This window comes from Bos mutus, chromosome 3 (genome assembly GCF_027580195.1).
Source record: "Bos mutus isolate GX-2022 chromosome 3, NWIPB_WYAK_1.1, whole genome shotgun sequence".
Classification (NCBI taxonomy): domain Eukaryota; kingdom Metazoa; phylum Chordata; class Mammalia; order Artiodactyla; family Bovidae; genus Bos; species Bos mutus.
Window position 1 is genome coordinate 81,088,347 of NC_091619.1, and position 144,179 is coordinate 81,232,525.

The 144,179-nt window shown below is 44.4% G+C and overlaps 1 protein-coding gene across 2 annotated transcripts; it reads left to right on the plus strand.

The window, feature by feature from the left end:
* Window positions 1–7,069: 7,069 nt before the first annotated feature.
* On the plus strand, window positions 7,070–82,507 carry KANK4 (KN motif and ankyrin repeat domains 4). 2 transcript variants are annotated; one of them, XM_070367926.1, is made up of 11 exons: window positions 7,070–7,335; window positions 40,721–40,934; window positions 46,842–46,929; window positions 54,006–55,946; window positions 57,202–57,313; window positions 60,164–60,382; window positions 62,112–62,199; window positions 64,282–64,501; window positions 70,450–70,592; window positions 73,976–74,176; window positions 80,406–82,507. In XM_070367926.1, the coding sequence occupies exons 3-11, from the start codon at window positions 46,914–46,916 to the stop codon at window positions 80,508–80,510; spliced, it is 3,045 nt and encodes a 1,014-aa protein (XP_070224027.1). In that variant the 5' UTR covers window positions 7,070–7,335; window positions 40,721–40,934; window positions 46,842–46,913; the 3' UTR covers window positions 80,511–82,507. The 2 variants fall into 2 exon arrangements, with proteins under 2 accessions (XP_070224027.1, XP_005891297.1); XM_005891235.2 differs by lacking the exon at window positions 40,721–40,934.
* Window positions 82,508–144,179: the final 61,672 nt, after the last annotated feature.

Sequence of the window (144,179 nt, forward strand, 5' to 3'; positions counted from 1 at the left end):
GCCATTGAGGGTTTTAAGCAGGAGAGTGGCATGTTCAGAGTTGTGTTTTTTGAAGATCACTAAGGCTGTCTTGTAAAACAAGGTAGATGTTAGGCTGTACCTCTCAAACCTGCAAAGCTTGTCATAGCCCAGTGGCAAGGGCAAAGAAAGAACCTAGAGACAATGATGGAGACATTAATGATACACTGGATAGCATGTGTTCTTGTGGTTCAGTCATGTCCGACTCTTTCGATCCCGTGGATGGTAGCCTGCCAGGCTCCTCTGTCCATGGGATTTTTCAGGTGCAAATACTGGAGCAAATTGCCATTTCCTACTCCAGGGGATCTTCCTGACCCAGGGATCAAACCTGTGTCTCCCGCACCTCCTGCATTGGCAGGCAGATTCTTTACCACTGAGCTACCAGGGATGCTGTATGGGAGGAAACTGTACAAGTCCAAAGCGAAGTCCTGGTGTGGCACCCCACCAGGTACAGCAGACACAGGCAGCACAAAACAGCTATCTTCTGGTTTGGGGAGGGAACCTATCAGTTACGGGAAGCTCTTCAGTTACCAGGGAAAACAGCAACTGGGGTAGGGGTAAGCGCCACAGGTCATTACATTAAGCCCTATGATTAACAGGATTGAATAGTCATGCGAGTAGGGTGTAGGTGAAGCAGGGACTGGACAGCAGGGGATGTACAGAAAGCAAGACAATAGCCATCTTGAGTGGCCCTGACCACACAGTAGAACATGAGTGGTGTCTGATGTATGCCACTGTGGTTCTAAGGATGGAGAAATCCCATTATTGGGGCATCAGGAAGCCCTTTATGGAGATGGTACAGTTGCATGGCTGAATTATTCAGACATGGGAAGACAATGTGTGTGTATGTATTAGTAGGCAGATAATAAAGAGTCCGGGTACAGGCAATGGCCCGCACTCAGTTACAAGCTAGATAAGTGTGAAACATATTTGGAAAATGGTTAACTGTCCAGTTTGACTGGAGGATCAGATCAGATCAGTCATTCGGTCGTGTCCGACTCTTTGCGACCCCATGAATTGCAGCACGCCAGGCCTCCCTGTCCATTACCAACTCCCGGAGTTCACTCAGACTCACGTCCATCGAGTCAGTGATGCCACCCAGCCATCTCATCCTCTGTTGTTCCCTTCTCCTCTTGCCCCTAATCCCTCCCAGCATCAGAGTCTTTTCCAATGAGTCAATTCTTCGCATGAGGTGGCCAAAGTACTGGAGTTTCAGCTTTAGCATCATTCCCTCCAAAGAAATCCCAGGGCTGATCTCTTTCAGAATGGACTGGTTGGATCTCCTTGTAGTCCAAGGGACTCTCAAGAGTCTTCTCCAACATCACAGTTCAAAAGCATCAATTCTTGGGCGCTCAGCCTTCTTCACAGTCCAACTCTCACATCCATACATGACTACAGGATAGTGGAGGAGAAACCTGGAGGGATAGCTAGCAAATATGAAGGTTGGAGGGCACATATGGATATATAGGTGTATAGCCATTCCTCATAATGTGTGGATACTGTATTTGCAAATTCACTTATTTGCTAACATTTATTTGTAACCCCAAATCAATGCTTGCAGCACATTTGCAGTTATGTGCAAATTTTTTACCAAAATTTTGAATTATGTTCCCAGCAGAGGTTGCAAGGTGACCCTCTGCTTTCATATTTTAGTCTCATGCTGTAAGCAAGCATCCTATTTATGATCTATTTGGTGGTGCTTTTGTGCATTTTCATGCCGTTTGCAGGTGATTTCAATGTTTAAGACAGCACCACAGCAGAGTGCTAAACTGCTACCAGTATTCCTAAGCATAAGAAGACTGTTTCTTGGAGAAAATATGTGTGTTGGTAACCTTTGTTCAGGTGTGAGTTATAGCACTGTTGGCCATTAGTTTAATGTTAATGAATCAGTGATACATAATCAAGATATAATGCATATATATATATATATATATTATTTAAAAAACACAAAACAAGGCTATGTATTGATCAATTGATGAAAATGTGCCCTAACTTTGTATTTCCCCTGGGATCAATTGTTCAATACTAGCAATTTCAGTGTTTGCTGCCACTTTACAGAACTACTTCCAATAATGAGTATCTATGCACACATTTCCCCCTTGGGAGTCAGTTACTAAACATTATCAACACACCATTGCCTGGGGTGTCCTTTCTCAAAGAAGGATCTGAGTGACCTATTTCCAGGTTGGCTATAATTTCCAGTCCCTCAGTTAGAGAGGACTTAGCCTTTGGAGTCACCAAAACCCATGTTTGACCCCCATCTCCCCATCTTACTAGCTGTGTCCTCAGGCAAGTGATACTGTGCCTCAGCATCCTTGAGAGGAGAATAATATTAATATTAAATTAATAATATTAATAGCCATTTCACAGCTTAAATTGCCCCAGTGAGATCATGTATGTAAGATCCTCGACCCAGAGCCTTGCATATTCAAGGCAGATGACGGCTACTTGGTAATTCTCTTACTGTGTGTCTGTGTGTTAGTCACTCAGTCGTGTTTGACTCTTTGTGACCTGATGGACTGCAGCCCGATAAGCTCCTCTGTCCATGGGATTCTCCAGGCAAGAATCCTGGAGTGGATTGCCATTTCCTTTGCCAGGGGATTCCCGACCCAGGGATCGAACCCATGTCTCTTGCATTGCAGGAAGATTCTTTATGGTCGGAGCCACACCTCTTCAACTTCGAGCAAAAGGTGGGGGCAAGGAGGTACTCCATTCTCTGCCTGTTGCTCAGTTCCTTGATTATGGAGCTCCAGAATCCAGCAGGGTGGTGTTTTCATTCTAAATCAGATTTTCAGACTCACTATATGAAAGGTCCAGGTTGGGTCTTGCAGTGGAGATGCCCAAACCTGAGATTCTAGAAGACCTGCTGTCTTCAAGGGATCCTCTCTCCCTAGGACTGCCAAGGGTCCACTTTTTAGCTGGTTTTAGAAAAGGCAGAGGAACCAGAGATCAAATTGCCAACATTTGCTGGATCATGGAAAAAGCAAGAGAGTTCCAGAAAAACATCTATTTCTGCTTTATTGACTATGCCAAAGCCTTTGACTGCATGGATCACAATAAACTGTGGAAAATTCTGAAAGAGATGGGAATACCAGACCACCTGATCTGCCTCTTGAGAAATCTGTATGCAGGTCAGGAAGCAACAGTTAGAACTGGCCATGGAACAACAGACTGGTTCCAAATAGGAAAAGGAGTACGTCAAGGCTGTATATTGTCACCCTGCTTATTTAACTTATATGCAGAGTACATCATGAGAAACGCTGGACTGGATGAAGCGCACGCTGAAATCAAGATTGCCAGGAGAAATATCAATCACCTCAGATATGCAGATAACACCACCCTTATGGCAGAAAGTGAAGAGGAACTAAAAAGCCTCTTGATGAAAGTGAAAGTGGAGAGTGAAAAAGTTGGTTTAAATCTCAACATTCAGAAAATGAAGATCATGGCATCCAGTGCCATCACTTCATGGGAAATAGATGGGGAAACAGTGGAAACAGTGTCAGACTTTATTTTTCGGGCTCCAAAATCACTACAGATGGTGACTGCAGCCATGAAATTAAAAGATGCTTACTCCTTGGAAGGAAAGTTATGACCAACCTAGATAGCATATTGAAAAGCAGAGACATTACTTTGCCAACAAAGGTTCATCTAGTCAAGGCTATGGTTTTTCCTGTGGTCATGTATGGATGTGAGAGTTGGACTGTGAAGAAGGCTGAGCGCCAAAGAATTGATGCTTTTGAAGTGTGGTGTTGGAGAAGACTCTTGAGAGTCCCTTGGACTGCAAGGAGATCCAACCAGTCCATTCTGAAGGAGATCAGCCCTGGGATTTCTTTGGAAGGAATGATGGTAAAGCTGAAACTCCAGTACTTTGGCCACCTCATGCGAAGAGTTGACTCATTGGAAAAGACTCTGATGCTGGGAGGGTTTGGGGCAGGAGGAGGAGGGGACAACAGAGGATGAGATGGCTGGATGGCATCACTGACTCGATGGACCTGAGTCTGAGCGAACTCCGAGAGTTGGTGATGCACAGGGAGGCCCGGCGTGTTGCGATTCATGGGGTCGCAAAGAGTCAGACACGACTGAGCGGCTGATCTGATTGGTGCTTTCCTAGTCATGACAAGAGAAATAGGCAGCGCTCTAGTCATTGTCTCTGTGTCCATGGCTGCTGATTTTGTGAGGGGCTGGGGGGCGGGGCTGGATGTATTTGCTTAGTTTGTTTCTCAATCTAATCTGGGATTTAGAAGCTGAGGCTGTCCCAGTTCAGGCCTTGTTTTCTCTGACTCAGCTTTACCCTCAAGACACAGCTTCCTCTCTGAGTCATCAGGCTGAGCTTTCGAGGACAGCAGTCTGGCACTCCAGCTTCGTCTTCCCAGGAAAGGTGCTATGTCTCCACATCCTAATGCCAGCCCCATGCCGAACTTGGCTCACAATGCCTAGAAACCAGGCAGGGGGTGGGGGTGTGGGGGTGAAAAGCTTGAAATCAAAAGATGCAAAAAGAAAAGGCTCCAAGATCAGGACTCAGACTGCCTAGCTTTCACTTTCAACGCTAGCAATTAGCTGTGCAACCTTGAGCTCCTTAGGGAAACCTCCTGAACCGGGGTTTCCTCTTACATAAAATGGAAATAGTAATCTGCACTGGGTCCAAGCTACAGGGGCCACGGGAAGCCTAAATGAAATCCTGTGACATACCCAAGGGGCACCAACCCCTGCTCCATGGGCTGGATCTGTTCCATAAATTAATTTCATTTGACTTGAACCATGTTGACCTATGATCTTCCGAGGTGGTGCTAGTGGTAAAGAACTGGCCTGCCAGTGCAGGAGACTTAAGAGAGGTGAGTTCGAACCCTGGGTTGGGAAGATCCCCTGGAGAAGGAAATGGGAACCCACTCCAGTGTTCCTGCCTAGAGAATTTCATGGACAGAGGAGCCTGTCTCTGCCCTACACGGGCTACAGCCCCTGGGGTCTCAAAGAGTCGGACACTACTGAAGAGACAGTATAGCCCAGCACTTGTTGGCCTATAAATCTAGTGCTTAGCATTTTCAAAATGTTGTTGTTCAGTCGTGTCAGGTGAGTGTATACTCCTCAGTTCTGTCTCGTCACAACAAAGATTTGGAGTGACGGACATTAAAGCCCTCAGCGTGTCATAGCTCTTGGGTCTTGGACAGACCATGTTATTAGCTCTCAGGTCTGGAACGGACCGTGTTATAGCTCTTAGACAAATCAGTGTTATAGCTCAGTGTCACAGCTCTATTTTATTTAGATAATAACAGGAGAATCCATCCTCGAGGCATGAGGGCGTGTCGACCCAAAGATGCGAAGAGAAGAGTGCCCCACAGCGTGGAGGAGAGAGAGAGTGAGAGAGAAAGAGCTCGCATGTGGGGGAGAGAGAAAGAAAGCGCTTTGGCTCCTCCTTTTATATGTTTTTTTCCCTCCCCCTGGGCCTACCCTATACAAATTGGGCTTAGCCAGGAGTGCTATTTGTTCTCCCTGAGGTCTTCACTGGGTCCTCGGTCCTCAGACCTTCCTTTGTTCTATTTTCGTGGGCTTTTCCCTTCCTTGTCTTTTAGCCACTGCCGTTTTGGACTCCTGTTTTCTATTCTAACTACCTAACAGTTCGTGTCCTACTCTTTGCGACCCCATGGACTGAGCACTGCCAGGCTTCCCTGTCCATCACTATCTCCTGGAGTTTGCTCAAACTCATGTCCATTGAGTACATGATGCCATACAACCATCTCATCTTCTGTTGCTCCCTTCTCCTGCCCTCAGTCTTTCCCAGAATCAGGATCTTTTCCAATGAGTCAGCTCTTTGCATTACATGGCCAAAGTATTGGAGCTTCAGCATCAGCGTTAGTCCTTCCAATGAATATTCAGGGTTGATTTCCTGAGTTATCAATAAATTGGGAAACCTGACTTAGATATCTGGATTTACATCTTCTCTGTGTCCATCTGGTCATATTAACTTGTTGCCCTGACTGGCAAAAACTGGCAAGAGCTGGTTAGCAGCAGCTCCTTCACTTGGGAAGGAGCTTGGAGCTGCCCTCAAGTTCACTGCCCCCTATCATTCCCAGTACTGAGGCCAAGACTGCACCATTTACTGTGACTCCAGGGCCATGAATTTGTTTATATGGGCGCCCTAGAGGAAGCAAAACATCATTATAACTGTGTTTCCATCAAAATGTGAAAAAGGAAGTCCCAGAAGTGTCTCTTGCCCCAAATTATCTCCCCCCCTTCACAATTTCAATCTCAAAAATGAAACACCTTTGGTTAGGTTTTACCTGGCGCCAATGGAGCCTTCGAAAGGTGGGCACAGTGGGTCAGTGCTGGGGTCTGAAGTCCCACAGACTCATACATTCTACCCCTACCATACTGGCTTGTCCCTACCCGCAAAATGGGGCAGTAACAGTTCCTTTCTCCTGTTTGTTGTGCACAGTATTGTACTCAGTGAGCAGGTCATTCAAGGCTAGTGACTGAAATGCAAATATTTCGAACTGATAAAAGGTGTTGTGGGCAGTGCAAGTGTGAAGTGAGAGAGTGGGGCCAAAGCAATGGCTGGAAAGCAGAAAAGCAAAGGGAAAAGGAAATGACTTAGGAGAGAGAAAAGTTGGGTTACACTCACTCCCACCTTGCTTCCCCTTCTGCAATGAGAAAACCCCAGAGGGCTGTATATCCCCTCGCTGTACGCCCTTACCCAGGTTGGATTCTAGTCCTGGTTTGGTCAAATGATTACCCTGTGTGATGGTGTCTTCCCAAACCTAAGAGGATAGAAATGCCCCAACAGTTAGTTACTGTTGTAGTGAAGATGAACTAAGATAAATACATATAAAGGCACTTTGGAAATCTGCAAAGCGTTATACACAGGTTAGGAGTTTTTGGGTCTTTTTTCAAAAAGTTTTTCTTCCAAACTCCATCCAAAAGCTTTTTGACTTTCCCAAGGCTAAGACCCTCCCCTCGGTTTCGCAATGCCGCCCCTTCCTACACACCAAAGCCCGCGCCGCGTCAGGAGTCTTTTTTTTTCCCCCTGGCGAAGGCGGGGACTCGGGTGGTGCTGGCAGCCGGAGAAGCCGGGCGCAGCTTGGGCTGCCTGCGCCTGGCCAGTCCCGCAGCGGCCGCGGTGGGTGTGCCCCGCGGGGTGTGCGCCCCTGGCTCAGGCCGAGCCCGCCGGCGAGAGGGCGTCCGAAGTGGTGAGCGCCCCGGACGACGAGGGTGCGCCAGCCTAGGGGAGCGCGCCCGGGACGGGGACTGTGCACCCGGAGGCTGCGTGCGCCCCGAAGCCCCAGGCACAGTCGGCGCCCCCCGCGGGACTCCCCGCGGCTCAAGGTAAGGCGGTCGGCCACCCTGGCCCTGCCGGTACTGGCCCGGCGCGACCCGGGTGTTGGCCCTGGAGCTCGGCCGCCCCTCTCTGTCTCTGTCACCCGCCTCGTCCCCTCTACGCGCCGCAGCCCCCGCTCCCCTAAAGCAGAGGCTGCGGCAGCCTGGGCCAAGCAGGCGCCCCCTCCCGAGGTCTGAGACCGCACGGGGAAGGGGCTGTCCAAGGGCAGGCGCCACTCGCCTTCCGCCCCACCCTCTCCTTGCGCCCCTGTGTCGGGGACCGGGGAGATCGATGGGGATGGGGGAGGCCGCGTTGCCCTTGCGGCTCGGATGGTGCAGCCCCCGCCCAGCGCCTTCGAGCCTGGCCCTGCGGTCCGGGATGCAGCGTGCCGGACTGGGGCGCCCTGCCGCCGGCTCCTTCTTGTACCTGGAATCGAGCTCTTAGCCTCCCTTCTTCCGCAAAAGCTGGCCCCCGGCTGGCTCCTGCCCTGGTACCCCTCGGCCCCTGGCTGAACTTTCCAGCGCTCCTGTAGGACCACGACCTTGGGTGGAGGCAAAGGGGCCTCTTGGGGGGCCGGATGTGCTGGCCGCCGCCCCGCTGAGGTCGCTTTAACCGAGCCTGCACGCGGCTTGGTGAGATTCCTTCCCTCTCACCTCTCCCTTAAGGTCAAACTTTTGACCCCAAGTACTTTGAACCTGCCGAGTGGCCAGTTGCTTAGCTTGGGACTTGGAAAGTCAATCCCCATAGCCCCTACACCAGGTCTGAATTTGCATTTGCCCTGAGCATCTACCAGGGCTGCAGATCCAGGGAACCAGAGATTTTGGTTGTCAGACGCCCTAGGCTTGGAGGGTCAGGAGGAGGAGAGGCAGAGGGAGGAGGAGACCCGTTCTCCTTTTGGAGGATGACCGGTTGAAGCAGGACAAGGTCCTGTTGACCAAGTAGGTTCGGAGAGGATCGGATGCAGCCAGTGACCGATTGAGGCTTGGAGAGACAGCATCTTAAAAAGGGTTCCCAGGGATCCTCCTTGGTAAACCAAATGTGGGTTCTTTTAGAGTCTTTCAAGACAGGACACAGGAGAACACAGAGCTACATTTGCAACAGAGGCAAAGTTCATTCTGATATTGCCTTTTCAGGTCCAACCTTCCTGCCCCTCTCCAAACCTCGTCTTCACTGGACCAAAATGTGAGTTATGGGATATGTTAAAGGCAGTGAGAATGGGGAATGGCTCATGGTCCACACCAGTCTATAATTCGTCAACATATACTTGCTCTGTGCCAGGCACCAGCAAGGGAGTAAGATACAGAAATGTCTGGTCTCATGGAGCTTGCAGTCCAGAGCCAAGAATAAAATCACTCAAATAAATATAGGATTACAAATTGCTGAATTGGTTGAAAGGAAAGGATAAGGTGCTATAAGAATCTGTGATACATACTGTAGTCACTCACTCGGAAGGCTGATACAAAGTATGTTATACATGTAGCTGATTCACTTGGTTGTAGTCCAGAAAGTAACATAACACTGTAAAGCAACTATATTCCCATGAAAAAGAAGAAGTAACTACTTGAAGACGATGGAAGGAGTCTTCTTGGCAGAAGGAGCAGCATATGAGAGAGCCCTGAGGCAAGTGGCAGAGTCCTTTAGGTGGGTTGAAAGACTGTTTACCAAGTGATGACCTGGGGCCCAAATGGGCATGTGCTTTACTTCTGAACCCCATCACCTGGGCCAGTCACTACCTTCCTTTCTCAGCTATAATCACCAGCAGTTGGAGTCACCCAGTTTGGGAGAGAAGAAGAGACTGACATGCCAGTGCAGAAAAGGCATAGAGGGAGTGGGGTTCTCTCTTGCTGCCACTGGAGCTCTGGCCTGGCTGCCTCCTGCTTTCTGCAGCAAGACACGTGCTTCAGGCAGCTGCGCCCATGCAATGCCTTCTTATCTGATCAGGATCTTCAATGATTCACTAACTCATGCATTCATCAAAACTGCATTGAGTCTCTGTGTTGTGCCAGGCACTGTGCTGATTGACATTTATAAGGAAGGGTCATGGAGGGTGAGTCATGCATGCACTGACAACCAGCACCTTTGCAGACAGCCCATGCCCCCTCAGATTGCCAAGAGGCAGCAGTTCTTTCCTCTACTTGCTCCCTGTTACCCACTGTGCTCACAAAGGACTAAGGCTTCTGCCAAAATTCATGAAGATTCATTCTGATCATGGTAGTTCATCCTAGACTTTTAAAACTTGAATGAACTCATTGGCTACAATGTAAAGTTCTTTAGGTTGGTTTATATGGCATTTCCTAATCTGGACCCTCCTTGCTTTTCCAGCCTCATTTCTGGCTTCTATCTCTCCTTCCACCCACCCCTTCCCTCAGTGAGCATCTTCTTTGTCCTACTCACAATTATACTTCAGTTTCTGAAACAGTTGCTGCCCTTTTGCTAAAATACTCTTCCTACTTATTCACCCAGTGAACGCACACTCAACTTTCAATATCAACATTTAACCTAGGATTCCCCCAGGACCCTGAAGGCCTTTTCTGGATCAGAGTCAAATGCTCCCTCTTCTTTGTTTCTTAAGCTTCTGTCACATCGAGCAGTAAAATGCTCTGAACTTCTTAAAGACAGGGCTTTCCTGTCATATTTGTGTTTCAAGTGCTGAGCACAGAGAAGGGCACATAGAAGTGCCAAGTAACTGCTTATTGGATGAAAACCATCTAGCCTAGTATTTCTTAACTTTTTTATGGAAGGTGGGTGTTGAGTATTACATATATCTTTGAGATTCTGATGCAAATTATGGATCTGCTCTTCCAAATGTCTTGCATATAACCTAAAATGCCTTGCATACAATATCATGTGATTCACAGCCCTCCTCCCCCCTCATTGACCCCACTTTCTAGAACTTTGAACTTCGATTTTATAGGAAATGGAGGTCCAATGAGGGCCAGTAACTGCCTGAGTACCTACAGCTGGTCAGAAGTATGGATACACACCCCCATCCCAGTCTCCACACACACCCCGTCATCCCCCCATCCCTCCACCTCCTGACTCTCAGGCCAGTGCCCCTTCCAGCTGTCTCTGCTTCTTGTAGTCAAGTAGCCTCTTTTTGTCCCTGGCCCCTTGTGAAGGCCGCTGCTGGAAGATGGATATCTTGGTTTTGCTTCAGTTCAGTGGCAGCCTAAGGTGTGACAGGGAGACAAATCTTGTTATGGGCAGAGTTGACAATTAGGAAGACAGATGGGCCATCTCCCCGGCCTGTTTACTGCCCTTTGCCTACAATGTTATTACATCTATTTTAGCTGGAGGAGGGTCACGTGTGCACCACAGTTGTCTTCTGGGCTCTGGATTGAGCCATGTAAGCCAGGTTTGGAAACACTATGGACAGGACTCTTGAGATCAGGGGCCCAGCTTTCCATCTTTTCGAAGGCTTCTTCCCCGTAGAGCTGGCTGGGAGAAGGCATGGAGGGAGTGGGGTTCTCTCTCACTGCAACTGGAGCTCTGGCCTGCCTGCCTCCTGCCTTCTGCCTGCCTGCCTCCTGCTTTCTGCAGCAAGACACGTGCTTCAGGCAGCTGCGCCCATGCAATGCCTTCTTAACTGCAGATCAGGATCTTCAATGATTCACCACTTCGTGCATTCTTCAAAACTGCATCGAGTCTCTGTGTTGTGCCAGACACTGTGTTGACTGCAGTTTATAAGGAGTGGTTGTGGAGGGTGAGCCAGTGATAGATGGTGCTGCTCTGTAGGGGAAGGGGAAAGAGGTAACCCTTCCTCAGGGAATGTGGTAAGGAGGACAGTAAGGATAGTTAAGAATGTGTTCACTTTTAAAACTCTGGTCTCACGCAAGTTAGGTCATCTCTGGGGATACTAAGTTTTCTTAACTGTAAGATGGGTTTGATAACAATCTTTTCTTGCTAATCTCTGGGCAGCTGTGTGGATACAGTTATCACATTTCGAATGGCAGATACACTCACTTCTGTATGTGAGACAGGAGCAGTACAATCTAATAATGGGTCCAGGTGTGTCAAGCCATGGCACATTTCATGCATGCAGTGATCCTAGAGACAGTTGCAGTCATAATCTCAGATGTATAAATGATGAAAATGAGAGATGGTAAATGACTTGCCCAGGTGTACGGAACTAATAAATGATAAAATTGAGACTGACAGAGTTCTCTGTCTCCGGAGGTCACTTGGTGCTATTCTGTGGTAGAGTATGTGGGAAGCTCCAGGATTGGAGCCTCGATCTACTGCTCAGCAGCTGTGTGATTTTCAACTGGACCGATAACCTTTCTGTGCTTCAGAATGCTAATCATCCAGACCCAGAGTTTAGACTGTTTAGACTAGATTTAGATAACTAATAATAAGTCTTTCTGTGAAGTTTCCAGTCTACATGGATAATATTTCAAAGTACAATTAAAGGAAAGAAGTACCTTCCCAATGAAAATAAGATTGTCACAGTTTCCTAAGATTTCAAGTAGATGCTTAATGTGATATACACGCGGTTATAGATTGGTGGTGTCTGAAGAGGCTGGCTGAAGGTTCCTTCTCCAAGGGAAAGAAGTCTGTTTTCAAAAGGAATGCCTCACTACCTTGCTGGGCCTCTGGGGCCTGGGGCTTGCCCCTCACTTAGCTTTCTGGGGACACAAGCACTGTGGGAAAAGACACAAATCCTGATTCTCTTTCTGGGGATTATGTGTATATATACATATATATATGGATGTATATATATGTATCTGTCTTCTTTTATGTGACTGTGGCTTTCCCTCCATTGTGTGGAAGGATCTCTGGTGTCTCTTTTGGTATGTTTTTGTATTTCTAGCTTGTTGCTTTGACGTCAAGTGACAAGGGGGAGAGAATTATGACATTGGGGAGAATTTGCTCCATGCAAAGATAAAAGAGCAGCCTTTGGTGCCGGTTCTCCTTCACAGCTTGGTTTCTGCCCAGAAGCCAGAGATGCCGACTCTCAGTGAAATCGATTTGGATTTTCATAGCAGGGGACCGGACAGCTGGGTTGAGTGTTTCCAGGTGCTATGTTCATTGGTTGGTCCTTAACACCCCACTGTCATCCGCCTTGGAAAATATAGCCATCCTACAACTGGGGAAAGGTTTAAAAGACAAGGCACTTCACGCTGGGTGGTGGCTGAGTAGAGCCTACTGCGATCAGGGCCGTACTTCTTAGGGCAGTACAGATGTGTAGTAGAAGGACATTTTAGCAGTAATGGCTGACTTTTTAAGAGATTGTTTTCATTTATCATTTGTGAAATTTTAACTAGATAAATAATAAAGGCCATCACCTCTCTCTTCCTCAGAAAAGGATTACTAGCCCTGTGGGCCCAAGCAAGTGACTCCTTCAGCTTCCTCATCTGTATTTGCTGTTGATGATACTGACTCAGGGCTATTCTGATACAGAAAAGAGACTCCCTTAAGCTGGTTCTAATGAAAAGAGTGAGGAACCATGAATGCAGTATGATATCTAAGCAGAGGCCTGGAAGGAGGCCAGGCATCCTCAAGATGTTGCCGGGGTGGGGGGGGGGTAGGGGTGGGGGGCGGGGGGCAAGGTTCTGAGTTTGAGGTTATTCCCCCGGTGCTGTTGGTCACTGGTCTTCACTCTGAGTGCCATTGGCTCAACTCAGCACCTGCACTGCATCCGTCTCCCCCACCCTCACCTCTCTGTACTGTCACAGGGTCCTCTCCTTTGTCAAGTTTCAGGGAGAATCCTATTGTCTGAGCTTGATTCTCTGGAAGCTGGGGCTTTCTCTCCAGGCAAGTCTCTGGTCAGCTTTGGCCAATCAGCTGGGAGGGGAGGCCAGAGGAGGGTCGTATGTGCATAACTTGACCTTCTGAGGCAGGAAGGGCTGTGTGGGTAAAGATCCCTTGAGAAGGAGATGAAAGCAAGCAGGAACTCAGGGATATACCTAGTACAGATACCTATTGAGTTATGAAGGCTCTAATAGAGATTCTTACTTGGGGTTAACAGCCTCAAGGGGCCCATCTGCGGAATTCAAAGGAGTCTGTGAACTCGGATGGGGAAAAAATATAGCATCTTTATTTAGCATTTTCTTCAATGATGAATGTGGGCAACAGAGCAGAGTATTTACAGTACCTGTGACATTGTCACCAGGAGAAATCACAGATATTTTCATATCACATTTCAGCTGCTGCAGATATCTAGAACTATGATTTATGCTCATCGCAGCTTTGAAATTAGAGCAGTTATTACACCTGCCGCTAGAGCTTGTTATTTAATGCATTAATAAAGAACATATACTACTGTATTGCACACTCATTTTGTAAAAATTAATAGTTATGTTTCATTGTAATTGGTTTCTTTGTGGTCAAGCTATGTATTTTATTTTATATATTTTAGAACGTTCTGAGAAAGGGTCCAGTAGGCTTACTCAGTATGCTAATGAATTCCGTGGCACAAAAAAGGGTTAAGACCACCCCGTCATGGAAAATCAGTAAGCTTTAGTTCCCAATTTCCCACCCTCCCTTGCCTTAATCTTTCATATACTCATCTATCTCTGTCTAATTAGTACAAGACATTCTTGAGCAGCAGTAAATTTCATTTAATAGTTTGGCAAATTTGCAAAAGCACATAATTTGTGGTTTGGGTAGAAGGTTTTAATATATATCCAAAGATAAGTTTACAAATTGCAGGCACACATGGGCAAGTAGTTCAGTAATTCTTATTAGCAGACCCACCAACTTGAGCTTTGATCACCAATCCCATGCAAACCTGTCCATTGAAGCAGTCACAGAATGGACAGTTATGTTCTTGAGAAGTTAAGGAGCTTGTGTAGATTAAGTGATGAATCATCACTCAACCAAATGCAAGCTAGGATCCTAGGAAGAAAGAGAAGCAGTGGGAAAGATAGCTTTGAAGTGGGTTCTGAAATGGCGGGAATAGAAGAAGGCTGAATGGAGGAGGGAGGGAGTCCGTGAGAATGTGGGAGGACTCACCAGATGTTGATTTTGAGGAGGAAGCCTGGAGGGAAGAGGGTCACCAGGAGCAATATTAGACTAGTGGTTGTTTTTTTTGCTATCTTTTATTGATTGCTTACCATGTGCCAGACACGATGCCAAGCCTTTTAAACAGAGCAGTGATTTAATCTTTACCAACTACTCAGTAAGGGATAATTGTTGTCATTCCCATTGTATTGATGAGTAAAGTGAGGCTCCAAGAAGTTGATTACTTGCTCTAGGTCACAAGGGTATTAACTGGTGGAGCCTGGAGCTTAGCACTTATCTGCCTGATTCCAGAATCCTGTGCCCTTAAAAACGGCTCTAGGCAACCACAGGAGAGTCTGTTTGGGAAAACTATGGCTGCCAATTTGTTTTGGTAAGAAAGTGCTTACTATCCATTCCTGTCTTCCCCACCCTTCCCTCTGGCCTCTTGCCTGTTCTCACACCTCCTTGCTTCCACTTTCCACCCTGAATCCACTCACATGCACACATGCTCCAGGAGTGAGGACAGAATAAACGTTAAGAGGAAAGCTGTGGTCAGGCAGAACTGTGTCCTAACTCCGGCTCTGTCACCTGGCTCTGACTGTGCTGACCCTTGGTTTTCCTGTCTGTGAAATGGGGCGTAATAGTGCACCCTTCCTAAATTTGCATGTCTTCTCTCTGGTGCTTCTTTTTGGCTAAGTGCCTCCTCTCTCTGCTTACAGCGGGACATTGTCCCCATCTTCTTCACACACGGGCTGTTCTAGAAGGGCTTCCTTGAAACCCCCAAACCTGGCCTGTGGGCAGCAGTCATCGCTTCTCTTACTGGAGAATTCTTGAGTGTTACTTGTGAGACACTTGAGTGTTGCTTGGGTAGACGCTCCCTTCCTCATCCCCGTGCTTGGTGCAGCATCTTGTGCAGAGTCCTTTCCAGTAGAGGCTTGATGAAAGCTAGTGAACAGTGTCCTTCAGCCCCCTTTTCAGCATCCCATTTCCCACCCTTAACACTTGTTCTGGGTCCCATCACCTGGAGCTGGTCTCTAGGAAACCTCAGTGGTTACCTGGACCACCCCCCTCTGCTTGCAGAGAGGATACTGAGGACTGGTGTGGGTAGGCTGCAGGTCTGGGAGTGCAGACCTGAGCTGGAATGAGAACACAGACCTCTTAACACCAGCGCACTGCCTGGTCCTGACACTAATGCTGGAAGTGTCTCTTCCACGCTGGTGTGCGGGCATGCGTGCTAAGTCGCTGCAGTTGTGTCTGACTCTTTGTGACCCTATGGACTGTAGCCTGCCAGGCTCCTCTGTCTGTGGGATTCTCCAGGCAAGAATACTGGAGTTGGTTGCTATTCCCTTCTTCAGGGGATCTTCCCGACCCAGGGATCGAACCCACATCTCAAGTCTCCTGCATTGGCAGACAGATTCTTTACCACTATTGCCACCTGGGAAGCCCTTCCACACTGGTAAGCAGGCTAATATTTTGGGGGTGAGGGGACATTTGTGGAGCACCTGGAATCACTTGCTTCTGCAGTTGCTTACTTGCCCCACACGAGTCCCTGCCTCAGGCCTGGCCTTCTGACCTCATCTTCTCTCCCATTCTACCCCCTCGGAGAAGGCAATGGCACCCCACTCCAGTACTTTTGACTGGAAAATCCCATGGATGGAGGAGCCTGGTGGGCTGCAGTCCATGGGGTTGCTAGAGTCGGACACGACTGAGCGACTTCACTTTCACTTTTCACTTTCATGCATTGGAGAAAGAAATGGCAACCCACTCCAGTGTTCTTGCCTGGAGAATCCCAGGGACAGGGGAGTCTGGTAGGCTGCTGTCTATGGGGTCGCACAGAGTCGGACAGACTGAAGCGACTTAGCAGCAGCAGCAGCCCTGGGCTTTGCCAGCTGCTGAATGGAGCCCCGTGTTAGCCAGGCCTGTAGGTGGCCGCCTTCGGGTGATGCCTTGTGGTGCCAAAAGGCTCTTGATCTAAGAACTCTGCCCACTGGCAGAGCTGAGGCCCAAAATTCCTGGCATTAGAGTCATTTCATTCCTTTAAATTACTTAGTCTTCTCCATAGAGCTATTGTTAAAATGCAAATATGTTACCCTGAAGGGTAACCAGTTACCCAACTACTGTGGCCCCTTGGAGGAGCAGAATGTCCCAGGGCTTCGGTTAAGTCACACTCTCCTTGGCCTCCAGTTTCTCATCTGTAAAATGAAGACAATAAGAGACTGCTTATGGGGTTACCCCAAGAATGAAATGAGATAGTACACGTAAAGCGTGTACACATAATACAGTCAATAAAATTAGGGGGGGGTTTTTTTTTTTTTTTTTTAAGCAGTTAGGATTATCTGGTTCTCTAGCTAAAGTCTCGGCACTTATTTGTTTGGTTTTTAAAGAATTTTGTTTTAATGTAGTCTCCTTTCATTTTAAGATATTTTTCCCCTTTCTAATTATAAGATGGTTTTGATCTTCATTTTTTTACTTTTAAAACAGGGTGAAAGATCCTACCTTATTGGTTTATTGAGGATTTACTGAGATAAAGTGCTGACTCTGGGTGCCAGACCTGCCCAAGGCTCTCACTTAAACTGGAGGTGCGGTTGAAAGCCCCTGAGGGCTTGGGGGAGCATCTGGGTGGGTCACTAGGGAGGCGATGGAGGAGAAAGGGGAAACGAGGGGCACTCTGCTTCCTCTGCCCCAGCTGCCTGGATGTGGAGTCTGGGTGGGAGGGGCCCTGGGAGAGGGTGGACCCTGTGAACTTTCCCCTCCCTGGATCGAGGATCCTTTGCCTTCTAGGCAATTTCTCTGAGGTTATGCATTCCCAGGAGGAGCGGCATCCTTGGCCTCCCTCCCCAGCTTGACTTTGCTGGAGTGGTGGTAAGGAGACAGGAGTTTTTCCTTATCCCTCTGGTCTCACTGAGTGGTATAAACTGCTCCTCTGAGAGGCAGTTGGGTTTCTGAGAACATCAAGCCAGGGGAGATTCTCTGCAGTGTCTCTGGAGAGCAGGATAGTTCTCTTCAGGCTGGGGCAGGGAGAGGATCCGGGAGCAGAAGCAGCTTTGGCCCAGCTTCCTGGCCTTGAATAGGAGGGGTGAATGGGTGGGGGGCACAGGAGTTTCCCAGCAACTCCCAGAGCAGGGCGCCACACTTCCAGGGTTCTGGGAACAAAGATGGCCCTCTCCCCCTCGGGCAGTGAGGATTGTCCTCCCTTCCCCGTGGCCTGGCCTTCTCCAGTGTGCTTTCCTGCCAGCTTCTGGGGAAGGCTTATCCCCACTCTCAATCCATCAAACCGGAGTTATCCTTCTAAAGCAGAGCCTGGCTGATGCACAAAATTGCTTTCCCTCGAGCTGGAGACCAGGGTTGAGAAGTGGAGGTGAATGCTGGTTCTTGGGACCCCGAAGCCAAGCAGCAACCTGCCACCTTGCCACCTGCCTGCCCCACTGTGGGAGTGGCAAAGAAGGGGCTGCAATGGGAGTCTTCCACTTTGAGGCAGAGCACAAAAGAGCCAGCATCAATTCTAGCCCAGAAATGGGGCTTGCAGTTGTGAAGTTCCATTACAGCTCCCATGTGTTGGTGGTCTATGGGCTGTTACTATCCTTTTTATTCTCTTTCCCTTTTTCCTCCTTCCCTCCATCATTCCTTTCCTCCCTTCCTTCCAGCCATCCAATAAATACTGATCACTTGCTCTGGGCTAGGTGAAGTGATGTGAAGTGAAAGTTGCTCAGTCGTGTCTGACTCTTTGCGACCCCATGGGCTATACAGTCCATGCAATTCTCCAGGCCAGAATACTGGAGTGGATAGCCTTTCCCTTCTCCAGGGGAATCTTCCCAACCCAGGGATCGAACCCAGGTCTCCCTCATTGCAGGCAGATTCATCACCAGTCGAGCCACCAGGGAAGCCCAAGAATACTGGAGTGGGTAGCCTATCCCTTCTCCAGCAGATCTTCCCAACCCAGGAATTGAACCAGGGTCTTCTGCATTGCAAGTGGATTCTTTACCAACTGAGTTATCAGGGAAGCCCTAAGTGCCTGGGCTAGGTACTGGGCTGGATAAGAAGTTTCCAGTTCAATAGAGACAAAGAATTAGTTAGCTAATGGCAAGACAGTTTGATGAGTGCCCTGATGGATGTTCTTACAGGATGCTCTTGGTACATAGAACTTGGGGGAGGGGAACCCCTCCTGACTGGTGGGTGGAGAAGGGAAGATGCTGGTAGGTAAAGCATCTTGAGGGCTGAGTAGGAGTCACCAAATAGAGAAGGAAGGGGTAAGATTTTGTGTGGAGGGAGCAGAAGGAAGTCTAGAAGACGCACAGCTAGAGGATGTACAGAAAGCTCAAGACAATCACTGATTCACTGAGTTTTGGTTCTCTCCCCTGTAAAATGAGAATAATACCAAAGTCATAGCTGGCACACACCAAAAAAGTCCTTCCTTTCTTCCAGTTTATTTTATTTTTTTACCAGCAATATTTAGCCATGCAGGAAAAATGGCAATGAGAGGCAAAACATACTAAGTGCTGGAGTCAATGGAAATACGATGGCAGGATGTAGCATTTTGGAGGATGGGCATTATTAATTGAGATTGATATTTAAGATTGGGAACAGTTGGCACAATCTAGGCAGATCCTTGAAGGATGGGAAGGATGCTGGTAGAGAAGGCTTAGAGAAGGGCGTGTTAATGGGTTGGTACAAGGTGAGCCAAAACATGGAGGTGTTCAGGCATAAGGTGAGGTGTGGGTGCACTTTTCAGGGCCAGAGCAGTTGAGGGTGAGGCTGGAAAAGTGGGCTGAGACCACTTTGATCTCTAACTGGTGAGTACATAGATGATATCTGGTTTGCATATGAGTTTTGTTGTGGATCTGCACAATATTATTCTTTTTTTTTTAAAGATCAGATTTTACATAAATCCACATTCCTGACGTTTTTTGAAAAAACAATCAGATCTGGCAACACTGGCCCCATGTGACAACACCTGGCTGGAGGCTGAGTGGTGGACATTCAGGATGACAGCCTTCAGTCACAGGTTGCATCTCCTGCTGGCCAATTAGCTTGAAAACTCCATCAATCCAATCTTCAAACAGTATGTTCAGAAAGCTCCTAGTAAAATGCATTACAAGGAAAGAGAAAGAAACTAAGCCATTGTAGTTCCTTACTAGATTAGGGAATGAATTTTACTACTCCTTGGGTAAATTTTAATTGAGGAGTAGCAGTTAGGTGGGGAAAATGCAATGCTTGATGCATGATAGCCTGAGAAGGAAACTCTAGGAAGTGAAGGGTGGAAGTGGACACCTGGAAAGATGGAGATGGTGGGGCCCTGGTGTGAGTCATTATACCCGGTCCTCTCAGTCACGGCAAATTCTGTCTTTGCTGGGCTGCTAAGTCACTTCAGTCGTGTCCGACTCTGTGCCACCCCATAGATGGCAGCCCACCAGGCTCCCCCGTCCCTGGGATTCTCCAGGCAAGAACACTGGAGTGGGTTGCCATTTCCTTCTCCAATGCATGAAAGTGAAAAGTGAAAGTGAAGTTGCTCAGTCGTGTCCGACTCTTAGCGACCCCCTGGACTGCAGCCCACCAGGCTCCTCCGTCCATGGGATTTTCCAGGCAAGAGTACTGGAATGGGGTGCCATTGCCTTCTCTGGTCTTTGCTGGGGAAGGACACCAAAACACCTGTCCTTGTCAAATATTTATTGCATTTTAAGACATTTGCTACCTTATTTTATTGACTTTTAATCGTAAAAAAATTAGACTCTTGAAGGACAAGGTAAAATTTGTGTGGTTTTTAAAATTGATAAAGAAAAAAAGTGGAAAAGAAAAAATTCCTTCTATTTTTTGAATAATTTTTGGAGTGTGTGTGTGTGTGTGTGTGTGTGTGTATGTGAGTGGGTGGTCTTTATAATTTGAAAGGCTCAATAAACTCTACTGTTACTGTTGTTATACTTAGTCATACCTGACTTTACTTTTTAATTAATTATTTAAAATATTATACCAGTTAGTAGTAAACATTTAAAATAATGTAAAACTATATGAAGGAAAACACTCCATAAACTGTCAAAATATGGTGGTGATGGCATATGGGAGAATTTGGAGCGTATTGTTCTAGACTTGGATATGGCTATATATGAGGTACAAGCTTTCCTGGTGGCTTAGATGGGAAAGAATCTGTCTTCAATTCAGGAGACCCAGGTTCAATCCCTGTGTTGGGAAGATCCCCTGGAGAAGGGAATGGCTATCCATTCCAGTATTCTTGACTGGAGAATTCCATGGACAGGGAAGTCTGGCGGGCTGCAGTCTATGGGGTCTATTGTTCTAGATTTGGATGTGGTTATATATGAGCTATAGATATGTCCTTGTATGCTGCTGCTAAGTCGCTTCAGTCATGTCTGACTCTGTGTGACCCCATGGACCGCAACCCACCGGGCTCCCCTGTCCCTGGGATTCTCCAGGCAAGAATACTGGAGTGGGTTGCCATTTCCTTCTCCAATGCATGAAAGTGAGAAGTGAAAGTGAAGTCGCTCAGTCATGTCTGACTCTTAGCGACCCCATGGACTGTAGCCTACCAGGCTCCTCCGTCCGTGGGATTTTCCAGGCAAGAGTACTGGAGTGGGGTGCCATTGCCTTTTCCATGTCCTTGTATATATCTAGGTAAATGCTGACATAGCTATTTGGATAGAAATTTTTAATAAAAAGGTTTTTACATACTGTCCTGCTATGTGTTTCTCTTAAACCTCTATCTTGAGCATGTTGTAGGTCATTACATCCCCTCCAGGCCCATGTAAGGAGAGGCTGCAATGGAAGAGACCACTGGATAGAAAGTGCTAGCTTTGAGTCCCCTGCTGTGTTCCCCTGAACCTCACTACTCTCCTCTGTAAAATGGGGATACTCATTCCTTCCTTCCAAGAATCGGATGAGGGTTAAATAGAACGCTAATGTACTCAGCACAGTTTATTGGATATCGGGTCACCAGAGCCCATCACACCATCGAGAAAATGTCTTTCATTCCTTGGATTCCTCATTCTCCACCCTTCACCCCCTTGGGAGAGAAGTGGTGGGGAGTTGGGAGAGATGAAGGTGAATCTGGGGTGAATTACAGCTTTTCTCAATGGAGTTTAAAATCCTCTTTTCAGTGCTGGGTAACATTAAAATCTCAAACAGTTCATTAGCAGACACATTCCAGTTTTGTTTAGGAAGTTTTCTCTGGACTCATGTTTATTTATTCAGCTGCAGGAAAATTCCTGAAGCCAGGTATGTTGGTAGGAGGGTATGTCTGATAGGAAGGCTGTGACCTGCGCCTGCGCTTCGTGGGGGCGTCCTCTTACTAGTGGGCAAAGTCTGCCCCTCTTAGTACAAGGAGGATTCATACCTTGTCTTTGCAAATGGCACAGCCTCCTGCTATGCAGTTCTCTCCTCCACTTCTCTCCTTCCCCTTCCATTAGATTACCATATTCTCTTTCCTTTGTGTAACACATCATTAACAAAGACTTCTTACTCTGATATCTCATGAACCCTCTAGCAAGTTTAAGTGAAGTGAAGTCGCTCAGTTGTGTCCGACTATTAGCGACCCCATGGACTACAGCCCACCAGGCCCTCCGTCCATGGGATTTTCCAGGCAAGAGTACTGGAGTGGGGTGCCATTGCCTTCTCCGTTAACAGCGGCTAGGCATATTATATTTACTTGGAGCTGATATACTTTGTGACAGCCTTAGTGCCCTCGGACACGGCGTGTTTGGCCAGCTCCAGGTAGCAGCAAGCGCACGGCAGTCTGGATCTCCCTGGATGTGATAGTCGAGCGCTTGTTTTAAGTTTAGGTCCGTATAATGTAACAAATGAAGCAGCGGAGGCCCAGAGGAGCTGTGATACGACTCAAGCTCACACAGCAGAAATTGGACAAATCGGGATTTCTTGGCTCGAAGTCCACGCTAGTCGTGCTGTATCATGTTGCCTGTTTGTCTAATTGTTGGCAGGAAGCTCCTGAAAGGCGGGGGCTGCGGGAGGGGCTCTCATTCTGGCCAGTGGGGAAGACTCTTTGGAATGCATGTAGTCGTGGGGCTTAGTGTACTGGGAGGGACTGGTGAGAGCAGACGAAGGGGACATGTTTGGAGGTCACCCCAAGGTCAGTGGAGGCTGGGAGCTGGCGGGTTGAGAATAGCCTGGTGCAGAGCCTGGATGCCAAAAGGGAGGCTGGCCTTTGTGGTCACTTGCAGATTTATGGGCTTTTCCAACATGATGCAGTCTCATTTTGGGTATTTAGCCCTTTTTTTTGGCCTCAGTCAGTAGTGCACCATAAAAATCCTCTTCCACATCCCACAGCGGATCCCTTTTCTAATTTAGCTCACATCTCTCGGGCCCTCTATTCCCATATCCAACAGATCAAAATAATCAGTTCTGTTTCCCATTCTCTCAGAGAATAGAGGAGAGAGATCTTCAGATAACCTCATTTGCTTCTATTAGAGTACTGGCCGGTTCCATTTATATAGCTGTGTTTAGTATCAGAGTAGCCTTATAGACCAGCTCTTCCCAATAGAAATATAATGCAAGTCACATTTAAAATGTGCTAGTAGTGTATTAAGTAAAATAAAAAGGAAACAGGTGACATTAATTTTAATAATATATTTTTATTTAACCTAGTACATACAAAATATCATTATTTTAATATGTAATCAATAGCAAAAATTAAATGAGATATTTTACATTTGTTTTCTCATCGTAAGTGCACATTTTACCCTCACTTTAATATGAAATCAATAGCAAAAAATTAATGAGATATTTACATTTGTTTTCTCATCTTAAGTGTGTATTTTACACTCACATCACATTTTAATTCAGACTAAGTGTTAAGTGTTAGTCGCTCAGTCATGTCCAACTCTTTGTGACCCCACAAACTGTAGCCCTCCAGGCTTCTCTGCCTATGGGATTTTCTAAGCAAGAATACTGGAGTGGATTGCCATTCCCTTCTCCAGAGGATCTTCCCGACCCAGGGATTGAACCCGGGTCTCCTTCATTGCAGGCAGATTCTTTACTGTTTGAGCTACAGGAAAGTTTTTAATTCAAACCAGCCACATTTCTAATGCTCAGTAGCCGCATGTAGTTCGTGGCTATGGTTTTGGCAAGAGTAGTTATGAGGCTTCATTCACTATTAAACCAAGAAGGCTTTTTTGTGATGGTAATGGGGTGCTCCTGGGCACTGCCCTGTCTCTCCTGCATTCCACTGAAGTAGTGAAGAGTAGCCCCACCTGCTGCTTCTACCCACTTGTCAACTCCAGGCATCTTCCCCCTGCTTTGCTGACATGGGTTTTCTCAAGACTTACACCTTTGGGTTTTTAGGATGCAAGGCACATGTTCTTCTTCCTCCCCTGCTCCTCACTGAACTTTTCCCACATTCCTCTCCTGCTCGCTCTTGGTCTTCACTCCCACCACCTTTATAACCATCACACCAATCATACCAATATGGATGACTCTAGAATCTACACTCTTGTCTTCAAGCTTCTCCCCTGCTCCAGGCCCACCTTTTCTACTGTCTGCTGGGTCATCCTTGGAGGATAAACCCTTCTCTTTGGGTGAACACACTAGGCAGACACATTCGTTCCTGAGGACAAATGGTCCAGCCTCCAAATGGACCATTAACAAATGGTTAAGTCACTTCAGTCGTGTAGACTCTTTGCAACCCCATGGACTGTAGCCCGCCAGGCTCCTCTGTCCATGGGATTCTTCAGGCAAGAATAGTGGAGTGGGGTAGCCATTCCCTTCTCAAGGGGATCTTCCTGACCCAGGGATTGGACCAGCGTCTTCTGCATTGACAGGTACGTTCTTTACCACTCATGCCACCTGGGAAGCCCAAGCATTTGCTATACTTCATCCCCATTCATCTGTACAGCCCTGTAAGGAGGAAGTTGCGGGTGTTTGCTTTTGTTTTTGTTTTTCTATTTTCAGTTTGTGGACACAGGGACTGGCAGAGTTTAGGGAATTTGCTGAACGCGTGCTGGTAAGTGGCAGAGCTGGGAATCGAACTCAAGCCTGCTTTATTCTAAAGCCCACATTGCTGATCTTCATGCTCTCCTGCCTCTGGCAGTTCCAGCACTGGGCTATGCTGTTTTCAGAATTGAGTATGTACTGTCTATATACTCATCCTTAGAAGAACACATCCTTCTGTGCCTATGTGGTTTGCGTGTTGTTATTCTACCTGCTGTTATCCAGGCTCATCCCTGGTTTATTTCTGAGTCTGTGCCTTAACCTTTAGTGTTAGCACTTGAAAACCTTCACTGAGACCAAGTCCCCTGCTGTGAAGTGTCAGTGCCTAGAAGTAGGAATGTGAACACATTTTCCAAGAGGTTATCTGTTTCCCTTTCTGAGGTCTTAGGCTCCTCATCTGTAAAATGAGAGAGTTGCTTCCGTTAATTGCAAGAGCCTGTCCCACCCTTATGCTCCACGAATGTGTTTCATGGTTCTGCTTCCTGGGGGCCTACTGTGTGCTCAGCACACGATGGATGCTGTGGGCTGTGCAGAGAGAGCACAGAGACATTGCCCCAGCTGTCAAGGAGTTGACAAAACTATTCTGGAAGACAAGCCAACATTCAGGAACCTGCCAGCAGTATAAGACATTATGTAATTATGCCTGCAATCTCAGATTATATACATTTGTGATGGTTCAATAAAGGAGAAGAAAAGCGGCTGTTCTCTTAAAAGAAAAAAGAATACCTACATAAAAGGAGCAGTTAGTGGAAAGCATGAAGTCTGGCCAGCCTGCTGGTTGGATTTGCTCCTCTCTCTTCCCTCTTGAAATCATTCTATAAATATTTACTGTCTACTAATGGGCCAGGCTCTGAGGACACACACCCTCCCTCACTGTAGCTGGAGTTATATCTGAAACCCAGCCTTCATCTGGTTTATTCCCTGTAGAAGAACCTTTGCAACTTTCCAACTCTCTAGCAGAATAAAACGAGCTGACCTCCAGCTCCTGCCTTCTTCCTTCTGGGCCCCTCATACCTGCACGTTAGGCCCGGGGCACTGGTCATTCCTCAAGCCCAGTGTACCCGTATTCATTTCTGGGATAGAGGGCTGCTTTCCCAGCCTACCTGGCGAACTTCTATTCATCCTTCAAAACCCAGCCGAGATACTGCACTGTGATGCTTTCGTGGTCCTCCATCATGCCTTTGCCCACTGCTGTGACACCATGTGTCTTTGTTTAGGTCTTCACCTCTTGTTTTGAACCATGAATTCCTTGAAGGATCTTTATTCCCTGGCTTCTTCATCTGTGAATCCACCGAACCTATCCCTGGGCCTGAAGAATAGTTTCTGATCAGTGGCTAATTGAACATCATTCAGAGAGGCTGCTGTTTGAACAGGAAGCTTCCCTTTCCTTCTCTCAAACTGCTGGGCTGTTTAACTCCATGCCTCATGGCCTGCAAAGCAGACTGGATGGTTGAGAAAGCATCACTACTTCCTGTCTCTACACAGTAGTGGAGACACCCCACCACAAGAGCCTCACTATAGCCCTGGAGGGGGACTTTCAAAGGCAGCAGCTGCTGACACTGCACCCAGCAGAGGGCTGCGGTGAAGGAGGCATTTGTGTTGGGCTTGGCAGGCAGGGGGCTTTGTGCTCCAGAGCACAAGTGGGTAAGTATGTCGGGCAGGCTCCAGGCTGCACACGCCTGCCCAGGGCCTGGGCCTCTAACGCCTCCTGCCCTGGGAAGAAAAGGAGGCATTGTGTGCGCTGGCTGCCCTCCAAGGGAAATATTCCTGTTGTTCTTCTATTTGGAACTGCTCCCCTTTTAAAGGGGAAAAGTCCAGAAGTGAAAATCTCTCTCCACTCTAACACATCCTGTCTACCAATTCCAAATCAGTTGCTGCCTTTGAAATATTAATTCATCCATCAATTGATTCATGTCACTGTGACATCTTCAAGGAGCACGGGTATGGGTCATCACTGTCCTGGGCATGAGGGACACAGCCCTCATCCGTTTGAGGCTCTATTCCTGATTGAAGTGAAGTGTTAGTTGCTCAGTCGTGTCTCCTTGTGACCCCATGGACTGTAGCCCTCAGGCTCCTCTGTCTGTGGGATTTCCCAGGCAAGAATACTGGAGTGGGTTGCCATTTCCTTCTCCTGGGGATCTTCCCGACCCAGGGATTGAACCTGGGTCTCCTGTAATGCAGGCAGATTCTTTACCATCTGAGCTACCAGGGAAGCAAGTTCCTTATTGCTGGGTGTCCACATTCTTGTGAAGCCTGGCCCCACTCCTTCTCTGGGGCCTGATGTCCCTTCGCAGCTCAGCACTCCCACCTCAAGGACTCTGTCTGCCCTGCCTGTCCGCCCCCTCTACCACCTAGTCTTGCATAGTATCACCCCCGAGAGGTACGTGTTTTCAGCTCACCACCATTCCCCCCACCTAGGCTTGCAGGCCGGTGTGGGCAGAAGCATGCCTCAGTCTGGGCATAGAAACTTAGCAGGAAGACCTGATTCAGCCTTAGCTCTGCCTTTCACTGTCTTTGTGACTTGAATCAAGTTCCTCAAGCTCTCTGAACTTCAGCTTCCTAATCTGCAGAACAGGACAAATGACACCTGACCTCGCACACAGAGCCATCGGGGAGGAGGAAGTGGTATGGTGCTGCCTGGGACAGGGCCTGTCCTGCCACATGGCAGCTCTCAATGAATAATGACCATACAAGGAACAACTATTGAGCACTTACTAGTCCCTTCCTTCCCTCAGACACCACAGCAACCACGGCTTATCTTGGAGTGTTTTCTGCATGCCGATGCTGTGTTAAGTCCAGGCATGTTACCATCAGAACATCAGCCTCTAAGGTGTGTGCTACTGTCTATACCCTTTCATAGCTGAGGAAACTGGCTCCGAGGTAGAGTGACATGGCCAAGGTCACATAGCTTGCAAGCACGAAGTGAGGAATTATGCTGAGGTCTGTTGGATACCTTCCCATCACTTCCCAACCGGACAGACACCCATCACAGGCTGGCTTCTTGGTGCTGGGATCTGCAGCATCAGTGTCTTTTGAGAGCTTGTTGGAAATACAGACTCTCAGGCCCTACCCCACCCGCACTGACTCAGCATCTGCATTTTATCAAGATCTGTTGGTGTTGGATGTGCGTAATACTGTTTGAGAAGCACTGAACTGAGTCCCAAAGTGTTTTGAGGGTTCGGGATGGGGAACACATGTATACCTGTGGTGGATTCATTTTGATATTTGGCAAAACTAATACAATTATGTAAAGTTTAAAAATAAAATAAAATTTATTAAAAAAAAAAAAAAAAAAAAAAGTAAGTTAGAGCAGGACTTCTCAAACTATAGAGTGCCTAAAAATTACCTGGAGGGCTTGTAAAACATTGATTCCTGTCCCAGAGATCCTGATTTTTGTATTCATTGTTCTAGTCTTTAAAAAAAATTTTTTTTTATTGGAATATAGTTGCTTTGCAATGTTGTGCCAGTTTCTACTGTACAGCAAAGCGCATCAGCCACATATATACACAAATTGCTTCCCTTTTGGATTTCCTTCCCATTTAGGTCATGGAACATTGAGTAGAGTTCCCTGTGCTATGCAGTAGATTCTCATTAGTTATCTGTTTTATACATAATATTGTTAGTGCATGTACACCAGTCCCAATATGCCAGTTCATCTCACCCCCCCCACCTTCTCCCTTGGAATCCATATGTTTATTCTCTATGTCTGTGTCTCTTTTTCTTTGGAAATAAATCTATACCATTTTTCTATATTCCACATATATGTGTTAATATATGATACTTGTTTTTCTCTTTCTGACTTCACTCTGTATGACAGACACTAGGTCCATCCATGTCTCTACAAATGACTCAATTTCATTTGTTTTTATGGTGGAGTAATATTCCATTGCATATATGTACCACATCTTTATCTGTTCCTCTCTGGAAGAACATTTCCATGCTTCCATGTCCTGACTATTGTAAATAGTGCTGCAGTGAAGATTAGGGTGCAAAGTGCATGAGTCTTTTTGACTTATGGGTTTCTCTGGGTATTTGTTCCATTCTTATCTATTGCCTTCACTTCATGGGTTCCTCAGAATAGGTGTAGTGGATGTGAGTAGGATCCAGGCAAACTTCTGGCTCACGTCTTGGCCCAAGGCTGCTCCTGGTTTATATATGTGGAGCCATTAAGGGGAATCTGGGCTGGACTTGGGTCCTGCACTAAGTTTTTGGCAGCAGCATCCTACTGCTTTGGGGGGAAATGTTCCACTCTCAGGAAAGGCATCTCTTTCCTAAGTTACATGAGAAAGGAGCTGTGAAGCCCTGCAGCGGCCACATCACCCTCACCCCTGTGAACAAAAAAGAAAGGAAATTAATTTGTAACCTAAAACTCTGAAAATACATGCTTGCAATGGAAATTTTGACAGAGCAATAGATCTGCAAAGAGCATTTTCTCTAAAATTGACATCTGTGTAATTTGACTGCTGCTATCTGATTAAATAGCAATTAAATGTTTCAAGACTCCTTGGAACTTTCAAAGATTATTTGAAAAGTAATTGTATTGTATTGATTAAATAATTTTAAGTTAAGCAGGATGTCACTGCATTTCTTAGTCTAGTCCTTTGCAAATAAATGCATCTTATTTATAGACCTATTGCACCCCCCCAAATGTTGTTTATATGTTAATAATGATCCTATATTTAATGAGCATGAGTGGTGATGGAATTAAACGGTAAATTTGTTCCTTTGCTAAATCCTGTCTTGTTCCTTCTCTTTCTATTCTGACTCCACCGGCAACTCACTTCACAAACAACTGCAGAACTAAAACCTGAAAAGCAGAGAACACTGTGGTTTAAAGCTTGGTTTCTAGAGTGAGACATATCTCCATTCGAATTCCAACCTGCAGCTTACTAGCTTTATGTCCTGAGCCTATCATTTGTGAAAAGGATATAATAGTACCTACCAAATATGGTCATTATGAAATTGAACATTATCACTGTACAACATTGGACAGTGTCTGGCTAACAATAATTTTATCATTATAACAATAGGAGTAGTGACTATTATGATGATGATGCCTCAGTTTTTGAATCTGTAAAATGGATGTGACAGGGAATTAAAAATGTAAATGCATAAGTATTCAAAATTTCTTTGCCCATAGAGCTTTCAAGTAATTCCCTTCTAAGAAAACTTCTGGCATAGCTTGCTTGGCTCTTGCCCCTCCATTATTATGCCACCTGGGGTCATCCAGTGACGAGAAATCTCTGGACAAATGGAGCCAGTATTAGGACTGTGACAAGAAGAGAGAGAGAGATGGCAGAGGATGGGTGAGTGGATGCCAGAGGTGAGGGAGGGGAGGGAGGGAAGAGCCAGGTGGAGAGTTTGCTTAGGGATGCTGGGGAACAGAGCACACGGCTGCTGGAGCAGTTGCTTTGCTGGAAATAGATACTGAGAAGAGCAGAGACAGGAAAGAAAAACTTTAAGACTTTGGCTTTGTGCTAAGAATGCACTTCCCCTTTCGTGTTTTCTCTAGAGACTGCAGTGAAGCTTTGGACTGCCTCCAATTCATTTTTTTCTACTTAACTGCTGTTTCTTTGAACACATCCTGAGCTGAGGCCGGGCCATGAGGTGGCCATCTTTACTTCATTTACAGGGGAGTTGAGCTAGTACCATTCCAGGGCTGAATGAGGATGGGTCAAGGACCCAGTGCACAAGATGTGCCTAATTGCCAGTGGCAACTATTTCCATTGCTGTGCATCACACTTTGCCTGTGGCTAGAGGCTGCAAGCAAAGGTCACCTGCTCAATTTACCCACATCGGTGCATTATCCTCTGTATAAACTGGGGACACCAGCCACATTGTTTGTTTTCAAAGAAACCATCAATGTGGTGTTCTACAATGCTACCCTGCAGACCAGGGCCATCAGCACGAGGTTTATAAAGGAAAGCAGGCAGCTAGGGGGCAGAATCTGACCTTGGCCTTGCTGTATGGTATGGGCAACTCCTTGAGCTGCAGTTTCCCCGTTAGTAAATGAAGATAAGGTCCAAGGTCCTGTGTTGTGTTTCTCGGCTTCAGGTGCAGACAACAGCAGATCATCAGAAGGACTAATTGCACACTCCACCACCTGCATTGCTCTGAGCTAGTGCCCTAAAGGAGACCCAAAAGTATAAAAGAGGGGCCTCAATTAAAAAAAAAAAAAACTCCTAAAATCTGACTGGAAGAAAAAATGTGAACATCTTTGTGTGTGTGTGTGTGTGTGTTTTTTAAATTGGAGTTACCTAATGAAAGTCCAACCAGTCCATCCTAAAGGAAATCCATCCTGAATATTCATTGGAAGGACAGATGGTGAAGCTGAAACTCCAATACTTTGGCCACCTGATGCGAAGAACTGACTCATTTGAAAAGACCCTGATGCTGGGAAAGATTGAAGGTGGGAGAAGGGGATGACAGAGGATGAGATGGTTGGATGGCATCACTGACTCAATGGACATGAGTTTGAGTAAACTCCGGGAGTTGGTGAGGGACAGGGAGGCCTGGCATGCTGCAGTCCATGGGGTTGCAAAGAGTTGGACACGACTGAGAGACTGAACTGAACTAAACTGAATGGAAGTCTGGGCTTCCCTGGTGGCTCAGATGGTAAAGAATTCAGCCGCAATGCAGGAGACTCACACTCAATCCCTGGGCTGGAAGGATCCCCTGGAGAAAGGAATGGCAACCCACTCCAGTATTCTTGCCTAGAGAATTCCATGGATAGAGGAACCTGGTGGACTACAGTCCATGGGGTCTCAAAGAGTTGGACACAACTGAGCGACTAACACTTTCACTTTCAATGAATGTCTACCTGTTATATGTTCCCAATGTGTAACCATTTTATGACACTTTTGAGCTGCTATGGGGTGATACAAACATGGGATGTCAGTTCTGGAAACACCTTTCCTTAATGACTTTAAAACAAAACTCATCAAAACAAAACCTAAACCAGAATAGCGTATAACCTTCCTTTGTATTGCCATGTGGCACACTGGCAATGAACCAATCAACAAGGAAAGTTTAGGTTGATAGAAGTTTCTCGAGCCCTTCTTCTCTCACTGCCTCTCTCTGCTCCATCTTTAATGACACCCAGCCTGTCTTCAGCCACATGCTGCTGAGGTTGAATGCTCATCGCCCTTGTCTGACCCACATCGCAGGTGCCCGCTCCTTTATCGACTGTGTTAGCTAGAGGGCCAGGCGGGACCTTGTGAAATAATAATAAAAAGCCTTCCAACTTGCCTGGAAAGTTTGGAAACATCACTGGCTTCACCCAGGTATCTGGAGATGACTTATCAGGTTCAGTTTTGTTTAACGGACTTCCTTGTGCCAAGAAAAATCTTCCTCCCAACCCAGAAGGCAGATGCCGCAGCCCACACAAGCCCTCAAGTGTCTGCACCTGCAGCCGTGTTCTGAAGCCAGCCTGATGCCTATGAAGTCTTCCGCTGGATCCTGATCAAGACCGTGATGCTGGGAGTGGGGGCTGCCCAAAGAGGGTAGGTTCAGGGGCAGCCCACTGCAGAGGGTGTACATGTGCTTATTATGATACTTTCACTGAAGTGACCCAGGAGGGAGGAGAAGAGGCTGAATTCCTTGATTTACTCCCAGTTGTGGTTCCAAGCTCTTTGGACTGTGGCCCAGTTTGGCCAAGTGAAAGATCTTGTGGCCCACTGAGCCCACTGATTCTCACTTTTGGGTGAGAAAGAATTTGGTAATAAAGGACAAAGGGGAAGAGAAAAATAATCGACATGGTCATGCAGTAAATCCTCAGGACAAAACAATCAGCAGGAACTCTGAAGGGTAATTTTCCAAGTAATGTAAATTAATGGAATAGAACAATTAAAAACCCAGCCAACGCTGATGCCTCATTGTAGCAGTCAAGGGTCACAGTTGCAAACAACAGAACTGATTCTAGCAAGTTTACGTCAAAGAGGAATTTATTAGAGGATGTCAAGTCACTCCACCACCCTCCCCAGGACTGCTTGCCTTCAGCCCTGGATTTCCAGGGCACTTCCAAGCTGAGGCCTGGCCTGGGAGGCTCTGCATGTTGAGCGCAGGTCCCACAATGGGGTCCTAACTGTAAAAGAGGCTGGCACTGTAAATTCTGTGCTCTACCCTGAAGATGTAGAACTCCTAAGGAAGGAAATAACCCAGACATAGGAAGGGTGTTCACATGGTGCTGGGTAGCCCAAAAAAACACAGCAAATATCTTTTGCAGTAATAACAAAGCACCCTTCCTGAAAAGTGCAGGATTTCCAGCTCTTTGCCTGCATGCGTACACCCTAGTTCTGCAGTGTTGTTTACTGATGGATGGAGGTCATACTTTTGTAGAACAGAGAATTAATATTCTCAGTAAATTCTTCTAATAAACTAATTTTCATGTATGAATGCCAAGGTTTATTAATTCTTAATAATTTATTATGTTCCTAATTCCTTATAAAAATGAAATCCCATGTATGAAATTTCCTTTGAGGGTAATGAAAATGTTCTAAAATTTGATTGTGGACTTTTCAATAATGAGTTCCAGGAATATTTGTATATTCACATTCCTAAGAATGACACCTTTATCTTAAGCCTCAAAATGGTTCAAAATGACCTTAAAATGGTTCAAAATCCTAAACTTAAGAGCTAAAACTATATGGCTCTTAGAAGAAAACATTGAGGAAAATTTCTATGGCAGTGAATTTGGCAATAATTTCCTGGACATGATACCAAAGCACAGGCAACAAAAAACAATATAGATAAATTGAACTTCATAACCTTTGTGTATCAAAGAACACTGTCAAGAAAGCAAAAAGATATCCTACAGAATGGAAGAAAATATTTGCAAATTACATATCTGATTATGGGTTAATGATATTAGTGATACTAACCCATTATCAGATATGTGATAAAGAACTCTGACAACAAAAACAAACAACCCAATTAAAAAACGGACAAAGGACTTGAATAGACATTTCTCCGTTGAAGATATACCAATGGTCAATAAGCACATGAAAAGATGCTCAATAATCATTAGTCATTCAGTTCAGTTCAGTTAAGTCACTCAGTCGTGTCCGACTCTGCGACCCCATGAATAGCAGCGCGCCAGGCCTCCCTGGCCATCACCAACTCCCGGAGTTCACCCAAACTCATGTCCATCAAGTCAGTGATGCCATCCAGCCATCTCATCCTCTGTCGTCCCCTTCTCCTCCTGCCCCCAATCCCTCCCAGAATCAGAGTCTTTTCCAATGAGTCAACTCTTCGCATAAGGTGGCCAAAGTATTGGAGTTTCAGCTTTAGCATCATTCCTTCCAAAGAACACCCACGACCGATCTCCTTTAGAATGGGCTGGTTGGATCTCCTTGCAGTCCAAGGGACTCTCAAGAGTCTTCAACATCACAGTTCAAAAGCATCAATTCTTCGGCACTCAGATTTCTTCACAGTCCAACCTTCACATCCATACATGACCACTGGAAAAACCATAGCCTTAACTAGACGGACCTTTGTTGGCAAAGTAATATCTCTGCTTTTGAATATGCTATCTAGGTTGGTCATAACTTTCCTTCCAAGGAGTAAGCGTCTTTTAATTTCATGGCTGCAATCACCATCTGCAGTGATTTTGGAGCCCCAGAAAATAAAGCCGGACACTGTTTCCACTGTTTCCCCATCTATTTGCCATGAAGTGATGGGACCAGATGCCATGATCTTCGTTTTCTGAATGTTGAGCTTTAAGCCAACTTTTCCACTCTCCTCTTTCACTTTCATCAAGAGGCTTTTTAGTTCCTCTTCACTTTCTGCCATTAGGGTGGTGTCATCTGTATATCTGAGGTTATTGATATTTCTCCCAGCAATCTTGATTCCAGCTTGTGCTTCTTCCAGCCTAGTGTTTCTCATGATGTACTCTGCATATAAGTTAGTCATTAAGTGAAGTTGCTCAGTCGTGTCTGATTCTTTGTGACCCCATGGACTGTAGTCTACTAGGCTCCTCTGTCCATGGGATTTTCCAGGCAAGAATACTGGAGTGGATTGCCATTTCCTTCACCAGATCTTCCCGACCCAGGGATTGAACCCCGGTCTCCCACATTGTAGGCAGACACTTTACTGTCTAAGCCACTTCTAAGGGAAGTCATTAGTTAGTCATTAGGGAAATACAAATCAAAGCCACAATGAGTTAACACTGCACACCTACTATACTTACTAGGATTCCTATAGTGATTTTTTTTAGTTGAAAAAAAAAAACATGTTGGTGAAGATATGGAGAAACTGGAACCTTCATGTGTTGCTGGTGGGAATGTAAAATGGTGTAGCTGTTTTGGAAATACTTTGGCAGTTACTCAAAATTTAAGCATGGAATTAACATATAACCCAGCAGTTTCATTCCTAGGTATATATCGAAAATAAATGAAAGCAGGAACTTGAACAAATACTTGTACACCAGTGTTCACAGCAGCATTACTCACAATAGCCAAAAGATGGAAACCACGAAAGTGTCAACTGATAGATGAATGGATAAACAAGGTGTGGTATGTACATATGATGGAATATTACTTGATCATCAAAAGAAATGAAATTTTGGTGTATGCTGCAACTTGGATGGGCCTTGAAAATGCTAAATGAAATAAGCCAGACATAGAAGGACAAATATTACATAATTCCACTTACAGAAGGTACCTAGAATAGGCAAGTTTATAGAGACAGAAAGTAGAATAGGTCTTACCAGAGCTGGGAGCAAGAGGAAATGGGGAGTTATTGTTTTAATAGGTTATAGAGTTCATGTTGGAGATGATGAAAATGTTTGGGTTATAGATAATAGTGATGATTACAGAGCATTGTGAAAGCCACTGAATTCTACATTTACAGGTGGTTAAAATAGTAAATTTTATGGTATGTATTAACTTATTTTGGGCTTCCCTGATAGCTCAGTTGGTAAAGAATCTGTCTGCAATGCAGGAGACCCTAGTTCGATTCCTGGGTCGGGAGGATCCGCTGGAGAAGGGATAGGCTACCCACTCCAGTATTCTTGGGCTTCCCTTGTGGGTCAGCTGGTAAAGAATCTGCCTGTAATGCAGGAGACCTACATTTGCTCCCTGGGTTGAGAAGATCCCCTGGAGAAGAGAAAGGCTACCCACTCCAGTTTTCTGGCCTAGAGAATTCCATGGACTGTATAGTCCATGGAGTCACAAAGAGTCGGACACGACCGAGTGACTAAGCACACACACACAACATATTTTACCATGGGCTTCCCTAGTGACTCAGTGGTAAAGAATCCACTTACCAATGCAGGAGACGCGAGTTTGAACCCTGGGTCGAAAAGATCCCCTGGAGAAGGAAATGGCAACCCACTCCAATATTCTTGCCTGGAAAATTCCATGAATAGAGGAGCATGGTAGGCTATAGTCCATGGGATTCCAAAAGAGTCAGACACAAGTTAACGACTGAACAATATTTTACCACAATTTAAAAAATTAGGTTGTGACAATGTTGGCACATCTCTGAGTATGCTGCAGCTATTGTATAATTTTTATGGGTAAATTGTATGGTATGTAGATTATATCTAAATAAGGCTTTTAAAAAATCCTTTCCAGCTCTGGCAGTCTCTATGATGTATCCATTAATCTGTTTATTTATTCATTAATTCAACACATTTTTGTTGTGTTCCTACCGTGCCAGCTGTTAGGAATAAGGAGATAAATAAAATAAATGCAATTCCTGGCCTTTCCTTGCTTAAAACACTGTGGGTTTTAAAAAGTAATCATAGCTAACATTTACTGAGTGTTCACTAAATCCTGAGCATTGGCAGAAGCACTTAAATGTACCTATCTCGTGCGGTTCTCCCAGCTGTGTACTGAACTGGGCTCTTCTTGAATAAGGAAATGTGCTCAGGGTCACACAATCAGAATTTGAACTTGGTCTATCTTACCTTGAAATCCTTGCTCTTAATCATTCATCACCATATGTGGCAGCTGTGTTCCAGCACCTGAAATTGGGGTATTCCCTGGAGACCTGCACATAGGCCTGTCTGACAGGCTGGCTGATCTGGGTAGCATTGCAGGGAGGGTTAAACTTGAGATGAAATGATCTCCAGGAGGAAGTGCGTTTGGAAAATAAGGCTTAAGTCCATGGAATCTTGCACAGCCATTTACAGTAATCACTATAAATCGGGTATCACTGTATTTTCTAAATGTTACATGATAAAATTTTAAATACAAAATCAAATTCATAATTAAACTTGTATCATTATGTTAATAGATACTATATGTATTATTTATTAAACACAGACTATATACCAGCCTCTAAGTTGTTGACCTGTCATCTTGTTTAATTCTCCTGACAGATCCATGATGTGTACAGTGTGTTACTATTCCTATTTTACAAGTGAGGCGGCTAAGGCCCAGAGTAGTAGTTACTAGTTTAGTCGCTCAGTCATGTCCGACTCTTGTGACCCCGTGGACAGTAGCCTGCCAGGCTCCTCTGTCCATAGGATTCTCCAGGCAAGAGTACTGGAGTGGGTTGCCATTTCCTTCTCCAGGAAAGACACAGAGAGTTTAAGTAATTTGTCCAAGGTTGCCCAGTCATTAGCAGAGCTGGGATTCTAGCCATGGCTTCTTGACTTGGAGTCCAGACTCTTAGCCACCATACAAATTGCTCTTCAATTATGTTAAAATATGCAAAATAGATGGGCATGAAACGAGTTGTATCAAGATGGGGGGATGATGGTGATTTCCCACTCCCCCCAACAACCCCAGTAATTTATTGTTTTCCAAGAATACGTCATATTAGTGATGACTTTTTTAGACCAACAAAAGAAATCACTGTTTCATTTTGTTGTATTTGGTTTTGCAGTTGCCTGTGCGCATGCACAGACTAAGCCAGAGCAGTTGCACACACAAGCTGGGTGCTGGGAGAGGCCTGCCCCTATGTGGGCTGCAGCTGCCCTGACTCCGCTGCCATCTTCTGGGAAGGGGAGGAGAGTGTCCCCTTATCACACTTCTCAACACTGAGGACCTCTCTTTAACAAAAAAAACTTGTTTTTCTAACTTGTGAGAGAGTCTGTATCAAACTGTGGTTGAAAGCAAAACGGTACCTGGATTCGAATCTTGGCGCTGATGGTCTCAGTATCTGGGCAACTGCTCTCAGCCTCAGCTTTGTCCTCAGATAATGGAAATAACCAGTACTACTGTATAGGGTCATTGTGGGAATTAAATTGGCTGGTTTCGAAATGGACCTAGAGTGCCCGGCACAGTGTAGGGTAGATAAATAGTATGCCCTTCTGATGTTTCTCTGGCATCTTTTTGATGATTAATTCATGTGGTTAAACATTTTTCTAATAGTAAACACCGGTATTTCTTCTTTCCTGAATTGGTTGCTTGTGCCCCTTCCTAACGGAGAAGGCAATGGCACCCCACTCCAGTACTCTTGCCTGGAAAATCCCATGGACAGAGGAGCCTGGTAGGCTGCAGTCCATGGGGTCGCTAAGAGTCGGACACGACTTTCCCTTTCACTTTTCACTTTCATGCATTGGGGAAGGAAATGGCAACCCACTCCAGTGTTCTTGCCTGGAGAATCCCAGGGACGGGGGAGCCTGGTGGGCTGCCGTCTATGGGGTCACACAGAGTCGGACACGACTGAAGCGACTTAGCAGCAGCAGCAGCCCCTTCCTTATTTGTCTACTGGTGTCTCAGTTTTACAGTGTGTTTAAGTCAGAGACTAAGAGCATTCTGGAAGGATCTCTGTGAGGGGAGGGATGCGGAGTAGAGGTCTTTTCCCTGGGACCCTGATGCCTTTCTTTTTTTCCAAGGAACATTGTTTACTGCAGCCTCCTCACTCCCTGCAACAGGCCCTGTTTCCTCCCTGAGAAATTTTCATCTGCCTTAAAGGGTCAGTCATTTGAATAGCTCATTCCCACTGGACTGCTACACCCACCGATCTCCCACGAGTGACTTCTTCCTGCGTCCAGTGAAATTGTGTTCCATCAGAATGGCTGTAACCAGTCTGCTCTGAAGCTGTTTCAGCAGTACGTGTCCCTAAGCAGTGTGCTACTTCCCAGCCCTGTGTAATCGCACAGACTGCCAAATACCTGACCTCTCTGGGCAAAGTGCAAAAGCCTAAGGAACCGCTTAGATAAAAGGCACATTCTTCAGATAGTTCCACCTCTTTTCCCTCTTGCCTGGTGCCATCTTGTCTGACTTAGATGCCTACCTTTTCTTCATCATGGAGCAAAAGGGACCTGGGCCAAAGAATTTGGAGGTTTCTAAGTTGCAAAAGGAGTCAAACCTCCCCCCAGACAAATGATCCCTGATGGAAAAGTTTTCTTGGATAAGTGTGTCTGGGTAGCTTGGTGGTAACATGAAATTGGCTACTAGTCTTAAGATATGTGTCTGAGTGAGGTGTAGGGGTGGAGACATGCCAGTGTCCCAACATGGTAAGGGCCAGAGGCTGTGGAGAGGAAGCTCAGATTTCCTCTCCAAGGTCGTTGGCTTTTCCCATGAAGATCTTCCCTAAATGCGAGATCACCTTCTGCCTTGAGAGCACTAGCATTGAAGCTTACATCCTGGAGCCCTGTGTCTCCTGAATTCACCCGCATGCCCAGTTCAGGCTGTGTGATTTAGAGGAAAGAGTATTAGAGTGGAAGACAGAATATTTGAGTTTGCATCCAGGCTTTGCCTTTTCTTACCTTTGTAACCATGGGAACCAACTTTGTTTTCTCATCTGGAAGATGGGGATAAGATTCCTGTTTCTGCTCATCTTTACGCTTGACCATGGAGTAAACTGTGTGTACTGGGTAAGGGCAAAAGACAGAAAAGACAGAAGAATCTCCTCTCCTCTTAGAGATATAGGCAGTCAGCACCGTGCCTAAACCAGTACCTTGTGTGGAGTGCAGAGAACTGAAAGTGCTACCTGTCTTCAGAAAGAGATCTGAAGGAGGAAGGGCGACTTGGTTCGAGGTATACGTGTGTGCGTGTATGTATTTTCCTGTGACTCTGCTGTCCTGATACCTGAGCCAAGCTGATCTGTGGCACTGCTGCTGTTGTGTCGCTTCAGTCGTGTCCGACTCTGTGCGACCCCACAGACTGCAGCCCACCAGGCTCCCCTGTCCATGGGATTTTCCAGGCAAGAGTACTGGAGTGGGGTGCCATTGCCTTCTCCATGGCACTGCTAGGGGCTATTATTTCCTTCCCTTATTCTGCTGAGTTTTTTTTTTTTTTTCAGTCTGATGAGAGGCCTGGCACCTGTTGGAAAGGAGAGGTGCTTTCTTGGTACCTAAGGGAGTATCTGAAGAGGTCACCTGAGTTTATAGCCATTGGTATCGTGGATAAGTTCAGTTTGACAACCTTTATGGAATGTCGAGCTCATGATGCTGGTCTGGGAGACAGACGCAGAGGCAGCAATTAGAATTCAGGTGATAACTGCGGCAGTCGAGGGCTGACAGGAGCAGTGGAAACAGGAAGGCTGGCTACAGCACTCGGCGGGGTGGGGGGATGCTGAACAGAGCTTGAGGGGACAGATGGGAACTGGCCAGTGTTCCCAGAAGAATGTTAGTTGCTTCAAGAAAGACTCAGTTCTGCGAGCAAGCCTCTCACCATTTTGTCTTGAATAAGGAAGAGTTTATCTTGGGAGAGAAAATGGGAGGGCTTACCTCTGTCACATAGAAAAATCAGAGAGGCAGAGTAGGTGGCTAGAAAGTCATAGGACCTGGTGAATGGAGAGCTCTTTTTAACTCAGCTTCCTGGTGAAATGTCTTATGCTTCTAGCATTTCTCTAGCTAATTCTGAGGGGATGGTTGATGGTCATTTAAAAGCTATCAGAGAGACAGTTTGCACCTCTGTATATTTTTTCGTATAACCGCAAAGTGTATTTCTGATTTAAATTTTGATGGTTTGGTCTGCATGCTAGTTAAATACTTTTAACAGTTGAAACAAGTGAATGTTGGCGTTTCCTAGCCTTGTGCATCACATCATCCCATGCCCTTCAGTAAGTTTGTTAACCTCTGCCTTGAGCAAGATGCTCTAGAGTCTGCCAAGGAAAGTAAGAGTATGATCCAGTGTAGTAGGAAAAACACAGAATTCTATCCCAGGAATCTTCATTTTAATCCAGATTCGCTCATGGGTGAGCCAAGGGAAGTCACTGTCTCTCACTTTCTTCACCTGTCCAGTGGGGACGCTCAGCCCTGCCCGGCTGCCTTAAGCTGGAGGTGAAGTGCTTCCCAGTGTCCCGGGCTGGATGCAGTCAGCACTTCAGGGTGACACTCAGCTCTGGCATCAGTTTCAGTGTGGGTTAAACAGGAATCTGCCCTGGCCTCTGAGAACACATCTTGACAGGCAGTGTCTGCAAAGGTCAGAGCTGCTTCGACATGTCTTCCTGACAGGGCTTCATTTCCAAGGACAGCCTCCTTTGACTAGAGCCACGGAAGGTCAAGGGGATAAGGTCCTCTAATCCTTTTGCTGAGACTGTATATCGGGAGCCCAGATGCTTTCCTGGCCCATTTGGAAGGCACCCACCCCCCTGTATCTCCTTCAGGTCTGGTGGTGGTGCTAGATTTGCAGAGCGTCTGTGCCTGCACCTCACACCTGCCTCTGCTCCAGAGAGCTGCGGCTGCAGTGGGCTGGCTGGGACACCCTGAGACCTTGCTCTTGCACAGCTGCCTTCTCCCCGGCTCCTGTACCCGCCCCTCTGAAGTCACTGGTCCGCGCTACAGTTGGAAGCCCTGCCTGGAGCTGGATCCTTACAGAAGGTACTTCCTTGCCTTTCTCTTTCTGCCAGAATTGGGTGCGTATCAGTGCTGGGGCATCAGATTCGTAGAGCAGTGGGAAGCGGGGGCTGCCTGTCTGGCCCCAGGCACTCACTGGTCATTGTTTCTTCCAGCTCTGCCCCATAGACTTCCAGTCGCTGATTGATGGAGGCAGTGAGCAGTCTGGGGATTGCTCACAGAAGCCTTGCTCCGCTGTGGGATCCAGGAGGTGGGTGGGCGGGGGAGGAAGTTTCTAAGACAGAGACTGGAAGAAAGAGATGCATCAGTGGAGGGTTTCAGCTCTTTAGGATGCTGTGTTCTCATTAGGAACAATTTTATTAATGAGCTGCTCAGCTGCAGGGAGGGAGGAGGAAAAGCATAATTAATTATGACCCCTGTCCCAGTTGAGCGCCTAGCTCTGGGAGAGTCCAGGGAGAAAGGTGTGTACCATTTCAGCATCTTCAGATGCATCCCTCTAAACTGCTAGCAGCTCTGAGAACAAACTTTCTAATCGAATGATCTGTGCTGTTTTCCTCTTTCTGCAAGATCTAGTATCAGCTTATTGAGCATCAAATTCCTTTCTGATCCTCAGCTTATTGAGCATCAAATTCCTTTCTGACCCCAGTCCCCTCTTCCTGAGAGCCAAAATGAAGTCAGTGTTTGCTTTTCCAGCAAGGTCACAGATCACCTGACCAAATCTTTAACAGCTAGGGAGCCAGTGCTGTCGTGCTGAACTCAGGAGCAATCAGCTCCGGTCCAGCAGCAGAGCCCCCGGGAAGAAGTGACTTCTCTGGCTCCAGGCTGGGGCAGGGGAAGGATGCCAAGGGAAGGTACTGTGGTCACTGCTTCCCTCCTTACAGTTCTCTCTTCTTCATGAAGCTCCAGATTCAGCTGCTGCAATGCAGGCAAAAATGACAGACACATGCAGAAAAATGTGGGAACGGAGTTAATGAGATTGTGTTAATGAGATTGTGTTAATGTGTTATTTATTGAGCGTGAATTATCTCTTTGTTTCCTGGGGTCGGTGGGGAGCGAGCCCGCTGGAGAACTCGTTTGGTGGAAGCTTTTCCAGGAGTGTGTCTCACTCCCCAGGTGCCTGTGCTTCAGCCCTCTTAAGCAGCTCTGTCAGATGCCTCCGGATTCTTAGCACAGGGGACATTTCCACTTGGAGGAGTGGGGCCCTGTAGTGGGGAAGCGGGAAGCTCTCATCATTTGGGGAGATCGGAACCAGGTATAAGTAATATTTTTTCCTCTTTTGGAAAGAGCGTTTTTGCCTCTGCAAGAGGTCGTGCAGGGATTGACAGATCGCTGTTGGTGCACTACCTTGCTAAATATTTGACTTTGTTAGGTTGAATTCTCCAGGAATTCTCATGGCAATAAGGCTGTGCTTTGAGCCAAGTTTTCTTTTTAAGGAAATCCAAGGTGCTATTTATTTTGGCATGCAGCCTGTTCTGGGATGAAATATGGCATTTTTATTATTGCAGAATAAAGAGGCGTTTGAAAGGAACACAAGTACAGAGCTAGGTTTCAGTTTCAGGGCTAAATAGAGGAAGGTTTCTTTGTATTTGGATTTGAGGTTAAAAATGGTATCATTAAAAAGAATCAGTGTGGAGGGAGAGAGTGTGGGGATATACTGCTGGCGCTGGGCTGACCCAAGGAAATCCATGCTCCTGGGCATGGGCTGTGCTGGAACCGTTTCTAACGTGGCCTGGTAGTTACATATGGGCCATCACTGCTGTCTGCCAATGACTGCCTCTGGTCAATTTTGAACTGAAAGCCTCAGTCCTCATCTCTTCACTGCACATTGGCTTTGAGAGGCAGGGTGGACTGCCCCTAATTAACTGGATAAATTTGGATTGGCAGCATAGCTTTTTTGTGTCTTTGTTCCTTATCTGCAACTTGGAGATGATCTGCCACATGTTAGGATGGAGGTGGATGGGGTTGGGGGAGTGTCTACAGAAAATAAATTGTGTAGGAGTTCTGAACTTCACAAGCTTAATAGGGGAGAAAAACTGGAAAAAGATACAGTTGTACATACTCAAAACATCTAGAATATGATGAGCTCGTGAGAGAGGTTGGGAGCTAACTGGGCATACTTGATCCTGGGATAGGCCATAAACAAATGAAAGTTACATAACACGACTAGGTGTTACAAGGTTCAAACACTGGGCAGACAGTTTAACAGAAGATGTAATAAACTGCTTCTATGTCAAAATATTAAATGCTCCAGGAGGTTGCAAAATTCCATTTTAAAGGGGAATTCTGTCCAACAAAGCTATTTTTCATATTCTGTTGTATTGCAAACAAAGTAGCGTGTGTTGATAGAGCATTTAGTCTTTGATTCCACTCCCCTGCTGCTGCTGCTAAGTCACCTCAGTCGTGTCCGACTCTGTGTGACCCCATAGACGGCAGCCCACCAGGCTGCCCGGTCCCTGGGATTCTCCAGGCAAGAACACTGGAGTGGGTTGCCATTTCCTTCTCCAATGCATGAAAGTGAAAAGTGAAAGTGAAGTCACTCAGTTGTGTCCAACTCTTAGCGACCCCATGGACTGCGGCCTACCAGGCTCCTCCGTCCATGGGATTTTCCAGGCAAGAGTACTGGAGTGGGGTGCCATTGCCTTCTCCTAACCACATCAAACATCCACTCACTGGAAGAAAACTCCCTTAGCTAAATTCTGAGATGTTCACAGTGAGGACCCTGGGCCAAAGTGGAGAAGGCTGGGGTGGGTAGGGATGGAAGTGGCATGATACAGACACGACAGTGCTCCCTTTTCTTTAGAGCTTTAGAATGAAAGCTTGCTTGACCCTGTTCTTCAGAGAGTTGGGGTATCAGCTCCATTTAATTTCTCTTGCCTTGGAATGATTAATTTTAGCAAAATTCAAGTCTAACAGAACAATTAGAGGTCTCTATAGAGTTCTTTTTTTAATGAAATTTGACCCCAAGTGTGTTGCAAAGTTATCTGAAGCTCTATGACCTGGTATATGAAGGACTGAATTGTAACTCTAACCAAGGGCAGTGGGTGTGACTGAACTCCTTGAGGTGACAGTGAGTTTCTGCAGCCGGAGGTTCACCTGCACCCTCTTGCTTAGGAGGAGCTTTGTTACTTGGTGTCCAGCCTCAGAGAAGCAGATTGCACTTGGCCAGAAGCACTTACAAAGGGAGCCGTCCTCCTTATGCATGCCCAGAAGATGCATCATCTGCACTGGAGGGAGAAGCAAAGAAGCAGAGTCAGGAACGTTTTCCCTCACAAAAGAGATCTAGGGCTCAGTCTTCAGGCTTGCTTATATTAGTGGACAAATGTTTACAAATCACTTTCGTTCCCAGCACAGGCTTGGAGTCGACTTGACTTAAGAGCAAATCCTACACCAACTCTGGCTTGTTATGTAACTTGGGGCAGGCCTTTAAACTCTCTCAGCCTCAGTCTCCCATCCAAGTACTAACCAGGACCGACCCCGCTTAGCTTCTGAGATCAGATGAGATCGGGCGCATTCAGGGTGGTATGGCTGTAGATAGCCTCAGTCTCCTTGTCTGGAAAATGGGTGACAATAATAACCCTCTTGGGGTTATGGTGAGGCTTGCATGAGGTCATTCGAGTATGCCAAGGGCTCCAAGCTCTGCCTGTTACTCAGTAATGTTATGAGGTGGGAGGAAGAGGGATACAGAGGGAGAGAAGAGGCTGTGATGATGAAGAGGCCATGTATAGGGTTTTGTCCTCACCCTTCTCCTTCACACTTTTCACCTTGGAGCCGCTGGGCCTCTCCTGCCCGCCCCCCCCACCCCCCACTGCATCTGGGAGTCCCCGTCATTGGCTATGGACTGCAGAGCCGGAGCACTGAGATAGGCAGCAGTGTCCTCTGCCCGGAACCTTCTCTTTCTTTTTTCATTTGAATTATAATTGACATCTAACACTGTGTAGTTGTATAATTGACATCTAGCACGGTGTCCGGCATAATGATTTGATTATTGTATATGTCGTGAAATATACAGTAAGTTTAGTTAACATCATTATGTCACCTAGTTATTTTTATTTTTTTTGTGGTAAGAACTTTTAAGATCTACTCTCTTAGCAACTTTCAAAAAATATAATACAGTGTTGTTGACTATAGTCACTATGCTATACATTACATGCCCAGGTCCTATTTATCTTAGAACTGGAAGTTTGTATCTTTGGAGCTCCTTCACCAATTTTGCCTACCCCTCAGCCACCCAACCCCTGCCTCTGACAACCACCAATCTATTCTTTGTGTCTATACATTTTTTTTTAAATGAAGTTTCATGTGTAAGTGATACCATACAGTATTTGTCCTCAGGTGTACCTAAAGGCATTATGGTCAGTGGACTAAGTCAAAGACAAATACAGTACATGTTTGTGTTATCACAAATGGTGAGATTTCCTTCTATTTATGGCTACATAATATTCCACTCCGTGTGTATATACCTGTACACACACACACACACACAGACACCACATCTTCTGTACTCCTTCAGCTGTTAATGGACACATAGGTTGTTTCAGAACTTCCTCTTTCTAGCAAGGGTGACCCTCCCTCACCCCTGCTTAGGACCTTCCATGACTTCCCATTGTCTGCCTCCTTAGTGGCCACTCTTAGCCTCCAGGACCATCTGCATTTATCTTTCTTCTCCCTAATTTCTCTACTCCAGCTCCACGCTGCCCCCTGATTCAAGTACTTGTTGCCACAAGGTAAGTGACTCAGTTTCTGTGATCCTTCTGTAAGGAATGTCTCTGCCTATAGAAACCCTGCCTGCCCTTCCAGGCTCCATCACTCTGCAGTGGCAGAGGCCCTCTGGCTTCTGAGTGGACTGTGGTTATGGGAGACCAAGACAGGAGTGGGTGATAGCTTTGGAGACAGTAGCCTTGCTTACAGAAAGAGTGTACACCAAACTTTCCGTCAGGCAGACTTCAGACTTCCTTTAATTTGGCAGGCCTCATATTTCCCAGCCCTCTTCTCCAGTTTGCTTGTTTGTTTCCCATTTTTTATCCCGGGTTGCTGGGGGCTTCCTGTCATCCTTCTCTCACTTCAATTCCCCCCAGCCTTTCCCTCATCCCTGGTACGTTTTTCTGATCCAGAGGTTGTGGTCAAGCACATCAGGATTCCTAAAACAACCCTGCTTCCACTGCTGAGGTGTCACAGATTATTTATTATTCTGATGTGTGTGGAGTTACAATCATAAAAAGCCAATTTCTTGGGTGATTTATTGTATTGGGGGCAGGAGCCAGGCTGTATACCATTTGAAGAAATAGATCTGGAAAAGGATTGAAACTTTGGGGAGAATTTATGATCAAACCTCAAGAGACTCTAATTCCGAGTCAGGAGAGTATTCTGCTTGCATAGTCACCGATGTCTTCCGGCCACCTAGGTCAAATGAACGCCTCCTTGTTCTGCCCATGGTTAGAAATCACCCTGAACTATCAGCTCCTTGTCGGTCCTTCAAGTTAGTTCATCTTTGTCTTGAGTCTGATTGGGATGTCACAGATCATTTGAAGGTTCTCTGGTTCCAACTTTTCCACAAAATGGTTTAAAATTCATTCTCTGTGATGAAAGTGAGTAGATTTCAGCTCCTGATATTAAGGATAGCTGCTTGTTGGAGCCGCAGGCCCAGTTTCTTCACTAATATGCTGAGAGGTGGTGCACAGAACAGTTTACTTCTAAGCCTCAGCTTCCTCATCTGCCCAGTGAGGGAGTCTAACCAGAGACTTCCTTTGGTGTCAACCACTGCTAACATCCCATGAAGACACACCCAAGATTGGACTCTAGGTATTGTGTAAAGCCCTCCTCCTTGGAGGGCTATGAGCTCATGAGCACCCTGGGAGAAAGGTAAGGAGGGGCCCTCTATACTTATTCTAACTGTAATGAGAATCTCCACTTTTCCTTCCTTCTTCCTTTCAGAACTCTCCAACGAATTTTACAGACTTACCGGATGAAGAGTGCCTGAGACATTGGTGGTCAACAATCCCTAAGATGGAGAAGACAGATGGTAGGCAGGCTTCTTTGTATTCCCTGGTCTACAGTGAGCACTTGGGTTGGAAAGAGATTATTACTATAAATACTGGATAGCTTAGGGGAAACATGGGAGACCTTCCCCATATAGGCGGTGCTGGGAAATCCAAACCATGTATTTCAGGCATGAACAAGAGAAGGTGGTAGGGAATGAAAATGAAGCCTTATGTTTATATTGGACTTGGGTAATTTTTGGAGTGTTTCTCATCCTTTCTTGGCACCAAGAAGGGAGCAGGATGACCTCCCTCATTAACCTCATTTTAGAGACAAGGCATGATATGGTAAAATGAGCCAACATTCCTACCTGAGTGATCCTCCAAGGCATTTCACTTCTCTGAGCCTCACTTCCTTCATGTATCAGTTAGCTTTAATGCATAACAAACCACTCAAAAAAAAAATATCGACTTAAAGGTATTTATTATTTCTCAAAAGATTCTTTGGGTTGGCCGAGCCTTTGTTCTGAGCTGGGCCAATGTGACTGATCGCTGTTGGACTTATTTATGTGTCTATGGTCTTCTGGGTGACTTGACCTGACGGTTTAGAATGGCCACACTCATATGTCTGGTGGTTGACCCCACATCAGCTGGGGCACTGGCGATGATTTGGCCGTGTCTCTTTTGTTGTCCAGCAGGCTGGCTGAGGTATGTTCACCTGTTGACAGAAGGGTTTTCAAGCACAGTAAGAATAGACAAACTCCTGTGTGCAAGCAACTTTCAAGTCTCTGCATATGTCACATTTGCTGTTGACCCACTGGCCAAAGCAAGTCACAAAGCCAAGCTAGGATCAGTGTGGGAGGGAAGTACACAAGGGTGGGTTATAATTGTGGCTATTTTTATTAATAGTCTGCTACACCTTATCTATGCTTCTGCTGCTGCTGCTAAGTCGCTTCAGTCGTGTCCGACTCTGTGCAACCCCATAGGCGGCAGCCCACCAGGCTTCCCCGTCCCTGGGATTCTCCAGGCAAGAACACTGGAGTGGGTTGCCATTTCTTTCTCCAATGCATGAAAGTGAAAAGTGAAAGTGAAGTCGCTCAGTCGTGTCCGACTCCCAGCGACCCCATGGACTGCAGACCACCAGGCTCCTCCATCCATTCAATTTTCCAGGCAAGAGTACTGGAGTGGGGTGCCATTGCCTTCTCCGACACCTCGTCTATAAGCAGATACTAATACCTACTTCACAGGGATGGTGAAGGACTGAATGAGATAATGCATGTAAGGTTGCTGAGTAATCACTACCTAGCCCAACAAATGTCTCAAGGAATGATCCTCCTTTCCCCTCTCTAGGAAATATGCCAAACGTCATGGACTAGACCCCGATCCCCTGACTTCTAATGAAATGTTTTTTTCCAAATCACTGAATGACAGGAAACAGGAGAGCCTAGATGGCCCTTCACTGGTGCAGGGCTTAAATTCTGGACAGCAGCTCCAGCTCCGCTCTATCCTCCTTTCCAAACGCAGTTACCATCTATTTCAAAAGTCTGCCTCTCTCCCCAGAGAGCTGCCTTTTCAGTGCATCCCTGGAAGTGGTCCCACAGAACACCAGCTAATTCCCTTAATGCCCCGGGGGCCTGTCATTTCTGCTTGCCTCATTTGTCCCTGCTCAGCATCCTCAGCACAGCTGCTTGCCACGTGATCACCCACAACCAGCTAAGAAAGGGACCCCTCCCTTCAGGCCCACACATCTCACAAAATAAAGGCAGAAGAAGGAAAAGAGTTTCCGCTGTCTTGGCCTTTTGAGGAGGCTCATTTAATTCCTCTTCTTTCCGGTTGTAGTTTTGGCTATTTTCTCTCTCCTTTCTGTTTTTCCTATTTCCTCCAGAAACTGAGTATAGGCTTTTGGACTTTCCCCATCATTTTAAATGCCTTCACTTACCTGTCCTGCACTTCACTTTGTCCCTCAGGGCAATGACTGCGGCACCTCCCTCCTTGCCTGGTCTACTTCTAATCTCTTTTCTCGAGTCTGTGTGTAACTCTTAGGCTCATGACTGCATCTGCAGGTTCCTTTTCAAGGTCTGGTGATGTGGGTGCTTTCAGACCAAGACTCTCTAGGGAATCCTAGATGGCTCTGAGCCTCATATCTGTTGCCATTTAGTTGCTCAGTGGTGTCCGACTCTTTTTCGACCCCATGGACTGTAGCCCGCCTGCTCCTCTGTCCATGGAATTCTCCAGGTGAGAATACTGGAGCCTCATATATCCTACTTTTTCCTTCTCCCCTGACTTATTTCCCCAGTTTCTTCAGAGTTGTTTTCTTGGACTCTCACTCCCTCTTGAAGCTGTCATCCTAACACCGAGTTAAATATTCCAAGAGAGCGCTCAGTCTCAGTGAAAACCCACTGCCCCATTTGGAACCAGCTCATCCTTGTTTTTTGGCCCCTTTGTTGAGTACCTGTGTCATGTTCTCTGCTCATCAGTGCCTACAATCACAAAAACTCTTTGAGTTAGGTCTCGTTATTGCTGTGTTACAAATGGAGAGATTAAAGTACAGGGAATTTAAGTAATTTGCCCAGAATCACAGAGGTAGGAGATGACAGAGGCAGGATTCAACTCCAGCCAGTTTGGCTATGTGTTGGTGTGTCTGATCTGAAGTTCATTTCGAGAAGACAGCCCTCCTAATTAATTCGTGCCCTGGCCCAATGCCTGGAATTCTGAGCTCCTGCATACCTATCACCAGGTAGAATTAAAAGGGGCAGAACTTAATGTGAACACAGATCTCGCAGTATATAAGATCAAGATCCTTCATTCAAGGTCCAACATTCCTCTTGCAGTGGGAGAAAGAGAAGGAACACAGAGTGGTAGGTGGCAGGACAACAGTACAGTGTACTTGTGTGTGTGTGTGTGTGTGTGTGTGTGTGAAAGAGAGAGAGAGACTGAGAGAGAAATATACCCCTACCTTGGGAAGCACCTATTAAAGCCATCATTGGGGTAACTACTCAGTCTTACAGATTTCTTTGGTTCACCTCAATCTCGCTTGTGGAATACTTCCCCTTTCAATCTGCTGTCTCTCATTTGATGCCTTTTTTGTATTTGTGCTCTGGCCCTGCTCCCAGCGGCTGATGGGCAAATCACTGCATTTCCACCGAATTGAGGCAATAAGCAGATAAATAATGCAGTCTCTCCTTTGTAGTGTTCTTTGCCTTCTGGGTCATAAATCTGCTCCCTATTTAACTTTAGACAAATACCTCGTCTCTGATTTGGCTTGTTCCTGAAGTCCAGAAGGCTGCTAAGTTGACCAGTAGGCTTAAGAGTATAGCAGAGTGCAGCTGGGAAACTAACAGAGAGCAATTGCTGTTATTTATTGAGACTACCAGTGTGCCTCTTTGAGGAAAAGCAGGTTGGTTTAAAAAAAATTAAGTGGGTGAATGGGAACTTAGTTGGAATTTTTTGGATGCTGGAGGAGTATTTACTCCTTTCCTGCCTGGAGTCCAGGTATTTGCACAGAAACTCTGGAACCCAACTTGGACCCATCCCTGTAGGTCAGCACCAATGCCTTGCTCTGTTCCCTGTTGTGACTTAATCGCCCACAGGCCTTGAGATTTTACTTAGCATTGAGGCTGGTAGGGTCGACTGTGTCAGTGTTCAAGGGTTCAGACTTCGTGTGTCTACTTGACTTCTTTAGTTCTTTGGAGATACTTGTACTTCCATAAACACAGTGACAAGCATGTGACACTGGCCAGAAGGATAGATCACACTGGCAAGAGCTCAGCCCAAATATGTCATCACCTTTAAGGAAACAGCAGTCCTATGTGCCCCAGGTAATGCCATCACGTGCACCTCTTCTTGAACCTGCCCCTTCTCTCCATTCCCTTAGCTTGTTTCACTTGGATCATGTCAGCAGTCTCCCAACTGATCCTTGGGTTTCTGGTCTGTCCATCTTCTAATCCTCTGTGAGAATGATCATTGTGAAGTCACATTTTATCAAGTCACTTCCTTGTGTAAAACTCTTTGATGGCTCTCACTGCCTAAAGAGTAAAGTCAAAGCTTGGTGACGAGCATACAAGTGGCTCCCTAATCTGGGTCTTGATGACCTTCCAATTTTGTCTTTTCCTACTCTTCACCGTTCTCTTCCACATTTTAAGTTTCAGCCATATGACTGCAATTACAGAACCCTGAATTACCATGGATTTTCACACAAGGGGCTTCCTTTGTGGCTCAGAAGGTAAAGCATATGCCTGCAATTCAGGAAACTCAGGTTCGATCCCTGGGTTGGGAAGATCCCCTGGAGAAGGAAGTGGCAACATACTCCAGTATTCTTGCCTGGAAAATCCCATGGACTGAGGAGCCTGGTAGGCTATAGTCCATGGGGTTGCAAAAAATTGGACAGGACTGAGCGACTTCACTTTCTTTCACTTTTCACACCTCAAAGCATTTGCTCATTTTCTGACATATATCTGATCTGCCCTGGCTATCTATTGCTGCATAACTAACCACCCCAAAGTTCAGTGGAGTAAAATAATCATGCATTATTAACACAAGCTCAACTGAATGGTTCTCACTTGGAGTCCCTGTTGTCAATGAAGTCAGATGAGGGCTGAGGCTGGAGTCATCTGGAAGTTGACTTACACTGGCAGTATACTTATACCTGGCACCTGAGCCAGGATGTCTGGAACAGCACAGGTTGGCTAGGCATCTCTCTCCCTCTCTCCACATGAACTCTCTATGGGGCTACTTGGGCTTCCTCACAGCATGGCAGTCTCAGGGATGCTGGATCCCTTTATGTGGCATCTGGCTTCCCACTGAGTGTGCATTCTAAGAGACCCACAAGAAACTTAAGAGACTTCTTATGAGCTACCCTTGGGATTTTCTCAGTGTCATTTCTGCTATTTTCTTTTGGTCTAAGCACTCACAGGCCAGCTAAGATTCAAAAGGGTGAAGAAATAGATGCCACGTGTTCATATGGGATTCCCTTGCCTGTCTAGAGAAGGTAGGAACTGATAATGGCCACCTTGGAAATATACAGCCACAATGTCCTTCACTCTCTTATTCTCCTGGAAAATTGCTCTTTATTCATTTAACACCCAGTTACATGGCTTCACTCTTGTGAAGTCATCTCTCTCCAACCAAGGCATAATTAGCCTCTAAGTCCAAGGAAGTTATTCTGAAGAAACTAGGAAAATAAGTCAGGAAGGAAGACTGACCCTTGAGCATGTATCTGTTGCCATCCTTGTCACATTGCATCATACTTGTTGGTGTTTCTCCTACTTGACCATACTTTTTTTGAGAGCAGTGGTATACCTGATTTATCTCTAGTGTCCTTAGGATCTGTCTTAGCAACCAACACAGATGCTCAATAAATTAGTGGTTGAGGTAAGTGAACTGAACTACTGCTATTTTGTCTTTTTTCCCCCAAGGCCTATCACTCTTAGAGTCAAGCAACCAGTTAGATACAAAAGAAATTTGAGAATCCCTTCCTGTGTACCCAGCAAATCAGCTTCCATTAGAGGGCTTCAGTTCTCTCTGATTTGAGCTTCCACAAAGATAGTAACTACAGTATTGAGTGTGTATTAAATGTTTATCATGTGATAGGCATTGTTCTAAGCATGTTATATGTATTAATTAATCAGTCCACAAGTCTCATCTTTCCTATTATTATTGCCATCTTACAGATGATTAGATGTAGGGAGGCTATGCAATTTCCCCAAGGTCACAAAGCTGAGATATAGACCAGGCTCTAGGGTCCATATTCTTGGCCTCTGTGCTCTTCAATAATGTTCTCTCCTGAGCTCAGCATTTCCAGAGGATGTTTAGCAGAATGTCACAGAGATAATAAGGGGTGTCACATGAGGAACATCAAAAGAACGAAGACTGTTTAACCCGAGGAAGAGGCTGCTGCTGCTGCTGCTGCTAAGTCTCTTCAGTCGTGTCCGACTCTGTGCGACCCCATAGACGGCAGCCCACCAGGCTCCCCTGTCCCTGGGATTCTCCAGGCAAGAACACTGGAGTGGGTTGCCATTTCCTTCTCCAATGAATGAAAGTGAAAAGTGAAAGTGAAGTTGCTCAGTTGTGTCTGACTCTTAGCGACCCCATGGACTGCGGCCTACCAGGCTCCTCCGTCCATAGGATTTTCCAGGCAAGAGTACTGGAGTGGGTTGCCATTGCCTTCTTCAGAGGAAGAGGCTACTTGGAGACAAATCCCTATGGATTCAGATAATCAAAGAACTGACTTGTTCTCAGCATCCTCTGTTGTAGTCAAGATCAGTGTGCTTTGGTATGATAGAGACCTTTTTCATTGTGCTATTCCCTGATACTTTGGGCTGCCCTGAAAAATCACGAGTCCCACACTTCTTGGAGGATGTTTGTCAATGTCTCTTTTTACATTAATTGTCCCATATTCCTCCACCACTTTTTTTTTTTTTCCAGTTTGTGAAAAACGTGATATTTCCTTACTTGGCATGAGCTTTTGCAAGTAAAACGTGTTTGTTAAGCACCATGCTTCTTTCTGGTGAAGAGAGTATAGGCTGAGTGTAACTATATGTTCCCTTTCCTTCTGAGCTTCACATACCTAGAGGCTCAGCCATCAGAGGAAGCTTAAATAATGTAGGAAGCATGACTCCTTGATATCTCTGGCTTTAGCAGGATTTAGTAGTACCTATTTGAATAATGCAAGGTTCTCTTTTTAATGTTGAGAAAATTGTGTATCTCATCCGGGGAAAACATCCATAGTCACAATTACCAATTAGTACCCTTATTTGGCAAATTCCTGGCTACTTCAATTCAGCAATTACATGACTCAAACCACAGAAAAACAGTATGAGACTATTTTATTTTTCTGAGTTGAAGGCCCATTCCACAATCATAGCTGAGATGACGTAGTGCAGATTGGAAACTATTCCCTTCACCTATTTCCTTGCAGACATTGACTAAGTCCACACTGATTTAATAACAGGGTTTCTCAGCACAGCCAAAAGTCCGTGAACATCTCAGCATAATTCAGAGGTTGGAACATTTAGGAGAACACTTATATAAGAGCATTAAGTAAAAATCGCACATATTAGGTCTCACCGTCCCACATTTCTTATTAACTTTGTGCTTCTTTTTTACGCCTTCTGTCTCCCAGCCAAAGACCAGTCCTCTCAGGGGGATGAAGAGAAAGACCCTCCAAAGAGCCACCCCTACTCTGTGGAGACCCCATATGGCTTCCATTTGGACCTGGACTTCCTCAAGTATGTGGATGACATCGAGAAGGGAAACACCATCAAAAGGATTCCTATCCACAGAAGGGCCAAGCAAGCCAAGTTCAGCACTTTGCCCCGAAACTTCAGCCTTCCCGACAGCGGGGCTCGCCCCCATGCTGTTCTTTCCCACCCGAACTGGTCCCCCATGGTGTCGAGGAAAGTGTTGGGGACAGAGGCCCGAGCCCAGCCACTGCTCCTCGGGGATCACCCCCAAGCCCCACAAGCCGCCAGCGGCAGCGAGGTGAGCTACCACCGGAAGGCCCTGCTGATGGAGACGGCCAGACAGCTAGAGGCTGCTGCGGCTCCCGGGGAGGCTGAGCTCACCTCCGGGAGTGGACGGCCCCAGCTTCTGAGAGCATCCAGCATGCCGGCCACGCTGCTGCCAACCAGGGCCTCGGAGGACCCAAGCCTAAACTCAGGACCCCCCACCCCGCCCGTCCTCCCTCCACTTCAGGGCGAAGATGTTGTCTGTGATGGTGCCTTTGGGCCCGCGGAAGGATTTGCAGGTTTTTCCAACTCCACTCCGCGAGCAGCAACCCAACCGGAAGTCAGAGAGTCGGGAGACCTAGTACCAGGGATTCCGGAGCTGATCCAGGAGGGGCCTGAGCCTCCAGAAAGCAAAAAAGAGGCTCCAAATCACCTCTCTTTCCCAAGTCCACCTTTCTTGTCCCAGAATGCACTTGTGGTTCTAGAGGATGCAGAAGACCAACAGGAAAGCAGAGAAGCCCAGGTGGTGGTCACAACCCCCAGCTCTCCAACACCAAGCCCCCCACCTCTGCCGTCACCCATCCCTGAGAATGAGCTCCCCCTAGAAGAAATCGAGCTCAACATCAGCGAAATCCCACCACCACCACCTGTAGAGGTGGACGTGAGAAGCGTCGGGATCCGCGTCACGGAGGAAAGCCTGGGCCTTGCCTCCCTGGATCCTGGCAGCATCTCCTGCCTGAAGCAGCAGATCTCGGACCTTGAAGGCGAACTGTCTGGAAGAACTGAGGAACTGGCCCAGGTCAGAGCTGCCCTCCAGCGGCAGGAAGAGGAAATCAAGGCGAAGGGGCAGAGGATTCAAGAGCTAGAGTGCACTGTAGCTCAACTGGTAGAAAAGCTTAGCGGTGGGAACACCAAAGATGCTCAGGGCCAGACTGATGCCATGGTCAACACTGACCCCCTGCAAGGGCTCTTGACCAGACAGTCGTGTGACAAGAGCATTGGGGTTAGCCTTCTGGGCAGCATGGGATCTGAAAGCTGGGGAGCCAGGGGAGAGGGGAATGGCCTCCTGTGGGGGTGGGAAAGTCACAAACGAGGGGATGGGAGCCCAGCAGGACTTGTGTCACCACCCCAGCCATCACTGCCACAGGGCTCTGAGACGGTCCTCATGCCTTCTTTACACAGCTGCCTCTCTACTGAGCTCAGGATCGAAGAGGGAGGTTCTGAGCAGGCAGGAGGTCCTTCGGTGGGAATTAAGGGTCTAGACAGGGGAGTAGGAGGATCTCCAGGGAGTGGTGAGAGAAAGGCTCCCCCAGCAGGGAGGGAGGAGGCTGGTCCAGAGCTGTCGGGGAAGGAGCGCCTTGGAAGGCCACCAAGCTCCCCCACCGACGCCACTATTGGGCAATACGTTAAGAAGATCCAAGAGCTCCTGCAGGAGCAGTGGAGCTGCCTGGAACACGGATACCCTGAGCTGGCCCGCGCCATCAAGCAGCCTGCCTCCAAACTCAGCAGCATCCAGAGCCAGCTACAGAGCTCCCTCAACCTGCTTCTGTCTGCCTACTCGGCCCAGGCTCCACCCCAGAAGGAGCCCCCAGGCCCCTCCTCCTCCCCACCGATGGGTAAATACTGGTGCCTGAGACTGGGAACCATTTCTCCTTTACTTGAGGAGTCAAATGGGAAAAAGGGTTTGAATTGCATGCATATGTTTTTTAAAAAGATTCAAACACATCCGGGAGCCCAATGGAATAAAAACTGATCTCTGGAACAGTGGAGGCTTGGTACCCCTCCTCTTGTCCTTGCTCTAACATTGGGACTGACTGCAGGGCCACCACGTACAGCTGTTCAGATAGCACAGGGCACAAAGATGCCAGAGGGTAAATAGGAGCTGAAACAGCCCACACTTGCCAAGCCCGCAGCACTGTGTCTGCCCAGAGGGGTGCCTCATTCTCATTTGCATTGTGTGCAGGCAGCCCTGGCACTGGCTGTGAGTGCTTTAAACCTCTGCCTTCCTTGACTGTGTCTTGGGCTCTTGCATTCCTGCGGTCCTCCCTACTTCTTGCACATTAGAGGTTTTTTGTAGCCTTGTTTTGGAAGAACATTCTATCGAGATCTGAAATATTTTACTGAACTTCAGTGTGTGTGTGTGTGAGAGATAGAAAGAGAGACTTCCATACTCACATGTGCAAGTCGACCCTTTGGCTGAGCAGCGCTTCTTCCTGTAACAGATCACACACTCTTCCCTGTTAAGTGGAACCATATTTTGCTTTGCTAAACGGGCAGCAACGTGTTAGTCTGCTTCCTGCCGCAGAGCACAAATTGGCTTTCTCATTATTTCGGTGCTGGTTCTAGTCTTAGCCCTTGTGAATTGCCCCTTGTACCTTTGAGAACAGCAAAATAAGATGTGTGCTCTTGCTCATGTGTTTTCCATGCCTGCCCCACATCACAAATATTAACTGACTTGTGAGCCAGGAAGGGCCTCTGAGGTGCAAAAGTGGGTGCTGGATCAGGGGTCGGGAGGCCTAAGTTCTGCTGCTGCTCTGTCATTCACTCAGCACATCTGAGCCTCAGATTTCCCCAGACTGAGTTAGGGACAACAATGGCACCCACGCCACCCACATGGTTCAATAACTCTCCAATAACTCTTCTCTGTCATCTTCATGTAGAGGGCTTGTAAACAGGAACAATTTGACTAGCATTGACCAGAAGTCCGACGCCCCTCAAAGACCCTCAGAATATTTTATTTATATTGCCTAGTTCCTGTTCTACCCCTTCACATACCTCCAGCCTGTGTCCCCTCAAAGCGAGGGTCACAGTTCTGTTGCACTCGGGGGTATTCCCCAGATCATGCTAACCTATGATGTTGTGTCTGCCTAGAGATCTCCCCGTCGACCAGCCTTAAATCCATAATGAAAAAGAAAGACTATGGCTTCCGTGCAGGAGGTAATGGGACCAAAAAGAACCTTCAGTTTGTTGGGGTTAACGGTGGGTAAGCATCGCTCGTGAAGCCCAGACTGCCCTGCACACCACCTCTCCCACTGTTGTCCTGAACACTCTTTTCCTAGGGGAAAGCATCTGGTTTTCATTCTTCTTCAAGGGAATTAATCTCAACGGCCCTTTAAAATTCCCTCTCGGGTTTGCATATGTTTGGCTGCCTGCCAGACGTGGTAGTTCTGTTGGATCCTGTGCTCTTAATATGTCTTGGCTTTTGTGTCCCTGGGGCCAGGATTCAGTACCTTCTGGGAGTTGGGGGACACATGAGCCCTTGAGGGAAGACATTTAATCTGAACCACAACACTGAATCGACAAACCCTTAATTTGTAGAATTTAAAATTTCATCCTTTTAATTTTTTCCTTCCTTTGACTAACTTATGGCAAATCAAACTGATGTTTTTTAGGATGAAGGAAAACAACCAATGTCTGTTGACTCAGAACTTGAACGAGACCTTATATAGGGTAGACAGTAAACCACTGGATTTAGAATACTTTCTCAGTCAGTCATTTAGCGAACATTTATTAAATACCAATGATGTGTTTGGTGGTAGGGATAAAAAAGTTCAAATAAATCATGGTCCTTGCCCTTAACTCACACTATGGACCTGGGTAGACTTGAAACAAAAAAGTAAAGAGAAAGCTTGGACAGGCTGAGCTGAACTCTAGTTGAGAAAGAAGCAGAGGATGGTAGGAAAGCCCACAGGGATGTGCCTGGGAAGTGCCCAGAAGAGATTGGAACCCTGGCTAATTTGGGTTAGACCAGAAGGAAGACACCAGATTCAGACAAGGGTGTCGTCACTACTGTTTGATGTTCTGTGAGGGCAACATCAGAAAAGACAAAGTGGGGTCATAGGTGGGTTGCTGTTCCCACTCCTTCAGCTGTCAGATATTGTGGCCCAGGAGAAACCACTTTTTTCTTTTACCACTTTTCTTTCTGTGTCCAGAAAGGAGAATCAGCCTAATCTCAAAGCCTAAAGCAGGTCCTGCCTCTTCCCCTGCTTAAATACTTGCAAAAGTGCCAGCTTTGTGCCAAAACCTGGAAGTCTGTCTTGTAACTATAACATTCCTCGCCCCCCTCCACAGGCTCTGGCCTTTCTTCACTCAAACATGCTGGGTTAGGCTGAGCTTGGGGATTTTGCATTTGCCTTTCCCTCCACTTAAAGAGGAGGAAGTGGCAACCCACTCCAGTATTCTTGCCTGAAAAATCCCATGGACAGAGATACCTGGTGGGCTACAGTCCATGGGGTCGCAGAGGTGGACATGACTGAGCAACTGAGCACACACACCATTTAAAGTGCTCTTTTCTTTTTTTTTTACACATGTATTTATTTTTTATGCATTCTTTTTAAAATATTCTTTTTCCATTATGGTTTATCCCAAGATATTGATTTTTTTTTTTAAATGCTCCTCTTGCAGATAACTGTCAGTACATGTCACTCTGATGTGATGGTTCTCAACCTTGACTGAACCTAGGAAACCCTGGGGCATCCTTGAAAAATATCAATGCCTGAGCCCCTCCCAGATGAAAGACTCTGGTTTAATTAGTCTCAGGTGCAGTACAGCTATTGGAAATTTTAAGTACCCTCAGATAGTTCTAACATGCTGCCAATGTTAAAAAATTCTGCTCTAAATAAAGTGGCCCCTCCTCCCATCACAGTATCCCATGGCCCACTACTAGTTTATCATTGCTCTTATGATTATCTGAATACATTGTTCATGTGTTTATTTTCTCCCACCCCCTACTTAGAGATTCAGCTCAGTTAGGACAGGGATTTTGGAGTTTTCATGGAAACAATTCTAAGATAAAGAACTGTTTGGTAAATTTAATATATCCCCCCACTTTCTTAATCACGAAAACAAAAGGTTGTTCCAAGCACAGTAGAGGAAGAAATATCTGGGGTTTGAACAAGACAGAATGCAAGCATACCAGCGAGCAGGTTGGGTCTGCAAATTCATTCAGCACAGGGTCCTTGCATAGGGACCGCTGTTCAGAGAGAGAGCATGAGAATGGCACCGGTCTCGCCTCGTCTCTGTGGAAGTGTCCAGTGGGCCAAGAATCTGAAGTCTTCATCTTATCTGGAGCATCCTCCATCAGAGGTCTCTTGTTGACCATCAGCAGAGAGATCAATAAGTCTTCCAGAACTTTCCTCCATGGTGTCTGGTGTACCACCTCTATAGAGTTGCATATAACTGAACATAAGGATCATTGCTAGGGTGGGAAGGCCACGAGTCACGTGACCTACACCCACACTTTTGCTCTTCCAAGCTGTGGATGAAATAGCGACTGAGAAAGGCAGGTGCTAGGTTCAGGATTCCCAGCTGTGTCCCAGGAGTAGATGCAGATGGTTCCACCCTTGCCAGGGGTAAGCTGGGCTAGAACAGGGGTCTAAAGAGAGGCTTCACTATCACCCGGAGATGTGAGGATTTGTCAGGCAATTCAGAGAATTCAGTGTAGGGGTCGGGGATGTTTGCCTAGATCTGGTTCCCTCTTTGTACGGGACATTAGGATTCCAGAATTAAATGCTTTCATGAGAACCTTGGATTGCCTTTCTGAATCATCTGAATGCATGGCCAATTAGGCCATGGGCTATTTGTATGTTTGTTGCAAAGAGCTTAGTTAATTACCTTTACTCTCCAATGGCCTCTAGTGTTAGAGCTCTTAAAAGCATGCTCCTCTGACAGTAAATTTCCTGGGAGTCCCCTTGCCCAGGCCTGCAGGCGTAGACAATGAAGGACAAGGTTAGTGAGCAGGCCAGTGTTATCTAAAATCCACTGAGTTCTCACCTGTGTTGACATGAGCACTGGGCAGGAAGCACAGAATGAGTGACCCTGTCTCCTTCGACAGCTATGAGACCACCTCGAGTGAGGAGACCAGTGGTGAGGACAGCTCCCCAGAAGACTTGTCTGACAGCGAGGCTGAGAAGAAATGTGATGGCCCAGAACCCAGGCGGGGCAAGGATGCCCACCTCAGCTGTAGGGTGGGCCAGGGCACCCCTGAGGGCACCCGCGACACAGACCAGGAAACTGGGCCTGGCGAAGAGCTCCCTCATCCCAAGACTGAGAGGTAAGTTAGATGGGGACCCATGGGGCACATGATCCTTTGAGAAAGAGTGAGTGTATTTGTTCACCTTTGTATCCAGTCATTTGTTTATTTGTTAATTCTTTTATCCATCTATTCAACAGTATTTATTTGAGTTTCTAGTCTATGCCAGGTTCTATGCATTGGTTGACTGAAACAGATCTAACTCCTGCCTTCATGGATTATACTGTCATAGACAGAGCTCTGCATATGAAGCTAACATGGTCCTAGCACTGAAAATTAAAGGACTTGACATGCATTTTCTTGATGTAATCCTTTTAACAATCTGTAAGGTAGTAATTATTAGAAGACCCACTTTATAGATGTAGAAAGAGAGGCTTAGGGAAGTTAGGTGGCACAACTAGCAGAGTGAGTATTTCAACTTTGGTTCTTCCTTTTGGGCTGCTCTGGGTCTGTATTGTAGCATGTGAGTTTTCTCTAATTGTGGTGTGCTATGGCTTCTTCTGATGTGGAGCACAGGCTCTAGAGTGCACAGGCTCAGTAGTTACATAGCATGGGATAAGTTGCTCCGTGGCTTATGGGATCTTAGTTCCCTAACTGGGGATCGAACCCGAGTCCCTTGCATTGGAAGGCAGATTCTCAACCGCTGTATCACCAGGGAAGTCCTTTGATTTAGGTCTTTTGTAATTCTCCCACATGTTTTTCTGCCTCTCTCATTGGCCATGCTGACATAACCTGGTCTTTTAAAGTGATGGGAGGTCATTTGGCATGATGATGAGAATACTGTCTTTGGAGTGGACATACTTGCTTCAAATCCTACATCTGCCACAGTATTACTTTAGACAAGGTACTTAAGCTGTGGTCGCCTCAGTTTCCTCATCTGTAAAATGTAGCAACCTGATAGATTTGGTCTGAGGACTAAATGAGAAAAAGTATGTAAAATGCCTGGTGCAGGGCCTGCCACATAGTAGATTCCCCGTAAATGGGAGAAGTGAGAGTAGTAAGTGCCATTAATTATCATTATCGCCATCCTCAACCCGGTTGCTGAAGAAGAGACAGGAGTGAATGGCAGCTGACTGTCCAGCAGGGCCACAGGGCTGCTCCATCATAGCAGCGCTGTAAGGACTTGGTGAAAGTGGGGCTTCATGGTGACCAATGCCATTGACTCCCAGCCGAGGCCTGTCAGTGCCAAGCCTGCCCTTTTACCAGTGCAGCAATAATGCGTATCATTGAGAGTGCCCAGGTGCTATCAATTTTCATTCAATTGACTCTATTAGTGCTTACTATATCCTTCATGGAAGAATAACCTGAAGAAACTTAATGCTGTGGAGTGGGTCCTTTGCATTTTTTAAGTCACTCAGGCAGAAAACGTTTGCTCCAAAGTCAGAAAGATAACCCTCCCTTTCCCAGGATGTCAGGAATTACAGTGGGGCCCATGGCCCCCTAAAATGCTTTGGTGATCTGACCTCATCCCCTGAAAACAGCAGGATCCAAAGGGAAATATGCTTGGCTCATTCTTCAGAAGAGTTCAGAAGTCAGCCCTGTTCAGAAGTCAGCCCTGTTCGACAGGAGGCTGTATTCACTCAGTGTTTCTGAGGAATGCCCCTGACCCTGAGAAGTTGCCTAGTTTGGATGTCTGAGTTGCTGAGAAGTGAAAAATGAGAGTGAAAGTCAAGGTAGGGAACTTTTTTTTTTTTATCAAGATGGAGACTGATACATATATATATATATATGAATTAATTTTTTTCTTTAGATATAAACCCTCAGAAGAATTCCTTAATGCATGCCGGGTATTGAGCCAACATCTGCCAGAAACTGGGACGACCACTGACCAGCTCTTGGTACTCTGATTTGTCATCATCATGTAAAGATTTCTGTACTGTTTAAGCTGTTAGTTCCACTCGACGACTTGGGTCTTGCAACTGAGGAAGCTTTGTGGGTGTGCTTGGGACCCCTCTTTGCTGTGTGCTATCTCATTTGCCCAAACTCTGCTGCCCAAGGTGATGGATTGTGTTGAGAAAGTGGAACCTGTGCATGTGTACAGGAACCAGGGCTGGGGCTCAGAGGCATTTACCAAATGTTATTAGGCATCCCGCCCCAAATATGTCATGGGATCATTTGTGGCTTAGGCTCAAAATTACCTCACAGTTTGATAGAACTGTGGGTAGAGAGAAAAAGAGCAGGTGGAATGGAAACCTTGGTTCTGTTCCCCGGACTGCCATCTGTGAGATACTGAGTGAGTCAGTTCAATGCTCAGGGCTCTGGTTTCCTCATTAATAAAATGAGGGTGGTGAACCGCACGTCTCCACTTCCTCAGGCCCTGGCATTTTGTTACGTAGTCCTGACTGTTTTTCTTGAAGTGCACCTGTGGGTCAAGAGACCAAAAGCAAGCAAATACATCTATTTGCTCCCTAACACCATCATGGCCCACAGAGATTAAACATTAAAGGATTAATTTCTGCTTTAATCAAGAGGTACTGATATAGACGCATTTTCCCATGTCGTGAGGGCCACGGATAAGACCCAAAATGTAACAGTATGTAAGCATTTTTAAAGCCCATTTTGTTCTCCTTTGCAGAAAAGCCTTAGGAGTAAAAACGATCGATTAGTCCATTTTCATTAGTATTTTATCTTCGCTGATTTGGCAAATAACTTGTTCCCAGATTGTTAAAGAACCAATATGTGATCTGGATATTGATTAAAACTCCTGCTACTTATTCTTCAATGAATTACAGAGCTAAGTTATTTCCTAGATCTTCAATTAAAATCTTCCAGTATGTTCCTTAATATTAGGGTCTTTCTCCAGATTCTTCTGAAGATTCCATAGGTAAAGGAGATATTCTGATACATAAAAAATGTTTCAGTCACAAAAGAGTCCACTGATTCTGTGTAGAAAAGCAGTTAGAGGACATGCCAACCTGACGTCACACACATTAGGATCAAAGCACAGAACACCCCTCCCCACCTTAGAGACAAAGCAGGGTGTGCAGGGACCTCATTTGGCAGAGCATGAGAGGTTGGAAACCAAGCCCTTTTTTCAACCTCATTTTGTAGATAGCACGAGAAGGATTCAAAATGTATTAGAACTTCCAAGGCCATGCAGCTGAGCCAGGACTTAAGCCTGGGCCCTACAAGTTTAGTGACTCCCAATCCAGTGCCCTTTCTGGAATGAATATGAACTCATCTCTTACAATCACAGGCCCAGTGTTTCTCCTTCCCTTTAGGAAAATAATCTAATCATATTCCATTTAAAACACTTAGGTCATGTCACGTGCAGAGTTGGTGTCATTTGCTCTGGGACTCTCCTTACTCGGAATACTGCAGAGAGTGGGATCCTGCCATGAGCTGTTTAACCATTTTCTCTGAAAGTCCTAGCAAAGCTTCAAAGCCAAAAATATTTCAAGCACATCTGTTTGGATTTTACTTCATGCATATGTTGGGCATGTTGTTTGTCTTAGCTTTCAGTGTGCATTTTTCCCATTAATGTCGTGACTCTCCAGCTATGCCTGTTAAAAACATGCAGGTACCCCAGTGGAGTCTGGGCTAGTCAACACAGGCTGGTGTAAATGTGTGAAAGAGGGGGTCCTGGTTATCCTGTGCTTATGGGGAATGTGATCTAAATGTACAGTGGACTCAAGCTGTCCCCAAGTGTCGTGTTACTGGTTGTTGTGCTGCTCTCCCAGTCCTCCTGTCTACCTGACATGATGGGGGAGCCAATCCCACAGGTTCAAAGAGTGGTGCTGGGTACCCCTGCACCCTGCTAGCTCTGAGCCCTGCAGGAGTAAATTGCAGTGAGAGTTGGAGGGAATTGAAGGGATATACATGGAAGGAACCTAAGCTGACCTTTCCCAGTGGAAACTGACACCCCAGCTGGAGCACCTGGGTAGGTAACCTTCTGGAATTGGAATGTGTTGGTATTTCAGAAGCAGAGCTTGAACACCATCAGTCAAGAGTGGTTCCGCATCTCCAGCCGGAAGTCATCCAGCCCTGCCGTAGTGGCCTCCTACCTCCACGGGGTCCAGCCTCACTCCCCACACTTGCTAAAGCTGCTTGTCAATCTGGCTGACGGCAACGGGAACACAGCTCTTCACTACAGCGTGTCCCACTCTAACTTCTCCATCGTGAAGCTGCTGCTGGAGACAGGTCAGAAACGCTGGCACCTGTGCTACCTGGGTCCCTCTCTGAAGGGCAGTTCTGTTACCACTTCTTTGCAGCAAGGAGCTTTTTCACTGTTCTGAATTCCTCCGGTACTCTAGGAGCTGGGCCAGACCATTTTGCCTTTATTATATCATGTATTCTTCACATTTGTGATGTAGGTATCGTTATTCTCATGTTACAGTTGAGGAAACTGAAGCTCAGAAAGTTATAAAATTTGCTCAGATCACAGTGCTGGTAAGTGGTAGAGTCAGACTTTATATTCAGTTTGTCCAATTCCAGTGCTATACCACACTTCCTCTAGGAAAGGTCACATTTTACCATCTTCATAAGTACTTTTTAACTTAGGCCATGCAAATGTGCACACAGACATTCAGTTGTGTCCACCTCTTTGCCCTGGAGTCTGCAGCACGCCAGACTTCCCTGTCCTTCACTATCTCCTGGAATTTGCTCAAATTCATGTCCAGTGGGTCAGTGATACTATCTAACCATCTCATCCTCTACCACCTCCTTCTCCTTTTGTCTTCAGTCTTTCCCAGCCTCAAGGCCTTTTACAGTGAATCGGCACTTTACATCAGGTGGCCAAAGTATTGGAGCTTCAGCTTTAGCATCAGTCCTTCCAATGAATATTCAGGATTGATTTCCTTTCAGATTGACTGGTTTGATCTCCTTGCAGTCCAAGGGACTCTCAAGAGTTTAAGGCCATAGCTCCATTTAATCAATTTGACTCAATTTGATTCATTCATGCTTCCTCAGATATGTGTAGACTATGTATGATGTCCATACTGCCTACCACCACAGATGTGACCTACATGGAGCTCTTGCCTTCCCAGGAGTTTACAGCTTGACAGTCAGGATGGAGCAGGATGATGACTCCCAAGAGAGAGGTGTAGAGTGTGATTTCAGGACTGAAAAGAAGGGAGATAACATTCTGCTGAGAGAGCAGGAAGGGCTTCCTTGGTGGCTCAGATGGTAAAGAATCCACCTGCAATGCAGGAGCCCTAAGTTCGATCCCTCGATCAGGAAGATCCCTTGCAGAAGGGAATGGCAACCCATTCCAGTATTCTTGCCTGGGAAATCCCATGGACAGAGGAGCCTGGTGGGCCATGGTCCATAGGGTCAAAGAGTCAGACACAACTTAATGACTAACACAACACTTAGAGAGCAGGGAAGGTGCACTGCAGTGGGTAGTTTCCTGCAGACAGAGAAATGTCCCAGGCTAATGAAGAGGATCATGTCAAGAAGGAAAAAGATTGTTCACTGGATCTAATACTGTACTACAGTGTCTCTGGCAGATGAAGCCAAGATTTGGCAGGTTTGGAAAAAGGTCACTGGTGACTTTGGAAACAATTGTTTCAGGGGATTGTTAGAAGGAAACTGGATTGCAGAGATCTGAATATATTTGTTGTCTGAGAATTCAAGAGAGACACACAGAGAAAGAGAGAGAGAGATGAAGAGAGAGATTAAAGATACAGAGGAGAGAAGATGCTTGATAGAGCATGGTCTTTCAGGAGCTGGAAAAACCTGGAATCCACAGCAGAGACAGATGAGATCAGCCTAGGCAAGCTGCTGGGATATTTATTTTTTCTGAGATGGAAGCAAAAGGAAAGGAGGTGGGCGAAGGTCCAGAGAGATGTTGAGGAGGAGAAAAGGGAAGTGAGCATTAGATTCTTCATTGTTCAGGATCTGGAGAAAGGGAAGACTCTTCCCTCTGGTGGAGAATCATTGCAAATGGCCTTGACCCTCTTAGGAGCTGGAAAAGGCAGTTAAGAGTCAAATAAAGACCTTTGTGTCTGCTGATACAATACCACAGGGCTTGTAGTGGAGTTTCAACGGAGGGTGTGACAATATCAAGCAGTCTAGGAGTGGTGGTATGAGTGCAGGGTGATGGGACTGACTGAAGGTGTGTGGGTCCCCGTCAAATGTCATCTGTGAGTTTAGGAAAGCTGTATGAAGGATATTTAGGATGGTACCTACAAGAGATATAAAACCCCAGATGATATCCATGGATTAGGCCCTCCCTCTACTAAGCCTCTGGCACCTGAGATCTCATTTAGTCTTCATAACTATCCTGTTAGTAGAATGATTATCCCTTTTTTTATAGACAATGAAAGTGACTCTCAGAAAAGTCAACAGATCACGCAATGACTAAGCGCACTGCTGGGGTTTGAAGTCCATACTGTGGAATCCAGGAATCAGAGCACATGCTAGATGTGTAATCCTAATTTAGAGACTACAGGGGAAGTTTAAACAGGTGTCAGGAAGTCCAAATTCCAGATCCAACAACTTTCCTGCAATGTGAATCTTATTCCCCTCACCCCTCCACCGGCTTAAATCCCTCCCATGGCTTCCCCTTACTCTTGGATCAGAAGGCGGCTTCCTCAGCCTGACCTTCAGGTATCCCAGATGGTCCAGGCCTGTCTGCCTTTCCTTTCTCTGCAGCCACCATGTACCCTCCTTCCTTTCATTCCAGCCACATGGCCTCAGAGTCACCACACTCATTCCCACCTTGGGACTTCTGCATTTTCTTTCCATCTGGATCCTTTCACCTGAAACTCTTTTCATGACTGGTCCCTTCTCATTGTTCAAGTCACAGCTCAGATGTCACCTCAGAAAGTGATCCATCTAAAGTGGCTGCCCCATCTCTCTCTAGTGGAACATCCTATTTCTTTCGTTAGGTGATCTCTGCTTGTCACTTCTATCTGAGTTCTAATCGAACTGAGCTAACGCAGGAGAGGCTCTGCCTGTCTCATTCCTTTCAGTATCACCAGCACTTGGTTCATTTCCTGGCTCATGGTGGGTGTTGAGTGAAAATATTTGTTAGATGAAAGTGTGGATGGATGACTCCTGGGAGTTAGATTAAATTCCAGTAAGTTTCCCATTCTTCAAAATTCTCTTAAGTAGCCTTGAGGCTCTTTACCTGTGTGGAAAGGTGATGTATGTAATGATAACCTCAACTTCTTTCTGCATCCCACATCATCAGAGGAAGATAAAGTTACATTTCTAACATTCTTCATGGATTCATGCTGTTGCTGCTAAGTCGCTTCAGTCGTGTCTGACTCTGTGTGACCCCAGAGACGGCAGCCCGCCAGGCTCCCCTATCCCTGGGATTCTCCAGGCAAGAACACTGGAGTGGTTCACCATTCCATGGATACCATCAACATGGTAGCTCAGTTGAGAAAGACACCCTCCTATGCCTCTGGGTTCCAATTATTGTATTCAGTCTTAGGGCTTTTCATTATGGAACATGTATAACAGCAACGCTACTGCTTAAAAGGCTTCCTGGATGGTGTTAGTAGTAAAGAATCCTCCTGCCAATGCAGGAGACTCAAGAGACACACATTCAATCCCTGGGTTGGGAAGATCACTTGGAGAAGGGAATGGCAACCCACTCCAATACTCTTGTCTGGGAAATCCCATGGACAGAGAAGCCTGGTGGGTTACAGTCCATGAAGTCACAAAGAACAGATCACCTTTGATTTGGTTGTTATAAATTTCTGCTGATGTTTTCTGAGATCCAGTCAATACTCATCAACCATAAAGTGGTTTGGAAGCTTTTCCCTTTAACATGCTGAAATAGCTAAACAGCCACAAGCATAAAGAATGGGGTGGGTGGGTTGCTTGGGGAGATGGTCTGAGAGTCCCATTCCTTTCCCTCACTGTAGAAGGGGTGTCGAGGAGGGCAGATCTGTCCCACTCCCAACTGGGCCCCCTTCCCAGCCATTTGTGCAGAATCTGGAAAGCACATTACAAACTGTAAAAGGCTGCACCGAAGTGACTCATCGTTATTGAGAATAGGGTCATGGGTGCACCTCCACCAGCCTAGTCCTTTGTGAACCGTGCTCTATTTTACCGAGACACCTCTGTAGAGGAGAAGCTGGCTGACTCAGAGAATGTTCAGTCAAGAGTCTGCCCCTCACCTCTGGGGAGGGCTGGTTTGCTCACTGGAGCTGCTCAGAAACATTGCCTTGAAAGTGTGTGTGGGGGGTCCTCAGTCCTTTTTCAGAGCCCCTGGGGGGGGAATTAGTCATTCTACTGAGTTATAGGTCACGTTTCTGAAGAGAGTATAGAGAGTTGTAACCTGAGGCTCATTTACACATCTTAAAAGCAAACATAAAATAGTCATGGAGTAAAAATTTTAAAGTCATTAACCAGGCAATGCAGATAGATATTCCCATCTTTATCAGAACGGGGTTATAAGGCATTGAATGGGGCTGATATTTGCCTTTCATAGCTCAGTTGGTCATGACAGTGGTCAGGGAAGCTTCAGTGAGGAAACTGCTGATTCATGAGCACAACTGTATCCATTGGCATCCTGGTCCATTATGACACATTTCTGAAGAATTGTTTGGGGTGGAGGGACTGTCAGCCAAATATTATTTTTTCCCCTTGCACAGAACTTATGAGTAAGTCTAACTAACATTTTGTCATAAACCAGATTTGTTTTAATGAATATCTGAGTCTTCAAGAGCAAGTAGTAAGGATGTGACGATAAGAATACCATTCTGGACAATAATAGCAGGAACAGTTAATGCTCATTGAGTGTTTATTATGTGCTAGCTGCCATTCTAAGTGCTCTTAATATATTAACTCATTAAATTTCACAGTAACCTTACAGGTTCTTTTATTATCTCCCTTTTACAGAAAAAATGCTAAGGAAGTCTCACACTTGCTCTACTGAGGTAGTTTTATTACTGGCCTAAAGAGACACAGTTTTTCTCCTGAGCAACAGCACAGGGAAGATTTAGTTTTTCACGCTGTGTGTGTGTGTGTTAGTCACTTAGTCGTGTCCGACTCTTTGTGACCCCGTGGACTGTAGCCCACCAGGCTCCTCTGTCCATGGGATTCTCCAAGCAAGAATACTGGAGTGGATTGCCATTTCCTTCTCCAAGTTGTACACCCCTTAAAGGGCTTCCCTGGTGGCTTAGTGGTAAAGAGTCTGCAGGAGACATGGGTTCGATCCCTGGGTCAGGAAGATCCCCTGAAAAAGGAAATGGCAACCCACTCCAGTATTCTTTGCCAGAAAGTTCCATGGACAGGAGCCTGGTGGGCTACAGCCCATGGGGTCACAAAAGAGTTGGACACAACTAAGCAACAACAACTGCCCTTAAAATGTGGGAGCCTTCAAGGCAACAGGCTGATGATCTCCTCCATCTCCTTTGGTGGGGACGGATGTGAATGCATATCCCCAGGGTTATGAAGCAGAAATTTCCCTTGAGTTCTCATGTAATACTTCATCTTAAAAATATGCCAGTTTTCCATTCTTTTGTGAAATGTATATTCTTAATTGCTTTAATATAAAGATTTGTGAAGTGTTTTTCTATTGTACTTCTCAAATGAGTTGGTTATTCCCAGAAGATTTCTGTGTTTATCCTGGGGCATTTTTTCATCTCCTCTGGTCCATTTCACAAGGTATCACTAGGCCTTTGAAAGGACCTACAACCACAGCCAGTAGTTTATGAGTTATACGTAGACACAGAGCAAGACCCGAAATGCACACCTGAGGGCAACGTGAGGCTGTGTGAGTGATGGGCTCTAGCATCAGATAGACCTGACACCCAGTGAGTGAGTCCTGCTCTCGATTCTCCTTCACTGGGGCATTGATAGAGTTTCACTCACCTTCTTCGCTCCACTGAAGGACACCTTCAGTGTCCTTATCTGTAAAATATGAATAATAGTGCCCCACTTTAGGAAGTAAAGTCAAGGTCATAGGCCTAGGTCATCTCTGACTCTCCTCTGCACCTTTTTTGCTAGGTAGCCTCAGAAAAGTAGCCACTGTTAAAGGCTGCTAAAAATGTAGAATACAGATTCCACCACTGGGAAAGAATTGCTCTATTCTGTGGCCCTTTAACCAGCGGGAAGCCTCCTATTGAACAGGCTAAAGCCTGGCTTCCGGCATTTTAAGAGCTCTTCCAGCTTCAGTGTTTCTCTTGCAGGTGTCTGCAACGTGGACCATCAGAACAAAGCTGGCTATACTGCTGTGATGATCACTCCCCTGGCTTCTGCCGAGACCGATGAAGACATGGCTGTTGTCTGGAAGCTCTTAAGAGAAGGGAATGTGAACATCCAAGCTACTCAGGTAGGAGGAGTGAACATGATCTCCTCTTTAATGAATGTGGCTCCTCCTAGTTTTATTCTGCCAGTGGGGTGAGGAACTCCATGCAGATCCAGTTTTTAGCCCGAGAAGTCTGGGCCCTCCAACTGGCATCTATCCAAAGATTGGACTTCTGGTTTCCTTGGAGCCTCCTGAGGCCCAGACAGGCTGGGACAGAGGTTATGAACTTGTAATCTATGTTCTGGGCTGAAACTTGGCAAATTCCTTCCGGACTCCTTGAACTGAAAGTTCCCACAGATAGCATCTGGACAAGGCATTTGCTACTTGTAATCTAGAAAGCCCCTGGAGGTGATACATAGAGGGATCATGAATCACAGAGCAGTTCAGAGGGTTGGGTTGTCTCTATTCAGCTGCAGGGCCCTTCTACTTGAGAATATGGAACAAAGGTGTAACCCTTAGCCAGTAGGGCTTTGAGTCAGATGGAGCTCCATATGGAACAGTGGGAACTCTTCAAGAGGCCACTTGCCCATCTTTGACCAAGAGGAGAATAAGTGGAGTGCATTCCACTCTCCTTTTCCCCCTAGAGTGATCATAGGTATAGCCCTACTCTCAAGAACTATGAAGGGTCTGATATTGTACTCTCCCTTAAAGCTAACAAGTTAGCTGCCACAGTGTCATGGATGCTGGCAGAAGACACAGGACTCCTATTGCCAAAGGACAGTGTGGTACTTCCAGTGGTAACAGTAGTCAGAGCATCACTATTTATACCTGTTTCCAGAGTCCCAATAGCTACAGGGCGCTGTGAGGAGGAGCAGATCCCTGTGCACAGAGAGGGCTGTGTTACTAGAGAGAAACCCTGAGCTTAGGGAACCTGAATCTTCCATACTGGGTAGTAAGCATGACTACCCTCTGTTCTGAAGGAGACACTACCTCTGTCCTCCAGTGCTGTTCACTGTACGTTCTTCCTTAAAAAGACAGTGAAACAAAAGGCCAGATAGTCCCTCACTCACAGGATTGCAGCAAACCAAGATACCATAGAAAACTGTCTCCCAACAATCCATTTAACTCTGCTCTCCACCCCAGCCCAAGGTGATCGCAGCTAAACCTGATGGCAAAGTCCTTTTGCCCACTTCACACAATAGCGATCCTATTGGTGGCAAAAATCAGGCATTCATAGCTTACTTTCTGGTTTTAAAGTGTTTTCACTCACCTATAGCTTACACTGTAGGACTCAATAAAGCTGTTTTCACTTCAAATAATGTTTTCCATAAACATAGTAAATCTTTTTTCTCAATTGGTCCTCTTGAAGGCAGAATGCTCGCTAATGATCAAAATATATGCCCTTCTTGTAGAGGAGAAACCAATGCTCTAGAAGAGTAAGGGACCCATCCCACATTGCCAAGGGAAGAAAAGGATTACTGTGTAGCTGCGTTCTTCAGCGCCCCCTGGGGGTTTTAGGTATTAAGGGAGCCATGGGCATCAGGGTAGATAGAAGTGAGCTGGGAGGCCAGGAGTCTCCTGGGCTAAGCTACCTATTTCTCTCTGTATCTCCAGGGTCGGCACTGCACCACGCTGGTAACAGTGCTCTGTAAATGTTTGTTGAATTAAATTGTATGGAACCAGGCCAGGAGGGGGGTGAGGAAGGAAAGGGTCCCAAGTCAGGCAGGGGGCAGACAGGAAATCGTCTGTCTATGACATCTGGCTTTCATACCACTCGGAGAGAGGGGCCTGGAGGGAAAACTGTGGTCTGGTTAGTACAGTCAACAAGCATTACCTCCGGATCAGGTATAAGCAAACTAAAGAGCAAAGAGTCTTCTCTGGAAAGATCTGAGTTCCAGAGAAATGGGGAACCAGGACATCTAATGATACATTGCCACGGTGGTCAGACATTATCTCTAACACTCATAAAGACAACAATAGCTAAAATGTATGCAACATTTGGGCTTCTCTGGTGGCTCAGATGGTAAAGAATATGTCTGCAATGCAGGAGACCCGGGTTTGATCCCTGGGTTGGGACAATCCCCTGGAAAAGGGAATGGCTAAGCTACCCACTTCAGTGAAATCCCACAGACAGAGGAGCCTGGAGGGCTACAGTCCATGGGATCACAAAGAGAGGGACACAACTGAGTGACTAACACATTCACACACATAACATTTGGGCTGCATGCAGGTCCCACAATAGCCCCAGGGGGTACGTAATATCCTTAAGCATTCCTGTTTTACCAGATCAGCAAAAATCACCAAGAGGTTAACTTATCCAGACTCACATAAGCAGTATATGACAGGGACAGCCTTTTTCTGATTGAAACCCCCTTTTCTCTAAGCCCCAGCCTTCTGGGCAGGGAAACATAATCTATCAGTGACGGCATTTTGGAGCCTTAATCAGTGAACACGTCAGCCAACATGTTTTACATGTAAGACACTGTGCTCAGAGTCACAGGGGACCTGAAGGGAGAGAAAACAGAGCCCTTACCTCATTCTTACAACCTTACAAAGCCTGACACTCAGTCAGAGAGACCCACCTGACCCGCCTGGAACCCAGGAGAGAATCATGAGTGCAAAATATATAATCAAGTTATATAAGAGTACTGTATATATACAGGAAAATCCAGGAGAAATGATGATCAGTTTGTTATCAGAAAAAATAGCTACCACACATTTTTATATTTATACCCTTTATTTCATTTGACTTTCACAAATACTCTGACCAAGATTGACCAAGATTCTGGGACCCCAAGTGACGTGGCCAGGGTCACACACTAGGAAACAGCAGAAGCAGAGCTTTGTCTCACTTTCTGACTCTGATCCATTGCCGTGTGCACTGATTATTACAAGCAAGTGAAAGAGTGTTGTCAATGGTTGTGGGTTAGCGATGACCTTAGTACCATGCAGAGAGCTCGGTGAGAAAAGAGCGTTCTGGGTATCATTCAGCTGAAAATATCAGAGGCGTTCAGAGCAATCCCAGGCTTCTTAGAGGAAGTTAGGCTGGGGCAGGCAGTCAGAAGCCATGTTCCTGATTTTTAAACCCTTTGTTTATTCCATCATTCAACATTTATCAGCATGTACTTGGGACTAGGTGCTGGAGAGAGAGATGAAAAAGACTTAGTCCTTGCCATCAAAGATGTCACAGCCCATGAGAAAGAGAGAGGTTGCAGTACCAAATGGTAAGTGTTGTGTTATGAAACCTGTGCTTGGCGTGTAAGTTGAGGGCTTTAGAGAGGATGTACATTTGATTGGTGTCTTGGAAAGAGTAGAAGTTTGCCAGGCTAGGGAAGATATGTCCCATACCATGGAGATTCAGATCAACTGTCACTTTCCAGAGAAGTCTTTCCTGCTTACACGTAGGCTATAGAGGGGGTCCTTCCCATCAGCCACAACCTGACCACACCCCTGCTCTCTGTGTGCAGGGGGGCCAGACGGCACTGATGCTGGGAGTCAGCCACGACAGGGGGGACATGGTCCAGGCGCTGCTGAGCTGCCAGGCAGATGTCAACCTACAGGACCATGATGGATCGTCCGCCCTCATGCTGGCCTGTTGCCATGGCAACACGGACATGGTGAGGCTGCTCCTGGCACATCCAACCTGCGACAGCAGCCTTACTGACAAGGTGAGACTTATAGGCAATTAACAAGTGGGTGTTCCACTTTCCTTCCTGAAAAGTACCTTGCCAGCCAGCAGAATTCAAGAAAGCATATGGCAGCAGCAACAGATTTAACCTCATAAGGCTGTTCTTGGGTTTAAATGAGATGACCCATGTAAATGCTGAGACTTGCAGCTGGGAAACCCCAAACTCTAGCCTTTTACACCATTCTGACGGGTTATGTCCAGGCCTGCTCTCAGCCCTGAAGCACATCTGATCATGGCAATAACAGTATGTGTCCTTTGAGGCACAGCTTGAGCAAGGAAGCTCTGCTGTCCATGGGGCTCCCAAAAGGCAGGAGGAGGGAACCATGTGCAAATCATGTCCCTTCTTGGACAGTGGCCCACCTTACAGAGGGGCCCATTTCATGGAGACACCCTGCCTGAAGCTGCATTGCCAGACAGTCTTCTTGTAAGGCGATGGTGATGGCAACGATGAGGATGGTGATGATGGTGGTGGTGACCATAATGAGATAACAGTAGTGAAGAGTTAACCCATGTCATGTGATGGCTCGGTGCCAGGTACTATACCAAGCAGTTACCTCAGACCATCTTGTTTAAACCCCATAACAACGGAGTCACTGTTTGATGCCACCCATCAATTTGCTCTTTGCTCTTGAGGAAACGGAGGTACCAAGTGGTGAAGTAACATGTTCAAGGTCACACAGCTAGCTAGTAGAACCAGCTCCATCAGACTCCTAAGAACACTCATAAAAACTAACTCTTTCTATGCACTACCTCATGAATCCTCTCAATAGTCCAGTAGGGGGACTTCCCTGGTGATCCAGTAGCTAAGACACCATGCTCCCAATGCAGGGGGCCTGGGTTTGATCCCTAGTTAAAGAATCAGATCTCACATGCTGCCGCTAAGAGTTTTCATGCCACAGCTGAAGATCCTGGGTGCCAAATGACTAAATAAATGAATAAATAAATCAATAAATATCAAAAAGATCCAGTGAGGTAGAGCCTGCCATCCCTGTTTTGTACTGACAAGAATGCAGAGGCCTTGAGTGCTTATGTAGCAGTCATAGGTCACAAGCTTCTTATTCTTGGAGTGAGAATTCAAGCCCAGGTCTGACTCTAGTATCCTTAATGCTGGCATTATAATTTAATGCTTTAAACAGACTTCTCTGTATTTTCTTAGCATCCACAGTTCAAAAGGGACAAAGGCCTGGGGAGGGAAAGAGAGCCCCCTCCCCACCCAGGGACAGCCTGTCTTACTAGGCCACCTCTGAACTCCCCACCATTGCTCCATCAGTGATTCAAGCTGCCAAGTCTCTCCCACCACACTCAGGCAGCAGGCAGGCCCGCCCCTTGTCTTCAGGTCCCCCGAACCCCAGCTCTGTCCAAAGTCATTTCTGTGATCAGTGGAGAGCACAGAACCTCTTGAAATGCCTCTGGGAACAGTGGTGGGCTCTGGAAGTAAGAGCCTCCTTTTCCAGATGGGATACAGTCAGACAAAGGCTCTGTGTCAATGAGCTCCCTGTAGGGTTGGCCTGGGGCTGAAGGAGGTAGCCCCTTAATCTGGAACAGGCCCAGGGCCCTTTTACGGGTAACCACGACAATGGAGGAGGCCTGAGAGGGCAGGCCTGCAGGACGGGTGACAGAATCTTTGCAAGTCCCTGGTTAGCAGGCATCATCAAGCAGTGAGACTGAGGGTATCTTGCAGAGTCTGCCACAGACTAGAGAGCTCAGTGGCTTCCTTCAGGAGGTGGAGGAAGAGCCATGGCAGGAGGACTCCATGGTTCTTCCAACAAATTGAGTGGTGGTTAGAAGCATGGACTTCTAAAAACCCATGAGTTTGAAACTGGGCTGTGTAACTGTGCCTTTGGGCAGGTCACCTAACCACTCTGAGCCTCAGTTTGCTGGTCTGTAAATGAGGATGGTAATAGACCAGACCTTAATATGGTAACATTTGTAAAGCCCCTATTAGATACCTAAGAAATATTTAGTTAATGGCAACTGTTTATTGTTGTGAATAGGTGAACCATGATAGCAAATGCAAAGCAACCACCACATGAATGAGTAGGGACCAGGGCATTTGTGCACAGTGTCTGGAGGGAATAGGGAGGATGAAGGTCTGGAGTTAGGAGGGGCCAATCAGAGAAGACTGGTCCTCAAAGGGAGACATGGTTCTCATTCGGGAGTGATTTTTCCCTCCAGGGGAGATCCCACAGTGTCTGAAGACATTTTTATCTGTCATAAGTATGTGCAGGGGTCAGTCCTGGCATCTAGTGGGTAGAGGCCAGGGATGTTGCTGGACATCCTACAATGTACAGCATCAGTGAAGAATTACAAATTATCTGGCCCAACATGTCAGTAGTGCCAAGGCTGAGAAACTCTGGTATAGCTGAATACTGAAGTACTGAACTTGGATGAAAAGCCATCCAAGTCAAGTGCAGGATCAGGAAGAGCCAGACTAGGGTTGAGGACCAGGCTGGCTGCAGTTTGGGGGAGGGCTGGAAGCTGGGGAAGTAGGAACGGGGCAGCTAAACCGGAGATGGTGACAGAAGCCTGTCCTAGGGGAGGGTGGAGAGGGTTAGGTGATGCCCAGCGAGCAGATGGTTGCCCGGGCAGTCAGACAGCAGGCCCACAGAAGGTTCTAGATCCCAGCTCACAGAGGTCAATCTCCTACTGCCTGCTGACGTTTCCCAGCAGAAATTTCCCAAATTGACTTGGGTGAGAAATGTCAGTGGGAGATAGGGACAGCTGACTGGGGACCCAGCAAGCACCAAGTCCTGTGCCTCCTGCTGTGCATAGAGGGGTGGCATCCAGCCCTTATCATGATCACCATCTTGTTTCAATGTTCAGTTTCCAAGGAGACTTAGGTGCTCTGTTGGAAAATTGAGAGAGGAATCATGTCTTGAAATTGGGTTCTTTCATCCTGCCAACATTTAAAGGTTGCTGTGAATGCAGAACCCCCAGAACAGCCAGCAAGGTGTCTTCCCCAAGTTTGGAAGGTAATTGGAGAAATTGATCACCCAGACTCTTGGGGCAGCCAGAGTGATGAAAGATGGGGAGGTGGTGGTGAAGATGGATGCCTGCCCCCAACCCCGAGGCTCACCCTTGGAAGGGCTTATTTGGTCTGTGCCTCCAAAACACTTATCAAATTGAGACCTTCTAGAATAGTACATCATGACAAATGCTGGGCTGGAAGAAGCACAAGCTGGAATCAAGATTGCCGGGAGAAATATCAATCACCTCAGATATGCAGATGATACCACCCTTATGGCAGAAAGTGAAGAGGAACTAAAAAGCCTCTTGATGAAAGTGAAAGAGGAGAGTGAAAAAGTTGGCTTAAAACTCAACATTCAGAAAACGAAGATCATGGCATCTGGTCCCATCACTTCATGGGAAATAGATGGGGAAACAGTGGAAACAGTGTCAGACTTTATTTTTTTGCGCTCCAAAATCACTGCAGATGGTGACTGCAGCCATGAAATTAAAAGATGCTTACTCCTTGGAAGAAAGTTATGACCAACCTAGATAGCATATTCAAAAGCAGAGACATTACTTTGCCAACAAAGGTCCATCTAGTCAAGGCTATGGTTTTTCCAGTGGTCATGTATGGATGTGAGAGTTGGACTGTGAAGAAGGCTGAGCGCCAAAGAGTTGATGCTTTTGAAGTGTGGTGTTGGAGAAGACTCTTGAGAGTCCCTTGGACTGCAAGGAGATCCAACCAGTCCATTCTGAAGGAGATCAGCCCTGGGATTTCTTTGGAAGGAATGATGCTAAAGCTGAAACTCCAATACTTTGGCCACCTCATGTGAAGAGTTGACTCATTGGAAAAGACTCTGATGCTGGGAGGGATTGGGGGCAGGAGGAGAAGGGGACGACAGAGGATGAGATGGCTGGATAGCATCACTGACTCGATGGACGTGAGTCTGAGTGAACTGCGGGAGTTGGTGATGGACAGGGAGGCCTGGCGTGCTGCAATTCATGGGGTCGCAAAGAGTCGGACATGACTGAGCGACTGATCTGAACTGAACTGAGAAGGCAGAGACTATGCCTTGCCCATCTTTGCCTGATGTGCAGTGGCTTCTTGTTGAGTTCTTGTCATATTGCAAGATAACCCCCCACCAGACACACACACACACACACACACACACACACACACAGGTGTGCTGGCTGCCCGAGACCCTGCCATCTCTCTGGGCCTGCAGTGCTGCTGAATAGGGACCTGCCATTCCTGACTTCCACCAGATCTGCGTGCCATGGACCTGTTCCCAGTGCTCGGGCAGAGTCATCTCAGGGACACACCCTCCTCAGGTGGTCTCTCTGGCCACACTTTCTGAACTGAATGGGCCCCCCCACTTTCTATGTCTGTAGTTGAAGAGCCCATAGATGTAGGCTGTCATCTCCAGGTGGGCCCTGTCTAAGTTGCACGTGTCCCCTGGGACTGGCCCTGTGATTCTTGCCCGGTTAATCACACTGTTTGTGTTTATGTGGAGCCTCCGGGTTGATGAAGTATAGCAGGGGACAGGCCTAAATAAACCCCAGTGCCTCTGTGGGGCTTTCACAAGATGCCTCTGAGGAACATCTTTGCTTTCTTCCAGACTTGTCCAGTCTAGGAACATATTCGTTAGGATTCAGGTGGCTCAAGTTCTTGATCAACTTGAATACTCTCTGTTATAATGTCACTGGCATTCCCTCTTTCAACAGTGCATATTAGGACCAACCAGACTGCAGGCATGGGGCCAGGGGCTGGGCCAGCAGAACAGGCCAGATCCAGTGTCTGACCTCGTGGGGACTGAGATTTGTCAAATAATCCCACAAATATCAAGTTACAAAGACTGATAAAAGCAGGGCCCAAGGAGTCACGAGGCCTTTTCAGGGAAAACTTCATCTTTGTCTGTTTGGGGAAGCCTGTCTGCTGAAAGGCCACTTCCTTGGCCTGTCCCCCACCCTTCCCCCATACACACAGGGTGGTCATCCTCTCTGGAGCTCAGTCTGCTTCTCTGCTGCTTGTTTGGCCTCTGGCCATTAGCATTATAGCTATTTACGTGTGTGTGGGGCCCTGGTGGCAGCTGGACTCCATCCTGAAGCTCAGAGAAGAGACTGAAGGGGTTTTAGCTGAGTGTGAACACTTCCCACCTGCTTCTGTGGCATTTCCACATTTTAGGAAGTAGTTTCCCCCATCTGCAGTAGAGAGCACTCTAGTGAATCTTGGGTGGCCCCCATGTGTCAACTTATTAATGTTTATGCTGCAAGATGTAAAAATATTCACACATTTAAATGGGCTAAGTAAGAACCAGAGATAACCTTAGGTTGGATTTTGCCTCCAAATGAGTTGCCAAAAAAGTGGGTTTTGGAGCTGTTATGGTTTCATAATTCTGGGTACAGGCTGGAGCCCTCATGGAGCTCAGCATCTCCTGCATCATGGTAGCCCTTCCCCTCATCTCTGTGTAGAGATGGTGCTGCCTACTGAGAGTTGCTCTGCCTGCAGCTTCTTTAGATAGCAGGATGCAGCTCCCTGCACTGCAACTGAAGTGAGAAAAGTAGCGTGGTATTAAATATCAGGAGGTAAAAATGAATGTGCCCTTTCTAGCTGCAAACCCACTTCAAAGAATTGGTCCTTAGGAAATAATTGGGAATGGGAGCATGCTTTCTGCACTAAGTTTATGATGGTGAAGACTTGGAAACAACCTAAATCTCCAGTAGAAGGAAAATAGTTCAGTCAATAATGGAATATTATAGAGTGGATAAGAAAAATGATATGTTCTGATGACTGTGTAAGAGCAGGGAAAATCTCGTAGCATATCATGATGAGTTAAAAATAAAAGCAACATTCAAAATTGATACACATGATCATTCCTCTACATAAAAACCAACAACACATTTGCATAGAAGAAAAGATTGGAGGGAAATTCACCAGAACGCTAACTTTCGTTTAGGTCTGTGTAATGAAATAATGGGAGAGTTGTTTTCATTCCTCTGTTTTCCGATTTAAAAAGAAAAAGTGTTAAAAACCAAGTGACACTTCTTTATTTTCATTGGCACAAATTTCCCAGGAGTGAATGCTGTTTCCCCAGAAGGGAGCCCGTTTCTCTGACCCTCATGTCATTGGAGTCTCCTCCTCTCCTCTGAGAAAGCTTGAAACAGACTTCTATGCCCTGTGTATATCCTTGGTTCCCAACTCACCCTTCCTTTCTGCGGTGGGATAAAAATTTGTTTTTCCTTTTCTTTCTCTCCTGTAGGCTGGCCAAACGGCTTTGTCCATCGCTCTGAAATCGCCCGCCCATGTGGAAATTGCAGGGCTGCTTCGGGCCCACTTGAAGCAGGGCAGGTCCCTGGGGCCATAGGGGCTGTGGAAGAGCTGGCAGCTGTGAACAGAAGAAGCTTTGTCTGGACTTCTCCGTTGCCCTTGGAGAGGGCATGGGTCATAGCCAGAGGGCTGCCCCTGAAAAGAAGAAACAATGTCGAATATGCACATACATTCCTGTTGTATAATTTTGCTCATTAGGCTGCTTTGTAGTTTTTGCCTTAGGCCAAGCCCCAAAACTCTGGGCTGTAGAGGGGTGCAAGGTGCCAGGTACATTGGTGTCGGCTAAAAATATTCCCAAACATCTTCAGCCTTGAATTCCTCATGACTCTATCCTTTGCCAAACCGTGTAGTGAGCAAGCAGGCAGGAGCACAGTAGCAAAGCAATACTTTTTACGTGGAATTTTAAAATGTACTGTCTTTTTGTTTTTTAATCAATTATATAGGAAGATGTCCCATTGGACATGCATGTCTAGAGAGGAGGGATGGGGAAGGGGTGGGATTTAAGCAGCTGCCCTGGCAATCATTCTCTGGAGGACCTTAGGAGAATCACCGTGCAGGCAGGTGAAACTGAACAAATCCCACTGGGGCCTTTGTTTAGTTGGGGTTGACAGAGAAATCTTAAATTCAGATGAGGTAGGAAGAAGCACATTGGTGTCAGTGCCAGATACACAGTCTTGACCATTTCCAAGTCATCAGGTGGCTCCACTTTGCACCAGGGAAATTGAAATTGAGCAGAAAGTTATCCAAACTAGTGAAGCCCATCACATGTATTTAGGCAGAGCCCAGTTACATAAGCTCTTCTAAATCTGTGAAAGAAACAAATTAATCAGAGTGAGCATCCTTCTCAGGGTAGGTTCTTGTCATCTAGATGCCACCTCTTTTTTTCGTAGTAGTATCCTTGGTGGTTTAGTTGCTAAGTCTTGTCCGATTCTTGTGACCCTATGGGCTGTAGCCCACCAGGCTCCTCTGTCCCCAGTCCATGGGATTTTCTTGGCAAGAATACTGGAGTGGGTAGCCTTTTCTTTCTCCAGGGGATCTTCCCTACCCAGAGATCGAACCCAGGTCTCCTGCATTGCAGACAGATTCTTTACCCACCGAGGAAGCAGCAGTACCCATGGCCCTCATGGTAATCCTGGATCATTTCCACTCCACCTTTATGAGCGGACTATGAGCCCTCATGAGGTTCTGAGGTTTCCAAGGCTCCTGGATGCAGAACCTGCCAGTGTGGGCTGCAGCAGGAATGTGGAGGCTGGGCCCAGTAGGGCGTGTTCTGCATAGACATATATCTCTTCTGAAAAGCTCCTTCTTAGATTCCACAGTCCCAGGGGCCACCATGTGCATGGCTCTATCTATGGATTTGTTCTTTTTAAAAAATCTCTCATGCAAAAAAACCCATCTTGTATAAAAAGGAAAGACATCATAGTTGGGTGAGCCTCACATTGGCAACCCAAAAGCTTGAGTTCTCATCTGATTCAGATACAAATTTGCTTGATGCCCCTTGAGTGAGTCATGGTCTCGTTTTCATCATCTCTAAAAACGGAAGTTATCATACAACCTAACTAACTCCTGGGGTTGCTGGGCAAGGAACAGCCGATGGAAGTCTTAGAGTCCAATTTGTAGTCCATGAAGACTGTCTACACAGATGGCACAGCAAACGTCAGCACAACTTGTGATTCATAAGAGAGGCTCAGAGTCCCAGAGCAGGACTTGATGTGTGGCAGTGTTGCCCAGAGAGAATGGAGTAAAGAATGATCTAAAATGCTTTAAATGGGTTTGTTTTTACCTTAAAGCGCATTTTAAGAGCAGAACCCCACATTAATAATGTCCTAGCCCAGTTCTTCTCAAACTTTAATGTGCATACGAATCACCTGGAGATCTTATTAGAGTTCGGTCAGTCTGGGAGGGAAGGGGGCTGGAGAGTCTACATTTCTAACCAGTTCTCAGGGGATGCTGATACTGCTGGGCCACACCACACTTGGAGAATAACACTCTGGCCTAACCTGACAGTTTATGTATTAAAATGCTGCCTCTCGATCTTTTGTCTCAAAATTTCTTTGCATTTCTTTGTTCTCAGCCTTTGGGAACTTGCAGTGTGAGTCTTATCTTCTGTTATGATTCTACAGAGAGCAGTAAGGGGTCCATGTCCCATGTTGCCAATTTAGAGTCTGTTTTTGCATTTCATGTTGGGTGGCAACTTGCATTTGGTCACATTTAAAAAAATTATCTCATTTGAGTCCAGCTATTATATTAAATACAGCTTATTTACCAGAGAAGGCAAACTGGTTGTCTTAGTTTGAAGCCACTGAATCATTATCGAAAAGATCTTGTCCACCCTTTCTGAGATTTTAAATAAGTTTCTTTTCATCTTGAGTCTGGAATGTGAATACAGGTGAATAGAGGTCACCATGTGACCTCAGCCCTTATAAGCATGCCATTCCGTTGAAATGTCTGAGCCCAGAACATGGTGAGATGAGCAAGCACAGCTTGCCTCTTTACATTGTCACTGCTCTAGAATTCATTCCTCAAATATCTGCAGAGACTGACTAGGTGGCTGACACTCTTCCCAGTACCGGCTTTTAGAAAGCAGCTGTGGTCCCCTCTTGAAAACCAGTGTCTAAGGTTACCATGACCCCAGTCTCAGGTTTTGGAGGACTTTAAGCCATGGTTCCACCGATTAATTCAATTGTCAAGTATCTGATGGCACAACCTCCAAGCAGCATAAATTGGGCTCCCTGGAGACAGGTATTAACCTCTGGCCTAGGGAGGGACCCACAGGTACTTTGGCTTCCCTCACTGCAATGCAGGAAATTCTTGCAATCTACTTTTGAAAGACAAGACATACTTGCTAATAGTTCATTTCACAAGTATTTTTGGAGTGCCTACTGTGGACAGGTGCTGGGCTCAAATTAGAGACATCGGGGACACAGTTCAGATGGTCATTGCATCTACTTGGGGAAACAGAGTGGAGAGAAGGAAGCCCAGAACACTACAGGGGTGCCCGTGAAGTGCACCAGAGCTGGTCTTAGGAAGTCAAAGGAGGCTGCTAGAGAAAGAGGGGTCTAATTGAAAACACAAACATTATTGGATGTTAGTCAGAAAAGGAAGAGGAGTGAGTGAGAGGTGAGGAGAAAACCGAGTCTGGCAGTTGCCAAGGCTGAAAGATTTGAGAGCCAGCAAGGAGGACCTTCACTCAATTTGATCGAACTGCCGTGTAGAGTTTGAGAGAGACCCTGAGACCAAAGGGTGGGTTTGGAAGAGATGAGACTGAAAATACATGGTAACCAGATCATAAAGGATCCTAAAGCTGTGATTTCTTTGTACTAAAGGCAATGAAAAGCTATTGGTTTATGAAAGAGAAATTAATTTGTCTAACTTTCATTTGACACAGATTTCTCAGGTACTTACTCCCTTCCAAACCTGTGTTTGGGGTTAGGGACATGCTGGTAGGCAAGTTAGGCACAGGAACTTATAGGTTAGTAGGCAAGAGAGACAAGTCATTTTGGCCCAGAATTATGCATGCTGCCACTTGGAAAATATAAGGTGTGATGGGGACACACAGGTGGGATCCTCAGCCTAGTCGAGGGTGAGGAGGGGATCAAGGAAGGCTTCGTGAGGACTGTGTAAGCTCTCTGAAGAATGACTAGGCATTAGTCTGGCAAAGAAGAGCTAAGGAAGTGTGCATTAAAGACTCAAGACAAAGGAGAACACATTCGGGGCATTAGAAGAACTCCAGTGTTCCTGGAGTAGAAAAAAGGAGGGATTGCAAGATGAGACCAGAGAGAAAGCCACTGTAACAAGACATGAAGGAAATAGGGACATAATACACAGTGCTCAGATTTACATTTTAGAAAGAACATTCCAGGCTTGAGGGCATAAGTGACATTGTCTCAACAAACACTTGTGGACTATTTATGCAGAGTTCATGGTCTGGTGGAGGAGAAAGACAGGCTGACAGCAACTACGATGAATAATGGAAGTCTAAACAGTGCTGGGGTAACTGACTTGGCCAGACCAGAGGGAGTGGAGGAGACTCCAGAGGGGTCAGCTTTTAAGCTAAGCCATAAGGATGTGTAGGAGTTTGCCCAGGCATTCCAGTTAGAATAGTAGGCATAAAGACGTGGAGTGTGAAAGAGCATGGTCTGCTCTTTCAGAGTCATTTCAGGAGGTCTTGGGTTTAGGTTTCACAGGACAAGTGTCCAGAGAGGAGATGTGAGAAGAAGGTTGGTAGGCACATCTCACTTTTTCATTGATAAGGGATTTAAACTTGAGCCTATAACTTGAGGGACTATAATCACGGACTCCTTGAATCTGAAGCTTGCTTTGGAAAAATGCACGTGTGCCAAATATGCATATAATTTCAGGGATTCAGTAATTTGCAGTTAAAATCTCACTTCTCTGAGCAGTGGAGCCTTTGAAGACCTTACCACCAGTGGAGTCGTACAATCAGATTTTCACTTTAGAAAGGTCACTGGAGGAGGGTGGAACGAGACTGGAGGCAAAAAGATCTGCTAAAAAGTTCTCATAAGACAAAAGGTATGAAGCTGTAAGGGCCATTCCATTGTGGTATCAGCAGGGATAAAGACTAGGGAAAGACACCAGGAGTGGTCATGGGCCAGGATGTGATGACAAATGGATTCTGGAGAAGGGTCAAAAATGACAAATGGATTGTGGAGAAGGGTCAAAAATGAGTTACAGGGAAATGTTGGTGCCTCTGTCCCCGGTATCTAGTCTTCCCATCATTCTTAGTAGTAGAATCCCAACTTTTAGCTGGACACATCACTACCCAGAACAGATTCCATCTCCTAGCAATCCTCACAGCTTGATGTGGCCACATAACAGTTAGCTGTTCAGTCATGTCCAACTCTTTCCAACGCCATGGACCATAGCCTGCCAGGTTCCTCTGTCCATGGATTTTTCCAGACAAGAATACTTCTTCAGGGGTTCTTTCTGACCCAGGAATCAAACTAGGGTTTCCTCCATTGCAGGAAGATTATTTACCATCTGAGCTACCAGGGAGCCCCTGCAAACCCTGGCTCCTGCATTTAAAGAGTGGAAATACATTTCTCCCTTCTCACTGGCTGGAATGTGGTAGCAATAAATCTTGATCCATGAAGATGAGGCCAACAATCTAGGGATCATAGAATAAGTGATTCTATGTATTCCTGACTATTTATTCCCCATCTGCTATGCAAGTAACAAATAATTCTCTAACTTGTCTACACCATTGCACATTTCTAATCTGTTTCAGGAGAAATAGGACAAATACACTCAGCATCCCAGGGCAAACTAAAGGGTCTAAAATGAGATTATACAGGCTGGGAAAAAATATTTGCTAGTGATGCTATCAACCAGGGCTTAATTTCCAACAAACAGCTCATACAACTCAAAGAGTCAGACACTACTAAGCTGTTAAGCACACACATATACAACTGAATAACAAAAAATTGAAAATGGGCAGAAAACTTAAACAGACATTTCTCCAAAGAACACATGCAGATGGCCAATAGGCACAAGAACAAATGTTCATCATCACTAATTGTTAGAGAAATGCAAATCAAAACCACAATGAGGTACCACCTTACATTGGTCAGAAAGGCCATCATTAAAAAGTCTACAAATAACAAATGCTGGAGTGTGTATGGAAAAGGAAACTTTTATACACTGTTAGTAAATATATAAATTGGTACAGCCACTGTGAAGAACAGTATGGAAGTTCCTCAAAAACTAAAAATGTTAGAGCTGGACTATGAAGAAGGCTGAGCGCCGAAGAATTGACACTTCTGAAGTGTGGTGTTGGAGAAGACTCTTGAGAGTCCTTTGGACTGCAACGAGATCCAACCAGTCCATTCTGAAGGAGATCAGCCCTGGATGTTCTTTGGAAGGAATGATGCTAAAGCTGAAACTCCAATACTTTGGCCACCTCATGCGAAGAGTTGACTCACTGGAAAAGACTCTGATGCTGGGAGGGATTGGGGGCAGGAGGAGAAGGGGACGACAGAGGATGAGATGGCTGGATGGCATCACTGACTCGATGGATGTGAGTGTGGGTGAACTGCGGGAGTTGGTGATGGACAGGGAGGCCTGGCGTGCTGAGATTCATGGGGTTGCAAAGAGTCAGACATGGCTGAATGACTGGACTGAACTGAACTGAACTGAACTGAAAGCAATCCCACTATCCAGACCAAACTATAATTCAAAAAGGTACATGCACCTCTATGCTCATAGCAACACTCTTTACACTAACCAAAAATTGGAATCAACCTAAATGAGCATTGACAGATGAATGGATAAAGACAGATGAGAGATAAAGAATATATATGAGTGTGTGTGTATATATATATATATATGTATTACATGTATGAAATGGAAGCCTAAAAAAACAATGAAATAATGCCATTTAAAGCAACATGGATGGACTTAGAAATATCATACCAAGCAAAGTAGGTCAGAAAGAGAAAAACAAATATCATTTATCACGTGTGTGGAATATAAATTATGATGCAAATGAACTTATCAATGAAACAGAAACACAGCACGATGATATCACTTATATGTGGATCTAAAATATGACACAAATGAGCTTGTCTATAAAACAAACTCACAGACATAGAGGACAGATATGTGGTTGCAAGGGGCTAAGGGAGGAAAGGATTGGGACTTTGGGATTAGCAGATGCAAACTATTATTTGTAGGATGGATAAACAAGGTCCTATGTGTAGCACAGGGGACTATAGATCCAGAACAGGGTGGGAGCAAAGGCCAGGACCTGTCTGCTCTGCCTTCCCATAGAGGATGCACGCAGGTCTGCTTTCCACCCACTGCTGGCTCAGCAGGGCAGGCCCAGCCAGGCCTCACTAAGCAACTAAGATTCTGATAACCAGCTCCAGTGTGTGGGATGTTCCCCTCATCCAAACCATTCTTGGGCACCACCTGGGTGTCCTACCTTTCAACTTATCTGATACTATGTACCTGGAAATGGAACCAGATATCAAAAGTTAAGGGTTCAGTCCCACAAGACTGCCCTGCGCTTCAGATGCCAATCACAAACCCAGGTTGTCACCTGTGCTGTTGATCGCGTGGTTGTAGCTTAGAGGCTCTCACGACCTCCTCTTGGGTTCAATTAATTTATTAGCGGATCTCACAGAACTCAGAGATACATTTACTTCCTAGATCACAGGTTTATCATTAAAGGATATGACTCAGGAAAAAACAGTAGAGACAGTCTTGCCTGGAAAGTCCCATGGATGGAGAAGCCTGGTGGGCTGCAGTCCATGGGGTCGCTAAGAGTCGGGCATGACTGAGCGACTTCACTTTCACTTTTCACTTTCATGCATTGGCGAAGGAAATGGCAACCCACTCCAGTGTTCTTGCCTGGAGAATCCCAGGGACGGGGCAGCCTGGTGGGCTGCTGTCTATGGGATCGCACAGAGTCGGACATGACTGAAGCGACTTAGCAGCAGCAGCAGCAGCAGAGACGATAGGCTAAGGAGTGGGAAAAAGGCATAGAGCTTCTTTATCCTCTCAGAGCACGCTACTCTTTGTATCTCCATGAATTTACAAACCGGGGAGCTCTACCAACTCTGATCCTTGGGTTGTTATGGAGGTTTCGACATAGGCATGACTGATTAAATCTTTGGCCAATGGTGAGTGATCTTAATCTTCATCCCCTCTCATCTCCTCAGAAGTCAGGAGGTCAGAGGAGTATGATTGAAAAGTTCCAACCCTTTAATCACAATGTTGGTTCTCCTGGCAATCAGTCCCCATCCTTAGCTGCCATCCAGAAGTTGTTCATTAGCACACAGAAGACCCCTTTATGGCTCTCATCTCTTAAGAGATTCCAATGGTTTTAGGAGCTCTGTGCCAGAAATGGGACAAAGTCCTATATATCTTTATATTATAAATGACAATATCATGGGAACACTAGACACTGAGCTCTCTTCCTGTGACCAGAGTGAACATGGGATTCTGGGTTCAAGTGTGAGGTACTTACTGTGTACATTTAAGTCATGTCCTTCTTTCCAGCTGTGATCAGTAACAAAGTTGACATCTCTGCTGTCTCATCTCCAAGTCATTTCCCTGAACTCCTGCCCCAAGTACCCCACACTCACTGGGCAGCACAGTGGTCTTGTGGATGTGGTCAGGTCTCATCCAGTTGGTGAAGTGGGGTGAAAAAGAAGGGCAGGGGTCCAGCAGTAGAGAAGGGATCTTGTCTGAAGGAGGCACTGGCACACTCAAAGGATGTTTGAGCCTACAGTGACTCTAGTCACTTCTCTTGCACAACTCCAGGGGGCATCACCTCAGTGTCCTAGTAACCAACACCTTCTGTCCTTGTGTTAAGGAGCTACCATTCACAGATGGCGCAATGTTTTCCTGGATGGCTGGAACATGGTGCTTTGAGTCAGGGAAAGGCTGGACAGAGCCTCACTGGTGGATAATTTGGGGTGTCTGGGTCTCAGGGTTCAGAGGTCTGGTCAGGCAGGTCACAGAACTGAGATACAAGTAATTAAAATCCTACCAAAGGGCAAGGTTTGCACACCAGGAGCCCATCCGGGACTCAGGAGGAGGGAGTCAGTGGTCTAAGGGGGCTCAGTTAGGGAGCAAGGAGGGTGACAATTCAGGCTGGCAATTATAAAGCCACCTGAGTGTGACCCCCCAGTCAACACAATCTAGGTTTAAAAGCAGTAACACCCAGCAAGGAAGAGACATGTGACCCAAGGGATGAGGTCAGCCAGAGCGTGTCTCCCAGGTTCTGTGGGCCCCACGCACTTTTTGGTGTCTGACAGCATGACTCCAATCTCTGCCTCCTCCTTCATGGGGCTACTTTGTCCTTGTCATCTCATCATCTTCTTTCTATGCATGTCTATCTCTGCATCTGTTTTTTTTTTTTTTTTAATAAGGATGCCAATCATATTGGATTAGGGCCCACCCTCAGTACTTTATTTAATGGACTGTTCTATGAAGACCTACAAGACCTTCTAGAACTAATACCCAAGAAAGATGTCCTTTTCATTATATGGGATTGGAATGCAAAAGAAGGAAGTCAAGAGATACCTGGAGCAACAGGCAAATTTGGCCTTGGCATACAAAATGAAGCAGGGCAAAGGCTAACAGAGTTTTGCCAAAAGAACACACTGGTCATAGCAAACACCCTCTTCCAGCAACACAAGAGAGGACTCTACATGCACATGGACATCACCAGATGGTCAATACCAAAATCAGATTGATTATATTCTTTGCAACCAAAGAAGAAGCTCTATATAGTCAGCAAAAACAAGACCAGGAGCTGACTGTGGCTCAGGTCACCAACTCCTTACTGCCAAATTTAGCCTTAAATTGAAGAAAGCAAGGAAAACCATTAGACCATTCAGGTATGATCTAAATAAAATTCTTTACCATTATACAGTGGAAGTGACAAATAGATTCAAGGGATTAGATCTGATAGACAGAGTGCCTCAAGAACTATGGATGAAGATTAGTGACATTGTACAGGAAGCAGTGATCAAGACCATCCCCAAGAAAAAGAAATTCAAAAAGGCAAAATAGTTGTCTGAGGAGGCCTTACAAATAGCTGAGAAAAGAAGAGAAGCTAAAGGCAAAGGAGAAAAGGAAAGATATGCCCATTTGAATGCAGAGTTCCAAAGAATAGCAGGGAGAGACAAGAAAGACTTCTTCAGCAGTCAATGCAAAGAAATAGAGGAAAACAATAGAATGGGAAAGACTAGAGATCTCTTCAAGAAAATTGGAGATACCAAGGGAACATTTCATGCAAAGATGGGCTCAATGAAGGACAGAAATTGTAGGGACTTAACAGAAGCAGAAGATATTAAGAAGAGGTGATAAGAATACATAGAAGAACTGTACAAAAAAGATCTTCATGACCTAGATAACCATGATGGTGTGATCACTCACCTAGGGCCAGACATTCTGGAGTGTGAAGTCAAGTGGGCCTTAGAAAGCATCACTATGAACAAAGCTAGTGGAGGTCATGGAAATCCAGTTGAACTATTTCAAATCCCAAAAGATGATGCTGTGAAAGTGCTGCACTCAATATGCCAGCAAATTTGGAAAACTCAGCAGTGGCTGTAGGACTGGAAAATGTCAGTTTTCATTCCAATCCCAAAGAAGGGCAATGACAAGTTCAGTTCTTTTCAGTCACTCAGTTGTGTCCAACTTTTTGTGACCCCATGGACTGCAGCACACCAGACCTCCCTGTCCATCACCAGCTCCTGGAGTTTACTCAAACTATGTCCATTGAGTCAGTGATGCAATCTAACCATCTCATCCTCTGTCGTCCCCTTACCCTCCTGCCTTCAGTCTTTCCTAGCATTAGGGTCTTTTCCAATGAGTCAGTTATTCGGATCAGGTGGCTGAAGTATTGGAGCTGCAGCTTCAACATCAGTCCTTCCAATGATTATTCAGGACTGATTTCCTTTAGGATGGACTGGTTGGATCTCCTTGCAGTCCAAGGGACTCTCAAGAGTCTTCTCCAACACCACAGTTTAAAATCATCAGTTCTTCAGTGCTCAGCTTTCTTCACAGTCCAACTCTCATATCCATACATGACTACTGGAAAAACCATAGCCTTGACTAGATGAACCTTTGTTGACAAAGTAATATCTCTGCTTTTGAATATGCTGTCTATGTTCATCACAGCTTATCTTCTGAGGAGCAAGTGTCTTTTAAGTTATGGCTGCAGTCACCATCTGCAGTGATTTTGGAGTCCCCCAAAATAAAGTCTCTCACTGTTTCCATTGTTTCCCCATCTATTTGCCATGAAGTGATAGGACCAGATGTCATGATCTTAGTTTTCTGAATGTTGAGCGTTAAGCCAACTTTTTCACTCTCTTTCAATTTCTTCAAGGGGCTCTTTAGTTCTTCTTTGCTTTCTGCCATAAGTGTGGTGTCATCTGCATATCTGAAGTTATTGATATTTCTCCTGGCAATCTTGATTCCAGCTTTTGCTTCATCCAGTCAAGCATTTCTTATTATGTACTCTGCATATAAGGTAAATATTGTCACCCATATATACAGGGTGACAATATACAGCGTTGACATACTCCTTTCCCTATTTGAAACCAGTCTGTTGTTCCATGTCCAGTTCTAACTGTTTCTTCTTGACCTGCGTACAGATTTCTGAAGAGGCAGGTCAGGTGGTCTGGTATTTTCATCTCTTTAAGAATTTTCCACAGTTTGTTGTGATCCACACAGTCAAAGGCTTTGGCATAGTCAATAAAGCAGAAATAGTTGTTTTTCTGGAACTCTCTTGCTTTTTTGATAATCCAACAGATGTTGGCAATTTGATCTCTGGTTCCTCTGCCTTTTCTAAATCCATCTGGAAGTGCACGGTTCATGCAGTGTTGAAGCCTGGGTTGGAGAATTTTGAGCATTACTTTGCTAGTGTGTGATGAGTGCAATCATGCAGTAGTTTGAGCATTGCCTTTCTTTGGGATTGGAATGCAAACTGACCTTTTCCAGTCCTATAGCCACTGCTGAGTTTTCCAAATTTGCTGGCATATTGAGTGCAGCACTTTGACAGCATCATCTTTTGGAATTTGAAATAGCTCAACTGGAATTCCATCACCTCCTCTAGCTTTGTTCGTAGTGATGCTTCTAAGGTCCACTTGACTTCACATTCCAGGATGTCTGGCTCTAGGTGAGTGATCACACCATCATGATTATCTGGGTCATGAAGATCTTTTTTGTATAGTTCTTTTATGTATTCTTACCACCTCTTCTTAATATCTTCTGCTTCTGTTAGGTCCCTACCATTTCTGTCCTTTATTGAGCCCATCTTTGCATGAAATGTTCCCTTGGTATCTCTAGTTTTCTTGAAGAGATCTCTAGTCTTTCCCATTCTACTGTTTTCTTCTATTTCTTTGCATTGGTCCACTCAGGAAGGCTTTCATATCTCTCCTTGCTATTCTTTGGAATTCTGCATTTAAATGGGCAGATCTTTTCTTTTTCTCCTTTAACTTTAGCTTCTCTTCTTTTCTCAGCTATTTGTAAGGCCTTCTCAGACAGCCGTTTTGTTTTTTGCATTTCTTTTTCTTGTAGATTGTCTTGATCACTGCCTCCTATACAATGTCACTAATCTCTGTCCATAATTCTTGAGGCACTCTGTCTATCAGATCTAATCCCTTGAATTTATTTGTCACTTCCACCGTATAATTGTAAGAGATTTGATGTAGATCATACCTGAATGGTCTAGTGGCTTTTCCTACTTTCTTCAATTTGAGTCTGAATTCAGCAATAAGGAGTTTGTGACCTGAGCCAGAGTCAGCTCCTGGTCTTGTTTTTGCTGACTGTATAGAGCTTCTCCATCTTCAGTTGCAAAGAACATAATCAATCTGATTTTGGTATTGATCATCTGGTAATGTCCATGTGTAGAGTCTTCTCTTGTGTTGCTGGAAGAGGGTGTTTGCTATGACCAGTACTTTCTCCTGGCAAAACTTTATTAACTTTTGCCCTGCTTCATTCTGTACTCCAAGGCCAAATTTGCCTGTTATTCCAGGTATCTCTTCCTACTTTTGCATTCCAGCCCCCTATAATGAAAAGGACATCTTTTTGGGGTGTTAGTTCTAGAAGGACTTGTAGATGTTCATATAACTGTTCAGCTTCTTCAGTGTTACTGGTCAGGGCATAGACTTGGATTACTGTGATATTGAATGGTTTGCCTTGGAAACGAACAGAGATCATTCTGTTGTTTTTGAGATTGCAACCAATCTCATTTCGGACTCTTTTGTTGACTATAATGGCTACTCCATTTCTTCTAAGGGATTTTTGCCCACAGTCATAAATATAATGGTCATCTGAGTTAAATTCATCTATTCCAGTCCATTTTAGTTCACTGATTCCTAAAATGTTAACATTTACTCTTACCATCTCCTGTGTGACCACTTTCAATTTGCCTTGATTCATGGACCTAACTTTCCAGGTGCCTATGCAATATTGCTCTTTACAACATTGGACCTTGCTTCCATCACCAGTCACATCCACAACTGCGGGTGTTTTTGCTTTGGCTGTGTTTTGTCATTCTTTCTGGAGTTATTTCCCCACTGATCTCCAGTAGCATGTTGGGCACCTACCGACCTGAGGAGTTCATCTTTCAGTGTCCTTTTTGACTTTTCGTACTGTTCACGGGTTTCTCGAGGCAAGAACACTGAAGTGGTTTGCCATTTCCTTCTCCACATTTTGGACTACATTTTGTCAGAACTCTCCACCATGACCCATCTATCTTGGGTGGCCCTACAGGGCATGGCTCATCATGTCATTGAGTTAGACAAGGCTGTGATCCATGTGATCAGATTGGTTAGTTTTCTGTGATTGTGGTTTTCAGTCTGTCTGCCCTCTGATGGAGAAGGATAAGAGGCTTATGGAAGCTTCCTGATGGGAGAGACTGAAGGGGAAAGTGGGTCTTGTTCTGATGGGCGGGGCCATGCTCAGTAAATCTTTAATCCAATTTTCTGTTAATGGGTGGAGCTGTGTTCCCTCTCTGCTATTTACCTGGGGCCAAACTATGGTGGCAGTGGCACCCTACTCCAGTACTCTTGCCTGGAAAATCCCATAGACAGAGGAGCCTGGTAGGCTGCAGTCCATGGGGTCGCAAAGAGTCGGATACAACTGAGCACTTTCACTTTCACTTTTCACTTTCATGCATTGGAGAAGGAAATGGCAACCCACTCCAGTGTTCTTGTCTGGAGAATCCCAGGGACGGAGGAGTCTGGTGGGCTGCCATCTATGGGGTCGCACAGAGTCGGACACGACTGATGCGACTTAGCAGCAGCAGTAGCAGCAAGCTATGGTGGAGGTAATGAAGGTAATGGTGACCTCCTTCAAAAGACCCCATGCATGTACTGCTACACTCACTGCCCCCAACCAGGCAGCAGGCCACCACTGACCCATGCCTCCGCTGGAGACTGCTAGACATTCCTGGGTAAGTCTGGGTCAATCTCTTGTGGGGTCACTGCTCCTTTCTCCTGTGTTCTGGTGCACAAGGTTCTGTTTGTACCCTCCAAGAGCCTATTTCTCAGTCCTGTGTAAGTTCTAACAACTCTATGGTGGGGTTAATGGTGACCTCCTCCAAGAGGGCTGATACCATATCCAAGTCAGCTGCACACAGAGCCCCTGTCTCTGTGGCAGTCCACTGCTGACCCGTACCTCCACAGGAGATGCTCAAACACAGTTCTGTCTCAGTTTCTGTGGGGTCCCTGGGTCCTGGTGTGCACAAGATTTGTTTGAACCCTCTGAGCATCTCTGGCTGGTATGGGGTTTGATTCTAAATGTGAATTCACCTCTCCTACCATCTTGCTGGGGCTTCCCCTTTGCCCTTGGGCATGGGGTATCTCCTCACAGCTGCTCCAGCACAGAGCAGCCACCGGTCCAGTGCCTACCATCTTGCTGGGGTTTCTCTTACCTTGGACATGGAATATCTCCTCCTGGTTGCTCCACCGAAGTACAGCCACAGTTCCTGACCTGGGGCAATGCCAAAGAATGTTCAAACTACCACACAGTTTCATTCATCTCACATGCTAGCAAAGTAATGCTCAAAATTCTCCAAGCCAGGCTTCAACAGTACGTGAACCACGAACTTACAGATAGTCAAGCTGGATTTAGAAAAGGCAGAGGAACCAGAGATCAAATTAGCAACATCTGTTGGATCATTGAAAAGGCAAGAGAGTCGCAGAAAAACAACTCCTACTTTTGAATACCCCAAAACCTTTGACTGTGTGGATCACCTCAAACTGTGGAAAACTCTTCAAGAGATGGGACTATCATACCACCTGACCTGCCTCCTGAGAAATCTGTATGCAGGTCAAGAAGCAACAGTTAGAACTGGACATGGAACAACAGACTGGCTCCAAATAGGGAAACAAGTATGACAAGGTTGTATATTGTCACCCTACTTCTTTAACTTATATGCAGAGTGTATCATGCAAAATGCTGGACTGGATTTAGCACAAGCTGGAATCAAGACTGCCAGGAGAAATATCAATAACCTCATTTATGCAGATGACACCACACTTATGGCAGAAAGTGAAGAATTACTAAAGAGCCTCTTGACGAAAGTGAAAGAGGAGAGTGAAATGTTGGCTTAAAGCTCAATATTCAGAAAACTAAGATCATGACTTCTGGTCCCAACATTTCATGGTCGATATATGGGTAAATAATGGAAACAGTGAGAGACTTTTTGGGGGGGCTCCAAAATCACTGCAGATGGTGACTGCAGCCATGAAGTTAAAAGACACTTGATCCTTGGAAGATAAGCTATGATCAAACTAAACAGCATATAAAAAAACAGAGACACTATTTTGCCAACAAAGGTCTGTGCAGTCAAAGCAACGGTTTTTCCAGTAGTCATGTATGGATGTGAGAGTTGGAGTATAAAGAAAGCTGAGCACTATCAAAAGAATTAGAGCTTTTGAACTGTGGTGTTGGAGAAGACTCTTGAGAGTCTGTTGGACTGCAAGGAGATCCAACCAGTTCATCCTAAAGGAAATCAGTCCTGAATAATCATTGGAAGTACAGATGTTGAAGTTGAAACGCCAATACTTTGGCCACCTGATGTGAATAACTGACTAATTGGAAAAGACCCTGATGCTGGGAAAGATTGAAGACAGGAGGAGAAGAGGACGACAGAGGATGAGATGGTTGGATGGCATCGCTGACTCAATTGACATGAGTTTGAGCAAGCTTCAGTAGTTGGTGATGGACAGGGAAGCCTGGCATGCTGCATTCCATGGGGTCGCAAAATGTTGGACATGACTGAGTGACTGAACTGAAATGAACTGACCTCTGTAAAGAATCTATTTCCAATCAGGTCACATTGTGAGGTACTAGGGGTTAGGACTTCCAGATGTGTTTTGAGGGGGGAAGGTAGGACACAATTCAAAATAAAACACATACTTTTCCCCCCTCTCTTCTGAAGATGCTCTTCCCTTAGCTCTCACTCTTCCTCACAGCTAATGCCTACCATTTCTTAAATCTATGCCTCAGTGTAACCTCCTCTGGGAAAACTCCATGACCTCCGTGACCTCCTGGTGGCTCCCGGATTCCCATGGATACTCCAAATCTGGAGGGATGATGTGCACCTTTTGTGAGCTCCACATCAGTGCCATTCAAAATGTGGCTAGAAACTTTACAACAATTTGACATTGTGCACTCTGTGGGCTTCTATTGAGTTTGTCTTTAATTTCATTTTCCTATGTATTCATGTTTATGGATAGTGTGGGTTGAATGGCAGTCCTCAAAGGGATGTCCTTGTCCTGTTTTTTATAACCTGTGAACGTGAACTTTTTTGGAAAAAATCTTGCTGATGTGATTAAATTAAGCACGGCAAGATAAGACCATCCTGGATTTTCCAGGTGAGCCCTAAATGCAATGTTGAGAGTTCTTAAGAGAATTATACATATTGGAGGCAGAGGTTACAGTGATGCAACCACAAGCCAAGATGTTGCTGAAGTTGAAGTTCCAATACTTTGGCCACCTAATGCAAAGAGCCAACTCATTGGAAAAGACCCTCATGGTGGGAAAAATAGAGGGCAGTAGGACAAGGGGGTGACAGAGGATGAAATAGTTGGATGGCATCACTGACTCAATGGACATGAGTTTGAGCAAACTCTGGGATAGGACAGGGAAGCCTGGCGTGTTGCAGTCGATGGGATCCCAAAGAGTCGGACACAACTTAGTGATTGAACAACAACAACAACAACCACAAGCCAAGGGATACTTGGAGCCACAAGTAGCTGGGAGCCCCCAAAGGAGTGTATCCTTACCAACATCTTGGTTTCAGATGTCTGGTCTCTAGAATTGCCAGAGAATGCATTTCTGTTGATTTAAGCCACTCAATTTGTGCTAATGTGTTGTAGCAGGCATAGATAATGAACACAATGGCATTTTATAATAGCACTGATCCACAATGGATTTGGAGGTGGAGAGGGATTTCTTCTTAAATACACGTTGTTTAAGAAGCATTATTCTGCATAATATCATTGCACATAATACAATGTACTTTGTTTTAATTTCTCTTTTCTCACTAAGGAGATGTGGAATGAAGGCAGACAGGGAAACTCCATGTAACTTCAGCTTTTAAGTCCCATTGCCTAGTCTCTGATCTGACAAAGAGCAGACAATAATACATTGACTAGGACTTCCCAGGTGGCTCTGGTAAAAAGAAAAAAATCACACCAGCCAATGCAGGAGACACAAGAGACCCAGGTTTGATCCCTGGGTTAGGAAGATCCCCTGAAAAGAAAATGGCAACCCATTCCAATATTCCTGCCTGGAAAGTTCTGCGGACAGAGTAGCATGACAAGTTATAGTCCTTGGTGTCACAAAGAGTCAGACATAACAGCGACTGAGCAGCAACAGCAGCAGGAATACATTGAATAAACATGTAGGGCCAGGCATATCACCTTGGGCTATGGTATGCTGAAGGTAAGACTAAGGTCTTTGTACTACTTGAACAGAGCACCTCTAACCCATATCCCCTTTGAGTGAATCCTGGATGGGTTCCAGAACTTGTGGGGAGGTGGAGATGACAGATGAGATTGTCGAATGCTGCCTTTCCCCCAAATAGCACCAGGACAACCTGTTGTTAAGTCTGAGTTCATCCTTTTCTCAGTGAGGCAAAATCTTAGTAGTGTCTTGGAGAGGAGAAGGCAAAGTCAGGATGTCTGTAATGTTCTGGAGTCTGTTTCAGAAACTCTTTCAAGGAAGGGCTTGGTTAAGATTGGGTAAAGATCACAAAATAAGAGTTTAAGATCGATGGCCACAGCAAGAGAAGCAGCAAGGATTCAAAGAATTTTGGAAAGTAAATTGTCAGTTGATGTTTTCTTTTGAAAAGTTGAATAATTGAATGTTCATTTACATCATTTTTTTGGGAAACTTGCAGGAACTTTCAGTTTCAGCTTTCATCTTCTGGGCAAGAGTTCTCTGAAATAGTCAACCCTTGTTGATGCAGAGAGTAGAATAGGAAAATTCTGTTACTGTAGATAGTCTCTGGGTGGTTGTAGATGGTTTCAGTTCTCTTGAATCAGGTGACCCACATGAGAGATGAGACAGTGGGGGATGCTCAGAGCTGGAGGGCCCAGACATGATCAGCTGCTTATCAGGATGCTAAAAAATAATCTTGCAATGGGAAACCTTGTCCTCATAACCATATAACACAATAATGTGAATGTATGCACACTGTTCTCTTGGCATTAACTTTTCATCACTGACCCCAGAGGAATCCCTTTGTTCTCTCTCCTCCACCTTCCCTCTCCTTCTGGCCATGGTGTAGCCTTGACTCAATTATGGGGCTATATAGGTGTCTAAAATCTGGTTAGGCTTCCCCTTTTTGTCCCAGAGCCCACCATGGCCAGTGTGAACATTTGCTGGTAGGTAAGTCACAAAAGACTATACAGGTGACCTTTTCCATACCCCTCCATACCATTCTGGAATCTTCCCAGAAGCTTCCAATGTGATTATCCTGCTGCAGACTTCAGGCAAAATGAGCAGGCCGAGAAGAGATAAATGCTGTGTCTGGCCCCAGACAAGAAGATCTAATCTGATTTGTAAGCAGGGAGAAAATAGCTCCTTCTGAAGAAACACCAGGCCTGATTTGTCTAGATTTGTATTGGGAGGGGTACATGGGGCGGGTAGAAGGTGGGTGGTGGTTGTAGGTAACTAATATTGATTGAGGGCCTGCAAGCTATTTTTATACACATCACATCATGGAAAACTCAGCATATCCACAATCTTTGAAATCAAATAATATTTTAGTACTCTTACAAATCTCTGTTTGAAATAAATTTGTAGCAAATCTTTTCTACAATTAGAACATCTACTTGGTTTTATTATTTTTTTTTTTTTAGGCTGACTTCTCTTTGACAAGACATCGGTTAATATCTTCCACTGAACACATGCTACCCAGATAGGTAAGGTGAAGTTTGACCTCCTAGTCTCAACAATAGCAACAGAAATTCTCTAATATTTTGTTTGTTAATTGTGAATAAAATGAAAAGATCTGAAGGGTTAAGAATCCATTCTCTTCAGAATTTACTTCCCATCAGTGCTTCCATTCTGCTCTCTAAGCCTCACTGGTTTGGTATTAGCAGTGAGGGCATCCTCTAGAAAGGGGCATCTTCAGCTCCACCCTCCCTCCTCCACCCGTTTGCTTCCTTGTGGCTCAGTGCAGCTCTGCCCCTTGGCTTCTATGACTGCTCTCCATGGTCTCCTCCTCCAGATCCCTTTCTTGGGTTCCTCTGTTTAAATCCCTTTATATACAGTTTCATCCTCAACTTCTCTCTTCCCTTCTCTGCCTTAGAACATCAGGACTCCTGTGATTACTTTCATACAAACCACCTCAGTCCTACTTCCCTGTCCTGACCCTCAGAGCTCTGTTCACCCATTCATCTCACCTGACTTGAGTTCTGATCATGCAGGCATCCCTGGCATCTTGCCCCATCCACTGCATCTGACATTCCTAGTCCTAGCATCTCCAGAACCCCTTCTGAGCTTGTGGCATGCTATACTAAAAAAGCCTACCATCAAGGACTTCCCTCAGACTACAGAAATTCTTTAGCCTTGTAGTCAACTTTAGCCTTGTATTCAAGAGCCAGTTGGTCTGGCTTCCAAACGTCTCCATGTGTGCTAAGTTGCTTCAGTCCTATGTAGCTCTTTGCAACTCTATGGTGTGTAGCTCACCAGGTTCCTCTGTCTATGGGATTCTCCAGGTGAAAATACTGGAGTGGGTTGCCATGTCCTACTCCAGGGGATCTTCCTGACCCAGGGATGGAACCTGCCTCTCCATCAGCTCCTGCATTGCAGATGGATTCTTTACCACTGAGCCACCTGGGGAGCCCCTCCAAAGGTCTACCACTACCCTATTGCCATACATTCCAGCTAGACAATACCCCTAATCTTTTCCTATATCTGAGAATTTCTTACAATTTTTCCTCAGTTATTACAATCTTTCATGTCCAATTTCTGCATGTTCAGATCTCACCCAGCATTCTTATCTAGTCCTTTGTGTTAAAAGTCTCTTGGAAAGTACTTATAATAAATATAATAAGCTGCAAAATAAATTCCAAAAGCTATCTCCAGTGAGTATAATATCCTAGAAGTTAAACAGAAGATGCTTATCCACTACTTCACTGGAAAGCCCAGTTACATTAATTGCCATTAAAGAGAAAAAAATACATGAAGGGAACTCTCCTGGCAGTCCAGTGGTTAAGACTCTGCACTCCCAATGCAGGGGGCATGGGTTCGACTGGTTGGAGAACCAAGGTCTTGCATACTCCATTGTGTGACCAAAATAAATAAATAAAATAAAGTATAAAAGGACTCACCTATTACTATTTCAAGAAGTTAGGAAAAGTAAAATAAATTCCAAAGAAAGTAGAATAAGGAGACAGTAAAGTAAAATCAGAAACTAAGGATTAAGGAAACAAAAAAATGTAACTCTAAAAGCTATCTTTGTAACTCTAAAATTTGAATAGCTGAAAAATATGGATGGCGGTATTACCTTTAAAGAAGAAACAGGAGGGAAAAAGCACAGCAACACAAAATAATGACAAAGAGAAACTTGCCCCATATGCAGAGGAAGGACAGATAGATGTGAGACTATTATGTACTAATATAATTAGTATATTTGAAAATGCAAATAAAACTGATGCTCATCTATGAAAATATACCTTATCAAAATTAGATTAGAAAGACACGGAAAACCTAAAAAAGTTAATGACATAGAAGAAATTAAGAAAATTCTCTATGACCCACCTCCCAGAGTAATGGAAATACAAGCAAAAATAAACAAATGGGACCTAATCAAACTTAAAAGCTTTTGCACAATGAAGGAAACCATAAGCAGGGTAAAAAGACAGCCTTCAGAATGGGAGAAAATAATAGCAAATGAAGCAACTGTTGAAGAATTAATCTCCAAAATATACAAGCAGCTCATGCAGCCCAATACCAGAAAAATAAACCACCCAATCAAAAAATGAGCCAAAGAAATAAACAGACATTTCTCCAAAGAAGACATACAGATGGATAATAAATACATGAAAAGATACTCAACATCGCTCATTATCAGAGAAATGCAAATCAAAACCACAATGAGGTACCATCTCATGCTGGTCAGAATGGCTGCTATCAAAAAGTCTACCAGCAATAAATGCTGGAGAGGGTGCGGAGAAAAGGGAACCCTCTTATACTGTTGGTGGGAATGCAAACTAGTATAGCCACTATGGAGAATAGTGTGGAGATTCCTTAAAAAACTGGAAATAGAAGTGCCATATGACCCAGCAATCCCACTGCTGGTCATACACACCAAGGAAACTAGAACTGAAAGAGTCATGTGTACCCCAATGTTCATCGCAGCACTGTTTATAATAGCCAGGACATGGAAACAACCTAGATGTCCATCAGCAGACGAATGGATGAGAAAGCTGTGGTACATATACACAATGGAGTATTACTCAGCTATTAAAAAGAACACATTTGAGTCAGTTCTAATGAGGTAGATGAAACTAGAGCCTATTATACAGAATGAATTAAGTCAGAAAGAAAAACACCAATACAGTATATTAATACATATATATGGAATTTAGGAAGATGGTAACAATGATCCCATGTGCAAGGCAGCAAAAGAGACACAGAGGTAAAGAACAGACTTTTGGACTCTGTAGGAGAAGGTGAGGGTGGGATGGTTTGAGAGGATAGCATTGAAACATGTATATTACCATATATGAAAGAAAAAAAAAACCAACTCCAGATAGCCACAGCTTGGGACCACAACATCAAGTACCTTGGAGCAACTGTCAATACTTGACAATCCTAGACATGTGTGCGTATCTGTGTGTGATGGTCCTGATAACGCAGCTCAGATCAGATCAGTCACTCAGTCCTGTCCGACTCTTTGCGACCCCATGAATCGCAGCATGCCAGGCCTCCCTGTCCATCACGAACTCCTGGAGTTCACTCAGACTCATGTCCATCGAATCAGTGATGCCATCCAGCAATCTCATCCTCTGTCATCCCCTTCTCCTCTTGCCCCCAATCCCTCCCAGCATCAGAGTCTTTTCCAATGAGTCAACTCTTCGCATGAGGTGGCCAAAGTACTGGAGTTTCAGCTTTAGCATTATTCCTTCCAAAGAAATCCCAGGGCTGATCTTCAGAATGGACTGGTTGGATCTCCGTGCAGTCCAAGGGACTCTCAAGAGTCTTCTCCAACACCACAGTTCAAAAGCATCAATTCTTCGGTGCTCAGCTTTCTTTATAGTCCAACTCTCACATCCATACATGACTACTAGAAAAACCATAGCCTTGACTAGAGGGACCTTTGTTGGCAAAGTAATGTCTCTGATTTTGAATATGCTGTCTAGGTTGGTCATACCTTCTGTTCCAAGGAGCAAGCATCTTTTAATTTCATGGCTCCACTAACCATCTGCAGTGATTTCTGAGCCCCTCCAAAATAAAGTCTCTTACTGTTTCCATTGTTTCCCCATCTATTCGCCATGAAGTGATGGGACCGGATGCCATGATCTTAGCTTTCTGAATGTTGAGTTTTAAGTCAACTTTTTCACTCTCCTCTTTCACTTTCATCAGGAGGCTCTTTAATTCTTCTTTGTTTTCTGCCATAAGGGTGGTATCATCTGCATATCTGAGGTTATTGATATTTCTCCCAGCAATCTTGATTCCAATTTGTGCTTCATCCAGCCTGGCATTTTGCATGATGGACTCTGCATAAAGTTACATAAGCAAGGTGACAAGATACAGCCTTGATGTACTCCTTTCCTGATTTGGAACCAGACTGTTTTTCCATGTCCACTTCTAACTGTAGCTTCTTGACCTGCATACAGATTTCCCAGGAGGCCAGTCAGGTGGTCTGGTATTCCCATCTCTTGAAGAATTTTCCACAGTTTGTTGTGAGCCATGTAGTTAAACACTTTTGCTGCTGCTGCTAAGTTGCTTCAGTCGTGTCCGACTCTGTGCTACCCCATAGATGGCAGCCCACCAGGCTCCCCTGTCCCTGGGATTCTCCAGGCAAGAACACTGGAGTGGGTTGCCATTTCCTTCTCCAATGCATGAAAGTGAAAAGTGAAAGTGAAGTCACTCAGTCGTGTCTGACTCTTAGCGACCCCATGGACTGCAGCCCACCAGGCTCCTCCATCCATGGGATTTTCCAGGCAAGCGTACTGGAGTGGGGTGCCATTGCCTTCTCCAAAGACTTTTGCGTAGTCAATAAAACAGAAGTAGATGTTTTTCTAGAACTCTCTTGCTTTTTCGATGATTCAACAGATGTTGGCAATTTGGTCTCTGGTTCCTCTATCTTTTCCAAATCCAGTTTGAACATCTGGAAGTTCATGGTTCACATACTGTTGAAGCCTGGCTTGGAGGATTTTGAGCATTACTTTGCTAGTGTGTGAGATAAGTGCAATTGTGTGGTGGTTTGAACATTCTTTGGCATTGCCTTTCTTTGGGATTGGAATGAAAACTGACCTTTTCCAGTCCTGTGGCCACTGCTGAGTTTTCCAGATTTGCTGACACATTGTGTACAGCACTTTCACAGCATCATCTTTTGGGATTTGAAATAGCTTAACTGGAATTCCATCACCTCCACTAGCTTTGTTCATAGTGATGCTTCCTAAGGCCCACTTGACTTCCTAGGATGTCTGGCCCTAGGTGAGTGATCACACCATCATGGTTTTCTAGGTCGTGGAGATCTTTTTTGTGTAGTTCTTCTGTGTATTCTTACCACCTCTTCTTAATATCTTCTGCTTCTGTTAGGTCCATATCATTTCTGTCCTTTATTATGCCCATCTTTGCATGAAATGTTCCTTTGGTAGCTCTAATTTTCTTGAAGAGATCTCTAGTCTTTCCCATTCTATTGTTTTCCTCTATTTCTTTTCATTGGTCACTGAAGAAGGCTTTCTTATCTCTCCTTGCTATTCTTTGAAACTCTGCATTCAAATGGGCATATCTTTCCTTTATCTCCTTTGCCTTTTGCTTCTCTTCTTTTCACAGCTATTTGTAAGGCCTCCTTGACAACCATTTTAGCTTTTTGCATTTCTTTTTCTTGGTGATGGTCTTGATCCCTGTCTCCTGTACAATGTCACAAACCTCTATCCATAGTTCATCAGACACTCTGTCTATCAAATCTAATCCCTTGAATCTATTTCTCACTTCCACTGTATAGTCATAAGGGATTTGATTTAGGTCGTATTTGAATTTTCTAGTGGTTTTCCCTACTTTCTTCAATTTCAGTCTGAATTTGGCAAGAAGGAGTTCATGATCTGAGCCACAGTCAGCTTCCGGTCTTGTTTTTGCTGACTGTATGCAGAAACAGACTCTAATTTGGCATCATGGGACATGACCCCCTACTGCTCTCTTCAGAACCACAACAGAAAATTGGACCCACCTTGCAAATTCCCAAGAACTGAGAGCACAGAAATATAAAGAAACTTTTGCAGAAAAGATTGAGAGACAGCATTTTAATACATAAACGATCAGGTTAGGCCAGAGTCTTGCTTTCCAAGTGTGGTGTGGCCTAGCAGGGTCAACTTCTTCTGAAAAATGGTTAGAAACCGAGACTGTCCAGCTCCCTTCACTTTCAGATGCTGCTCTAACAAGATCTTTAGGTGATTCAAATGCACATCAAAGTTTCAGAAGCACTGGACCAGCACATTAAAATATAGGGTTCTGCTCTTAAAATGCACTTTGAGATCAAAATAAACCCATTTAAAGCATTTTAGATCATTCTTTGCTCCATTCTCTCTGAGCAACACTATCACACATCAAGTCCTGCTCTGGGACTTTGAGCCTCTCTTATGAATCACAAGTTGTACTGACGTTTGCTGTGCCATTTGTGTGGACAGTATTCATGGATTACAAATTGGATTCCAAGACTTCCATCGGCTGTTCTTTACCCAGCATCCGCAGGAGATAGGTCGTATAATGATTTTCATTTTTACAGATGATAAAACTGGGGCCCAGAGAGGTTCCATGACTCACCCAAGGGGCATCAAGCAAAGTGGTATCTGAGTCAGATGAGAAACCAAGGTTTTGAGTTGCACAAATGTGAGGTTCGCTCAACTTTGATGTCTTTCCTTTGTGTATAAGAGAACAGATGTTTAAGAAATTCATAGGTAAAGTCATGCATATGTGAGCCCCTGGGATTGTAGATGTTTTAGAACAAATTTATGGGTAGAGAGATATGTCAGTGCAGAGTGGGCCCTGCCTGGCCCAGCTTCCACATTTCTGCTGCAGCATTCCCGGGAATGCTCTATCTCCAGAACCACCAACCTAGTCCAAGGCACCATCATTTCGGGCCTGGAGCTACTTCTAATTGCTCTTTCAGTTTTCAGTCTTTCAACCTTCAATTCATATTCCATTGAATTGAATAACTTTTTGAAATGTTCATAGGCCCTTGTAACTGTGTCTCCACCCCTCCTTCAAACCCTTCATTGACTTTAGGATAAATTCAGTTTCTTTTAATGTGGCCTAGAATGATCTGTTCTCATCAGCATTTCCCTTGCTGTTGCAACCACTCTTTCAGTTCCTCTTGTCTGGAATTCCTAACTCAGGATCTGCACCCAAGGTCTTCTTCCCACTTTTGTGCCTAATTAACTTCTCCTCCTCCCTCAACTCTAGATGTCATATCTCTTCATAACACCAGCATAACCTCCTTATCCTGGTATTATTATTTTTATATTAATCCTTGGCTCTTTGTCATTAGTGCATGTATACACACTCAGTTGCTTCAGTTGTGTCTGACTATGGACTGTATCCATGGGATTCTGACTAGGCTCCTCTGTCCATGGGATTCTCCAGGCAAGAACACTGGGGCGGATTGCCATGCCCTCCTCTAGGAAATCTTCCTGACCCAGGGATCGAACCCATGTCTCCTGTGTCTCTGGTGTTGCAGGCAGATTATTTAGCACCGAGCTCCTCTTTGTCGTCAGTACACTTAGGCAGTTGCGTATTCTTCAGTATTTTTGTTTGTTTATTGTATTGCTCCTCTACTAGATTGCAAGTATGGTGGGCTTGGCTTAGTCGCTAAGTTGTGTCTGACTCTTGTGACCCCATAGACTGTAGCCTACCAGGCTCCTCTGTCCATGGAATTCTCCAGTCAAGAATACTTGAGTAGGTTTCCATTTCCTTCTCCAAAGGATCTTCCCAACCCAGGGATCGAACCTGGGTCTCCTGCATTGCAGGTGGATTCTTTACCAACTGAATCACTAGGCAAGCCCATATTTATACTGGCCTCTACCCCTTCTTCTTTGGAGCAGTTCCTCAGAGCTATCTGAGATGAGGAAACAAAGTAAAAAGACCATCTCATTCTTCCAGATATATCCTAAAGTGGGAAGTCTCAGGCAGGGGAATGTGTTTCACTTCCTTACAATCCTTCACAGTTGGGCAAGGTCAGGCTATCTCCCTGAAGCAGGGCATTATGTGTGCCTACAATAACAAAAGGGGCAAGATAAAGGATAAATTCACAGAAGCAGATCCAGTATGAATTCAAAATTACCCCTCCCTAATTACACCATCCTTGATATTACAGAGGGACATTACTGTTTGGTTGTTATGTGCATGGACTCTGGAGCAGGAACACTTAGATTCACATCCTGGCTCTTACATCTTTGAGCAAGTTCCTCTGCCTAGTGTTTCCATCTGTAAATTTGGGAAGAAGATGATGATAATGATAATAATAATAACTACCTTATAAGATAACGTAGGTGCTAGTGGTAAAGAACTCACCTGCCAATGCAGGAGATCTAAGAGATGAAGATTCGATCCCTGGGTCGGAAAGACCCTCTGGAGAAGAGCATGGCAAATCATTGCATTATTATTGGCTAGAGATTTCCATCCATATACAGAGGAGATTGGGGGTACAGTGAGGGTGGGGGCTATGGTCTCTATGGTTGCAAAGAGTTGGACACAATTGAAATGACTTTGCACACACAACACAGGATTACATAACAGAGAATAATTAAATGAGTTGACATAGATGTAAAAGTAGCTGTGCTTCAGTTCAGTTCAGTTCAGTTCAGTTGCTCAGTCGTGTCCGACTCTTTGTGACCCTATGAATTGCAGCATGCCAGGCCTCCCTGTCCATCACCAACTCCCAGAGTTTACCCAAATTCATGTCCATCGAGTCGGTGATGCCATCTGGCCATCTCATCCTCTTTCGTCCCCTTCTCCTCCTGCCCCCAATCCCTACCACCATCAGGGTCATTTCCAATGAGCCAACTCTTCACATGAGGTGGCCAAAGTATTGGAGTTTCAGCTTCAACATCAGTCCTTCCAATGAACATCCAGGACTAATCTCCTTTAGGATGGACTGGTTGGATCTCCTTGCAGTCCAAGGGACTCTCAAGAGTCTTCTCCAACACCACAGTTCAAAAGCATCAATTCTTCAGTGCTAAGGTTTCCTCACAGTCCAACTCTCACATCCATACATGATGACTGGAAAAACCATAGCCTTGACTAGACGGACCTTTGTGCTCTATAGTAAAATTAACTATTATTACTACATCTGTACCTTTGCATTGTTTTACTAGTGTGTGCATCACTTTGTAATTATTTTCATACCTATGTCATTCTCTAGGTCATGAATTAGATCATTGCTCACTTCATACTCATGAAGTCTAACACAGTGCCTGGTCAAGTCAGCACTCGATAAAACTGAACTTAACTTGGTATATTATATAACATTCACTTATGAAAAATGAACATTATATCTTTTTCTCATTATACTCTCCTATTACTAAATCTCTTCTTTAAGATTAGGCTTATAATGAATAACAAATCTTCAAAATGCTACATTATTTTTACCTTGTGGAAAAGAAAAAGGGAAAACAAAGAACACAAGTAAAAAGTATACATGGAGAGGAAATAGCTCTTGGGTTGCAAAATTCCACCAAACATTTGGAAGGACAGACTTTATGATTCTAATTAAAAATTGCTGTGTTTGTACAGGAATTGACTCCTTTCATCTATACAATTCCATGTTTTTGACATTCTGCCTAATATATTAAATGAGGAAACAATGAGCTGACAATATTTTAAGAATCAGTCTGTACCACACTCATTACTAGTGTACTCTAAAGAAATTATCAAATTATACACAATTCAGTTCAGCTCAGTTCAGTCACTCAATCATGTCCTACTCTTTGCGACCCCATGAATCGCAGCACGCCAGGCCTCTCTGTCCATCACCAACTCCCAGAGTCTACCCAAACCTATGTCCGTCAAGTTGGTGATGCCATCCAGCCATCTTATCCTCTGTCATCCCCTTCTTCTCCTGCCCCCAATCCCTACCACCATCAGGGTCTTTTCCAACGAGTCAACTCTGCATGAGGTGGCCAAAGTATTGGAGTTTCAGCTTCAACATCAGTCCTTCCAATGAACATCCAGGACTAATATCCTTTAGGATGGACTGGATGGATCTTCTTGCAGTCCAAGGGACTCTCAAGAGTCTTCTCCAACACCACAGTTCAAAAGCATCAATTCCTTGGCGCTCAGCTTTCTTCATAGTCCAACACTCACATCCTTACTCGATGACTGGAAAAACCATAGCCTTGACTAGACGGACCTTTGTTGGCAAAGTAATGTCTCTGCTTTTCAACATACTATCTAGGTTGGTCATAACTTTCCTTCCAAGGAGTAAGTGTCTTTTAATTTCATGGCTGCAGTCACCATCTGCAGTGAATTTGGAGCGCAGAAAGATAAACTCAGCCACTGTTTCCCCATCTATTTCCCATGAGGTGATGGGACCAGATGCCATGATCTTCGTTTTCTGAATGTTGAGCTTTAAGCCAACTTTTTCACTCTCCTCTTTCACTTTCATCAAGAGGCTCTTTAGTTCCTCTTCACTTTCTGCCATAAGGGTGGTGTCATCTGCATATCTGAGGTTATTGATATTTCTCCCAGCAATCTTGATTCCAGCTTGTGCTTCTTCCAGCCCAGCATTTCTCATGATGTACTCTGCATATAGGTTAAATAAGCAGGGTGATAATATACAGCCTTGATGTACTTTTTTCCTATTTGGAACCAGTCTGTTCCATGTCCAGTTCTAACTGTTGCTTCCTGACCTGCATACAGGTTTCTCAAGAGACAGGTAGATGGTCTGGTATTCCCATATCTTTCAGAATTTTCCACAGTTTATTGTGATCCACACAGTCAAAGGCTTTGGTATAGTCAATAAAGCAGAAATAGATGTTTTTCTGGAACTCTCTTGCTTATTCAGTGATCCAGCGGATGTTAGCAATTTGATCTCTGGTTCCTCTGCCTTTTCTGAAACCAGCTCGAACATCTTGAAGTTCACGGTTCACGTATTGCTGAAGCCTGGTTTGGAGAATTTTGAGCATTACTTTACTAGGGTGTGAGATGAGTGCAATTGTGCGGTAGTTTGAGCATTCTTTGGCATTGACTTTCTTTGGGATTGGAATGAAAACTGACCTTTTCCAGTCCTGTGGCCACTGCTGAGTTTTCCAAATTTGCTGGCATATTGAGTGCAGCACTTTCACAGTGTCATCTTTCAGGATTTGAAATAGCTCAACTGGAATTCCATCACCTCCACTAGCTTTGTTCGTAGTGATGCTTTCTAAGGCCCACTTGACTTCACATTCCAGGATGTCTGGCTCTAGGTGAGTGATAACACCATCATGATTATCTTGGTTGTGAAGATCATTTTTGTACAGTTCTTCTGTGTATTCTTGCCACCTCTTCTTAATATCTTCTGCTTCTGTTAGGTCCATACCATTTCTGTCCTTTATCGAGCCCATCTTTGCGTGAAATGTTCCCTTGGTATCTCTAATTTTCTTGAAGAGATCGCTAGTCTTTCCCATTCTGTTGTTTTCCTCTATTTCTTTGCATTGATCACTGAGGAAGGCTTTATAATCTCTCCTTGCTATTCTTTGGAACTCTGCATTCAGATGGGAATATCTTTCCTTTTCTCCTTTGCTTCTGTTCTTTTCTCAGCTATTTGTAAGGCCTCCTCAGACAGCCATTTTTCTTTTTTTGCATTTCTTTTCCATGGGGATGGTCTTGATTCCTGTCTCCTGTACAATGTCACGAACCTCCGTTCATAGTTCATCAGGCACTCTGTCTATCAGATCTAGTCCCTTAAATCTATTTCTCACTTCCACACTATAATCATAAGGGATTTGATTTAGGTCATACCTGAGTGGTCTAGTAGTTTTCCTACTTTCTTCAATTTAAGTCTGAATTTGGCAATAAGGAGTTCATGATCTGAGCCACAGTCAGCTCCTGGTCTTGTTTTGCTGACTGTATAAAGCTTCTCCATCTTTGGCTGCAAAGAATATAATCAATCTGATTTCGGTATTGACCATCTGGTGATGCCCATGTGTAGAGTCTTCTCCTGTGTTGTTGGAAGAGGGTGTTTCGTATGACCAGTGTGTTCTTTTGGCAAAACTCTATTAGCCTTTGCTCTGCTTCATTCTCTACCCCAAGGCCAAATTTCCCTGTTACTCCAGGTGTTTCCTGACTTCCTACTTTTGCATTCCAGTCCCCTATAATGAAAAAGACATCTTTTTTTGGGTGTTAGTTCTAAAAGGTCTTGTAGATCTTCATAGAACCGTTCAACTTCAGCTTCTTCGGTGTTACTGGTTGGGGCATAGGCTTGGATTACCATGATATTGAATGATTTGCCTTGGAAACCAACAGAGATCATTCTGTCATTTTTGAGATTGTATCCAAGTACTGCATTTCAGTCTCTTTTGTTATACAGAGATTATTGTAAATGGATGGTCATACAAATACCATACTATGATTTCTAACAGTGAAACCAGCGTAAAGGTCTTCCATATCTCAAGTAGAATCAGTTAAACATTACATGGCATATAGTCACCAGCAGAAAATGATGCAGTTATTTCAAACCATATTCTCACAGGAGTTTTTGTTGGAGACAAAAAATAAAATGCAGAAAAATGCAGAAAAATTAAATTAAGAACTGATACTTTTATCTGGGTTACATGTGATTTTAATTTTCATCTATAATACTGCTGTACTTTCCAAACTTACACATTTTAACGAAAAAATGTGGGGTTTTTTGTTTGTTTTGGCAGGCCACGTGACTTGTGGGATCTTGATTCCCCCACCAGGCAACAAACCCAGGCCCAGAGCAAAGTAAACATTAAATCATAACCACTGGACCACCATGCAATTCCAAAAAAAAGTCCTTTTTTTAAAGAAATCATAAAATGATTTTTAAAAACCCATTATTAATTTACATTTTGGCATTCATCCCATTAATTTTACTGTTTATCAAGAGTGTTGTCCATGAACAGTTTACATGATGATCCTGGTGCAGGCAGGTGCACACTTAGGAATCAGAATCTGACTTTTCACCTAATTCCACAGGTGAGTTATCACTGAATACATGTTGAAGTTCGCAAAGCTTTAGATTTAGCAACTAAAAAAGCAGAGAAAAACCTGTATTTAATATTAAAGAACCATAAATGGAGTATAAACTTTAAAATTGTGTACACCGTACCCCTGTAACTTACATAATATTGTACATCAAGTATATTTCAATAAACACTGTTCTAAAAAGAAAGTTTCAAGAAAGCTACTTACACTCTTGGCCAGAAGATGGTGCACATTTTCCATTATCTGATTCATGTTATCAGAATGAAATCTCCTTCAAAAGAAATTGCTTGATCTCACTACATAAATACAGGAGAGCATCCTCACCCTGAAATGAGAAACTAGAATCTTTAATACAATATGGAATTAGGTGTCCTTTCTTCAGAGAAACCACTTTCCTCTAGAGAAAGATTACTAGGTTAGAATATGTCCACAATGCTAAAACAGTGCTACACCCCAAAGGAAAGCTCTGTGTTAGCTGCAGAGTTAGGTGGGTTAGGATAGGGTGGGTCTCTGTGGAATTTAGGAGCAACAGGAGTGAAAAGTGAAGGGACAGGGTCTCTAGATAGACTAGATTATCTGCCTAGTCCCCGGCAGATAGAGATGGATACAACAGACTCTCTAACCTGTTCTCTTCTTTTGCCTCCACTTTGACTCCTGGCCATCCTAAAGGAGATCAGTCCTGGGTGTTCCTTGCAAAGACTGATGTTGAAGCTGAAACTCTAATACTTTGGCCACCTGATGCGAAGAGCTGACTTATTGAAGACCCTGATGCTGGGAAAGATCAAGGACAAGAGGAGAAGGGATGGATGAAATGGTTGGACGACAGAGGATGAAATGGTTGGATGGCATCAGTGACTCAATGGACATGGGTTTGGGTGGACTCTGGGAGTTGGTGATGGACAGGGAGGCCTGGAATGCTGTGATTCATGGGGTTGCAAAGAGTTGGACATGACTGAGCGACTGAACAGAACTGAACTGAACTGACTCCTGGCATCAGTGGTAGAACCCACCACCTTGGCACCTCAACTGAACAGGAGTTAGGCAGTGATGGGAGCATAGTACCAAAAACAAGTGAAAAATGCTTTTCCTTGAGGACCCAGCCCCCTATGACCACTTCCAAGAAGCTTGCCCAGACACCCCCTGCAAATGTGGTTGACAGCCTTCTCTGCCATTCACAGAAACCATGCTTGCCTTTACTTTTTCAATTAAGGTGTTATGTTAATTAATTAATTTATTTATTTTAAATTTTATTTTATTTTTAAGCTTTACATAATTGTATTAGTTTTGCCAAATATCAAAATGAATCCACCACAGGTATACATGTGTTCCCCATACAAGATCTCTCTTTCCCAGGAGATGCTAGACTATGAGCTACTAGCCAAAGGCTGTCAGCTATTTCTCTCCAATTTATCAGTCATAGACTGGGGTGTGGGAAATATCACTCACATTGCAGTGAAAATAATATTTACCTAGGAATAATATTAACTGAAGAAAGAAAGAAAATATGTAAGACCTATTTGAGAAAAAAAGGCCAAGTTTAAACAAATGATAATAATGAGACTATTAGATGATTATAGGAGGCTGACATAGCACTATTCTAGCACTTTTTCATGTTTTACTTCATTTAATCAATAATCTATGAGGTAAGTACCACCGTATTTCTCATTGTATAGGAAATGAAAGTACGAAGAGCTTAAATAACTAGCTTGATGAGATTTCATCTTCACTCTTGAAAAACTTGAATAATATCTAACTATTCCTCAATTGTTTTTTTTTTTTTAATATTTAACTCAAGTCTCATGAAAATCCCTAAAGAAGGAGAGTTCACTGTTATAAGAGGTTCATATTTTATGCAAGTATAAGTCCTAGAAAAAAATCTGAAAGAACGTGCATCAAATGTTGAGGGTACCTTTGATTCTTTATACTTTCACATATTAACAAACATTGCAATATGCATATATTACTGAATTCTAAGCATCATGAAGGGCACTTTACCTGAATTATCTCAAGTTCTCCCAACACCATGAGGTAGGTACTATTTTGCCTACTTCATACATTTTATTTATTTATTTTTTCAGATGCTAAGTTCACTTTATTCAAAATTCATAATGTACAAAAAGTTATTCTAAGACAAGACTTGTTCACTTCCCATTCCCGGCCACCAACTTCCCCTCCATAGAAGCAACTGTTATGATCTGTTTCTTCAGAAACATTTTGTACACGAACATTAGCTTTTGCTTACTTCATACATTTTAGAAATGGAAGCACAGAGAGATTTGCTAATTTACTTCAGGTCACAGAGCTGGTACAGTGGTGGTCTCAACCCAACAGCCTGAATCAGGAAGGATGAGTGCCTGAATAGCAGAAGTCCCAGGGTACAAGGACTCAGAAGAGTTGGAACATATGGAACCTGAATCCTGGAAACTGAGCCTCTTAAACTCTTTGGGGGCCATAGCACAAGAGTGGGGGCCATAGCATCGGGTGGGGGGGGCCATAACATAAGGGTGGGGGGCCTTCGCTTTACAGTCTTTCCCCTAGTTTTCCTCCTTCATGTTCTTGCACAGACTCAGAACTGAGAATACAGTACAAAGCCAAGGAGAAAGTGCGAGAAAATTCACCATGGCTGTTGCTAGAAAGAACAATTCATAAATGCTCTGTTTCTTTTTTAACCTTCCAGTTTGGCACCATACTATATCTTGTGTAGGCTTTTTGTTCTTGAATGCTGGATAAACTTCATAGGCTTAACCTACCGGCCTCAAAAATACTAGTCAGTTGCATTACCTGTCTACCTGTCTATTATTATAATTATAATAATTGGCATGTGCATTTAAAAAAAATTGACATGATGAGTAACCCACCACTCATATAATTCATATATATATAACTCATTCCATTCATATAATCATAGAAGAAATACCTAGAAGAAGCCATCTCAGTCTTAAGAGCTAATTCCTATCAATGGTGTGAACTAAATCTTCTTTCTTATAGTCGAGGAACTTTACAATGAAAACTGAATGACATATGAACATTCAGTTCAGTTCAGTTCAGTTCAGTCGCTCAGTCATGTCCGACTCTTTGTGACCCCATGAATTGCAGCACGTCAGGCCTCCCTGTCCATCACCAACTCCTGGAGTTCACTCAAACTCACGTCCATCGAGTCGGTGATGCCATCCAGCCATCTCATCCTCTGTCGTCCCCTTCTACTCCTGCCCCCAATCCCTCCCAGCATCAGAGTCTTTTCCAATGAGTTAACTCTTCGCATGAAGTGGCCAAAGTATTGAAGTTTCAGCTTTAGCATCCTTCCTTCCAAAGAAATCCCAGGGCTGATCTCCTTCAGAATGGACTGGTTGGATCTCCTTGCAGTCCAAGGGATTCTCAAGAGTCTTCTCCAACACCACAGTTCAAAAGCATCAATTCTTCGGCACTCAGCTTTCTTCACAGTCCAACTCTCACATCCAAGCATGACCACTGGGAAAACCGTAGCCTTGACTAGACAGACCTTTGTTGGCAAAGTAATCCCCAGTGGGACTGCTGGGTCGTATAGCAGTTCTATTTCCAGTTTTTAAAGGAATCTCCACCCTGTTCTCCATAGTGGTTGTAGTAGTTTGCATTCCCAGCAACAGTGTAAGAAGGTTCTCTTTTCTCCACACCCTCTCCAGCATTTATTGCTTGTAGACTTTTTGGATCACAGCCATTCTGACTGGTGTGAAATGGTACCTCATTGTGGTTTTGATTTGCATTTCTCTGATAATGAGCGATGTTGAGCATCTTTTCATGTGTTTGTTAGCCATCTGTATGTCTTCTTTGGAGAAATGTCTATTTAGTTCTTTGGCCCATTTTTTGATTGGGTCATTTATTTTTCTGGAATTGAGCTGCAGGAGTTGCTTGTATATTTTTGAGATTAGTTGTTTGTCAGTTGCTTCATTTGCTATTATATTCTCCCATTCCAAAGGCTGTCTTTTCACCTTGCTATAGTTTCCTTTGTTGTGCAGAAGCTTTTAATTTTAATTAGGTCTTATTTTTTTATTTTTGCTTTTATTTCCAGTATTCTGAGAGATGGGTCATAGAGAATCCTGCTGTGATTTGTGTCGGAGAGTGTTTTGCCTGTGTTCTCCTCTAGGAGTTTTATAGTTTCTGGTCTTTGTTTAGATCTTTAATCCATTTGAGTTTATTTTGGTGTATAGTGTTAGAAAGTGTTCTAGTTTCATTCTTTTAGAAGTTGTTGACCAGTTTTCCCAGCACCACTTGTTAAAGAGATTGTCTTTAATCCATTGTATATTCTTGCCTCCTTTGTCAAAGATAAGGTGTCCATAGGTGCATGGATTTATCTCTGGGCTTTCTATTTTGTTCCATTGATCTATATTTCTGTCTTTGTTCCAGTACCATACTGTCTTGATGACTGTGGCTTTGTTGTAGAGCCTGAAGTCAGGCAGGTTGGAAGAATCAATATAGTGAAAATGAGTATAGTGCCCAAAGCAATCTATAGGTTCAATGGACTCCCTATCAAGCTACCAACGGTATTTTTCACAGAGCTAGAACAAATAATTTCACAATTTGTATGGAAATACAGATGTATCTTTTAAAATCATCACACTAGGTCCTATTTCATGCTTAATTTTGCACACGGTGATTCTTTAAGGAAAATTCTTACTTGGTTTTTTATTTTATTCTTTACAGTTTTCTCTTACATTTCTACTTTCACTCAGCATTTTGTCTTTCCTTGGTTTTGTCTTAGCCATGTTGTTTGGAGCACAAAGATATTTATATTTGTGGATTATACTTCCAGGTGTTCAAGATGGTTTTAGAAAAGGCAGAGGAACCAGAGATGAAATCGCCAACATCCGCTGGATCATCCAAAAAGCAAGAGAGTTCCAGGAAAACATCTATTTCTGCTTTATTGACTAAGCCAAAGCCTTTGACTGTGTGGATCACAATAAACTGCAGAAAATTCTGAAAGAGATGGGAATACCAGACCATCTGACCTGTCTCTTGAGAAACTTGTATGCAGGTCAGGAAGCAACAATTAGAACTGGACATGAAACAACAGACTGGTTCCAAATAGGAAAAGGAATACATCAAGGCTGTATATTGTCACTCTGCTTATTTAACTTCTATGCAGAGTACATCATGAGAAACACTGGGCTGGAAGAAGTACAAGCTGTAATCAAGATTGCCAGAAGAAATATCAATAACCTCAGATATGCAGATGACACCACCCTTATGGCAGAAAGTAAAGAGGAACTAAAAAGTCTCTTGATGAAAGTGAAAGAGGAGAGTGAAAAGGTTGGCTTAAAGCTCAACATTCAGAAAACGAAGATCATGGCATCCAGTCCCATCACTTCATGGCAAATAGATGGGGAAACAGTGGAAACAGTGTCAGACTTTATTTTTCTGGGCTCCAAAATCACTGCAGATGGTGATTGCAGCCATGAAATTAAAAGACGCTTACTCCTTGGAAGGAAAGTTATGACCAACCTAGATAGCATATTCAAAAGCAGAGACATTACTTTGCCAACAAAGGTCCATCTAGTCTAGGCTATGGTTTTTCCTGTGGTCATGTATGGATATGAGAATAGGACTGTGAAGAAAGCTGAGTGCCGAAGAATTGATGCCTTTGAAGTGTGGTGTTGGAGAAGACTCTTTAGAGTCCCTTGGACTGCAAGGAGATCCAACCAGTCCATTCTGAAGGAGATCAGCCCTGGGATTTCTTTGAAGGGAATGATGCTGAAGCTGAAACTCCAGTACTTTGGCCACCTTATGCGAAGAGTTGACTCATTGGAAAAGACTCTGATGCTGGCAGGAGGAGAAGGGGACGACAGAGGATGAGATGCCTGGATGGCATCACTGAGTCGATGGACGTGGGTCTGAGTGAACTCCGGGAGTTGGTGATGGACAGGGAGGCCTGGAGTGCTGCGATTCATGGGGTCTCGAAGAGTCGGACACGACTGAGTGACTGAACTGAACTGAACTGAACTGAAGGAGAATAGGCAGCTAATGCTCAAAGGACCTCAACTCCTTGGTTGGTGCCCTGAAGATTAATACTTTACTTTTCCTTCACTACAACCTGTGTCAATAGATTTGCATTGCTGCAAGTGAACCTGAATTCAACTATGTAACAATTTTGGTGACCATAAAAGGACCACCATTCCAACCAGGTTTGTGGCACATGGCTGCTTGGAAGGAAGTGGCTCTAAGATTCTGTCCAGCAGATTCCTGAGCACCTTTGTCTCAGTTCAGTTCAGAACAGTCACACAGTCGTGTCCAACTTTTGCAACCCCATGAATCACAACACACCAGGCTTCACTGTCCATCACCAACTCCTGGAGCCTACTCAAACTTGTGTCCATTGCATCGAAGATGCCATTCAACCGTCTCATCCTCTGTCGTCCCCTTCTCCTCCTGCCTTCATCTTTCCCAGCATCAGGATCTTTTCAAATGAGTCAATCCTTCGCATCAGGTGGCCAAAGTATTGGAGTTTCAGCTTCAACATCAGTCCTTCCAATGATTATTCAAGACTGATTTCCTTTAGAATGGACTGGTTGGATCTCCTTGCAGTCCAAGGGACTCTCAAGAGTCTTCCTCCAACACCACAGTTTAAAAGCATCAATTTTTCGGTGCTCACCTTTCTTTATAGTCCAACACTCACATCCATACATGACTACTAGAAAAACCATTGCTTTGACTGGATGGACCCTTGTTGATGAAGTAATGCCTCTGCTTTTTAATATGCCGTCTATGTTGGTCATAACTTAGCTTCCAAGGAGTAAGTGTCTTTTAATTTCAAGGCTGCAATCACTGTGTGCAGTGATTTTTGAGTCCCCCAAAATAAAGTCTCTCACTGTTTCCATTGTTTCCCCATCTATTTGCCATGAAGGGATGAGGCTGGATGCCACGATCTTAGTTTTCTGAATGTTGAGTTGTAAACCAACTTTTTCACTCTCTTCTTTCACTTTCATCAAGAGGCTCTTTAATTCTTTGCTTTCTGCCATAAGCATGGTGTCATCTGCATATCTAAGGTTATTGATATTTCTCCCGACAATCTTGATTCCAGTTTGTGCTTCATCCAGCCTGGCATTTCACATGATGTACTCTGCATAAAGTTAAATAAGCAGGGTGACAAGATACAGCCTTGATGTACTCCTTTCCTGATTTGGAGCCAGTCTGTTGTTCCATGTCCACTTCTAACTGTACCTTCTTGACCTGCATACAAATTTCTCAAGAGGCAGGTCAGGTGGTCTGGTATTCTCATCTCTTGAAGAATTTTCCACAGTTTGTTGTGCTCCACACAGTCAAAGGCTTTGGCATAGTCAATAAAACAGGAGTATATGTTTTTCTAGAACTCTCTTCCTTTTTCAGTGATCCAGCGATGTTGGTAATTTGATCTTTGGTTCCTCTGTCTTTTCCAAATCCAGTTTGAACGTCTGGAAGTTCATGTTTCATGTACTGTTGAAGCCTGGCTTGGAAGATTTTGAGCATTACTTTGCTAGCATGTGAGATGAGTGCAATTGTGCAGTGGTTTGAACATGCTTTGGCATTGCCTTTCTTTGGGATTGGAATGAAAACTGACCTCTTCCAGTCCTGTGGCCACTGGTGAGTTTTCCAAATTTGCTGGCATATTGAGTGCAGCACTTTGACAGCATCGTCATTTGGGATTTGAAATAGCTCAACTGGAACTCCATCACCTCCACTAGCTTTGTTCGTAGTGATGCTTTCTAAGGCCCACTTGACTTCACATTCCAGGATGTCTGGCTCTAGGTGAGTGATCACACCATCGTGATTATCTTGGTCGTGAAGATCAAGATACACAGTTCTTCTGTGTATTCTTGCCACCTCTTCTTAATATCTTCTGCTTCTGTTAGGTCCATACCATTTCTGTCCTTTATCGAGCCAATCTTTGCAGGAAATGTTCCCTTGGTATCTCTAAATTTCTTGAAGAGATCTCTAGTCTTTCCCATTCTGTTGTTTTCCTCTATTTCTTTGCATTGATCGCTGAGGAAGGATTTCTTCTCTCTCCTTGCTATTCTTTGGAACTATGCATTCAAATGGGAATATCTGTCTTTTTCTCCTTTGCTGTTCGCTTTATTTCTTTTCACAGCTATTTGTAAGGCCTCCTTAGACAGCCATTTTGCTTTTTTTGCATTTCTTTTCCATGGGGATGGTCTTAATCCTTGTCTCCTCTACAGTGTCATGAACCTCCATCCATAGTTCATCAGGCACTCTGTCTATCGGATCTAATCCCTTAAATCTATTTCTCACTTCCACTGTATAATCATAAGGGATTTGATTTAGGTCATACCTGAGTGGTCTAGTGTTTTTCCCTACTTTCTTCAATTTAAGTCTGAATTTGGCAATAAGGAGTTCATGATCCAAGCCACAGTCAGCTCCTGGTCTTGTTTTTCCTGACTGTATAGAGTTTTTCCATCTTTGGCTGCAAAGAATATTATCAATCTGATTTCAGTGTCGACCATCTGGTGATGTCTATGTGTAGAGTCTTCTCTTGTGTTGTTCGAAGAGGGCGTTTGTTATGACCACTGTGTTCTCTTGGCAAAACTCTATTAGCCTTTGCCCTGCTTTATTCTGTACTCCAAGGCCAAATTTGCCTGTTACTCCAGGTGTCTCTTGACTTCCTACATTTGCATTCCAGTCCCCTATAAGGAAAAGGACATCTTTTTGGGGTGTTAGGTCTAGAAGGTGTTATAGGTCTTCGTAGAACTGTTCAACCTCAGCTTATTCATAGTTACTGGTCGAGGCATAGACTTGGAGTACCATTATATTGAATGGTTTGCCTTGTAAATGAACAAAGATCATTCTGTCGTTTTTGAGATTGCATCCAAGTACTGCATTTTGGACTCTTTTGTTGACTATGATGGCTACTCCATTTCTTCTAAGGGATTCCTGCCCATGGTAGTAGATATAATGGTCATCTGAGTTAAATTCACCCATTCCAGTCCATCTTAGTTCACTGGTTCCTAGAATGTCAATGTTCACTCCTGTCATCTCCTGTTTGACCACTTGCAATTTGCCTTGATTCATGGACCTAACATTCCATGTTCCTATGCAATATTGCTCTTTACAGCATTGAACCCTGCTTGTTTCACCAGTCCCATTCACAACTGGGTATTTGCTTTGGCTCCGTCCCTTCATTCTTTCTGGAGTTATTTCTCCACTGATCTCCAGTAGCATATTGGGCACCTACCGACCTGGGGAGTTCATCTTTCAGTGTCCTATCTTTTTGTCTTTTCATACTATTCATGGGGTTCTCAAGGCAAGAATACTAAAGTGGTTTTCCATTCCTTTCTCCAGTGCACCACATTCTGTCAGACCTCTCCACCATGACCCGGCCATCTTGGTTGGCCCCACATGGCATGGCTTAGTTTCATTGAGTTAGACAAGGCTGTGGCCCATGTGATCAGATTGGCTAGTTGTCTGTGATTGTAGTTTCAGTCTATCTGCCCTCTGATCCAGTCTCTCAGTGCCTACCATCTTACTTGGGTTTCTCTTACCTTGGACATGGGATCTCTCTTCACAGCTGCTCCAGCAAAGTGCAGCCGCTGCTCCTTACCTCTGATGTGGGGTAGCTCCTCTTGGCTGCTGCCCCTGCCCTCTGGCATCTTGTTCTTCTCCAAATGACTTATTCAAGCCAGGATCTAAATAGTTCAGGATCTAAATAGTTCAGTTCAGTCACTCAGTCATGTCCGACTCTTTGTGACTCTATGAATCACAGCACGCCAGGCCTCCCTGTCCATCACAAACTCCCGGAGTTCACTCAAACTCATGTCCATTGAGTCGGTGATGCCATCCAGCCATCTCATCCTCTGTCGTCCCCTTCTCCTCCTGCCCCCAATCCCTCCCAGCATCAGAGTCTTTTCCAGTGAGTCAACTCTTCGCATGACGTGGCCAAAGTATTGGAGTTTCAGCTTTAGCATCATTCCTTCCAAAGAACACCCAGGACTGATCTTCTTTAGAATGGACTGGCTGTATCTCCTTGCAGTCCAAGGGACTCTCAAGAGTCTTCTCCAACACCACAGTTCAAAAGCATTAATTCTTCAGCACTCAGCTTTCTTCATAGTCCAACTCTCATATCCATACATGACCACTGGAAAAACCATAGCCTTGACTAGACGGACATAATTCTCCCCATCTGCTAATCTGGAACAGCATTTTATTCCCTAAGTTATTAAAACACTGGAACCCTGTTGAAACTTCTACTTAGTGAGTTTTTCGCATTGCTTCTTCATAGTCACCTTGGTAGCTTCAGGTACAACAAATTTTTTCCATCTTTCCAAACTGAAACTCCACCCATTAAACACTATATCCCTATTCCTTCCCCTCCCCAGTCCTTGGCAGTACCATTCTTCTTTGTTTCTCTCTGAATTGGACTATTTTAGGTATCTCATATATTGGACTCACACAATACTGGTCTTTTCATGACTTGCTTATTTCATTTACCTTTATATCTTCAAGGTTCATCCATGTGGTAACATGTATCATATTTTCCTTCCTTTTAAAGGCTGAATCCGGGAGTAGGAAATGGCATTCTACTCCAGTACTCTTGCTTGGAAAATTCCATGAACAGGGGAGCCTGACAGGTTACAGTCCATGGGGCCACAAAGAGTTAGACACAATTGAGAAACTGAGCACAGAGCTGTATAATCTATTTTGTATATATAAAAATCACATTTTGTTTATCCATTCATCCTTTGAAGGACACTTGGTTGCTCCCACCTTTTGGCTATTGTGAATAATGCTGCTGGGAACATGATTATATAAATAAATACTGCTTGTCCCTGTTTTCAGTTCTTGTATATATATTCCCAGAAGTGAAATGCTGCACTATATGGTAATTCTATAGTTAATTTTTTAGGATACCCCTTGTTTTTCAGTGACTCTCCTTGCACTCTTGAATAAACCTAGTTGATCTTGATGAATCCCTTTAAATAGCTGTGCAATTTGATTTGCTACTATTTTCTTTAAGGTTGTTGCATTTCTATATATTTAGGAGTTTGAGGAAATATCTTTTTTTCTCATTGTCCTCTGCTTTGTTATTGAAGTTATCTAGTCTCCTGAAGCATATTGAGATACTTTCTTTTTTGCTGTTCTCTAGAAGAGTCTGGGTACTACTAAGATAAATGTTGTGTCTCAGTTTTCAAATTTAATCGAGAAAGTTCAACAATTTCCTGTTTTATCTGATTGTACCCCCTTTTTGTTCATGATGTTATTTATTTGTACCTTTTTTCTAGCTAAGTCCATGCCACCCAGAGTTTCAATGTTGTCAGCTTTCTGAGTTCATTTTTTTAATCTTGCAATTTAGTTCAATTTTCACCTATTCTAGTTTCCTACTATTTTAAGCTTGTAAATTTCCCTCAATTTTCCAGTTTTACCACAAGCAGTTATTATTATTGGTATCCAATATTTTCAAGTTTCCCTTAAGTTTTGGCTGATGGGTGTTTTTGGAATTTAAATATCTTTCAGTATTTAAATGACAAACATAGAAGTCTTTATCTTTTAATTTTATGCCATCCTAATTTTTTTTGGTTTAGTTGACATGTATAATGAAAAATTTTGAACTTATTGATTGTAAATATGCTTCTTTCCTTGGCTTTTGCATTAATGTTGTGTTAGCTGTTCATATGAGTCTTACATCACAGTCTTTACAAAAATAATTTTCAAAAATTCATTTTTAGCTGCACTGAGCCTTTGTTGCAGTGTGCAGGTTTTAACTGCAGTGACCTCTCTTGTTGCAGAGCACAGGCTTTAGGTGTGCAGGCTTCAGGAGTTTCAGCACACAGACTTGATATTTGTGGCTCATGGGCTCTACAGCACAGGCTCAGCAGTTGTAGCACATGGGCTTAGTTGTTCCAGGGCATGTGGATTCTTCCCAGACCAGTGATGAAACCCATGTCCCCTGCACTGGCAGGTGGATTCTTATCCACTGAGCCACCAGGGAAGTTCCACCCCAGTCTTTTTGTACGACAGTAAGTCCCCTCCATATGAATGATTTCCATTCCAAGAGCCTGTTCATACGTCCAGTTTTTTTGTAAGTCCAGCAAAGTTAGCCTATGTACCCAACAAACACAATTAGCTATATAATACTGTACTGTAATATGTTTATAATAGTTATTACACAAATAGTACATTTAAAAAGCAAACACAAAAAAAGGAAACATTTTTAATTTTACAGTAGAGTACCTTGAGAAATATGGCAGTGCAGTACAGCAGCTGGCATATAGTGGCTGGCATCAAGTGAAAAGGTAGGAAGAATTACTGGTTGGAGAAGGGAGAGGAGGTGAGAGATGGAAGAGCTGAAGAATCATGAGCAATAGCAGTTGGAGGGCAAGCTGCAATTTCATTCATGCCTGACATTGATGTCACAGGTTCTGGGTCCTTGTTGGATTCAATTCTGTCTTCCCTCTTGAAAAAATGGTCCAGTGATGCCTGGGTAGTGGCTCTGTTTTTCTCATCATGAATGATGTAGTAGTGCTGGATTGCATTCTGAACAGCGCCTGCAAGCTTCCTGTACCATCCAAAGTTCAGGTCTTGTGTCTCAAAAACTAACAGTGCCTCCTCAAAGAAAGAGAATCTTGCCATTTCCTGCATCCTGAATCTCTTTGGTTATTCAGTTACTTCTTCATCTTGGCCTTCTTGTCTCTCTTTGTCCTTTCTCTGGGACTCTAATTCCACAAGGCCTTCATTAGTAAGCTCCTCACAGTAAGTAAGTATGCACAGTAAGTGAGTAAGAACAGCAAGAAGTTCAATGAAGAGTCCCTCTTGCAGATCTAGCCTGAAACAAAGATACTGTACTACTGTACTCTATACAATGCTGTACAGTAAAGTACAGAAAAGCACAACCTCTTGGAGTGGATGCACATATAAGACAATATATGCCAGATTCATGAACTGTAATAACTTATGAGATTGGACATGAAAATGCATGTTCCCATCTTTGAAAATTAACAACTTGAAGGTTCATATTTAGGGGACTTACTGTAGTCTCTAGTGTCCCGTTTTTTGGACTTCAGTATTGCAAGTAAGTTGTCTTATGCTCATTCTTAAAAAATTAATTGAGTTAACCTTTTTGTGCAGTTTAGGATTACAGCAAATTGAAAAGTACACAGAGTTCCCACATACTCCAAGCTCTTACACAAGCACACTCTCTCTCATCATCATCTCACACCAGACTCACCGTTGTTACAATCCATGAACTTACATGATACATCTTATCACCCAACATCTATAGCTTACACTATGCCTCACTCTTCATGTTGTACATTCTGAGTTTGGACAAATGTGTGACATGTATCCACCATTGTATCATACAGAATTGTTTCACTGTCCTAAAAATCCTCTGTGCTCTGTCTAGTCATCCCTCTTTCCCAGTCCCTATGAAGGACTGGGAGAAGGTGATGGCACCCCACTCCAGTACTCTTGCCTGGAAAATCCCATGGACGGAGGAGCCTGGTAGGTTGCAGTCCATGGGGTCGCTAAGAGTCGGAAATCACTGAGTGACTTCACTTTCACTTTTCACTTTCATGCATTGGAGGAGGAAATGGCAACCCACTCCAGTGTTCTTTCCTGGAGAATCCCAGGGACAGGGGAGCCTGGTGGGCTGCCGTCTATGGGGTCGCACAGAGTCCGACACGACTGAAGCGACTTAGCAGCAGCATGAAGGACTGGTCCTTTACTGTCTACACACTTTTGCCTTTTCAAGAATGTCATGTAGTTGGAATCATACAGTTTGTGTCTTTTTCAGATTGATTTCTTTCACTTAATATGCATTTCAGTTTCCTCCCTTTAATGTTGCACTATAAAGAAAGCTGAGTGCCAAAGAATTGATGCTTTTGAACTGTGGTGTTGGAGAAGACTCTTGAGAGTCCCTTGGGCTGCAAGGAGATCCAACCAGTCCATCCTAAAGGAAATCAATCTGAATATTCATTGGAAGGACTGATGCTGAAGCTGAAACTCCAATACTTTGTCCACCTGATGCCAAGAACTGACTCATTTGAAAAGACCCTGATGCTGGGAAAGATTGAAAATGGGAGGAGAAGAGGATGACAGAGAATGAGATGGTTGGATGGCATCACTGACTCAATGGAGTTGAGTTTGAGTAGGCTCTGGGAGTTGGTAATGGACAGGGAGGCCTGGTGCACTGCAGTCCATTGGGTTCAAAGAGTCGGACATGACTAAGTGACTGAACTGAACTGAATGTAGTTTTTCTTCTATGAAATTGACCTCTAATTGAATGACTGGTGTCTCTATAAGAAAAGAAAACTAAGGACATGTGGACATACACAGTGGGAAGCAGTGTGAAGACAGGCAGTGGCTGGAGTGATGCATTTACATGCCAAGAAAGAACCATTTACTTCTGGAAACCCAAAAGTTAGAAGAGACAAGGAAGGATTCTTCCCTAGGTCCTTTGAAGAGGAGATGATCCTGCCTATACCTTGATTTCAGACATCTACGCTGGAGAGTTAGGAGACAATGTTTTTGTTTTAAGCCACCAGTTTCTGGTACTAGGAAACCTAATACAGTGGTCATGAACTCATATTAGCTTCCAAGCCCGTGCTATTATCCCCTAGACTAATAACCAATTCCTGCCTAGATACAAGAAGAGAAGGATCGGAGGATGTCAAGCCACAGGAGTCTGCTGACACATTTAGTTACAAAAACCAAATCTAGAGACAAGCCTTCTGCAGCATCCTCCAATAGGGATGCTTATGTTGATATAACCACACAACCTCAAGACTCCTTGTCCTGTAAGATTTATTTAGGGATACTTATTGTTTTTTCTCCAAGACTAGGAGAGAGGTAAGAGTTTCTACTAAAAGTAAGCTGTTCATAATACCCTTATAATATCCTTTAGTCTCTGCTCCTCTATCATTAAATCTACAAAAGGTTCCCCTCTCCATTTTCATTTTTCTCCTCTATCCTCACTTGCACTTCCCATCTCCCAGTATTCATCCACTGTAATGTGTGTTGTGTAAGTCCTTGGATATATGCGTTTCTTCTAAAATATGTCATTTTGTGGATGCTTTTGTCCTTAGTTATGTAAATCTAAACTATGCTTAATTTATGTAAATAAATCTAAACTAAGTTATGTAAACTTACTTTATGTAAATCTATGTTTTATACCTCTTTTATACTCAACATTCTTTTAAAAAGATCCGTGTGGGTTTTCGTGCACATATAATTCATTGTTTATAAGTTGAATAAAGTACTCTATGCATCTGCCATATTTTATTTATCAGTTTCTCTAGTGATAAACACCAAGCTGCCTCCAACATCCCACCACTGCAAACAATGCTACTTATGAATATTCTCACCCCATCCCTCCTTTAGGGACCTGAGTAAGTGCCCTCTGTTGGCTCCATAAAGTAAGCCTATGTTTAATTCTGCTGATTTAGAGCTATCAATATATTCAGGGTGGTTCTAGCATTATGAAAACGAAGAAGCATCCAAATAATTTGTAGTTGTGCCATCATGGGGAGAGGCTTGACTCTGCCAGGTCCAAGTCACCCACATCCCAGCTCCACTCTTTTCATGAGCTTGAACCATTCAGGGGAACAGAAAGCCCCTCAACTTCTTTGTTTTTGTGTGCAGTTGAAGCATGTATAGATTCAGAGAGATGGTTATATTTATGCCCTGAAGGTTGTTAGTTTAAACACAGCAATGCTCTTCTCTCTCTATATATATATGTGTGTGTATATATATATATAGACATATATGTGTATATACACACATGCACACAAATGGCTCCATCGCTGGAGATTTGATAAAAGCAAAATATTTTCTCTCCATCCATAAATCTTCTTTACTAGTCTTATAAAATAAAAAGCATGACTTAAAGTGCCCTTTTATATCAACTTATTTGTGGATCTAATCTGCCTTTATTGGACATTTGTGTTCTTTCCTCCTTGGAGTCAGCTGAGCACATGAACAGTCTGGTGAGGACCAGGGAGGGAGAACATGTAAGGACCCCTGAACCTCTCTGTATGGTAGACATTAGGGTGCTTTGCATACACACATAATCTCCTTTATCATCACAAACGTCTTCTGTGCTGTTATCCACCATTTTACAGATGACAAAATGAAAAATCATGCAGATTATCTAACTGTTCACATTACTGAAGTAGATAGCAATATGAATAATGTGAAATTCCAAATGGTTGCCTACGTATCTTTTGCAAACTTACACTTTGTGTTTTATTTAGCATACTGCCTCAGGGGTCTAAAATTTTATTTTGTTTTTAATTGTGGTTGCAGTTACATAACATTAAATTTACCATCTAAAACATTTTAAAATATTCAGTTGAGTAGTGTTAAATATGTTCAAACTATTTCCCAATAGATCTCTAAAACTTTTTATCTTGCAAACCCGAAACTCAACAGCCATTAATTTTCCCTCCCCATCCACTTTTGTGTTTTCTGTTTCTATGACTAGACTACTCTAGAATTCCTCATATGAATTAAATCATCAATATTTAAACGTTTGTAATTGCTTACTTCACTTAGTATACTATACTAAAAGTTTATCCATATTGTAACATACGACAGGATTTTCCTTTTTGAGGCTGCATAGTATTTCATTGAATGTATATACCACTTATTCTCTATCCATCTGTCTCTGAAAATTTAGGTTACTTATATTTCTTGGCTATTGAAAATAAGGTTGCAATGAATGTGTGCATGCTTTGTTGCTCAGTCATGTCTGACTCTTTGCTACCCTGTAGATTGTATCCTGCCAAGCTCCTCTGTCCATGGGATTCTCCAGGCAAGAGTATTGCGTGCATTGCCATTCCCTTCTCCAGGGGATTTTCCCAACTCAGGGATTGAATCTGGGTCTCCTGCATTGCAGGTATATACTTTACTGCCTGAGTCACCATGGAACTTTACTGTGCAAATATCTCTTTGAGATACTGCTTTGAATTCTTTTGGATATCTACCTACAAGTATGATTGCTGGATCCTATAGCACTTGCATTAAAAAAATTTTTCTGGAAGCTTGGCATTGTTTGATATAGCAGCTGTACCATTTTACATTCCCAACTACTTCCAGATTTTTAAAGAAATATGAACACCCTAGGGACTAAATCCCTACCCACATAGTGTCCTTGTCTTTACATACAGAACATGAAGAAGGTAAGAAGTGAACTGTGGTTCTGACGGTCATTAAATGGTTTGCATCCATTCTCATAATTTAATTGCTCTGGTGGCTCAGATGGTAAAGCATCTGCCTGCAATGCAGACCTGGGTTCAATCCCTGGGTCAGGAAGATCCCCTAGAGAGGGAAATGGCAACCCACTCCAGTACTCTTGCCTGGTAAAGTCCATGGATGGAGGAGCCTGGTAGGCTGCAGTCTGTGGGATTGCAAAGAGTTGGACACTACTGAGCAACTTCACTGGTTCATGCAAAGGTGTATAGTCTGGGGAGTCAAAGAAGGGTTTGTTATTGTTCATTTGCTTGATTGTGTCCAACTCTTTGCAACCCCATGGACTACAGACTCCAGCCTTCCCTGTCCTTCACTATCTCCTGGAATTTGCTCAAATTCATGTCCATGGAGTTGGTGATATCATCCAACCATCTCATTCTTTGTGGCTCTCTTCTCCTCCTGCCCTCAACCTTTCCCAGAATCAGGGTCTATTCAAATGAGTTGACTCTTTGCATCAGATGGCCTAAGTATTGGAGCTTCAGCTTCAGCATCAATCCTTCAAATCAATATTCAGGGTTGATTTCCTTTAGGAATGACTGGTTTGATTTCCTTGAAGTCCAAGGGACTCACCAGAGTCTTCTCCAGCACCACAATTTGAAAGCATCCATTCTTGGCACTCAGTCTTCTTTATGGTCCAACTATCTCTGATGCTGGGAGGGATTGGGGGCAGGAGGAGAAGGGGACGACAGAGGATGAGATGGCTGGATGGCATCACTGACTCAATGGATGTGAGTCTGGGTGAACTCCGGGAGTTGGTGATGGACAGGGAGGCCTGGCGTGCTGAGATTCATGGGGTTGCAAAGAGTCAGACACGACTGAGCGACTGAACTGAACTGATCTCATATGTACATGACTATTGGAAAATACATAGCTTTGACCATACAGACCTTTGTCAGCAAAATGATGTCTCTGCTTTTCAATACACTGTCTAGGTTGGTCATAGCTTTCCTCCGAAGGAGAAAGCGTCTTTTAATTTTGTGGCTGAAGTCACTGTCCACAGTGATTTTGGAACCCAAGAAAATGAAATCTGTCATTGTTTCCACTTTTTCTATTTGACAAGAAGTGATGGGATGGCATGCCATGATCTTAGTTTTTTTAATGTTAAGTTTAAAGTCAGCTTTTTCACTCTTCTCTTTCACCCCGATGAAGAGGCTCTTTGGCTCCTCTTTGATTTCTCCCATTAAAGTGGTATCATCTGCATATCTGAGATGGTTGATATTTTTCCTGGCAATCTTGATTTCAGCTTGTGATTCATCCAGCATGGCACTGCATTTGAAGAAGTCTTAAAGGAGGTGATATGCACACTAAGCCTTGAAGGGTCCTAGGAGTTAGCTGGAGTAAGACAGGAAGAAGGGCTTCCAGATTGATAGGGCAGCAAGGAAAAACCCAGAGAAGAGAAGACTTGACTCATACAGAGAATTCCTGATTCTTCAGTATGACTGGGGCTTAGAAATCTTGTCAAAATCTGCAATTTTGACTTTCTATTTAATTGTTAGCTTTTCTTTGGAGTAGGCAGATGTTTAAACTTTTTATGTTTAAACTTTTAAACTCTCTAGTCAGTCAGCAAAGGCTGGGCTGTTGGAAACTGTGATGTCCATCTTTCATTGTAACAACAGAAGTTGCTAACTGTATACCAAGGGTATGAATATCTTCTTTACTCTAAGAGATACTCCTTGACTTCATATAGTTTATGTTCAAAGTGGGAAAAAGTACTGAAAGTTTTAGTCACTCAGTTGTGTCCAACTCTTTGTGACCCATGGAGCCTGCCAGGCTCCTCTGTCCCTGGAATTCTCTAAGTAAGATCGCCTTCTCCACGGGATCTTCTGAACTCAGGGATCAAACCCGGGTCTCTCGCATTGCAGGCAGATTCTTTGCCATCTGAGCCACCACGGAAGCCCATAGTGGGAAAGGCAGGCATTAAAGAAGGAATTGTGAGTTTTATAAATGAAAATTGTGTGCTGTACACTGTATACTCTGGGAACCTGTAGAAAATGAATTGAGGAGGCTTAGAAGGTTTATCTCATGAAATGGAAGTAGATAGGCTAGAGGGCCCTCAGAAGAAAAGAACCAGGTAAATCTTGATATTGGGTAAACCATGTTAGACCTTACGATATTTTATGATCTAAGCCTGGCTATAATGCTCCCCTTGAAATGGTCTCAGCAATAATGCTTTTGAAAGAACAAAACTACTGTTATCAGGCAAGAGAAGTAAGAATAGAAAAGATAACAAATGAGTTCTAAAGATTCCCAGCTCTATTTCAATGGTAAAGATTAGCCTGAAGCACTTTCTTAAGCTTTGTTGCAGAAATTTAAGCCCCACTCCAGCGCTCAATCACTACATCAACAGGAACCTAAGGGATGATGACTCTTGAAAGTCCCTTGGACAGAAAGGAGATCAAACCAGTCAATCCTCAATGAGATCAATCCTGAATATTCACTGGAAGGCCTGATGATGAAGCTGAAGGTCCAATATTTTAGTCATCACATGTGAAGAGCCGACTCAATGGAAAAGAGCCTGATACAGGGAAAGATTGAGGGCAGGTAAAGAAGAGGAGCGACAGAGGATTAGACTGTTGGATGGCATCATCGACTCAATGGACATAAGTTTGAGCAAGCTTTGGAAGAGGGCGAAGGACAGGCAAGCCTAGTGTGATACAGTCCATGGTGTCACAAAGAATCAGACATGACTTAAAGACTTAAGAACAACAACAAAGGGATGATGATGTTGACCTTTCCTGAGTTTTGTGACTTCAATCTACTAGAGTTTGGGATTCTGTCAACCTTTGCCCAATTTCTCTGCTGTTGGGGGCCAGAGTGAGGTACTCCGCCCGTGACAAAGGTCATGAGGAAGGAGGCTCGACATACGCAAAGGCGGGATCGAGCCTCAGGAGTCCCCCTGGAAATCCTCGAGCGTCTACCCCCATAACCAGAGCCTGCCTACTTTACTACTTTGTGCTCTTACCTACACCTCTGACTTTACGGGGGGCTGTCCCCCACCACCTCTTTCGGAGAAGGAGTTAACCTAGAGCTCCAGTCAATAAAAACTCTTGGGTGTGACAAGAGTGTTTTAACCTACAAACTCCTCTGAAGGTTCTCTAGCCTGCCTGACAGGCTCGTCCGGCCACATGTGATTGCTCACAGCCTCCCAACCGTGAGAGGCACGAGATGCTTTAAACCCTCTAAAAACAGGTTCTTTAGAGAAGTTAGAAAACTATAAGTATAGTGGGCTAATTAGAAATTGTGTTGGTGAAGGGTTTTTCATTTGTTGAGCCAATGTTTGTTGCTAAGTCTCCATATCCCCTGCCCTTACACACATTAATGAATATATAGAATTAACCTTTGATATTAATCACGTTAGACCTTAGGCTAAGTAAATTCTTTCCTTAACTAAAACCCACTACACCCTCACCCTGTAGGAATGTAACTTTATTTGGGTGGCGTCTGTTTTGAGACTAATCAGCCCTGGAGAAATAAGTGTCCTGATTGACTGACCGCTGTCACAAGGAGAGGGTCAGTAAATTGTCAGCAGGCCCCCTGGCCAGAAGATGATGTAACACCCTAAGACCTCTGTATACATTTTTGTGTGAAGCACCTGACTTTAATAAAAGTCAGGACTGCTGTCCCCACGTGACTTTTGTATAACATCTTAGTGTATAAAACAGACTCTGGAAAATAAAGAATTGGGATCAGTTTCTTGAAATACTGGTCTCCCCATGTTGCTCTCTCTCCCACTCTGGCTGAGTCTCCATCTGGAGCGCGGAACCCACCATGCTTACTAATTATGCCTGGGCTTCTAAGATCCGACCGGGGAGGCCTCAGTGTCTCCTCTCCTTCGGGAGAACGGAAGGACGCCTGCGGCCTACGTAAGTGGTGCAAACTTCTTGTCTTGAAGTTTTATTGGTCTCCCGCGTAAACCAAGCTACTCAGCCTCTTTTCTCCACTGAATTTTCCTACTGAGCTATCCTTATTCTATTACTCTTTATATCTCTAATTAATATCTAATTGAAACTATCGTATCCTGATCCTCGCCTATGCCGTCTCTCCTTCGAATACCCTGGATCAGCCGGGGCTGGTCCCCGGCAGGTCTTCTGCTCAAGTCCCTTAATGAGTATGCATATATCCTTAGCTTAAAACTTCCCCAGTTTTGCTGTTCCTGGAGACACTGCTTTGGGAAAGATCTCTAACGGTCTCCTTACTTGCTGTAAGTAACAAACACTTCCTTCTCCTTATCTCTGGTTTGGTTGACATCCATCAAGAAGTGAACCCAATATGGGGATAACAAAGGGAAGGGGAATAACCCCTACTTTACCACCAAAACATCATAGCTTCTATTAGAACCCTAATTTAAAAAAAAAAAATGATTTGAGTTAAATATCATAATTTAATTTAATTTATATATATAAATATATATAATTTAATTTAATAATTTTAGAGCACAATGAACTTTATTTTCTGCATATGTCCCCTCATAAATGCTATTGTTTCATTAATAGTATTTATGACCATTAATTTAATTGCCCACTCAAGTATTCCTGCCTGGGAAATTCCATGGACAGAAGAGCCTGGAGGGCAATGGTCCATGGGATCGTGAAGAGTCAGAAACAATTGAGTGACTGAGAAGTAGCAGCAGCAGCAATTCATCGAATATACATGTGGGACCAGGAGGATCACCTATGGTCATGTATGCTGAAGATAAGTCTAAGGTCTTTGATCGGCTTGCCCAGAGCACCTCTAACCCATACCACCTTTGTCTGAAATCCAAATGGCTTTCAGAACTTTTGGGGAGGTGGAGATGTCAGATGAGATTGTTAAATGTTGCCTTTCCCCCAAAGAGCACCAGGACAACCTATTGTTAAGACAAGACTGAGTTCATTTTTTTTTATTTGTTGCATAATTCCTCAAATTAATGCACTATAATTTGTCAATCTTTCCCCTAGCTCCTCTAGACATTTTACTGTTTTAAGTTTCTAATCAGTATAAATACAAAGATAGAAAATTTCATGGATAATATAGCAGGGTGAAGTGTGCCACCCCAAAATGTGTTTTTTTTGGCATAAGTATTAATTTAGGCTGATTAATTTTGAGGCCCAAAAGACCAAGAAGAATCTTTTGTTGCAGGAAAAAGTGGGGCAAGAGTGGATAGTTATGTCCCAGGCCAGTCCCTGGGATGGGCTGCCAAGTATGGATCCTTAGCTTCACACAGGAAAGAATTCAAGAGTGACCCATAGTAAAGTGAAAGCAGGTTTATTTAGAGAGATGCATATTCCATTGACGGTGTGCTGTCAGTCTCACAGAGTGAGAGTGGCCTTGGGAGAGTGTGGGCCATCTCAGAAGGTGAGAGGCCCCCAAATATGGGGTGGTTAATTCTTATGGATTGGATAACTTAATAAGTAGGAGGATTATTCCAAGTAGTTTGAAGAAGGGGTGGAGATATCCTGGAATTGGGTCACCTCCCACTTTTTGGCCTTTCATGGTTGGCCTCAGAAGTGTCATGGTGCCTGTGAGTGTGTCATTTGGCAGCTGATGTATTACAATGAGCATACACTGAAGTATGTAGTGGGAGTTGACTTGTCCACCATCTTGGACCTAGTTGGTTCTAAGCATTTTATGTTGTGTCTTCAATGGCTATGTCGTTCTTTTAACGATTATGTCTTGCTCCCTTTCTGCCTCACTTTGACATTCTCTCTGACTGCCTTAAAGACTGTAGATAAAGGACCTATTCCAGAAAGAGAGCTGTCACCATGGATAGAACTATTGTGTGAACTAAGTGCGTACACGGGGAGGAATCTAGTAAAGTCTGTTCAAATTTCTCTGTGTCCCGTGTCTCTGCAGGATCCAGCAAACATTTATTTACCAAATATTTGCTTTTCCTTCTCCATATAAATTGCATTCCTCCCCTTTGAAATCACAGTACAATACCCCTAACATCCTCTTTGTCATCATTTAAGTTGAGGGTTTTGGCTATTTTTGTGAGTTATTCAGCTTTTCTGGGTTTCTCTCATGTATGTTGTTGTTCTTTAGTCGCTCAGTCATGTCCAACTCTTTAGTGACCCCATGGACTGTAGCTCACCAGGCTCCTTAGTCCATAAAATTTTCCAGGCAAGAATACTGGAGTGGGCTGCCATTTCCTTCTCCAGGGTATCTTCCTGACCTAGGGATTGAACATGAGTCTTTTATGTCTCCTTCATTGGCAGGCAGATTCTTCACTACTGAGCCACCAGGAAAGGCCTCTCTCATATATGCTTGCAAGTGGCTTCAGTCATGTCCAACTCTTTGTGATCGTGTGGACTGTTGCCTGTCAGGCTCCTCTGTCTACAGGATACTTTTGCTTGCACTTTTCTCCTGTTAATCTGTAATTTGTCAATTTCATTCTTGGAACAGTCAGAGGAACCTAGAAAGGTAGAGGAAATTTATTCCTCACCAACAATAGGAATGTATCCTTTGTCAGCCCTACCCCCTTGGTCACAGAATTAATGTGTCTGTGGAATTAATGGGTCAAAGACCATGGCCATGTTATAGCTTTTGCTAAATGTTACCCACATGCCTTTCAAAAACTGTTAGTGATTTAGATTGCCTTGACCGAGAGGGCCAGCTTCTTGCCTGTGGCTGCCAACAAAGAGTGCACAGTAGTCCCCCCTTAGGCATGGGAAATGTGTTTCAAGACCCCTGGTGGGTACCTGAAACTGCAGATAGTGAAATCATGCCCGATAGAGTTAACAGAAGCTGAGAACAAATAGAAATCTTTGAACTTGTCTTCCAGAGAAATACATAAAGGAACAGCCTGTTAAAACACTTTTGCTTGTAAGCTGCCTTCCCAGCTTCATGTAGCTCAGTTGTTTTACATAAGTGTACATGCATGCTCAGTCATATCCAACTCTTTGAAACCCCATGGACTGTAGCCCACTAAGGCTCCTCTGTCCATGGTATTCTCCAGGCAAGAATACTGGAGTGGTTGACATTTCCTCCTCCAGGGGATCCTCCTGGCCCAGGAATAGAACCCAGGTCTCCTGCAACTCCTGCCTTGGCAGCCACATTTTTACCTCTGAGCTACCTGGGAAGCCCCTGTTTTCCAGGAACTTGGAGTCAATTCCTGTCCAGTTTGACCAAGCTGGGGCTTGATTGAAGCCCTGTAACTGTACAGGCATCCAAAGAAGAGAACGTTCCACCTTCAGATTGACTGAGCACCTCCCTTTTGAATATGCAGAAGTTTTAACTGAGAGGCACCTGCACAGAACATTGATTCCCTTCAACTTTTCCCTGCCTCCAATCACCTTTCTTCTCCTCTAATGCCATCCTTTGCCTTCTGGGGTTGGTTTGAGAATTATTTCTGTTTTTTCCTCATTTGACTGCTTGTGAATAACTCTCTTAGCTGTAAACCTCAGCATCTCAGCATTTGGTTTGCTGCAAGTCCGGCAAACAGACCTGGTTTGTAACAACTGTTCTGAACACTATATATGCACTTAAGCCTTAAACAACACTGGTTTGAATTGCACCGATCAACCTGTACATGGATGTTTTTCAATAGTTCAGTTCAGTTCAGTTCAGTTGCTCAGTCATGTCCGACTCTTTGTGACCCCATGAATCGCAGCACGCCAGGCCTCCCTGTCCATCACCAACACCCGGAGTTCACTCAAACTCATGTCCATCGAGTTGGTGATGCCATCCAGCCATCTCATCCTCTGTTGTCCCCTTTTCCTCCTGCCCCCAATCCCTTCCAGCATCAGAGTCTTTTCCAATGAGTCAACTCTTCGCATGAGGTGGCCAAAGTACTGGAGTTTCAGCTTTAGCATCAGTCCTTCCAGAGAATACCCAGGGCTGACCTCCTTCAGAATGGACTGGTTGGATCTCCTTGCAGTCCAAGGGACTCTCAAGAGTCTTCTCCAACACCACACTTCAAAAGCATCAATTCTTCGGCGCTCAGCTTTCTTCACAGTCCAACTTTCACATCCATACGTGACCACTGGAAAAACCATAGCCTTGACTAGACGGACCTTTGTTGGCAAAGTAATGTCTCTGCTTTTCAATATACTATCTAGGTTGGTCATTACTTTCCTTCCAAGGAGTAAGCGTCTTTTAATTTCATGGCTGCAGTCACCATCTGCAGTGATTTTGGAGCCCAAAACAATAAAGTCTGACACTGTTTCCACTGTTTCCCCATCTATTTGCCATGAAGTGATGGGACCAGATGCCATGATCTTCGTTTTCTGAATGTTGAGCTTTAAGCCAACTTTTTCACTCTCCTCTTTCACTTTCATCAAGAGGCTTTTGAGTTCCTCTTCACTTTATTCCATAAGGGTGGTGTCATCTGCATATTTGAGGTTATTGATATTTCTCCTGGCAATCTTGATTCCAGCTTGTGCTTCTTCCAGCCCAGCATTTCTCATGATGTACTCTCTATAGAAGTTAAATAAGCAGGGTGACAATATGCAGCCTTGACGTACTCCTTTTCCTATTTGGAACCAGTCTGTTGTTCCATGTCCAGTTCTAATTGTTGCTTCCTGACCTGCAGCCATGAAATTAAAAGACGCTTACTCCTCCTTGGAAGGAAAGTTATGACCAACCTAGATAGCATATTCAAAAGCAGAGACATTACTTTGCCAACAAAGGTTCGTCTAGTCAAGACTATGGTTTTTCCTGTGGTCATGTATGGATGTGAGAGTTGGACTGTGAAGAAGGCTGAGTGCCGAAGAATTGATGCTTTTGAAGTGTGGTGTTGGAGAAGACTCTTGAGAGTCCCTTGGACTACAAGGAGATCCAACCAGTCCATTCTGAAGGAGATCAGCCCTGGGATTTCTTTGGAAGGAATGATGCTAAAGCTGAAACTCCAGTACTTTGGCCACCTCATGTGAAGAGTTGACTCATTGGAAAAGACTCTGATGCTGGGAGGGATTGGGGGCAAGAGGAAAAGGGGACGACAGAGGATGAGATGGCTGGATGGCATCACTGACTCGATGCACGTGAGTCTGAGTGAACTCTGGGAGTTGGTGATGGACAGGGAGGCCTGGCGTGCTGCGATTCATGGGGTCGCAAAGAGTCAGACACGACTGAGCGACTGATCTGATCTGACCTGCATACAGGTTTCTCAACAGGCAGGTTAGGTGGTCTGGTATTCCCATTTCTTTCAGAATTTTCCAGTTTATTGTGATCCACACAGTTAAAGGCTTTGGTGTAGTCAGTAAAGCAGAAATAGATGTTTTTCTGGAACTCTCTTGCTTTTCCGATGATCCAGCAGATGTTGGCAATTTGATCTCTGGTTCCTCTGCCTTTTCCAAAACCAGCTTGAACATCTGTAAGTTCACTGTTCACCTATTGCTCAAGCCTGGCTTGGAGAATTTTGAGCATTACTTTACTAGCATGTGAGATGAGTGCAATTGTGGGGTAGTTTGAGCATTCTTTGGGATTGCCTTTCTTTGGGATTGGAATGAAAACTGACCTTTTCCAGTCCTGTGGCCACTGCTGAGTTTTCCAAATATGCTGGCATATTGAGTACAGCACTTTCACAGCATCATCTTTCAGGATTTGAAATAGCTCAACTGGAATTCCATCACCTCCACTAGCTTTGTTCGTAGTGATGCTTTCTAAGGCCCACTTGTCTTCACATTCCAGGATGTCTGGCTCTAGGTAAGTGATCACACCATCGTGATTATCTTGGTCGTGAAGATCAAGATACACAGTTCTTCTGTGTATTCTTGCCACCTCTTCTTAATATCTTACTACACTAATCCATAATCATGGTTGGTTGAATCTGTGAATGTGGAGTTGCAGATATGGAGGTACCTTAGATACAGAGTGGTTGACAAGTTCTGCTCAAGTTTTTGACTATGTGGAAGTGCCCCTAATCCTCTTGTTAGTCAAGGATCAACTGCATTGTTTTTTTTTTTTTCTGCATAAATATATCTGTGATAAAGTTTAATTTATACTTTAGGCATAATAAATGATTAACAACATTAATTAATAATGCAATAGAACAATCATAACAATAGACTATAAGTTATAGGATTGTGTTTTTCTTCCTGTCTCCAAATATCTTACTGAACACATTTATTGCCTTTTCCATCTTATCTAAGCACTTACCAGGCACTGTAGTTATAATTTTTGTAATTTGAGATGCAACAGCAAAACTAGCACAAATTTCTCTTTACTTCTTTACAATTACAGTAGTATTCATTCTTACAGTAATATTCATTCATCCATTCTTAAGAATGAATATCCGTAAGTAGATCTTAGGAACTTCAGCATATGGGTTTTTTTCTTTCCTTACTAAGTCGAGAGCTTTCACCTTTTCACTTAAAGGAAGCACTTCATAGGTCTCTTTGGCATATGCACATGACCAGCAGCACTATACTAACTTGAGGGCCATTATTACATAAAATAGAATCACTTGAACACCAGCACTGCAATACTGCAGCGAGCTATCTGACAACCTAGATGGGTTCTAAGTGGGTAATGGATGGGAGATGCTGGACAACGGGATCATTCAAGTGACACGACAGAGCAAGACACTTGAGATTTTATTACACTAGTTAGAACTTCATGACATTTAAAACTTATGAACAGTTTTTGCTGGAATCTTCCATTTTTTTGAATTGAGGTTGACCATGGGTAACTAAAATATGGAAAGTGAAACTGGATTGGGAGGGATTATTAAAATTAAAAACATGTTTAAATAAGAAAAAAGTGGTATCTTGTTATATAACTTTTGATGTTGTCTACTAAGACCATAACACTTCTGTGTGCATTATTTCACTAGGTATTATGTGCAGGCACTGCACCTATTGATCTACTTATAGATTGTGCTTTTAATTTTTCATTTTTAAGTGCTTTCTATCTTACTTCTCCTTGCGGGAAGAAAGAGCTGGGGCTGTGGGCTCACTTTCTTCCCATTAAATCTTTTATTGCCTCTATTTTCATGCTTTTAACTTCTTGTGTTGGTTTTAACATTGGCATCATATATGTTAAATATCCTTTATCATATCTTTTTGGGGTTTCCAGCACGAATTTTTGCTTTGTTTCTTTTATTAATATTTACCCTTTTTTTACCCTTAATTTAGTTTTCCTTTTACCCTTATTTTCTACTTCACTTTAGAGTTGTATTTGATTATGTGTTTGTTCCTTTACTGGCCTGTGTTTCATTTTAGTTTGTGTTTAGCACAAGGGCTAGAAATAACAGTTCCCCAAGGAAGAAATGTAGAGAGAACCCAATGTGTTCACAAGCAAACTTGGAGGCCACCACAGCCTTTAAACTCCACTTCATCCTGTTCCTTGCCTCACTGGTTTACCCAAAGCCCCTCACCTCTTGCACCCTCCCCCAATCCACAAGAAAAATCCAAGGAGCTGATGGCACAGCCCACACAGAGAATCTGCCCCTTCCCCCACTGTCTGGATGGTCACCTCTTTCTGTGTATTACGAGAATCCTCCAAATTCAAGAATGAGCAGACAGTAGGAAGAAAGCTATGGTTTTTCCGGTAGTCATGCATGGATTTGAGAGTTGGACCACAAAGAAGGCTGAGGGCCAAAGAATTGGTGGTTTCAAATTGTGATGTTGGAGAAGACTTTTGAGAGTCCCTTGGACTGCAAGGAGATCACATCAGTCAATGCAAAAGGCAGTCAACCCCTGACTGTTGCTGAAGCTGAAGCTCTAATACTTTGGCCACCTGATGTGAAGAGCTGACTCACTGGAAAAAGACCCTGATGCTGGCAAAGATTGAAGGCACAAGAAGCAGGTGGCAGAGAATGAGATGTTTAGATTGCATCACTGACTCAATGGACCTGAATTTGAGCAAACTCAGGAAGATAGTGGAGGACAGTGGAGCTTGGCATGCTGTCCATGGGCTTGCAAAGAGCTGGACACAACTTAGCAACTGAACGGCAACAGGAAGAGAAAGCGATGGATTGTGGGCCAGAGATGACCCTCTCCCTGTCTCCATATTCTAATATGGAGCTCTGAGAGGTCTGAGAACTCACAATTTGAACTTGGCATTTCATGTCTGCATGAAGGCACATTTGTAGTAGTTTGTTATCTTTATAATTTTTAGATGTTTAGGTAGGCTAGTAAGCCTACATCTTTCACTCTTACTCCAGAGTTAGGAGTGAGCCATTATGACTTATTGGAACCTCAGCTCCTTTGAGGGACATTTTCAGGGGGATGTCATGATAAAAGCTATGGTCAAAGATTTAGGCGGTGAATTTTTTTTTTTTAAATAGGATCAAATGAAGAGATATCAGGCAGGATAAAGAAAGAAGTGGTTTCTTATGGAGAATAAGCCTCCATAAAAAAGATACAAGCTCTCTTTATGCTTTCAATTAAATTAAAATACATAACAATTATTTTTACCTTTAGTTAGAGGTAAAAAGAGAATAGAAAAACTAAGGTAGAAGTTTAGAGATTGAGAAACCAAGAAGATTTACACCTTAAACTTATACACAATTTTATATGTCATTACTTTGGAATAAAACTTTTCTGACTTGAAAATTGTAATAAATAATTATTTTAAAAGAACAAGTTCAACTGAAATAGAGTCAGAAATAGCAGAGTGCATTAAGGTATTAAGGTGCACTGTAAAGCACTGTCGTTTGGAGTTCAGAAGCAATGGTTCACTTCTAACCTGTGAATGTGACCTTATCTGGAAAAAGTCTTGCTGATGTGATTAAGTTAAGCATGGCAAGATGAGATCATCCTGGACTTTCCAGGTGAGCCCTAAATCCAATGTTGAGAGTCCTTGAAACAGTCACATAGAGCTGGAAGCAGAGGTTAAAGTAATACACCACAAGACAAGATGATGCTGAAGCTGAAGTTTCAATACATTTGCCACATGATGAAAAGAGCCAACTCATTGGAAAAGACCCTGATTCTGGAAAAGATTGAGGGCAGTAGGACAAGGGGGTGACAGAAGATGAGATGGTTGGATGGCGTTACTGACTCAATGGACATGAGTTTGAGCAAACTCTGGGATGTAGTGAAGGACAGGGAAGCCTGGCATGCTGCAGCACATGGGGTCCCTAAGAGTCAGACAGGACTTAGTGATTGAACAACAACAACAGCGACAAGCCAAGGAGCACTTGGAGCTATAAGAAGCTGGAAGGAGCAAGAACTCATCCTCCCGTAAAACTTCCAAAGAAGTATATCCCTACTAACATCTTGGTTTCAGACATCTGGTCTCTAGAACTGCCAGAGAATGCAATTCTGTTGATTCAAGACACTCAATTTGTGCTAATTTGTTGTAGCAGCCATAACGAACACAATTGGATTTTACAAAAGTATTGATCCACAATGGATTTGGACGGGGGAGGAGATTTCTTTTTCACCACACGTTGTTTAAGAAGTACTATTCTGCACAATATTGTTGCATATAATGAATGTATTTTATCTGTTTAAATGTCTCTTTTCTCACAAAGGAGATGTGGGCTAAAGGCAGACAGGATGACTCCATATAGCATCAGCTTTTAATTCCCATTGTCTGGCCTCTGACCTGACAAATAGTAGAAAATAATACATTAAATACGGCTTCCCAGGTGACTTGGGGGTAAAGAACCCACCTGCCATTGCAGGAGACACAGAGATGCAAGTTTGATCCCTGGGTTAGGAAGATCCCCTGAATAAGAAATGGCAACTCATTCCAGTATTTCTGCCTGGAGAATTCCATGGACATAGGATCTTGGAAGGCTATAGTCCATGGGTCGCAAAGAGTCAGACATGACTGAGTGAGCATTAGCAGCAGCAGCAATACATTGAAAAAACATGTAGGGCCAGGCGGATCATCTTGGGCTGTGTATGCTTAAGATAAGACTAAGGTCTTTGTTCTGCTTGACTAGAGCATCTCTAACTCATATTACCATTATCTGAATTCTGAATGGCTTAGAACTAGTGGAGAGGCGGAGATGTCAGAAGAGATTGTCAAATGTTGCCTTTCCCCCAAACAGCACTAGGACAACCTGTCATTAAGACAAGACTAACTTCATTCTTTTTTCAGTAAGATAGACTCTTAGTAGTGTCTTTGAGAGGAAAAGGCAAAGTCAGGGTGTCTATAACGTTTTGGGGTCTGGTTTCAGAAGCACTTTCAAGGAAAGGCTTGATTAGAATTGGGTACAGATCACGAAATAAGAGTTTAAGATTCATGGCCACAGCAGGAGAAGAAGCAAGGATTCAGAGAACCTTGGGAAGTTGTCAGTTGAGGTTTTCTGTTGAAGTGTTGAGTAGCTGAATGCTCTTTTAAATAATTTTTTTTAAAACTTCCAGTAACAAACAATAGTTTCAATTTTCATCCTCTGGGTGAGATAGGTGAAATAGTCAACTCTTGTTGATGCAGAGAATAGAATAGAGTAATTCTGTTACTGTAGATAGTCGCTGTGTGCTTGTACATGGTTTCAGTTTTCTCAAGTCAGGTGGCACATTTGAGAGAGGAGAGTTAGTGGATGCTCAGAGAGGATGGGTCCAGACATGATCAATTGCTTCTCAGGATGCTAAAAAAAAATCTTGCAATGGGAAAACTCTTGTTCTCATAATCACATAGCACTATAATGTCATTTGAATGTATACTTACTGTTCTCTAGGCATTGACTTTTCATCACAGACCCCAGAGGAAGCCCTTTGTTCTCTCCTCTCCATCTTTCCTCTCCTTCTGGCCAAGGCATAGCCTTGACACAGTTATGGGGCTACATAGGTGTCTAAAATCTGGTTAGGCTTCCCTTTTTGTCCCAGAGCTCACCATGGCCAGTGTGAAAATTTGCTGGTAGGTAAGTCACAGAGAACTGCATGGGTGACTTTTTCCACATCCCTCCAGGGGCAGGAGATCTGCCCAGAAGCTTCCAAAGTAATTATCCTGTTACAAGACATCAGGTAAAATGAGCAAGCCTAGAAGGGGTGAATGCTGATGTGTGTTGGAAAGGTCAACACTGGTCAGCTCACAGCATCCGGTTAGGAGATACACAGAGGCATCTGGCCCCAGACAAGAAGACCTAATCTAATTTCTAAGCAGGGAGAACATAGCTCCCTCTGAACAAACACCAGGCCTGATTTGCATAGATTTGCACTGGGAGTGGGAGGTGGTTGTGGGGGATAACTAACATTGATTGAGGGCCTGCAAGGCATTTTTTGCACATCATATCATCGAAAAGTTCAGCATATCT

Excerpts from the sequence above, each read along its gene's own strand:
- KANK4 (XM_070367926.1), top strand. Across the intron at positions 64,502-70,449 it reads GAAGCTGCTGCTGGAGACAG|GTGTCTGCAACGTGGACCAT; the intron begins GTCAGAAACGCT and ends TTTCTCTTGCAG. Across the intron at positions 70,593-73,975 it reads TGAACATCCAAGCTACTCAG|GGGGGCCAGACGGCACTGAT; the intron begins GTAGGAGGAGTG and ends CTCTGTGTGCAG.